We start from the raw sequence: 144,179 nt of genomic DNA, 5'->3' as shown, positions 1-144,179 counted from the left end.
GAGATCACAATCCTCACTCGCTGCTCCTCATCTCCGGAAGAGTAGGATTGAAGCTTAAAGTATAATTTACAAGCTTCTTTAAACACAAAAAGCTTGTCTCTACCTCCTGAAAACCTGTCTGGTAGGGCACTTTTGGGCTCAAGCTGGACCGGCCTACCCGCAGAGTCCCAAACATTAGGAGTCTGCGGCCGCTGCTGTTGCTGCTGAACAGCTGATCGAAGGTGAGCTACTTCCAGTGACAAACTCCAAAGCTGCTCCGCCAGCACCGAAACATGATCCATAGCAACGCAAAAAAACAACAACATTAAAAAAAGAAAGTCAGATTTTTTTTTCCTTAACTGAACTGGCTGGTGATAATGTCACGCTAGGTATGGAGAGAACCCAGCGTAAAATGATGGCAAAAGGGGAGGGAGCCCTACAACTAGGGAAAGGGAGAGGAGAGACCCCTAAACAGATCTAACGTAAAACCCTGACTCCCCTATAGACCCTAAATAGGTTCTGTACCTATCGCCGAGCAGGAAACCTGGCCCTAGCTGACCCTAAGGCTAGGCCCTAGGTATGGAGCGGGAGGGGAGAGAACTAAGTCAGCCCCACTTCAAACTAAAGTACACGCAGGTGAAACAAACAGGGGAATACAATTGGCTCGAAGATGACACCGGAGAAAGCACAGCAACAATCCACGAAGGAACTCCAAGGTAAGGTCTAGCCGACTACTAGAATCCCAGGCCTGAATAGGTATAAAACGCTATCACCAGCAACTCTCTGAGCAATCTGAATGTATTTAAGGACACAGCAAGGAAGTGCTGATTAACAGCAGAAAGGTGAGAAAACCTCAGGGTCCTAAAGGGAAAGGTGTAATCCAGAAGCAAGGTGAGGAATACCGCTGGGTCTTAAAGAGAGAGGAATCATAAAAGGATGAGGGAGATGTTTGTAAGGTCAAACGCAGCGACCTTCTACAGTCGGACACTGTATGACTGTCAACCTCAACCCTGACACACTCGTAACAAGTCCTTCAATATAGTATAATGCACAGGCATATTCCTCCATATAGTATAATGCACAGCCCATAGTCCTTCATATAGTATAATGCACAGCCCATAGTCCTCTATATAGTATAATGCACAGCCCATATTCCTCAATATAGTATAATGCACGCCCCTTAGTCCTCCATATAGTATAATGCACCTTGTAGTGCTGCGGTATTCTCACAGTGCAGTAATGAGGCAGCGACCCAGGAAATTTCAACGTAAATGTCTTTATTTTTCCAAAACTCACAAATTAAAGGCAAACGGTGTCCGCCGGATCGCAGCCAGGTCGTCAAAGAACAGTCTGTTTCCAAACCTGTTGCCATGGGCGACGGCACCGCTGTATCACTCTGAGGTGCGCCTGAAGCTTTGCCTTCTTGAGCTCTGTGTTCAGGTCACATAGGCCAGTATTGCACAGAGCCTCCTTCTCTGCAGCTTGCAAACACAAAACTGACACACCCAAACCTTTGCTGCAGGATTTAAATGAAAACTGTAGACATGAGCCACTTGTAAGAACCGGGCTGGAGGGAGCCATCCTGTACATCCTGTACATCGCTCCAAAAATAAAAGCCTATGTCGGGTTTTCTTAATCTGACTTAATCAAATAGTGTCACGAGTGTGTCAGATGGGACAGACAGTCGCCCTGCAGGAGATCTCTTCGTTTGGCATTACAGAGACCTTCTTAGATCTGTCTCACTCTAGGACCCAGCGGCTACCTTCCTCTTGCTAATTAACACCCTGGCCTTGGTGTATAAATACCTTCACTTTGCAATAGGGAGGCACCGGTGATATTCACATGACCCCTTGTGAAGGCTTGGAGCAAGTGCAGTTCTTACTTCCTCTCTGGTGCTAAGAGGATGTGTGTGAAATCTCTCTGAAGTCGACTCAAGCTAAGCTACTTCCTCCGTGTCTGTCTCCCCATGCTGTCTTTAGTGTTAGTGGGGACTGACTAGCGCTCATCCCCCCCCGTTCCCTAGCCAGACCCTAGCTCTAGGGAGAATACTCGGGTGCTCGACCCGAGCAACGAGCCCAATGTAAGTCTATGGGAAACTCGAACATTTTACAGGCGGCTCCCCCCGGCGGTCTGCAGAGGGCCTAAAAATTGCCCAAATCGATGGTAACAGTGCTCAACTGACATAGGAACAGCATGGGGAAGACCCCTGGAAGCATCTCTGGCTCCCAGGAAACTGCTGTCAACAATGTTGTCAGAGTATTACGCCACTTTTACGGACTCACAATAAAACACACAAAAACAAAACCAAAATGGATTTTCTTTCCTGGAAAAAATGTTAAGGAACATCCTTTCCTGGGTAAAGACTTGTATATAAGGCAAAATAAATAACCAAAAACAAAAATACTCCTCCACAACTTGGGCTATGTTCACACGTAGCGTTTTTGATGTGTTTTTGCACTTTTGAATTGCTTTCAACCAAGACAAATGTCATTTTAACATTTTATAACCTTATCTGGCCATGTGGTGTGTGACACATCATCAGACACATGCATACAGTGCTGAAAAGACATGGGAACAGCATGAGAAAGACCTCTGGAAGCATCTCTGACTCCCAGGTCACTGCCTAAAAGTGTGCCCATCATAAGTGATCCTTGGCGCATGCGAAGATGCCTCCCACCATGCACCTGTCGTTGCAGACTTGCAACAATCACCGTCCACGTCCTTGTCCCACTGCAGCGTTCAGTTGTCCCTACCCCATTCCTTGGAATGCAAGCGCAAGTATGCAGGCAGCCACCCACCCACAGGCTGCAATACTATACTGCCAAATTTTTGACAGCTGCTTGCACTTGAAATGTGGAGGCGGAAGCTATTCACAACCTCACGCCGGCGGCGACCGGGTGTTCATATTCGGTCCCCAGCCGCCACTATATTTCCCGGTGTCGCCTCCGCCTTCCACAAGCACGGGTTCCACAACATTACCCATGCACTCCCCAGTGCACTTACTGGGAAGGACCGCCTAACCACAAACACGTGGACAGGTGAATGTGGCCAGGGACGGTACGGAGCCAGTCCACAGCTTTTTTTGCTAAGAGTTGTATTTAACTCGGTGAAAGGACTGGCATAGAGGGAAACCGTATCTACCCTGCGTGTCATTTCTCCCAGGAAGTCCTCTAAAGCTGCTTGCACTTGAAATGTGGCCTGAACATTACTGCTGGTACTTTTCTGTGGAAATTTGCTTGCCTCCTACCAGCCTGGAATATTTCCAGCAAACTATGGTACGACGCCATGGTATTAGCACTGCCCCCAGTACCAGTAGCGAAGCCATCCCCAATTTCCTTCTCAGGAATTTTATTTGGTAGACTGAGTGGCTGCCCAAATACATTTTCTCACAAAGGAGCTGAAGATAGAGTGGCAGTAGGTGCAAGTTTCTCCAGCCTGTTAGATATTAGAGGGTGAACGGCAGCACATTGGATCAGTGGTTAGCACTGAAGCCTTGCAGCACTGGGATCCCAGCAAGGACAACATCTGCAAGGACTTTGTATGTTCTCCGCGTGTTTGCGTGTATTTCCTCCTCAGTAAAAAAACAGCCATAGAGTGTCTGGGAACCTTCCCACACACTTTTCTTAGCCAGAACTGCTTCTCGGCAGGGTTGGACGGTCCCACCAGAGAATCCTCTGGTGTGCCTAGGCTTCTACCTCAGGAGAGTTCATGATAGCACTAACTTTGCAGCTGCTATGGGGCTCTTGAGGGGGTGAGACAGGTTAGCCCTCAGAATCAAATCCTCTGGTGGGCACAATGTTTTTCAATCTGAAACAGCTTCTCAGTGGGAGTTGTATTTCACCACAGTCATATTCTTTAGCACGGTGAAAGGACTGGCATAGAGGGAAAGCGTATCTACCCCTGCTGTCATTTCTCCATCACCAGGTTCCGCCCATTGTCACACACGACCATGCCTGGCTGTATGTTCAGCGATGAGAGCCACAGATCAGGCTGCTGTGTTACAGCTTCAACAACTCGGCAGCGCTGGGCGGATTGTCAATTAAGCATTAAGCATGTTATCTTTAGCACAGCCTCTTGCCACTTGGCCAAGGCAGTGCTGCAGTGCTGTCAGCTTGTGACTGATGTGATCATTTCGGAGATGGAGGAGGAGGTGCATGAGCTGAACAATGTGATTACATTGAGGTTAAATTGGTGACGCTGTTTTTTATACTAAAGAAAGATCCTATTGTTTTGTTTTTTTTACGTTATTTTTTAAGACAAATGCATTCACCGGGAAATGTCATTTTAACATTTTACAACCTTATCTGGCAATGTGGTGTGTGACACATCATCAGACACATCCTTTTTTATTTATGATGGAGGGACTCTGAAAGTCATAAAGCCTATTTTTACAGGGACATAAGACAGTCCTTACTATTCTTAAAAGGCCTAACTATTGTTAGAGAGCCATCAGCCGGCTATGCTTTGTTGTTCCCATTATTAACAAGTGGGTCTCCTATACTGTTATTGCGTATCCAGTGACTGCAAGGGCTGCCAAAAATTTGGACGCAACCCAATACCCCTTTGAATAGACATAGATGAGGGTCTCAGTAAAAAAAATTTTGCCATTATAAAGGAGCTGGTCTCCTATAGTGGTAATGCCCATGCTGTGACTGCAAGGACTGCCAAAATTTGGGAAAAACCCCACTAAGAATTTAAAGACACATAGAGCAGGGTCAAAGTAACAGGGTACGACATGTTCCCATTAGAAAGGAGAGGGTCTGCTATACAGTTATAGGGTATGCAGTGAGTCCAACGGCTGACCAATTTTAGGAAAAAGCCCACTAAGAATTTAAAGACACATAGAGGTGGTTCCACAGTAACAAGGTACGACATGTTCCCATTAGAAAGGAGAGGGTCTGCTATACAGTTATAGCGTATGCAGTGAGTCCAACGGCTGACCAATTTTAGGAAAAACCCCACTAAGAATTTAAAGACACACAGAGCAGGGCCACAGTAACGACAAATTCCCATTAGAAAGGAGAGAGTCTCCCATAGTGTTGGTCTATGCAGTGAATGCAAGGGCTGCCAAAAATTTGGAGGCACTTCAATGCTCGTTGGAAGAGACGTGGAGGAGGGCCTCATAAAAAAATGTTCCCATTAGAAAGGAGCGGGCCTCCTATACTTGTAATGCCCATGCACTAAGTGTATGGGCTGAAAAACATTTACCCCTGGGGGTATACATGAACATACTGTATAAAAAAAAAAATTTCACGGACATCATAAACACCCTTTAAAAAAATTATGTGGGTGTTGCATCACGGACCACGGTCACTCTGGTGATATGGTGGTGGAGGATGAGGAGAAGGAGGAGGAAAAGAGCAAATAGACAAAATCAGGAAGCGTATACCCATGTGTGGGTGTGAAAAGGTGCATGGGAATACACCTCCCAAGAAAAGACACTGGATTTGAGTTTATGTTACGCTGCTATCATTCGGTGGTGTTGTGAAGTTTGGCCCAATCCAGCCCTTATTCATTTTTACAAGAGTCAGCCTGTCAGCATTTTCAGTTGACAGGCGGATGCGCTTATCGGTTATAATTCCACCAGCGGCACTAAAAACTCGCTCTGATAAAACGCTGGCGGCAGGGCAGGCCAGGACCTCCAAGGCATAGAGAGCCAGTTCATTCCACATAACCTGCTTGATACCCAATAATTATAAGGTACAGAGGAATCACAGAGGACGTTGGTACGGTCAGCAAGGTACTCCCTCAGCATCTTCCCAAACTTTGCACTCCTTATGAGAGTACCCCGCGCCTCAGGGCCTTTGCTATAGGAGGGTCTGAGAAAACTCTCCCAGAACTTTGACAGTGTTCCCCTGCCTCTGCTGGATTGAAGTTGTGTCTCTCTCGCCTGTACTGCTTGGTTGTCCAACGAAGTGTGCCCTCTGCCGCCAGCGTTTTCAGATGGGAATTTTTTTAATAGTTCCGCAACAAGGGCCTTCTGGTACTGCCCCATTTTTGTAGACCTGTCCGCCTCAGGAATAAGAGATATAAAGTTCTCCTTGTAGCGTGGGTCTAGAAGTGTCACCAACCAGTAATGACCGTCACCCAAAATTTTTAGAACGCGAGGGTCATGGGTAAGGCAGCGTAACATAAACTCAGCCATGCGTGCCAGACTACTAACAGGCAAAACTTCCGTGTCCTCACCAAGAGGATGACTGACCATGCTCTCCTCCTCCTCTCTGTCCTCTGGCCATCCACGCTGAACAGACGGTATGACAGCTGTGCAGGTAGTACCGTCTATAGTGCATGAAACTAGCTCCTGCCCTTCCTCCTCCTCCTCTTCCTCATTGTCACCCAATCCACGTTGGGATGAGATGAGGCTTGGCTGTGTGTAATCACCCTGTATGGTTCCTTGCTCCATCTCATCGTGCTCCGCCTGCAATGCATCCTTTTTATTGTGAGCAGAGAGCGTTTCAGAAGATGGGATGGTGACGCTGATTATGGCGTCATCGCCGCTCACTATCTTGGTGGAGTCCTCAAAGTTTTGGAGGATGGTGCATATGTCTGACATCCATGTCCACTCCTGAGGTCTTATGTGTGGAGTCTGAACTGAATACCGACGGCCTTGTTGATGCTGGTACTCAACAACTGCCCTCTTCTGCTCACAAATACTTCCCAACATCTGCAGTGTAGAGTTCCAACGCATGGGGACATCACACACCAGTCTGTGAGCCGAAAGCTGCTGAAATACTGCAAGGGCGACGGAAGCTGTAGCAGACTTTCTAAAATGGGCACACAGGTGGCGTACTTTAGCAAGCAAATCCGGCATCTTCGGGTAGGATTTGGGAAACTGCTGATCCACGAGGTTAAGCACATGGGCCAGGCATGGTACGTGTGTGAGCTCGCCTCGCCTCAGAGCCGCCACCAGGTTCCGGCCATTGTCACACACCACCATGCCTGGCTGTAGGATCAGCGGTGTGAGCCACAGATCTGCCTGCTCTTTCAGAGCTGTCCACAACTCTTCAGCATTGTGCGGTTTTTCAGCTAAGCATATTAGCTTCAGCACAGCTTGTTGCCGCTTGGCCGAGGCAGTGCTGCAGTGCTTCCAGCTTGTGACTGATGTGGTCATTTCGGAGATGGAGGCTGAAGGGGAGGAGGAGGCTGAGGAGGATGAGGTGCAGGAGCTGTAGACCGTGGGGGCAACCCTGATTGACCTAGGGCCCGCAATCCTTGGCGTCGGGAGGACGTGTTCCGTCCCAAGGTCTGACTGGGTCCCGGCTTACACTATGTTAACCCAGTGTGCCGTCAGCAAGATGTACCATCCCTGCCCACAAGCACTTGTCCACGTGTCCGTGGTTAGGTGGACTTTACCGTTAACTGCGTTGTTGAGAGCACGGCTAATGTTTTGGGACACGTGCTTGTGTAATGCGGGGACGGCACACCGGGAGAAATAGTGGCGGCTGGGGACCGAGTACCGAGGGACGGCCGTCGCCATAAGGTTGCGGAATGCTTCCGTCTCTACAAGCCTAAAAGGCAACATTTCGAGCGCAAGCAGTCATGAAATGTGAGAATTCAGTAGTGTGGCCTGTGGGGCGTTGGCTGCATATTTGCGCTTGCGTTCCAAGGACTGGGGTATGGACAGCTAAACGCTGGCCTTTTTGGGGTTATCGGCAGAGTCTTTAAAAAACAACCAGACTCGGGAAGACCTAACAGTTGTACTGGCAACTTCCTTCGTGTTGGTGTTACGGGGAACGGTTGCCTGCCTTCTGTCTGTGGCCACCACACTGCTTCTTCCTGCCTGTTGGGGTGCTCTGCCTCCCTCCCCCTGTGTGCTGCTGTCCTCGCTCCTCATGTCCTCCTGCCAGGTTGGGTCAGTTACTATATTATCCACCACCTCATCTTCCACTTCCTCACCCTGGTCCTCCTCCTGACTTTCTGGCAATTGTGTCTCATCATCGTCCACCTCTTGTGACACTTTCCCACCGTTGCCTTCGTGTGACCGTGGCTGCTCAAATATTTGGGCATCGCTACACGCGATCTCCTCTTGCACCGCTTCAAGTGGACCGGGCAAGAGGCCCGAATCTATGAATGGAAAAGTGAAGAGCTCTTCAGAGTGTCCAAGTGTGGGATCAGTTGTCTCTGGGTACTCGGCATGGTGGGAGGAAGGAGGATCAGGGTGAGGAATATGCGGTCCAGACTCACGGCTACTGAGACTTGACTGTGTGGAAGACAGGGTGGTGGTGGTGGTGGTGGCTAAGTGACTGGAAGCATTATCCGCTATCCAACCAACAACCGTTTGACACTGCTCTGGGTTCAATAGTGGTGTGCTGCGGTCCCCTAGAAATTGGGACAGGAAGGTCAGGCGAGAAGATGTGGGTGTTTGTTGTGGCACAATTTCGGCTTGCCCACGGCCTTGTCCTCGGCCTCTGCATGCACCATTACCATCACGTCCAGTTCCCCATCCCTTGCCACGTGCCTTGCCCATTTTAAATGGAGGACAGTATCTTCCACGCTCACTACAAATGACTGAGTTTGGAGCGAACTTATTTGTGATCCGTGTGATAGAGAAAACAGTTTTAAATATCTGGCCTGTAGGTAAGTAGTTTGAACAGCAAACTGTGGTGAATTGCTTCAGTGACACACTAAAGGAAATTTTTAATGGAGGCCAGAAATGGCAGTATTTTCTGATGAAGTATATGTGATCCGTGTGATGGAGAAAACAGAGTTTTAAATAGCTGGATTTCTAGCGCTCTAATATCGAAAGGACCTGGCTGTATTCTGCAGTGCCAACAAGCAAATGGCGCAGAAAAAATGGTGTTCTCTGTATTGCTTTTTTAGCAAATAATGAGGATTAAGATCCAAAGAAAAGTATTCCTGGCCCCTGAGACCTGGGCCTTTGTATAGAAATATCTAACAGCAGCAGAAGGCAGAATGGGAATGGAGCCTCTTGTGCTATATGCACTGCATTCTGCTATACACACTGCCTGCCTATACACCCTGCCTGCCTGATATCTCTGCAGATAGATTAATCCTCAGAAGGACTGTTTGTTAAGATGGATATGTGTAATGTATGGTTTTTCTCCCTACACTACCTACTACACAAGCAAATCTGTCCCTGACGCAGCAGCACCTCTCCCAAAACAAGCAAATGGCGCAGAAAAACGGTGTTCTCTGGGTTGCTTTTTAAGCAAATAATGAGGATTGAGATCCAAAGAAAAGTATTCCTGGCCCCTGAGACCTGGGCCTTTGTATAGAAATATCTAACAGCAGCAGAAGGCAGAACTGGAATGGAGCCTCTTGTGCTATATGCACTGCAGTCTGCTATATTCACTGCCTGCCTATACACCCTGCCTGCCTGATATCTCTGCAGATAGATTAGTCCTCAGAAGGACTGTTTGTTAAGATGGATATGTGTAATGTACGGTTTTTCTCCCTACACTACCTAATACACGATCAAATCTCTCCCTGACACAGCAGCAGCTCTCCCTACTCTGTCTGATCCGGAGTGACTGTGACGAGCATGGCGGCGCCAGGTCTGATATAGACCTGATGACGCTGTGCGGCCAACCAATCACTGTAATGCCCACAACCAACATGGCTACAGCATTACAGTGCATGGCAGGCAATCCCTGCATGTTCATTGGCTCTCTAAAGAGCGCCAAACATGCAGGGAGGGGACCCGAGTTCCTGCCCGAGCAACTCGGAAATACTCTCAAGCAGTAAGATGCTCGGGCGAGCACCGAGCAGTAGCGAGCATGCTAGGCGATGGGTAAGCAACCAACATAGGGACGGTAGGGAAGGACAGGGTGATATTAGATCAGCCTAGGAGGTCTCCACTCTCTCTGTCCTTAGTGTCTGGGCTCCCTTCCCCTCATCCCTTCTTGTTGCACTTTGTCTTTTCTGTGTGTGTGACAAATAGCTTGACCAAGTCCAAACTTACTTTTATTTTGCACTGCAACCACAGCTGTCTGTGATTGCAATGCACTCCAGCGGGTTCAATAACCTTCTATGCGCATCCTGGGGGATACATATCATCCCTCGCATATGATCCCCCTCACTGCCTCAGAACTTCCATATATAATCCTTCATATAGTATAATACACAGTCCATAGTCCCCCATGTAATATAATACACAGCCCATAGTCATCTATGTAGTATAATGCACAGTCCATAGTCATCCATGTGGTATAATGCACAGTGCATAGTCATCCATGTAGTATAATGCACAGCCCATAGTTATCCATGTAGTATAATGCACAGTATATAGTCACCCATGTAGTATAATGCATAGCCAGTGTCGGACTGGGGTGCTAAGGCCCACTAGTAACATTGACTTTGGGGAGGGCGCACATTTCACCTGCATGCAACTATTTCACTACCCTCATTCACAAATTAACCTATATCTCTATATAATAATAAACATGGTAGTTTGGTTAACAAATGATGAGATGCTGCTTTTTTCTATACAGAGTGAATAAAGTGAATTATGCCAAGTACTGTCCATACAGTGAGGTTAGGGGCCCATATCTGCATAGGGGCCCACTGGGGGATTCCCCTGTTCCCCTATGGGCCAGTCCGAGCCTGTGCACAGCCGATACTCATACACGTAGTATAATGAACAGCCCATAGTCATCCATGTATTGATATGGCCACCATGTACACACTGATTTAAAAAAAAAAATACTCACCTTCCCTCCGCTCTTCTGAAGCCGTGAGCTGACTTCAGTGTGCAAGCGACTGTAGTGAATGACGTCACTGCCATGTGCTCCCGGCCATCTGCATGCCGATGTCTGCTGCTGGCCTCAGATTGGCCGGCAACGTGTAATGCCGTGCACGGACCTGATTGGTCTGTGTGCTGCAATTGACGCGCCCCCTGGGCCGTGGGGGATACCCGGAGCCGGGCCTTGTAGATGCTGGGGGTTGTAGTCACCGTGGCGGCGACCTGGTCCGTGACCCAGGGCGGTCAAACCAGGGTAGTCTATGTGTATAAATGTTAATGTCCGACTACGCCACCTGTGGAATGCGGTTATTGGGAACCGCCGCTGCGGAGCAGTCCACTGAAGCTGGTGATATGCGCAGCAAGGTAGTGTAACTCCCCACAGGAAGAGTGTAGCTTCAGGGCAGCGTGAGTGGATGATGCAGGGTGTCGCGGTGTAAGAAGAATCACAGAGTCCAGATGATGCAGTCCCAGATCTTTTACTCACGGTTAAGCAGTTCCACTTACAGGGCCAGTGTAAGAGCCCACGGCGTCCTGTGCTCACGCAGTAAGTGGCTCGGTCGACCCTCAGGTATCTCTGGAGCATTTAGCAGGACCCCCTTCAGTGTGTCCTCTCTGGCCTCTCTCCTTGTACCTCACACCTAGCGGCACCTCTGTCCAGTGTCCTCGGGCCTTGGCAGGCGACGTGTGTTCCGTCCCCTGGCCCTATGTGGCTACCTTCCTGGTGGCTGGTGTGGATGGCTTGCTGTACTTGAAGTGCTGCAGCCTCCGGTTCCCAGTTGAGCCCTGTAGTCTCTGCTGGTTGAGGGATCCAGTTCCCTTCTTCTGGACTGACCCCCCTACCTACTGGCAGCGGCAGGCGTACGGGTGGCAGCTGCACGGCCCGTGCCCCTAGGGTCCCCTCTCTCCTCGTTGCTGGAGCCGTCCTGCTCCCTCTCCTTTCCAGGCTCAGGCCTCTTGGCAGGGCCTGCCTGTGGAGCAGAGCTCATACAGAGCCCCTGCTCCTGTCACTTTCCTCCTCTGACTGACTCCCCTGAACCAAAATGGTTCCTACTTTTATACCTCCTACTCAGTGCTCCCAGGATCTACATCCTCCACCCATCCACTACCTAGTTCCCCCTCTCTAGGTGGTCCCCCCCCCAACTCCAGCCAGGGATCAGGGACAGTTGTGCTGTCCCATAGGAGCTTTGTCGTCCTGTCCCCCGGAAATGTGGTGTAGTGGATGTAGTGTTAGGGTCCTGAGCCATACTCCTTCCTTACCTGAGAGTGAGATACCACACCTCTGGGTGAGATGCAATACCTCTGTGGCGACCGAACCCTCAGGGGCGCCACACAATACACTGCAGCTGAATGTGCGTCCGAGAATGCACATCCAGCTTAGGTATTTACTGGCGTCGACGGGCCACTCACCCGCCGGGCCTGGTCGTAGCAGCGACCGCTGCGTCCGTGGTAGTTACACCCCTGGTAAGCAGATACTTGGAGTTGTTGTTATCAGTCATCATCAGACTGCGGACCATACAGGAACCACAGTACTGATAAGAATTAGTCAGAATCACAAAAAAATATTTACATCCAGGTACAGTACAGACCAAAAGTTTGGACACACCTTCTCATTTAAAGATTTTTCTGTATTTTCATGACTATGAAAATTGTACATTCACACTGAAGGCATCAAAACTATGAATTAACACATGTGGAATTATATACTTAACAAAAAAGTATGAAGCAACTGAGACTATGTCTTATATTCTAGGTTCTTCAAAGTAGCCACCTTTTGCTTTGATGACTGCTTTGCACTCTCTTGGCATTCTCTTGATGAGCTTCAAGAGGTAGTCACCGGAAATGGTTTTCACTTCACAGGTGTGCCCTGTCAGGTTTAATAAGTGGGATTTCTTGCCTTATAAATGGGGTTGGGACCATCAGTTGTGTTGTGCAGAAGTCAGGTGGATACACAGCTGATAGTCCTACTAAATAGACTGTTAGGATTTGTATTATGGCAAGAAAAAAGCAGCTAAGTAAAGAAAAATGAGTGGCCATCATTACTTTAAAAAATGAAGGTCAGTCAGTCCGAAAAATTAGGCAAATTTTAAAAGTTCCCCCAAGTGCAGTTGAAAAACCATCAAGCGCTACAATGAATCTGGCTCACATGAGGACCGCCCCAGGAAAGGAAGACCAAGAGTCACCTCCGCTTCTGAGGATAAGTTTATCCGAGTCACCAGCCTCAGAAATCGCAGGTTAACAGCAGCTCAGATTAGAGACCAGGTCAATGCCACACAGAGTTCTAGCAGCAGACACATCTCTTCAACAACTGTTAAGAGGAGACTTGTGCAGCAGGCCTTTATGGTAAAATAGCTGCTAGGAAACCACTGCTAAGGACAGGCAACAAGCAGAAGAGACTTGTTTGGGCTAAAGAACACAAGAAATGGACATTAGACCAGTGGAAATCTGTGCTTTGCTCTGATGAGTCCAAATTTGAGATCTTTGGTTCCAACCACCGTGTCTTTGTGCTACGCAGAAAAGGTGAACGGATGGACTCTACATGCCTGGTTCCCATCGTGAAGCATGGAGGAGGAGGTGTGATGGTGTGAGGGTGCTTTGCTGGTGACACTGTTGGGGATTTATTCAAAATTGAAGGCATACTGAACCAGCATGGCTACCACAGCATCTTGCAGCGGCATGCTATTCCATCCGATATGCGTTCAGCTGGACCATCATTTATTTTTCAACAGGACAATGACCCCAAACACACCTCCAGGCTGTGTAAGGGCTATTTGACCAAGAAGGAGAGTGATGGGGTGCTACGCCAGATGACCTGGCCTCTACAGTCACCAGACCTGAACCCAATCGAGATGGTTTGGGGTGAGCTGGACCACAGAGTGAAGGCAAAAGGGCCAACAAGTGCTAAGCATCTCTGGGAACTCCTTCAAGATTGTCGGAAGACCATTTCCAGTGACTACCTTGAAGCTCATCAAAAGAATGCCAAGAGTGTGCAAATCAGTCATCAAAGCAAAAGGTGGCTACTTTGAAGAACCTAGAATATAATACATATTTTCAGTTGTTTCACACTTTTTTGTAAAGTATGTAATTCCACATGTGTTAATTCATAGTTTTGATGCCTTCAGTGTGAATGTACAATTTTCATAGTCATGAAAACACAGAAAAATCTTTAAATGAGAAGTTGTGTCCAAACTTTTGGTCTGTACTGTACCTTATAAATAACATTGTCTCTGATTGGAGTCGTTCTCTTACTTTTTTTCATTTTGTCCAGACGCTGTGATGACGTTTCACAACACAGCCCGTCTCTGCAGACTTCCATCTTCTCTGTCTTGTGCAGCACATCCCCACACGATGGCCTTAAAGCTAGCTGTGTCATTATAATGCTCCTGAATAAAAATATCTGCTCTACGCCGAGCCCCTGAATGAAGGATGCAAGTACAATTGATCTCTGGGAGCCGACGCTTTGCACTTTCTCTGAGTCGGCAGTTAACTTGACAGCCGGCTCAGAGAACGGGGCGGCAAAATGCCGGCGCCGGGGAGACACCTCGGACCGCCGAATCAGGAGGCCCTACGGTGCCCCCCTGCCGGCAGAGTCTGATGGGCCCCAGTGCAAGATTTGGACCGGGCTCTCCCCCCAAATTATATATATATGCATCCTCCATCCTGGTATATACTGAATATCCCTCATCCTGGCCCCATTCTTGTACATATATCACCCACTCTGCTATATATCCCTTATCCTGGGCCCCATCCTGGTATATATATATCCCCCCATCTTGGTATATGTCCCCAGTTCTGTCGCTTGTTCTTTAGTATATGGGGCTCCATAGAAGAAGTATAATGCACCCCCATAGTGCTCCATATAGTATAATGCATCCCATAGTCACCCACATAATATACTGCACAGCCCATAGTTATCCATGTAGTATAATGCACAGCCCATAGTCATCCATAAAGTATAATGCACAGCCCATCGTCATCCATAAAGTATAATGCACAGCCCATAGTTATCCATAAAGTATAATGAACCTCATAGTCATCCTTAAAGTATAATGCACCCCATAGTTATTCATTAAGTATAATGCAACTTACTCACCCCCTGGGCCGTGGGGCACTCGGATCTGGGCAACAGGGCAATAATGGGGGTAGTAGTGGCAACCCGGTCCGTGGCTCAGGGTGGTCAGACCAGTGGCAGTCTTCTATATGTTCTGCAATGTCCGACTACGCCACCCGTGGATTGCGGTCAGGGCTAACTGCCGCTGCAGTGCAGTCCGCTGGGGCAGATGTAAAGGTGCAGCACTGAATAGTACAACTCCCCACAGGAGGAGTATGGCCCCAGGGCAGTATATAGGTGGATGATGGAGGGGAAACGGAGGCCTCTTAAACAGTTCAGGGTCTTTATTAGGACAGGTGAGTCGACCCAAAAACAGACCCGGCTAGGAGGGGGCCTGGATGTCTGAGAACAAGTGGGAAGCTGGCCCTGATCAGTGTGAGGGTGTAGGCCTACCGTGCTCTCTGCGCTCTTTCTGGCTATTTCCCTCCTCGTGGTGTAATAGCCCAAGTTCATGAGCTCACCGTGTCTTCTCGCCCGTATGGCTGGCGACTTGGGTCCCTTTTTACTCTTAGCCTGGTGTGGCTTCACCGGTCCCTTCTGCTGTTGCGGAACCTCCGGGCTTCTTAGGCCAAAAGACATACAGTCCCCTGCGGACTGGTTATTTGCCGTAGGACTTGGAATCCTAACAGCCTCGGACACCAAAGTCCGGTAGATTAGCTTCTCTATCTGCCAGGACAGGCTCGCTTCGCCTCTTGTCCCTGGCTCGTGGCTCTCCTACTGCCACACGGCCTCTTAGGCTGCAACACAACTGTCTGTCCCTGCTCTGGGACACCTCTCAATCCAGAGACAGGTTGTCCAGTTCTCCTCTAACCCTGCCCCCAGTTCCAGCTTTTATAGGGGCAGCCTGCTCCCCCTACTGGCCTGGGACAGGAGGTATTGCATGTTAATGGTCCTTGACCAGAGAACCTCCCCCTTGCTCTCAGACACAGCTTTATTATACATTTGTGGCATCCAGGACAGGGTGACACATTCCTCCCTAGTAAAATTTAGTACTCCGGGACTAAACAAGAAACAAGAATACTTATGCATGACCATAAAGTATGGCAAGGCAAGTGAAGACAAACGACGCACAGGTTGAGTTCTTAAGGTCACAGTGTGGTCTGTGACCGGGTGTCCATATCACCAACACAACGGGGAGCCTTAACCAGGTGGGGGTCTGTCCTAGCCCCAAGTCCTTTACAGTCTTAGTTCATTCCTTGGTTAGGCTCCGAACGCAGTCCATACAAAGTCCCGGTTATTAAAAGTTCATAACCTTTGAGTCCGTACGGCAACTGTAAGAAACTGAAATACACAATTACTAATCAGGCATGTAACTTGGCAAACATTTCAACACTTGGCAACAGGGTTATTTACAGTTTTAGTGCACCCTATATTTTCCAGCGAGCGGGTATCTGCCCCTTTGTGCTCCTTGTTGACCTGCGTAACCCACTGTCTGGTGGTGGTCTAACCTGGTTTTCTTCACTACCATTTAGGGTACAGTCACTGGCTAGACTTACAGGCAGGGCAGGCAGCTGTCTGGGGGTCCTCTGGCTTACCGCAGGCATGACAGGCTCACTGTCAGCAGAGGGTTGATTCTCCTGGGCTGCTGGTACAGGCTCTTCTGCCTCTGGAACTGCTTGTTCTTCTTCACTTTCCTGCTCTGGTGTAGGTTGCTGCTGCTTGGGCTGCAGGAAATGCAGGACGGGTACCACTATGGCATCGATTATTCGAGTCCAGGACTGAGGGAACTCTCCGAGAACGGTGCTGATCATTTCTTCCTTGTTCTCTGCGGGTTCAAGGTCTCTTTGATCCTCTTCTGCATTTCGTAGTTGCTCGGGGCACCTTTTTAGATGGTCTCTGGAGACGGTACTAGTGGTTTCTCCTCCATCCTTAGTGACCACGCATACCTTCGTGTTGTCGTGATCAGACTGCAGTACTGTGTAGGGTTCCCTTTCCCACTGGTCGTCCAGCTTGTGTAGCCTTTCTCTTTCACTTCAGGACCTGCTCACCAGGTTCTAGGGGACCAGCAGGGGCGTGTTGGTTGAAGAGTCTCTCTTGCCTTTCTCTCACCTGGACCAGGCTCTTCTCCACACTCTCCTGTACCTTCTTGTACTGCAGTCTCCTTTCCGTATCCCAGTCCGCATCAGGCGAGGTGTCCTCGGGTGTTAGGACTCCCATCTCCAGGTCTATGGGCAGCTTACCTGGTCTGGCTCGCGTCAGGTAAGCCGGGGTGCAGTTTGTAGCATTCACCGGGATATCGTGGTAAAAGTCTATCAGGTCCGGCAGTTTTTCTGGTCACAGGCTGCGTTCCTCCAGGGGCAACGTCTTCAGGAGATCAATGACTATATTGTTCATTTTCTCACACATCCCGTTGGTTTGTGGGTGGTAAGGCGTTGTCAGAATCTTCTTACAGCCTGTAACATACCTGGCGGCGTCCTTGCATGGTGGTCCATCTCCCACTGTGCAAGAGGGCGCACTTGATCTCCTGTCCAGAATGTCTCTCTGGCTTCCCTCCATGCTGTCTGTTTGTGTCTGTTTCTGCTGCTTAAGGGCGGCGCCCGATCACTTCCTGCCTTTTGTACCTGCTGTGGGTCACACCCCTTGTGCGTCCTCAGCCTATTGCTGTCTGTCACTTGGTATATAGCTCAGCAGCTCCCTTCTATCCCTGCCTGAGCATAGTGTTTCCTTCAGAGTGTGCTTGCACTCTGAAGGTGCCAGGTCCCGTCTCTTGTCTCCTGCTTTTTGTATCAGTTCCCGTGTCTGAACTGAGTCCTGTATGTCTCCTGCTTTGCGGTATCAGCTCCCGTGTCTGAACTGTGTCCTGTATGTCTCCTGCTTTGCGGTATCAGCTCCCGTGTCTGAACTGAGTCCTGTATGTCTCCTGCTTTGCGGTTTCAGCTCCCGTGTCTGAACTGAGTCCTGTATGTCTCCTGCTTTGCGGTATCAGCTCCCGTGTCTGAACTGTGTCCTTTTTGTGTTCTCTGGTCTGTCCTGTCTGAACACGCTCCTTGCCTGTTCGTTCCGCCTTCTAGTGGCCGATTTCCTAGACCCGCTCCTGCGTCTGGTCTGTCCTGTCTGAACACGCTCCTTGCCTGTTCGTTCCGCCTCTCTGGGGGCCGTATTCCCAGACCCGCTCCTGTATCCCTGTGCAGTGTCGGTCTCCTCCGTACACTCAGTTCCAGTCTGAACTCTCTCCTGTCCTTTACCTGTTTTGCCTCTATGTCCGTTCCCTTCCTTTTTCTGCAGAGTCTGAACTCGTACCTAACTCCTGCTTGTTGTCTCTGCAAGTACTGTGTGAGTATCTGGCTCTGTCTTTCCCTTCCTGTCTGTTCCGTGTGAACAGAGCCCTGTCCTCCCTGCTCAGCCTTGTCTGCACTCTAGCTGTGCTTGCCTGTAACCCTCTGCCTGTATTGTTCCTGAGTCCCGGTGTGTACTGGGTCCTATCCCGCCTGTGTTCCTACCTGCTAGTGCCTCCCTGTCTGCACTCTAGCTGTGCTTGCCTTTACCCCCCTGCCTGCATACCCGCCTGCCTGCATACCAGTCGTGCCTGCCTATACCCACCAGTCTGTGTGCCAGACTACCAGCCTGTTCCTGTATTCCCCTGTGTGGGTCAACAGCCGTGTCCGGGGTCTGTCCTGGAGTAGCACCTGGTCCCTCTGCTCGGTTCCTCCTTGGTGCACTGGCGTCGTATGCCGTCGTGCGACCCTGGTCGGATCGGGTGAATACTTAGTCACGCCCCTCCAGGCATTCACTCTCCGGCACGGTCCAGTGGAATCACTACAATCACACGCACACGCCGCTTAGCCCGGGCGTGTGCATAACAGCATGCTCAGGCCATGGTTCCCGTTGAGCCCCACGGCCTTCGCTCTTTGAGAAGTTTTTCCAGCGAATACATGCATTAAAATAAAATAAATAAATTTTTTTCCCCCTTTAGCTGAGTTCCAGGCGAATTACGCACCCGTCCAGATGGATCTATCAGCCCTCGTTCCTGCGGATCCGCCACGTTACTATGGGGATCCAAGACAGTGTCGTGCATTTGTGGAGCAATGCATGCTACACTTTAAGGCCTACCCTCTCTATTTTCCTTCCGATTGGGCTAAAGTGGCCTTTATGATTGACTACCTAGCGGGTGATGCCTTGAAATGGGTCACCCCCCTATGGGAAGCATGGGATCCTGTCATCCTTGACCTGCAGGCCTTCCTGGTGGCCTTTCGTATGGTCTTCGAGGACCCTAACTCTGAAGCCCCTGCTGAAGCTTCACTTCCCAATATCCCGGAGCAGCCCCGACGGGTAATGTGTGTGGGTAGCGCAATAGTCCTCCAGCCCAATGAGACTACTGCCCACCCAGAATCCTCACAGGGTGACTACGCTTTCCGGAATACTTCTCTCAACCTCAAGAGGCAGTCCAGACGTGCTAGACTTAGAGGCAAGCCGTCACGCCAGGGTCTGTCCTCCCTGAGACCTCCTGACCCCAACCTTGAAGTCCCTACTGAAGCTTCATCTCCCTGTATCCCGGAGAAACCCCAATGGGTAATGTGCGTGGGTAGTGCACCAGTTCTCCTGGCCGAAGAGACTTCTGCCCATCCAGACTCCACACAGGAGAACTTCCTGCACCCGGCATCAGATGCTTCTTTCTCTTTAACCGGTGTGCATGTCCAAGGATGCTCCAAAGCTGTGGTTACCTCAGAGTCTGTGCACCTCTACTACCTGGCGGAGGATCCCCTGTTGCCTCCTGAACCCTCCGGGATACCACTCGATGACAAATGGAGAGAGACTTCTCTACACCCGGTACTCAATACTTTGTCCGCTTCGTCCTGTGAGCCTGACAATGGGTACCCCAAAGTGGTAGTTACCTCCGAGTCTCTACACCCCTCCGACCAGGCGGAGGATCTCCAGTTGTCTCCTGAACCCTTTGGGGTGCTACCTGGTAGCAAAAGGACAGAGACTCTCCTATACTCTGTACCTGATACCTCGCTCGCTTCGTCCAGTGAGTCCAACTTAGTGTACTCCGAAGCAGAGGTTACTCCTGAGTCTCTACACCCCTCCGACCAGGCGGAGGACCTCCAGTTGTGTTCAGAATCCTTCGGGGTGCCACCTGGTGGTGAATGGACAGAGACTTTCCTATATCCTGGATCTGATACCTCGCTTGCTTCGTCCAGTGAGTCCGACCTAGTGTACTCTGAAGCAGAGGTTACCCGTGAGTCTCTACACCCCTCTGACCAGGCGGAGGACCGCCAGCTGTCTCCAGAACCCTTCGGGGTGCCACCTGGTGGTGAATGGACAGAGACTTTCCTATACTCGGTACCCGATACCTCGCCTGCTTCCTCCAGTGAGTCCGACCTAGTGTATTCTGAAGCAGTTGTTTTCTCTGAGCCTCTGCACTCTTCTGACCCGGCGGAGGACCTCCAGTTGTTTCCTGAATCCTCCGGGATACCACCAGATAACAAAGAGACAGTGACTTTTCCTCATTATGTACCTGATAACCCGTCTATTTCTTCCTGTGAGCTTGACAAGATGTACCTCGAAGCAGAGATTACCCTTAAGTCTCTGTCCCCCTCCAACCCAGTGAACGACTGGCCCTCGAATTCCCTGCGGAAGATTCTGGCAGGCCTGAAGAAGATGGGGCGTAAGGGGGGAGGTACTGTAACATACCTGGCGGCGTCCTTGCATGGTGGTCCATCTCCCACTGTGCAAGAGGGCGCACTTGATCTCCTGTCCAGAATGTCTCTCTGGCTTCCCTCCATGCTGTCTGTTTGTGTCTGTTTCTGCTGCTTAAGGGCGGCGCCCGATCACTTCCTGCCTTTTGTACCTGCTGTGGGTCACACCCCTTGTGCGTCCTCAGCCTATTGCTGTCTGTCACTTGGTATATAGCTCAGCAGCTCCCTTCTATCCCTGCCTGAGCATAGTGTTTCCTTCAGTGTGTGCTTGCACTCTGAAGGTGCCAGGTCCCGTCTCTTGTCTCCTGCTTTTTGTATCAGTTCCCGTGTCTGAACTGAGTCCTGTATGTCTCCTGCTTTGCGGTATCAGCTCCCGTGTCTGAACTGTGTCCTGTATGTCTCCTGCTTTGCGGTATCAGCTCCCGTGTCTGAACTGAGTCCTGTATGTCTCCTGCTTTGCGGTTTCAGCTCCCGTGTCTGAACTGAGTCCTGTATGTCTCCTGCTTTGCGGTATCAGCTCCCGTGTCTGAACTGTGTCCTTTTTGTGTTCTCTGGTCTGTCCTGTCTGAACACGCTCCTTGCCTGTTCGTTCCGCCTTCTAGTGGCCGATTTCCTAGACCCGCTCCTGCGTCTGGTCTGTCCTGTCTGAACACGCTCCTTGCCTGTTCGTTCCGCCTCTCTGGGGGCCGTATTCCCAGACCCGCTCCTGTATCCCTGTGCAGTGTCGGTCTCCTCCGTACACTCAGTTCCAGTCTGAACTCTCTCCTGTCCTTTACCTGTTTTGCCTCTATGTCCGTTCCCTTCCTTTTTCTGCAGAGTCTGAACTCGTACCTAACTCCTGCTTGTTGTCTCTGCAAGTACTGTGTGAGTATCTGGCTCTGTCTTTCCCTTCCTGTCTGTTCCGTGTGAACAGAGCCCTGTCCTCCCTGCTCAGCCTTGTCTGCACTCTAGCTGTGCTTGCCTGTAACCCTCTGCCTGTATTGTTCCTGAGTCCCGGTGTGTACTGGGTCCTATCCCGCCTGTGTTCCTACCTGCTAGTGCCTCCCTGTCTGCACTCTAGCTGTGCTTGCCTTTACCCCCCTGCCTGCATACCCGCCTGCCTGCATACCAGTCGTGCCTGCCTATACCCACCAGTCTGTGTGCCAGACTACCAGCCTGTTCCTGTATTCCCCTGTGTGGGTCAACAGCCGTGTCCGGGGTCTGTCCTGGAGTAGCACCTGGTCCCTCTGCTCGGTTCCTCCTTGGTGCACTGGCGTCGTATGCCGTCGTGCGACCCTGGTCGGATCGGGTGAATACTTAGTCACGCCCCTCCAGGCATTCACTCTCCGGCACGGTCCAGTGGAATCACTACAATCACACGCACACGCCGCTTAGCCCGGGCGTGTGCATAACACAGCCATAGAGGTTGCAGAACTCTTGGAAGATTTCAGCCTCGAACGCTGGACCCTGGTCTGTCAGGACTTGTTCCGGATACCCGTGCGGGCGGCAGAAGTATTGCTGGAAGGCTCTGGAAGCCGTTTGAGCTGTCAAGTCTTTTACAGGGACAACTACTAGAAATCGGGAATAGTGGTCCATGATGGTCAGGGCATAAACGTATCCTGACCGGCTTGGAGCCAATTTGACGTGGTCCAGAGCTACCAGCTCAAGAGGCTGCGTGCTGACAATGGGCCTCAAGGGTTTCTTCTGGCTGGTGCGGTCCTTCCTCCTTAGGTTACAAGGGCCACAGTCTCTGCACCACTTCTCTACAGCCCCTCTCATGCCGACCCAGAAGAACCGGCCTCTTATCAGGAACTCCAGTTTCTTCCAGCCGAAGTGCCCCGCTCTGTCATGGTAAGCCTCCAGGACCGTAGCTGCATCTCGCCTTGGGACCACGACTTGCCAGGTCAGCTCGTGCGTCCGGTGGTTAACAAGTCTTCTGCACAGCTTACCTTCATAGAGGAACAGCCTGCTCTTCTCTTTCCATAGCTGCTTGGCTTCCTCAGGAGCATCCGGATCTAGACGGGCGTCTTCTCGGGTCAACAGGTCTTTCACCCTGCAGATTGCAGGGTCACTATCTTGGGTCTCGGCCCAGCTGTGGTGAGGTAGGGGATTGATCATGACGGTTGTTAAGTCTTCCTCCTTCACGCGGTGGGAGTATTGAGTGGCTCCATACCAGTGAAACGCAGGGAGTTCTACCTCTTCCAGCCCATCTGGGTCTTCGCCTCCGTCAGATAAGTGAGCTATTCTCGATAGGGCGTCAGCGTTGGCATTGGTTCTGTCTGCCCGGTACTTGATCGTGAAGTCATAATTCGAGAGTCGCGCCATCCACCGCTGCTCTAGGGCACCTAGTCTTGCATTGTCCAGGTGTGTCAACGGGTTGTTGTCCGTGTACACGGTGAACTTTGCGGAGGCCAGGTAATGCTTAAACCGTTCTGTGACGGCCCACACCACTGCCAAGAATTCTAGCTTGAAGGAGCTATAATTCTCCGGGTTTCTTTCAGTGGGCCTCAGCTTCCGGCTGGCATATGCGATCACCCTTTCTCTGCCCTTTAAGTTTTGCGACAGTACGGCTACCAGCCACACATTACTGGCGTCTGTGTGGAGAATAAAAGGCTGGCCATAATCGGGGTAGGCCAGGATCTCATCCCCTGTGAGGGCCATCTTCAACTGGCGGAAGGACTCCTCTTCCGGCATGTCCCACTTGAAGGGTGGCTTTTGGCTTCTGGACTTAGACTGTCCTATCAGGAGGTCCTGCATAGGGGCTGCCATCTTAGTGAACCCGGGGATGAACCTCCGGTAGTAGCCTACCAACCCGAGAAATTGCCTCACTTCTTTGATGTTTGAGGGGCTTGGCCAGCTCTTGATTACAGTGACCTTGTCAGGGTCGGGGGCTACTCCTTCTGCACTTACCACGTGCCCTAGGTACTGGACCTTCGGTTTCAACAGGTGACACTTTGATGGTTTCACCTTCAGGCCATAGCCTGCCAGGGCTTCGAACACCTCTGCCAGGTGTTTTATATGGTCCTCGTAGGTCTTCGAATAGACGATCACGTCGTCCAGGTAAAGTAGGACCGTCTCAAAGTTTCGGTGCCCTAGACAGCATTCCTTCAGCCTCTGGAAGGTCCCTGGTGCGTTGCAGAGCCCGAAGGGCATACAGTTGAACTCGCTCAGTCCCATCGGGGTGGTGAAGGCGGTCTTCTCCTTGTCAGCCTCTGCCACAGGAACCTGCCAGTACCCGCTAGTAAGGTCCAAAGTAGAAAAGAAGTTAGCTGATTTTAGTGCGGCTAAAGACTCCTCTATTCTAGGCAGCGGATATGCATCTTTGTGGGTGATACGGTTGATTTGTCTATAGTCCACGCACATTCTCATGGTGCCGTCTTTCTTTTTTACCAGAACCAAGGGGGCTGCCCAGGGGCTACAGCTATCTCTAATGACCCCAGCTTCTTTCATTTCTCTTAGCATGCCCTTTGCGTTCTGATAATGTGCAGGGGGTACAGGCCTGTGTCTCTCTTTTATTGGTGGGTGGCTCCCCGTGGGGATGTGGTGTTCTACCCCTTTCACCCTGCCGAAGTCTAGCGGGTGCTTACTAAAGATTCTCTCGTACTCCTGAACCACCCGGTAGACTCCTTGTTTTTGGTGCAGGGGAGTGGAGTCAGCACCCACATGGAGTTTCTGGCACCAGTCCTCCTTTTGTTTCTGGGAGCCATTACCCTCCGCCTGTGAAGATGGAGGCAAAGGCTCCACGGCCCTGATAGCTTTGTGTTCGACAGCAAACAGTTTGGCAAGTGTAGCGTACCTGGGTAAGTGTACCTCCCTCTCCCCAATGTTGAGAATGCAGACGGGCACCCTCCCATGACGGACATCAACCACCCCCCGGGCTGTCAAAATGGTGGGCCTGCTGTCTGAGTACACGGGTTCTACCATGGCTTGGTAGTCTCTGCCTCTCAACCCGATTGCAGTCCGACACCAGATCATCATTTCACTTTTGGGAGGCATGGAAATGGGGAATGGGTCACTCATTCTTACGCTACCGATCTCACCACCAGACCGTTCTACCTGCTGCCGTCTGATCAGGGCTTTTATCTCTTTGTTGAGGACTCTCTGTTGGCTGGAACTAGCATTCACCACCACCTGTTGTAGAATTACAATTACCTCTGAAAGACAATTTTCAATCACGTTAGTACCCACAGTTATTTTAGGGTGACTTTCACGACGGTCAATGTCCACAATAATCACTCCCTGTGCCGACAGTTCAACTTTACCAATCTTAATGGTCATCTCCTTGAACCCCATCTGCGGCACGGGCAAGCCATTACTGGCGATGATGCTCAAGTCACTGTCTGGATACCGTGTTATATCAGCATCAGTCCAATACTGCTTAAAAAGTACATAAGGGATAGTAGTTACTTGCGACCCGGTATCCAGCAAGGCGCTCATGGGGATACCGTCCAGCACCACGGGTAAAACCGGGCGCCCCCCAACATACTTATTACGCCAATTGTAAGGGCCTGGTGATCTTATGCCTGGGGGTTGGCCCTCTGCCCCAGGTTGGACCCGTTTAAATTACAGTACCTGGAAATGTGTCCGGGCTGGTTGCATCGACGGCAAATGGGCTGTCCATCCTCTGCGTAGCGGTCTGTGGGCCTCCCTCGGAACGACGGGGTCCTCCTCTGTCGACGCCACGGGACATCCTCCGGACTTGAAGCCAACTTGATGGGTCTTGACGGGTCCACTTGTAACGCCTGGACGGTTCTGGTCAACGCCGCAACGCTCCTGGTCAGCTCCTGGACTTGGTGGTGCAGATCTTTAGACGGGGCTTGGTTCAGGGCCTGTGCATCGGCCCCCACAGAGTCCATAGAGGAGGGCGCTGCCTCCTGGTGATAGGTGAGAGCAGGGCGCCGGGGGTTTATAGCGCCACTTGTTGCGGGTTCACGGAGCACCCTTATGGCTGTAACGGGTCTGGGAGGCGGAACCTCTGAGCTACTATACAAGGGGGCGGTCCTTGTAAGGGAGCGGGTGGCAATCAGGGATGACGGGCAGGCAGTCACAGCAGGTGACCAGGACAGTCTCTGAGTGGACGGGCTGGAGGTCACGGAAAGTGACCGGGGCAGTCTCTGGATAAACGGGCAGGGAGTTACGGCAAGTTACCGGGGCAGTCTCTGGATGAACGGGCAGGGAGTTACGGCAAGTGACCGGGGCAGTCTCTGGGTAAAGGGTAGGTACGACCTGTGATGGCAGAGCCTCCGGGTAGGCTAGCAGGCAGATGGTAGATGTGTGCTCCCAGGTGAGCAAGCGAGAGTCTCTGGAATGGTAGGTGGTCACAGCACGTGACGGCGAAGCCTCCAGGTAGGCTAGCAGGCAGGTAACAGGTGGGCGCTCCCAGGTGAGCGGGCAGGAGTCTCTGGAAAGGCAGATGGTCACAGCACGTGACGGCGGAGCCTCCAGGTAGGCTAGCAGGCAGGTAACAGGTGTGCGCTCCCAGGTGAGCGGGCAGGAGTCTCTGGAAAGGCAGATGGTCACAGCACGTGACGGCGGAGCCTCCAGGTAGGCTAGCAGGCAGGTAACAGGTGTGCGCTCCCAGGTGAGCGGGCAAGCTGGTCCATAGACAGACTGACAGGAGTTGGAAGGCAGACCGTCGGACCTCAGGCTAGCAGGCAGGTGACTGGATATCAGGCAGGATAAAGGCAGCAAGCTGGCAGGAATCTGGCAGGTAACTGGCAACGGGACCTGAGGGCTGAAGCACAGGTGAGACACAGGTGCAAACAACATTGCTCGGGCACCTCCATTTTGGAGGAGGTGCCCTTTATATGGGAGGTCCTCCGGCAATTGGCCGGGGACTCCTTAGGACGGCGCGCGCGGTCCCTTTAAGAGAGGGGGAGCGCGCGCGCGCGCGCCCTAAGCACACTGCCGGGGAAGGAGCGCGCGCCGGAAGCAGCGGGGAGAGCAGCGCTGGAGGACGCCGCGCCAGGAGCGGGGAGGTGAGAGGGACGGCGTCTCTGCCTAGAACGGGGCACAGACGTCGATGCTACAGTACCCCCCCCTTTAGGCCCCCTCTTTTTTAGGCCAGAAAGAAATTTTTCAAGGAGAAGCGGGGCGTTGATGTTCTCCCTGGGTTCCCAAGTTCTCTCCTCAGGACCAAACCCCTTCCAATCTACCAGAAAAAAGGTTTTTCCTCTTACCCTCTTGGAGGCCAGAATACTCTCTACCTCAAAGATGTCATCAGCGGAAACCGAAGCAGGAGGGGCACCTGGATTTTTGGAAAAAGAGTTAAAGACAACGGGTTTGAGGAGAGATACGTGGAAGGAGTTGGGGATCCGTAGGGTGGCCGGGAGTTTTAATTTGTAGGCCACAGGGTTAATTTGCCTGAGGACTTCGAAGGGGCCGATGAATCGAGGACCCAACTTGTAGGAGGGTATTTTGAGCCGCACATGTTTGGATGAGAGCCAAACCTTGTCTCCCGGACGGAATTGGGGCGGATCCAGACGTCTCTTATCAGCATATCTCTTCATCCGCTCAGAGGAGAGAAGAAGAGCGGACCTGGTGCTCTCCCAAATAGTAGAAAATTCGCTGACAAGAGACTCCGCAGCAGGGTTGTCCACAGAAACGGAGACAGGAAGTGGAATCCGGGGATGTTGGCCACCAACTATAAAGAACGGGGATTTGGAAGAGGACTCGCTCTCATGGTTGTTATAAGAGAACTCGGCCCACGGTAGAAGATCCACCCAGTCCGAGTGGTGAGCATCCACGAAGTGCCGGAGGTAGCTGGACAAGATCTGATTGATCCGCTCCACTTGACCATTGGACTGAGGGTGGTAAGCGGAGGAGAAATCCAGGGTAATGTCCAGCAGCTTACAAGTGGCTCTCCAGAAACGAGAGGTGAACTGAACCCCACGATCCGACACGATGTGGAGGGGCAGACCATGGAGACGGAAGATGTGGCGGATAAAGTCTTTAGCCAACTCGGGTGCAGACGGAAGACCAGGCAGGGGAATGAAGTGGGCCATCTTAGAAAAACGGTCAGCGACAACCCAAATGACGGTACAACCGGCAGAAACTGGAAGGTCGGTGATAAAGTCCATAGCGATGTGTTGCCAAGGAGCAGCAGGTACGGGAAGGGGCAGGAGATGGCCGGCAGGTAGATGTCGGGGAACTTTGTTACGAGCACAGGATGAACAGGCCGCGACGAAGTCTACCACGTCCTTACGTAGGGTAGGCCACCAGTAATGCCGGGCAATAAGTTGAAAGGTCTTTTTTTGGCCAGCATGGCCAGCTAGTTTAGAAGAATGTCCCCAGCGAAGAACCCTCTCCCGATCTGGCACAGCTATGAACGTCTTACCGGGTGGAAGACGAGTTAGATCCAAGGGAGCCACATTCATCACCTTGGAGGAGTCGATGATGTGCGTAGGTTCCTCCTCTTGATCGGAGGACAGGAAAGACCGAGACAAGGCATCAGCTTTGACGTTCTTGTCCGCCGGACGGAAATGAAGAGTGAAGTCGAAGCGGGCAAAAAACAACGACCACCGGGCCTGGCGAGGATTGAGCCTCTGGGCATTTTGGAGATATGCCAGGTTTTTGTGATCCGTGTAGATAATTACCGGGTAGAGAGCCCCTTCAAGCAGATAGCGCCACTCTCCTAGTGCCAATTTGATGGCTAGCAATTCCCGGTCTCCAATGGAGTAGTTGCGCTCCGACGAGGAGAAGATTTTGGAGAAGAAGCCGCACGTTACCATTCTCCCGGTAGAAGACTTCTGGGTGAGCACCGCTCCGGCTCCGGAGGAGGAAGCATCAACCTCCAGGTAGAATTGTTTATTACAGTCCGGACGGTGCAGGACGGGAGCAGAGGCGAAGGCTTTCTTTAGGGAAAGGAAGGCCTCCTCGGCTTCAGGCGACCATATCCTGGGGTTAGCCCCCTTACGGGTAAGTGCAGATATGGGAGCAGTCCGAGACGAGAAGTGTGGGATGAAAAGACGATAATAATTAGCGAAGCCCAGGAATCGCTGTATCGCCTTCAAACCTTCAGGACGAGGCTATTTTAGAACGGAAGAGAGCTTCTCGGGATCCATTTGCAGACCTGTTTGGGAGATGACATAGCCCAAGAACGGAAGGGAGGTCTGATCGAAGAGGCACTTCTCGTATTTGGCGTAAAGGTGGTTCTGCCGAAGCCTAAGCAGGACCTGACGAACATCCCTCCGGTGTGTGGGGAGATCCGGAGAGAAGACCAAGATATCGTCCAGGTATACCACTACGCAGGAGTACAGGAGGTCACGGAAGATGTCATTGACTAGTTCCTGAAAGACCGCGGGAGCATTACAGAGACCGAAGGGCATCACAAGGTACTCGTAGTGACCGTCCCGGGTATTGAATGCCGTCTTCCACTCGTCTCCTTGACGGATACGGACCAGATTATACGCTCCTCGAAGATCCAGCTTGGAGAAGATCCTGGCGCCCTTGAGCCGGTCAAACAATTCGGAGATGAGTGGCAGGGGATATTTGTTTTTTACCGTAATGAGATTGAGTCCTCTGTAGTCAATACAGGGACGTAGCGAGCCGTCTTTCTTTTTGACAAAGAAGAATCCGGCTCCAGCCGGGGAGGTAGATTTTCGGATAAATCCCCTAGCCAGATTCTCTTCAATGTACTCAGACATGGCTCGGGTCTCGGCTGCAGATAACGGGTAGATACGCCCACGGGGAGGAGTGGTGCCAGGTACCAGGTCGATCGGGCAATCGTATGGCCTATGGGGCGGCAACGTCTCAGCTTCCTTCTTACCGAAGACGTCCGCATAGGGCCAGTAGGGAGCCGGGAGACCAGGTAAGTTAGCTGGAGTAGGCTGAAGGCGAAGTGGACGGACCGGAACCAGGCAGGTCCTATGGCAGTCAGGACCCCATCGGAGTACTTCACCGGACCGCCAGTTCAATACGGGTTCATGTGTCTGGAGCCAAGGTAGACCTAGCAACAAGGAGTGAGAAAGTCCGGACAACACATGGAATGAGATCTCCTCAGAGTGCAGCATTCCCACCTGTAGGGTTATAGGTTCGGTGACGAGCAGGATGGTCTCCGAGAGAAGTCTTCCATCCACGGAAGCAACTGACAATGGCTCCGCCAGGGACTTGGTGGGAATATGGTATCTCTCTACCAGAGACTGGGCGATGAGGTTTCCAGCAGCTCCAGAATCCAGATGGGCGAGTTCGAAGAGACTGTTTTCTCCCCAAGCAATAGAGACCGGTAAGGTCAGAGACGGAGAGGACTTACTTTTGTCTAGGACGACCTCTCCGAGTGGTCCTAGACACTGGCGTTTCCCGGATTTTCCGGGCAGGAACGGATGAAGTGCTTCTTACTGCCACAATAGAAACAGCTTCCCTCGGCTCGGCGAGATTCTTGGCGAGAACCGACCATCTTGGTCTGGTCGACCTGCATAGGCTCAGGAGAGACGGAGGGAGTGACGGGTTGCTGAAAAGTAGGAGCTAGGCGTGGAAACCTCCTCTCACGGGTGACCTCTTTGGCACGCTCCTGGAACCGCAGGTCAATCCGGGTGGCAAGAGCTATCAGGTCATCGAGGGTGGTAGGAATGTCCCGACCGGCAAGTTCATCTTTAATACGGCCGGACAGACCCTCCCAGAAGACTGAAACCAGAGCGTCATTATCCCAGGCCAGCTCCGAGGCAAGGGTACGGAACCGTATGGCATATTGGCCCACGGTGAGGCTTCCCTGACGGAGGCGTAACAGTGACGATGCGGATGAGGTCTTCCGTCCGGGTTCGTCGAAGACTTTCCGGAAGGCCGTGAGAAAGGCAGGCAAGTTGGACACCGGGGGGTCTCCTCTCTCCCATAGAGGATTTAGCCAGGCCAGAGCCTCTCCGGTGAGATGGGACATGATGAAGGCAATTTTGGCCCGGTCGGAGTTAAACTGGTGGGACAGGAGTTCAAAGTGCAGGGTGCACTGATTTATGAAGCCCCGAGCCTGAGCGGAGTCGCCTCCGAAGCGAGGAGGTGCAGAAAGCCGGGGTCCGGGGTAGGATACCATAGTGTTGGTGGACAGCGGAGCTGTCGGATTGCGAATCATGGCGCTGGCGGAGGTTGCTGGCGGAGCAGTCAGAGTGTCCAGGCGAGAATTGACATTCCGCAGGTGACCCAGGATGGACTCCTGTTGGGACCTCTGGCGGGACAGTTCATGACACAGGTCCGAGAGCGAGGGAGCTTGGGTGCCACCGGGTTCCATGGCCCGAGCAAACTGTAACGGGTCTGGGAGGCGGAACCTCTGAGCTACTATACAAGGGGGCGGTCCTTGTAAGGCAGCGAGTGGCAATCAGGGATGACGGGCAGGCAGTCACAGCAGGTGACCGGGACAGTCTCTGAGTGGACGGGCTGGAGGTCACGGAAAGTGACCGGGGCAGTCTCTGGATAAACGGGCAGGGAGTTACGGCAAGTTACCGGGGCAGTCTCTGGATGAACGGGCAGGGAGTTACGGCAAGTGACCGGGGCAGTCTCTGGGTAAAGGGTAGGTACGACCTGTGATGGCAGAGCCTCCGGGTAGGCTAGCAGGCAGATGGTAGATGTGTGCTCCCAGGTGAGCAAGCGAGAGTCTCTGGAATGGTAGGTGGTCACAGCACGTGACGGCGAAGCCTCCAGGTAGGCTAGCAGGCAGGTAACAGGTGGGCGCTCCCAGGTGAGCGGGCAGGAGTCTCTGGAAAGGCAGATGGTCACAGCACGTGACGGCGGAGCCTCCAGGTAGGCTAGCAGGCAGGTAACAGGTGTGCGCTCCCAGGTGAGCGGGCAAGCTGGTCCATAGACAGACTGACAGGAGTTGGAAGGCAGACCGTCGGACCTCAGGCTAGCAGGCAGGTGACTGGATATCAGGCAGGACAAAGGCAGCAAGCTGGCAGGAATCTGGCAGGTAATTGGCAGGTAACTGGCAACGGGACCTGAGGGCTGAAGCACAGGTGAGACACAGGTGCAAACAACATTGCTCGGGCACCTCCATTTTGGAGGAGGTGCCCTTTATATGGGAGGTCCTCCGGCAATTGGCCGGGGACTCCTTAGGACGGCGCGCGCGGTCCCTTTAAGAGAGGGGGAGCGCGCGCGCGCGCGCCCTAAGCACACTGCCGGGGAAGGAGCGCGCGCCGGAAGCAGCGGGGAGAGCAGCGCTGGAGGACGCCGCGCCAGGAGCGGGGAGGTGAGAGGGACGGCGTCTCTGCCTAGAACAGGGCAGAGACGTCGATGCTACAATGGCCCTGTCCTTGAATTGGGCAAAGGTCTGATCAGGATTCTGAAAGAACATGAGGCGCAGCTGGGTCCTGTGGGCGCTAGACAGCAGACCTTCTATGAAATGTTCTGTTAGTAGCTTATCCGTATCCTGCACGCTGCCAGGGTCAGCTTGCTTACATCCATAGAACAGCATTTTAATTTCAGCGGAGGTACGTGTATCAAAGGTACCCCGCAGCCGGGCCAGAATGTCTTTTACAGTTCTTTTCTCCTCAGCGGGCCATGACTTTACCTCCCGCTGGGCTGCGCCAGTTAACTGCCCTGTCAGTATGCTGATCTTCTGTTCCTCTGTCAGGGGGTAAGCTTGGAATAAACTGTACTGCCTTTCCTTAAAGTCAGTTAGTGCATGGGGCTCCCCTGAATACTTGGGCAGCCAGGCCGCTCCAGGGATGTAAGGCAGGGAAAATGGCATCACCGCTGCTGCAGCGGCGCTGGTGGTAGAAGGTCCTTCCGCGTCCGTCATCTTCCTCCCCCCTAGTTAAGTGTGGCCTACCTTCCGACGATCCTCTTCTGTAGGCCGCGGCTCCGCTGGTGCTGCTCCAGACGAGGACCTTGCGTCGCGTCCTGGTGACGTCAGCGTCGCTCTCTCTCCCTTCCAGGACCTTGCGCAGCGTCGGTGCGTAGGGCGGAGCTTCGGGTCTCGCGCGGTTTCGACGTCCACGCCCCTCTTCTTCCCGCGCGGCGTCCTGCAGATGGCGTCCGATGGCGGGAAAACGGTTGAAGATGGCGGGAAGCTGCTGAAGATGGCGGGAGACGGCTGAAGATGCTGGGAAACGGCTCCGGATGGCGGGAAACCTCTTTTTAAGGTACGTGTACAGTCTTTTTCAGGCACGCAATACCCGTTTGTGGCGGGTTGGTCACTATCCTGCCAACTACGCCAAAGCTGACTCGCCCCCTGAGCCGTGGGGCACTCGGATCTGGGCAACAGGGCAATAATGGGGGTAGTAGTGGCAACCCGGTCCGTGGCTCAGGGTGGTCAGACCAGTGGCAGTCTTCTATATGCTTTGCAATGTGCGACTACGCCACCCGTGGATTGCGGTCAGGGCTAACCGCCGCTGCAGTGCAGTCCGCTGGGGCAGATGTAAAGGTGCAGCACTGAATAGTACAACTCCCCACGGGAGGAGTATGGCCCCAGGGCAGTATATAGGTGGATGATGGAGGGGATGATTCCGACCGCAAAAGCCAGGAAACGGAGGCCTCTTAAACAGTTCAGGGTCTTTATTAGGACAGGTGAGTCGACCCAAAAACAGACCCGGCTAGGAGGGGGCCTGGATGTCTGAGAACAAGTGGGAAGCTGGCCCTGATCAGGGTGAGGGTGTAGGCCTACCGTGCTCTCTGCGCTCTTTCTGGCTATTTCCCTCCTCGTGGTGTAATAGCCCAAGTTCATGAGCTCACCGTGTCTTCTCGCCCGTATGGCTGGCGACTTGGGTCCCTTTTTACTCTTAGCCTGGTGTGGCTTTGTAGCACCCTGAGGACTCGGCTGCTACAGGGGTATTACACCTCAAGCCAGAGGTGTGGTATTCCACTCCCGGGTAAGGATGGAGTGTGGAACTGAGCTAGAAGGCTGCATGCACTACATACATCCCATTTCCGGGGGACAGATCAACGGTACTCCCACCAGTTTATGTGCAGGTACGACAGCGTCTGTCCCTGGCTGGAGTGGGAGGGGGGTGGAACATCCCAGTAGTGTAGGGGCAGATAGGGGGAGTAGTCTGGGTAAAGATAGGAGCTCATTGGGTGCTGGTCACCTGAGCTCACACATAGAGGGAGTATATAAGGTGGGCACCATCTTAGATCAGGGTTCAGTTCAGGCAGAGGAGAAGAGCAGAGGAGCTCAGCCAGAAGGGCTGACAGGGAGCTGTGGCTCCGGCTGGGCCCAGCTCCAGAGCAAGGCCTGCTGAGAGAGAGAGAGAGGAGTCAGAAGGACCCAGAGAGGAAAGAAGAAAGAACCCCAAGACCCCAGAATACAGACAGAAGGGTGAAGGGTTGGCGGACCAGGGTACCGGAACCCAAGCTGGCAGAGGCCAAAGCACACCTTAGCCAGGAACTGGAGGTCGTGGTCAGGATCTGCCACGACCCTCACCAAATCCACTAGAAAGGAACACCAAGCATAGGGTCAGGGAACCCAGAAATGGTGCAACCAACAAGAGACCCGAGGGAGCCGGACATAAGTGGATCCCTGGTGGGAACGGCCAGTAGAAAGGGAAAGTCAGAAAGGAGCTCAGGACCACGCTCCAGAATTGCCTGGGGGTTGGCCGAGTCCAGGACCTGGTGGACGCAGCACGGCTCGGGTGGTCACTCAAGGCCAGAGTGACCAAAAGAACATCAGTAAGTAAAAACCCTGAACTGCACCTCCCGTCCCAGAGTCTCCTTTCTACACCACAACAACCCCCATCATCCAAACCTGCTGCCCTGAGGCCATACCCCTCCCGTTGGGGGTTATATCATCACTGCTGCACATACACCACCGGCCTCAGCGGACTGCTTTGCAGCGGCGGCTTCAAAGCCGCACTCAACGGGTGGCGTAGTCGACAATCAAATTAACATCTACTGCCATAGACTGCCACGTAGTTTGACACCCTGGGCACGGGCCGGGTCACCGCCACAAGGACTACTACCCCCATTGAGATCCGGCTCCGGGTATCCCAAACAGCACTGGCCCAGGGGCGCGTCAACTTTTGGCGTAGTCGGCAGGATCACGTGCCCGCAACCACCGGGTACTGCGTGCCTGAAGAAAAGTTCACATTTACCTCAAAAAGAGGTCTCCCGCCGATTCCGGAGGGTCCCCACCATCGGACGCCATCTCGGATCGTTTCCCGCCATTTGCCCGCCATCTGCAGTCTTTTCCCGCCATCCGCAGAGTTTCCCGCCACTGGGAGACGATTCCCGCCATTTTGAGAGGATTTCCCGCCTTGGAAGAGCGGACGCCATTGTGGGCGTGCCAGAGGGTGGCAAGAGGCCGCCTCCCATCGTGTGCCAGGTCAGGGAGTGGCGCCAAGGGTGGAGGCCGCCCCCACTAGCGGAGACTGTGATGATGGAGGTGTCCATCAGCGTGGGGGAACTGCCCCTGGAGCTGACGGTCACAGAGTTGCCCCGGGGCCACCCTCGATGTGGGCGGATGCAGAGCAAAGGAGCGAGGGTGGGTGCAGCCTGGAGGAGTCTGGAGAGAACGCACCCGGAGATGAGAAGTCTGGAGAGGAGTCTGGAGGAGCCGTACCCGGAGATGGAGGGAGAGGCAGGCAGCACCGACCCAGTGGTCAGGAGCCTGTTGCAAGCGACAACCCCAGAAGGCCTGGTGGGGATCCTGGCGCAGCTCCCCGGAGGTCGGGAGCATGCACGGACCGCACTGGAGGGCTTGGCTCAGAGGATGGCCCGAGTGCAGCGGGACGTACTGGCCGCATGGAGCAGAGAGATGGCCCAGCAGGCTGGAACCCGCCAGCGGAGCACACCACCTGCAACGAGGAGCACGCCTGCCCCTGAAGAGGATGCAGGGGGGACGGAGGCCGGGGACGGCGCCGCGGAGGGAGCTGGGGAGACGGGGGCAGGTGGAGGGGACGTCACTACCCCAGGCCCAGCCACCGTAAGCCTACCCCCGCTCCCCGTCGCAGAGCCCGAAGTCCCACTGATCGTGCCCGTTGCCGCGCCGCTACCGCTCCAGACTGGGCCCCGGGCGGGGGCCGCGACCGCGCCCCCTGTGACGTCGCGCGCCTCAACCCTGAGCGCGGCCAAGCAGGAGACGCCACCGGCCTGGTCGCAAGGCCGAGTACCCCCGGGCGCCGCAGTACCAACAGCGCCCTCTACCTCCACTGAGCCACCGGCCTGGTCGCTGGGCCAAGTAACCCCGGGCGCCGCCGTCTTCACGGTGCCCTTTACATTCAGGGTGCCCCGAGCCTGGTCGCAAGGCCTGGTGAACCCGGGCGCCGCCGTCTTCACGGTGCCCTTTACATTCAGGGTGCCCCAAGCCTGGTCGCAAGGCCTGGTGAACCCGGGCGCCGCCACCAAAACAGCGCCCTCAACGTCCACAGCGCCACACCTGGGTGAAGACCTATTTGCCCAGCACACATGCCCGGATGGGCAGCCCTTTGTGTGGCCACCGGAGTTCCACCATCCCCGACTCCGGAAAGAAAGACCTCTGGATGAGCCCCTGATCCCGGCTCCGGCGCCTGTCAAGATGACCCCGCTCTCGTTAGAGGAGGCGCAGTTTGAGTGGGACCCCGCAGGAGGAGACCTCATCGGGTTCACTCAAGAAACCCGGGCGGCTGCAGCGGAGCGTGCAGAGTGCTGCCGCCAGCAGTTGGAAGCCTTTGACCGAGAAAGAAGAGAGAGGCGGGTCCGCGAGCAGCGGCTGCAAATAAAAAGTGCAGAACAGAAGAGCCGGACCAGGAGGAACCCCCGTGCAGCCCACGGTCCCCGTGCCACCGGGACTGTAATTAAATTCCAGTTGCAGCACGGTTGGGGCTTCATTCGAGATCATCACACCCCCGGCGACGTCTTTGTGACCAGAAGAGATGTCGAGTCCCACCTACCGGAGGGACACAGAGGTACATGGAGGAAGGAGCTGGAGGACGTCGCTACTAAAGTACAGTAGGAGCACTGTAAAATAGTTACCCGTTAGGGTACAGGAACTGTTACCATTATAGTCCCCGTTGGGACCAGTGAACTGTTCCAGTGTGTCCCATCTCCCCACAGGCTGAGGACTGTGAACAGCCATTCCTTTTCCCCACTGGCCGAGGACTGAGAGCGGCCACCTCCCCTTGTAAATAGTTGCGCTTCTTAAAGCGCCCCCTACCGGTTTTATAGGAAACTGTTGTTTTTACTACAAGAGACTGTTGCACTTTACCCGGTCACAAGTTGCACCGTGGCCGGAGGAACAAGAATGTTTACTATGAAAAGTTTTATATGAAAAGTTTTATGCTGATGATATATATAATGTTTTATATGTTTATGATGTTTTGAAAAAAATATTGTATGTTTGTGGATGTTTTTATTCTTTTACAGCCCGAGGACGTGCTGTGATTTACGAGGGGGGAATGTAGCACCCTGAGGACTCGGCTGCTACAGGGGTATTACACCTCAAGCCAGAGGTGTGGTATTCCACTCCCGGGTAAGGATGGAGTGTGGAACTGAGCTAGAAGGCTGCATGCACTACATACATCCCATTTCCGGGGACAGATCAACGGTACTCCCACCAGTTTATGTGCAGGTACGACAGCGTCTGTCCCTGGCTGGAGTGGGAGGGGGGTGGAACATCCCAGTAGTGTAGGGGCAGATAGGGGGAGTAGTCTGGGTAAAGATAGGAGCTCATTGGGTGCTGGTCACCTGAGCTCACACATAGAGGGAGTATATAAGGTGGGCACCATCTTAGATCAGGGTTCAGTTCAGGCAGAGGAGAAGAGCAGAGGAGCTCAGCCAGAAGGGCTGACAGGGAGCTGTGGCTCCGGCTGGGCCCAGCTCCAGAGCAAGGCCTGCTGAGAGAGAGAGAGAGGAGTCAGAAGGACCCAGAGAGGAAAGAAGAAAGAACCCCAAGACCCCAGAATACAGACAGAAGGGTGAAGGGTTGGCGGACCAGGGTACCGGAACCCAAGCTGGCAGAGGCCAAAGCACACCTTAGCCAGGAAACGGAGGTCATGGTCAGGATCTGCCACGACCCTCACCAAATCCACTAGAAAGGCACACCAAGCATAGGGTCAGGGAACCCAGAAAAGGTGCAACCAACAAGAGACCCGAGGGAGCCGGACATAAGTGGATCCCTGGTGGGAACGGCCAGTAGAAAGGGAAAGTCAGAAAGGAGCTCAGGACCACGCTCCAGAATTGCCTGGGGGTTGGCCGAGTCCAGGACCTGGTGGACGCAGCACGGCTCGGGTGGTCACTCAAGGCCAGAGTGACCAAAAGAACATCAGTAAGTAAAAACCCTGAACTGCACCTCCCGTCTCAGAGTCTCCTTTCTACACCACAACAACCCCCATCATCCAAACCTGCTGCCCTGAGGCCATACCCCTCCCGTTGGGGGTTATATCATCACTGCTGCACATACACCACCGGCCTCAGCGGACTGCTTTGCAGCGGCGGCTTCAAAGCCGCACTCAACGGGTGGCGTAGTCGACAATCAAATTAACATCTACTGCCATAGACTGCCACGTAGTTTGACACCCTGGGCACGGGCCGGGTCACCGCCACAAGGACTACTACCCCCATTGAGATCCGGCTCCGGGTATCCCAAACAGCACTGGCCCAGGGGCGCGGCAGCTTCACCGGTCCCTTCTGCTGTTGCGGAACCTCCGGGCTTCTTAGGCCAAAGGACATACAGTCCCCTGCGGACTGGTTATTTGCTGTAGAACTTGGAATCCTAACAGCCTCGGACACCAAAGTCCGGTAGATTAGCTTCTCTATCTGCCAGGACAGGCTCGCTTCGCCTCTTGTCCCTGGCTCGTGGCTCTCCTACTGCCACACGGCCTCTTAGGCTGCAACACAACTGCCTGTCCCTGCTCTGGGACACCTCTCAATCCAGAGACAGGTTGTCCAGTTCTCCTCTAACCCTGCCCCCAGTTCCAGCTTTTATAGGGGCAGCCTGCTCCCCCTACTGGCCTGGGACAGGAGGTATTGCATGTTAATGGTCCTTGACCAGAGAACCTCCCCCTTGCTCTCAGACACAGCTTTATTATACATTTGTGGCATCCAGGCCAGGGTGACACACAACCCTTAGTCATCCATAAAGTATAATGATCCTCATAGTCATCCATAAAGTATAATGAACCTCATAGTCATCCATGTAGCAGTATGGCCACTGATTTTTGAAAAAAAATAAAAATATGTCACTTGCACGACAGCGTCAGCTGCTGGCCTCTGATTGGCCGGCAGCATTTATTGTGGCGTGGAGACCCAATGTGTCTGTGCGCCTCAATACACTTCAACTGGATGTGTGTCCGAGGACGCACATCCGGTTGTAGCTTCTGCTAGCGTGAGCGGACCCCTGATCCACCGGGCCCGGTTGCAGTGGTGACCTCTGCGACCGCGGTTGTTACACTGCTGCCCCCTCCCTAGATACACCTTTGGTTTCACATACATCTTGCATTGGTGGCCTACTCATGCTTGTGGGGTGAAAGCAAAGCTGAACTATGGGATCGTGAAAAACACAGCAAAACTTAGCAAGTAAAGCAGCAAAAAAGCCAGCAAAACCTTCTTTTTGTCTGCAGCTTTTTTACTGCCAAGAGACTAGGTTTTTGCGGCAGAAAAAAGCAAAAAAGCAACGTGTGAACATAGCCTTATTGTTTGGTTTAGTAAGATTACAGTTATAGTAGATTTATACATATTTGTTTTCCACAGGACTGTCCCTCTTTGAGGGCACAGTCACGCATTCTGTCACGGCTCAGCTGTTCTCCCGGCTGTGGCGGGTGGTGGGGCGTGTTGCAACGATGGAACACAGCTACCACGTGTGCCCCCTGCTAAAGAGAAGGAATATTCACTTCTCTCCACGCTCATGGGAATGGAGAGGAGTGAATATTCATTCTCCTTCATCCTGTGTGCCCGCTATTAGAGAGAATGAATATTCAGTCTTCTCCACTCCCATGGGCGTAGAGAAGAGTGAATATTCATTTACTTTAGTAGCGGGCACAGAGGATCGCTGAGCTGCAGCAGGAGCTTCGGACGTGCTGACAGTGCACGCTATCAAGAAGAATTCAGTCCTCTCTACGCCCATAGTCCCAGCATGGAAAGGAGTGAATATCCCTGCAGCTCACCTTGGCAATGGCATCTGAGGGCGCATGACAGTGACGTCATGCGCTGCTCAGACGCTGAGATCAGTTACTGACAGACAGGACGCAACGCTGGAGCAGAGGGGAGGAAGGAAGGTAAGTAGAAGTGTTTATTTTTTTAATGTGTTCAGTGATGGGGGGCCATGTATACCAGGATAGGGGGGCCATGCATATCAAGATTTGGGATGAGGGTCCCATGCTTACCAGGATTGGGGAAGAGGGGCCCATGTATACCAGGATTGGGTCTGAGGGGGCCATGCATACCAAGATTGGGTCTGAGGGGGTCATGCATACCAAGATTGGGTCTGAGGGGGCCATGCATACCAAGATTGGGTCTGAGGGGGCCATGCATACCAGGATTGGGCCTGAGGGGGCCATGCATACCAAGATTGGGTCTGAGGGAGCCATGCATACCAGGATTGGGGATGAGGGGGCCATGCATACCAGGATTGGGTCTGAGGGGGCCATGCATAACAAGATTGGGTCTGAGGGGGTCATGCATGCCAGGATTGGGTCTGAGGGGGCCATGCATGCCAGGATTGGGTCTGAGGGGGCCATGCATATCAGGATTGGGTCTGAGGAGGCCATGCATGCCAGGATTGGGGATGAGGGGGCCATGCATACCAGTATTGGGTCTGAGGGGGCCATGCATACCAGGAATGGGGATGAGGGCCATCTGCAGAATGCCCCTCATTACCAGCTCCCCTCTGACAACTCCTCCTGCCAGGGGAGAAAGAAATGGTAAATGGGCGTGGATTGAGGTGTGGCCAGGGGCATGGCCAAAATTTGACGCGGCACGCCGCATGATCTGTCCCTCTTTCTCTTCTTCAAAAGTTGGGAGGTATGGATAATTGAGATATGGCGTTTGCAATCTATTCCAGTCAATTTGCCACTGAGTTTTGTTCTTACGGCGTGTCTGTATGGTAAAATGGAGGCCAAAAAAATACCGCAATTCAAATGTATTACACTGCGATAGAAATGTTTATTTTAAACATTTTTAGTTTTCTTAGGCTATTTTGACCCGTGATCCTTTGGTTGCTTGTTCTATATACTGCAATACCGGAGCAGGCAGTGTATAGTGGAAATAGTGGTCTACAATGAAGCTCAGTCTGTGGCTCAGAAGACATTTAGGCTGTGTGCCCACTATGCGTTTTTCAAGCGTTTCTGCTGTGGAATTTCCACAGCGAAAACGCTTAAAAACGCTTGGTAATCCGTGCCTCATGGTCCCCAATGTAAATCTGCATGTTCTGTGCCCATGCTGCGGAAATTTCCGCAGTGGATTTTCCTTGCGGAAAAATCCGCAGCATGTCCATTATTTCTGCGTTTCTGCATGCGGATTTGAGGTCCCAATGCATTTGAAAAACGCAAGTCAAATCCGCATGTAAAAACGTGTGTAAAATCCGCAAGCGTTTTTGACTGCCAAGAACATGCAGAAACGCTGCAGAAATTTCTGCTTAATTTCTGCATCGTGGCACATAGCCTTAGGGTATGTGCCCACGTAGCGTTTTTCAAGCGGATATGCTGCGGAATTTCCGCAGCGTAAACGCTTGTTTAACGCTATGTTATCCGCCCCCCATGGTCCCCAAGGGGATTACGCAAGTTCTATGCCCATGCTGCTGATTTTTCTGCAGCGTTTTTGCTGCGGGGAAAAATCCGCAGCATGTCCATTAATTTTGTGTTTCCGCAGGCGGAATTGCCTTTGCAGTGCAATAAAAAATGCAAGGCAATTCCGCATGTGGAAAACGCGTGATAAACGCGTGCGGAATTCCGCATGAGTTTATCCGGGAGAGGACATGCAGAAATGAAACAGAAAATGTCTGCTTCATTTCTGCATTGTGGGCACATAGCCTTATTGCCCTCACAGACTGCAAGGACTAAATTCACTCTATGATGCGTAGAAATAATCCCAAATTTAAAAGCCACTGTTCTCCTAGTATGCACAGTCCAATAATCTCTGTGAGGGGTCTTGTTACAGCAAGCATTGGTGGTTCAGTGGTAGAATTCTCGCCTGCCACGCGGGAGGCCCGGGTTCGATTCCCGGCCAATGCAGCTATCATTTTATATTTATATGATTTCTGTGTTTCTTTGCAGTAATCTTGCGCTTCACGTTTTTTATTTCTAGCTATTATTATTATTTGTGACCGGACGTTCTGTGCCGGTATAGCTCTATAAGCGGCACTATGAGGGACATGAGGCTGACGGCTATAGTGCGGCGGAGAGGGCGGAAGTGACGCAGGCGCTCGGTTTGAATGTGTGAGGAGGAGATATGGAGATGAGAAGGCGGCGGGGAAAAGTGTAGTCCGGCAAGTATCTGCCATTTCCCGGTGCCGTCAGTCAGGTGAGAAGCGGAGCTATTCCAGGTGATGTATATATGTTTACTGTATATGGGGGAGAAATGCCGCCCCCTGTGTGCTGCCGACTGCCCACCCTTATCATCTGCTCCATACTTTCACATAGTTCTTATAACGCCGGGGCATCGTCTAGTATCCTGTATATAATGTGCCCCTCACAGGTGGGGGCACTGTATGTATATCTATGGGGTGCCCCTCACATGTGGGGGCACTGTATGTATATCTATGGGGTGCCCCTCACATGTGGGGGCACTGTATGTATATCTATGGGGTGCCCACTCACAGGTGGGGGCACTGTATGTATATCTATGGGGTGCCCCTCACATGTGGGGGCACTGTATGTATATCTATGGGGTGCCCCTCACAGGTGGGGGCATTGTATGTATATCTATGGGGTGCCCACTCACAGGTGGGGGCACTGTATGTATATCTATGTGGTGCCCCTAACAGGTGGGGGCACTGTATGTATATCTATGTGGTGCCCCTAACAGGTGGGGGCACTGTATGTATATCTATGTGGTGCCCCTCACAGGTGGGGGCACTGTATGTATATCTATGTGGTGCCCCTCACAGGTGGGGACAGTGTATGTATATCTATGTGGTGCCCACTCACAGGTGGGGACAGTGTATGTATATCTATGTGGTGCCCACTCACAGGTGGGGACAGTGTATGTATATCTATGTGGTGCCCACTCACAGGTGGGGACAGTGTATGTATATCTATGTGGTGCCCACTCACAGGTGGGGACAGTGTATGTATATCTATGTGGTGCCCACTCACAGGTGGGGACAGTGTATGTATATCTATGTGGTGCCCACTCACAGGTGGGGACAGTGTATGCATATCTATGTGGTGTCCACTCACAGGTGGGGGCACTGTATGCATATCTATGTGGTGTCCACTCACAGGTGGGGGCACTGTGTGCATATCTATGTGGTGTCCACTCACAGGTGGGGGCACTGTGTGCATATCTATGTGGTGTCCACTCACAGGTGGTGGCACTGTATGTATATCTATGTGGTGCCCACTCACAGGTGGGGGCACTGTATGCATATCTATGGGGTGCCCACTCACAGGTGGGGGCACTGTATGCATATCTATGGGGTGCCCACTCACAGGTGGGGGCACTGTATGCATATCTATGGGGTGCCCACTCATAGGTGGGGGCACTGTATGTATATCTATGGGGTGCCCACTCATAGGTGGGGGCACTGTATGCATATCTATGTGGTGCCCACTCACAGGTGGGGGCAATGTATGTATATCTATGTGGTGCCCACTCACAGGTGGGGGCACTGTATGCATATCTATGGGGTGCCCCTCACAGGTGGGGGCAGTGTATGTATATCTATGGGGTGCCCCTCACAGATGGGGGCATTGTATGTATATCTATGGGGTGCCCACTCACAGGTGGGGGCACTGTATGTATATCTATGTGGTGCCCCTAACAGGTGGGGGCACTGTATGTATATCTATGTGGTGCCCCTAACAGGTGGGGGCACTGTATGTATATCTATGTGGTGCCCCTCACAGGTGGGGGCACTGTATGTATATCTATGTGGTGCCCCTCACAGGTGGGGACAGTGTATGTATATCTATGTGGTGCCCACTCACAGGTGGGGACAGTGTATGTATATCTATGTGGTGCCCACTCACAGGTGGGGACAGTGTATGTATATCTATGTGGTGCCCACTCACAGGTGGGGACAGTGTATGCATATCTATGTGGTGCCCACTCACAGGTGGGGACAGTGTATGCATATCTATGTGGTGTCCACTCACAGGTGGGGGCACTGTATGCATATCTATGTGGTGTCCACTCACAGGTGGGGGCACTGTATGCATATCTATGTGGTGTCCACTCACAGGTGGGGGCACTGTGTGCATATCTATGTGGTGTCCACTCACAGGTGGTGGCACTGTATGTATATCTATGTGGTGCCCACTCACAGGTGGGGACAGTGTATGCATATCTATGTGGTGTCCACTCACAGGTGGGGGCACTGTATGCATATCTATGTGGTGTCCACTCACAGGTGGGGGCACTGTATGCATATCTATGTGGTGTCCACTCACAGGTGGGGGCACTGTGTGCATATCTATGTGGTGTCCACTCACAGGTGGTGGCACTGTATGTATATCTATGTGGTGCCCACTCACAGGTGGGGGCACTGTATGCATATCTATGGGGTGCCCACTCACAGGTGGGGGCACTGTATGCATATCTATGGGGTGCCCACTCACAGGTGGGGGCACTGTATGCATATCTATGGGATGCCCACTCATAGGTGGGGGCACTGTATGTATATCTATGGGGTGCCCACTCATAGGTGGGGGCACTGTATGCATATCTATGTGGTGCCCACTCACAGGTGGGGGCAATGTATGTATATCTATGTGGTGCCCACTCACAGGTGGGGGCACTGTATGCATATCTATGGGGTGCCCCTCACAGGTGGGGGCAGTGTATGTATATCTATGGGGTGCCCCTCACAGATGGGGGCATTGTATGTATATCTATGGGGTGCCCACTCACAGGTGGGGGCACTGTATGTATATCTATGTGGTGCCCCTAACAGGTGGGGGCACTGTATGTATATCTATGTGGTGCCCCTAACAGGTGGGGGCACTGTATGTATATCTATGTGGTGCCCACTCACAGGTGGGGACAGTGTATGTATATCTATGTGGTGCCCACTCACAGGTGGGGACAGTGTATGCATATCTATGTGGTGCCCACTCACAGGTGGGGACAGTGTATGCATATCTATGTGGTGTCCACTCACAGGTGGGGGCACTGTATGCATATCTATGTGGTGTCCACTCACAGGTGGGGGCACTGTATGCATATCTATGTGGTGTCCACTCACAGGTGGGGGCACTGTATGCATATCTATGTGGTGTCCACTCACAGGTGGGGGCACTGTGTGCATATCTATGTGGTGTCCACTCACAGGTGGTGGCACTGTATGTATATCTATGTGGTGCCCACTCACAGGTGGGGACAGTGTATGCATATCTATGTGGTGTCCACTCACAGGTGGGGGCACTGTATGCATATCTATGTGGTGTCCACTCACAGGTGGGGGCACTGTATGCATATCTATGTGGTGTCCACTCACAGGTGGGGGCACTGTGTGCATATCTATGTGGTGTCCACTCACAGGTGGTGGCACTGTATGTATATCTATGTGGTGCCCACTCACAGGTGGGGGCACTGTATGCATATCTATGGGGTGCCCACTCACAGGTGGGGGCACTGTATGCATATCTATGGGGTGCCCACTCACAGGTGGGGGCACTGTATGCATATCTATGGGATGCCCACTCATAGGTGGGGGCACTGTATGTATATCTATGGGGTGCCCACTCATAGGTGGGGGCACTGTATGCATATCTATGTGGTGCCCACTCACAGGTGGGGGCAATGTATGTATATCTATGTGGTGCCCACTCACAGGTGGGGGCACTGTATGCATATCTATGGGGTGCCCCTCACAGGTGGGGGCAGTGTATGTATATCTATGGGGTGCCCCTCACAGGTGGGGGCAGTGTATGTATATCTATGGGGTGCCCCTCACAGATGGGGGCATTGTATGTATATCTATGGGGTGCCCACTCACAGGTGGGGGCACTGTATGTATATCTATGTGGTGCCCCTAACAGGTGGGGGCACTGTATGTATATCTATGTGGTGCCCCTAACAGGTGGGGGCACTGTATGTATATCTATGTGGTGCCCCTCACAGGTGGGGGCACTGTATGTATATCTATGTGGTGCCCCTCACAGGTGGGGACAGTGTATGTATATCTATGTGGTGCCCACTCACAGGTGGGGACAGTGTATGTATATCTATGTGGTGCCCACTCACAGGTGGGGACAGTGTATGTATATCTATGTGGTGCCCACTCACAGGTGGGGACAGTGTATGCATATCTATGTGGTGCCCACTCACAGGTGGGGACAGTGTATGCATATCTATGTGGTGTCCACTCACAGGTGGGGGCACTGTATGCATATCTATGTGGTGTCCACTCACAGGTGGGGGCACTGTATGCATATCTATGTGGTGTCCACTCACAGGTGGGGGCACTGTGTGCATATCTATGTGGTGTCCACTCACAGGTGGTGGCACTGTATGTATATCTATGTGGTGCCCACTCACAGGTGGTGGCACTGTATGTATATCTATCTGGTGCCCACTCACAGGTGGGGGCACTGTATGTATATCTATCTGGTGCCCACTCACAGTGCCCCCACCTGTATGTATAACTATGTGGTGCCCACTCACAGGTGGGGGCACTGTATGTATCTCCATGTGGTACCCGATCACAGGTGGGGGCACTGTATGTATCTCCATGTGGTGCCCGATCACAGGTGGGGGCACTGTATGTATCTCCATGTGGTGCCCGATCACAGGTGGGGGCACTGTATGTATCTCCATGTGGTGCCCGATCACAGGTGGGGGCACTGTATGTATCTCCATGTGGTGCCCGATCACAGGTGGGGGCACTGTATGTATCTCCATGTGGTGCCCGATCACAGGTGGGGGCACTGTATGTATCTCCATGTGGTGCCCGATCACAGGTGGGGGCTCTGTATGTATATCCATGTGGTGCCCGATCACAGGTGGGGGCTCTGTATATATATCTATGGGATGCCCCTCACAGGTGGGGGCACTGTATGTATCTCCATGTGGTGCCCGATCACATGTGGGGGCTCTGTATGTATATCCCTGTGGTGCCCGATCACAGGTGGGGGCTCTGTATGTATATCTATGGGATGCCCCTCACAGGTGGGGGCACTGTATGTATACAGTGGTGGCCAAAAGTATTGGCACCCCTGCAATTCTGTCAGATAATACTCAGTTTCTTCCTGAAAATGATTGCAATCACAAATTCTTTGGTATTATTATCTTCATTTAATTTGTCTTCAATGAAAAAACACAAAAAGAATTGTCCTAAAGCCAAATTGGATACAATTCCACACCAAACCTGTCAGGTTTTTCTGCCTGAGTTTTTAAAAACGAGAGATGTCTCAAAGAAAAACCCCCACCCCCTATCCGTTTGTAAGAGAAGACATAGAACTGCAGTGCTGGCCCCCACCCTAAGAATTTTTATTATCGTCGTAAACCCTCAGTGCAGAGCAGCTTCTAGTTCAAAATAGTTATTCCCTCCAAAATTCCCATTGTTTAAAATCTTGTACAGTTAATGTAGAATTTAAAAACGCACATGACTGTCCCTAACCCAGGGACCACATTTTTGGAATGCTCACATTTTCCTGGTTACAATGATATATTTTTCATAACTGGGATACCCCCAGAAATCAAGGAATTGGTTTCTTAGCTTCTGAGCATCATAGAGAGGTCCTGTTTAATATCCATCTGCATGAAAATTAGTGACGGCCAACATGATGTCTCCATCTTGGATGTGGGACCCCCCCACACCAAGATATGAAATATGAAGGTTTTTATGTTCTATGCAGCTGGGTGGTCTCACAAAGCCGAGCCCCCCTTGTGAGGTAAATAATGGGTGTCTCCCAGAGTTTTGGCTGCTTTTCTAAAAAGCAGAACGGTCATAAAAACTGGCATTCTTCTCAGGGACATCAGACGCACGCACACCACGCTGCGTAGAGGAATCACATCTAATTTCCGGGGAGCTGTCCCCCCCACAGAATCTGAGACCATCACCTTGTGAAGCAGGTTTGCTATTACTTATCCCTTTTATTTTAATAACTGTTTATGCATATATGTAAATTGTCTCTTTTATAATATCTTGTATATATTTTGTAAACACTGCCCCCCTTTTGGGAGTAAATCATTAATTATTTACCAGTTTCGTCCTTCTTGTCCTATGTCGAGCAAACACGTTCCTCACCCGCTAATTCACGTTACCTACCAGGTACCCGATCCACCTGTTAAGCGATCGGTGATGGCAGTATACCAGTATTTATGTGATATTGTGGTTTGAGGGTGGCTGGTCGGAGGTATATAGACGTTCCTGGAAGGAACTGGAGGTATATATACGTCCTGTCACATCACGTGCCGCAATAGTCGACATAAATTAGAGCAGCTGCACCCGTGCTTATCCTCGGTCAATACCGTGTTTGACCAGCAGGATAAGGGGGCGCCAGAGAGCTGCAAGGTCTGACCCAAAAGTGGGTGTCGTTTTCCTGACAAAACCTAAAAAAGGGGGTGGACAAAAGTATTGGCACTGTTTGAAAAATCAAGTGATGCTTCTCTAATTCGTGTAATTAACAGCACCTGTAACTTACCTGTGGCACCTAACAGGTGTTGGCAATAACTAAATCACACTTGCAGCCAGTTAACATGGATTAAAGTTGACTCAACCTCTGTCCTGTGTCCTTGTGTGTACCACATTGAGCATGGAGAAAAGAAAGAAGACCAAAGAACTATCTGAGGACTTGAGAAACCAAATTGTGAGGAAGCATGAGCAATCTCAAGGCTACAAGTCCATCTCCAAAGACCTGAATGTTCCTGTGTCTTCCGTGCGCAGTGTCATCAAGAAGTTTAAAGCCCATGGCACTGTGGCTAACCTCTCTAGATGTGGACGGAAAAGAAAAATTGACGAGAAATTTCAATGCAAGATTGTGTGGATGGTGGATGAAGAACAACCAAACAAGTTCAAGCTGCCCTGCAGTCCGAGAGTACAACAGTGTCAACCCGTACTATCCGTCGGCGTCTGAATGAAAAGGGACTGTATGGTAGGATACCCAGAAAGAACCCAGTTCTTACCCCGAGACATAAAAAAGCCAGGCTGGAGTTTGCCAAAACTTACCTGAGAAAGCCTAAAACGTTTTGGAAGAATGTTCTCTGGTCAGATGAGACAAAAGTAGAGCTTTTTGACAAAAAGCATCAACATAGAGTGTACAGGAAAAAAAAGAGGCATTCAAAGAAAAGAACACTGTCCCTACAGTCAAACATGGCGGAGGTTCCCTGATGTTTTGGGGTTGCTTTGCTGCCTCTGGCACTGGACTGCTTGACCGTGTGCATAGCATTATGAAGTCTGAAGACTACCAACAAATTTTGCAGCATAATGTAGGGCCTAGTGTGAGAAAGCTGGGTCTCCCTCAGAGGTCACGGGTCATCCAACAGGACAATGACCCAAAACACACTTCCAAAAGCACTATAAAATGGTTTGAGAGAAAGCACTGGAGACTTCTAAGGTGGCCAGCAATAAGTCCAGACCTGAATCCCATAGAACACCTGTGGAGAGATCTCAAAATGGCAGTTTGGAGAAGGCACCCTTCAAATATCAGGGACCTAGAGCAGTTTGCCAAAGAACAATGGTCTACAATTCCAGCAGAGCATTGTAAGAAACTCATTGATGGTTACCGGAAGCGGTTGTTCGCAGTTATTTTGGCTAAAGGTTGTGCAACCAAGTATTAGGCTGAGGGTGCCAATACTTTTGTCTGGCCCATTTTTGGAGTTTTGTGTGAAATGATCAATGATTTGATTTTTGCTTCATTCTCTTTTGTGTTTTTTCCTTGCAAGCAAATTAAATGAAGATAATAATACCAAAGAATTTGTGATTGCAATCATTTTCAGGAAGAAACTGAGTATTATCTGACAGAATTGCAGGGGTGCCAATACTTTTGGCCACCACTGTATCTATGTGATCTATCTATCTATCTATATCTATATGGTGCCCACTCACATATGGGGGCAGTGTATGTATATCTATGGGGTGCCCACTCACAGGTGGGAACATAGTATAAGTAATTATTCTGCCTCCACTGAAATAACAGCTGACCAGGCCACACTGCTATAAGGATTTTATGACAATACGTGTGCATCTGGTTGTATAGCAATATTCCACCTCATTCAATCCGTGAAAATGAATGGCGCGTACGCAGACCACATCTATAACAGCCTAGTTTGGTTTTTGTTCATACGTTGGAGGGCATCTGCCAACATACCGTACCTTTTATTCAGTCTGAGCCAGATTTTGAAATAAAAGCATGGGCTTCTACTATTAAAAGGGGTTTTGTATGTTTTTGCTTTTTTTTAATCCTTAGGCTTGCTCTGTGTGTAGTAAAAAAAAATAAAAATAAAACACAACCAAACAAAAAAAAAAATGAATTACTTAACCCCTTCAGGACCAGATAATTTTTCGTTTTGCACTTTCATTTTTTCCTCTTCTTGCAAAAACCATAATTTTTTTTCCTTATTTTTTCCCTCCCCATAGCCTTATGAGGGCTTGTTTTTTTGTGGGAAGAGTTGTACTTCTGAATAACGCCATTTATTTTACAGTATCATGTACTGCATAATGGGAAAAATATTCCAAGTGCTGTAAAATGGTGAAAAACATGTAAGTCTGACTTTGTTTTTTGGGTTTTATTTTTACAGCATTCATTGAGCGTTAAAAATTGCCTAGAAACCTAAATGTCTGTTTGGTGATGCCAAACTTGAATATTATTTATTTTTTCTATTTAAGTGGTAAAAAATTTCAGCAGTAAAAAAAAAAATCACTGTTGTCTGAGAGCTGTAACATTTTTTACTTTTCCATCAATAAAAGTGTGTGAGGGTTTGTTTTTATGTAAGTGGTGAACTGAATTTTTCCCAGATCTCACTTTGCTTTGGGGTAGATATAACGCTTTGATCACTTTTTATTTTTTTATCCGGTTGCATGGATTTATATAGTGTGAACAAGTTGTCAAGCACTTTCCAAGTGATGCTAAAATCGCTTGGAAAAGCGCTTGATAACCCGAATGCAGAAATGCATGCAAAGACGCTTGACAAACTCTTCTACCTGGCGGGAAAAACGCATGTAAAAAATGCATGCGTTTTTCCTGCCAGGCAGAAGCGTAAAAAATATGCAGCATTTCTGCATCGTGGGCACATAGCCTTACAGTGATGTTTGGTGACTGAAAAACTGCATTTATAGCATTTTGATTTTCTTCATGTTACAGCGCTTACCGATCAGATTAATTAATGTTATATGTTGATAGATAGCACTTCTACGGATGTGGTGATGCCTAATATGTTACATTTTTTTTTACTTTTATTTTTATTGATGGGGGGGAGAAGATGATTCAAATTCTGATCTTACTTTCTTAGTTCCCTTAGGGCACCTCCTCTAGCGATCGTCAGTATTTTAGTATATAGTGAAAATCATGGTCTTCTTGAAAGCTCAGCATGTAGCTCAGCGTCAAACGAGGACCAAAATTGCAGCGAGATGGCAATGGGACATCCTAATTGGCGCCTTATCTACACAACGGTTATTTAAGAACTGATGTTGTTAAGATTTGGTTGTACCAGTCACTAACCAGATCTACCACCTGGATACTGGGAAGAAGATACAGGTGCATCTCACTAAATTAGAATATCATCAAAAAGTTAATTTATTTCAGTTCCTCAATACAAAAAGTGAAACTCATATATTATATAGAGTCATTACAAACAGAGTGATCTATTTCAAGTGTTTATTTCTGTTAATGTTGATGATTATGGCCTAAAGACAATGAAAACACAAAAGTCATTATTTCAGTAGATCAAAATAATTAACAAAAAACACCTGCAAAGGCTTCATATGCGTTTTGAAAAGGTCCCTTAGTCTGTTTCAGTAGCTCCACAATCATGGGGAAGACTGCTGACTTGACAGATGTCCAGAAGGCAGTCATTGACACTCTCCACAAGGTCCTAGAGTTCCAATTTTCATTTGGAAATCAAGGTCCCAGAGTCTGGAGGAAGAGTGGAGAGGCACACAATCCAAGCTGCTTGAGGTCTAGTGTGAAGTTTCCATACATAGTGATGGTTTGGGGAGCCATGTCATCTGCTGGTGTAGGTCCACTGTGTTTTATCAAGACCAAAGTCAGTGCAGCCATCTACCAGGAAATTTTAGAGCACTTCATACTTCCCTCTGCTGACAGTCTTTATGGAGATGGAAATGTCATTCTCCAGCAAGATTTGGCACCTGTGCACACTGCCAAAAAGTACCAATACCTGGTTTAAAAACAACAGTATCACTGTGCTTGATTGGCAGCAAACTCGTCTAACCTTAACCCTATAGAGAATCTATGGGATATTATCAAGAGGAAGATGAGAGACACCAGACCCAGCAATGAAGACGAGCTGAAGACTGCTATCAAAGCAACCTGGGCTTCCATAACACCTCAGTAGTGCCACAGGCTGATCACCTCCATGCCACGCCGCATTGATGCAGTAATTGATGTAGAAAAGGAACCCCGACCAAGTATTGAGTGCATTTACTGAACATACATTTCAGATTTTAAAATAATTTTTCAAGGTGTTACTATAAAGTATTCTAATTTACTGAGATAGTGACTTTTGTGTTTTCACTGGCTGTAATCTATAATCATCACCATTAACAGGAATAAACACTTGAAATATATCACTCTGTTTGTAATGACTCTATATAATATGAGTTTTACTTTTTGTATTGACGAACTGAAATAAATTAACTTTTTGATGATATTCTAATTTAGTGAGATGCACCTATATGTAGCTATGATCACACTGTGCATTCATCTCCCCTTAAGAACACGATGGGGAGAAATGTGTTGGGAAACACACAAGATTAACATGGGTCACTCGCAGGGCCAGATGTGGACTGCCCTTGTCAGGGTGGGAGCTATGGGGAAATAGAGCCAGAATAGTATGCCCAGTGTTAGAACCCTCCTGTTTGTTTTTTCCTTGTGTTTTGTGGTCATGTGACCACCTGCCTTTTATATTCCAGCTCCGCCCTTTTGGCTGTGCTGGACTTCAGGGTTTGACTGTTTCTCTAGCCAGGCGCTTCTGTGCCTTTCTCTGTCAGTTCGTTTGGTCCTTCTGGGACCTCTAGTACTTTGTCTTTTTGTGTTCTGCAACAACTTCTGTTTAGGAGGTGTCCCATTTTTGTCCCAGTCCTTAGTTCTTTTAGGGACCCCTCCCCTTATGCTATAGGTCTTCGTTCAGACTAGTCGAGGACTAAGGCGGGTCTGTTCGCTAGGAACAGGCAGCCCGCTACATCGTAGGGATTCAGCTTAGTCTTACTGTAGGGACAGTTTTCCCTTATCTTTCCTTAGTACATGTTGCAGATCATAACACCCAGGGCCTACTAGGTTCTCCTGTTAGCCCCACTGGTATATATGATGGGTGTTTGATGCGATGATCCTTCCCCTTTTTCCGTGGACACAGACATCTGGGTGAGATCATTCCTTTCTTATTTATGTTGATTTAATTGTGTATTGCAATATGTTTGTGACCACTGTCACTAGGCATAGGACATCAACACCAAAAAGCTACCAATTTTGTGAACTGGACGATATCCGGTTTCATTTTTAACTATTTGTTTACCCACACTTAGTTTAATTGTTTGTCTTTTGTGCCTTTAAAGTTTTGGTAATGATACTGTTTTTATTATATATTTATTAGTTATATTTTATTAATTCTCAATAGAGTGCTAGATTTACCTTGGTCATTGCTGACATGACTCTGGGCTCATCATTGGTCTTGTGCTGACAAGCACATAGGAAGCCTCTAAGGATTGAAGGGGAAACTCTTTAATCATCTGTGGCTGAAGGGCTTTGGCACTTATTCCTTCTCTGTTTTTGCACTAAGCACCCTGTTACCTACAGTGCCCTTACTTACTCTCCGCTGGAGTTCTGGGGGCTCTTGAAAGGTATGTATTAAAGGGAACCTGTCATGTCCTCTCTACTATGTAAACTGCCCCCATTGCTTTGTTAGTGATGCACAGCGTATGCGCGGCTCCCAGCGCTGCAAGCTTCTGGCTGGCCATGTCATACTGTGCAAGCGCCCCATACTTCAGCACGAGCCGGGAGCAAAATTAAAACACGTGGGCGGCGCCAGCCCTGATTGAATGTGAGGATCACACCCATATAACTGAATGAGCAGGTAGGATTTAACTTTATAAAATGCTTTATACTCATGATATCAGCACAGATTTTAATGAAAAAAGTGTGTTAGTGATGCACATTGCACCACTAACCACGCAATGGGGGCAGTTTACATAGTAGATGGGACATGACAGGTTCCCTTTAAGTCCACAGGATAAGGGGAAATTTTCTGAGTATTGGGATTTTTACTGATCCCAGGAACCTCTGCTCCATTCATTTTCTATGGGACTGCCTGAGATAAAGCCAAGTCATTATGTATTTCTCTTGCATGTGACCCTATGGATGACGTCTGGCACATATTCTTATAGATTTCCCAGGAGTATGAACCTACGGGTAAGCCTGATTGTGATTTTAACAGAGCATTAGAGGGGAACCTGAACAACCCTGAAATGTCTAAAGTTTCTAAGCTGCTAATCCAAGTTCACTAGTTAAGAAGTCTACAAAGCTACAGAGTTCAGTTTTCCCTAGTAGTTCTGACGTGTCAGTAATGCATAACATTACTGTCACTTTAATCATATTTTTGTGCATTATGTCATATAGTGGAGCAAAGTACAAATATCTATATATTTAGATAATGTGTGGAAGGCCAACATTACCTTGTCATGTAAACCAGATTGTTGTCTATTATTGTACTAGAAAAAAATAATGTGAATGATGTTCTCTTAACCCCTTAGTGACCAATAGACATCTTTTTACTGACCTGCGATATAAGAGACTAGCGCTAGTTCCCTGACAGGTGACAATCCTGTAGCTGTCACCTGTACACTATAGCTGACAACTTGCTGCATCAGCCATGATCAGTGTTGGCATCGACCTTGGACGTTTAACCCCTTAGCTTCTGTCAATAGTGACTACAGAATCTAAATAGTTAACAGAGTGTGGGGGCTCCCTCTTTAACCTCATCGGCACCCTGAGATCTTTATTGTGTGGTCCTGATATTTGCCTTGGCAGTTCATGGCCAAATAATGGCCTTAGAGTCTGCCGGCTATAGCGGCCTGTTCAGAAGTTATCAAAATTTAGGTGGTAAAAATAAACTTTTATAGTCTTGTCATGCCACTTTCTATTACTTCCTGAAAAGAACCAGAAGGGTTAATGAACTACCTGAAAGCAATTTTAAATACCTTGAGGGGTGCATTTTTTTAAATTTTATCACTTTTGTGTGGTTTCCAACATATAGGACCCCCAAAGTCACTTCAAAACTGAACAGGTCCCTATAAAAATAAGTTTTGTAAATTTCCTTGGAAAAACGAAAAATTACTGCTACATTTTTAAACCTTCTAAAATGCTAAAAAATAAAACAACACTTTACAAATGGTGCTGATGTAAAGCAGACATGAGGGAAATGTTATTTATTCATGTTTTTGTGTGGTATGACTACTGGGATTAAAGGGATAGTCATTCAAAGTTTGAAAATTGCAATTTAAAAAAAAAAATTGTCAAATTTCTGATGTTTTTTGTTTATTTATAAAAAATATCAACCTAAATTTACCATTATTATAAAGTATAATGTGTCACAAAAAAACAGTCTCAAAATCAGTGGGATATGGTGAAGCATTCCAGAGTTATTACCAGGGCTCTGGAATCGGTAAGCCAAACCTCCGACTCCGACATTTCCATGACTCCGACTCCCTCATACATGGCTCATGTTTAAGTGATAAATTTACTGTAGCACAGATTCATCTCAGCTAAAAGTCTAGACCCTTAGATCAGGAATAGGACATTTCATAACTTTCCCAAATTCTTATGTAAAAATATTCCCCACAAACTGCATTGAATTACTGTACCCAATTTATTATATATTTTGGAGTCTGAGTTGGTCCATTTTATACCGACTCCACCAAAATGAGCTCCGACTCCACAGCCCTGGTTATTACTACATAATGCGACAATGGTCGGAATGCAAAAAAAATTGGTGCGGTCACTAAGGGGTTAAAACAGCACTTTTAATCTGCTGTTTGGCATATGCTAATGAGGCTGGCAGGATTAGTCTGTTGTTGCTTTTCCCAGACTATGGCCAGGGTCACATGAGCATATAAATCAGATATTTTCCGATATATATATATTTACCTGATAGCTCTCAGACCAATATTACTCATTTGAGCATTGCTACGACTTCTCTCTGAAATTGGAAGAAACACCCATTCAAGTCTATTGGTGCGTGGAAAACATCGGATTGCACTCGGATGACATCTGAGTGCAGCACACTTTCCTTGAACTCACTTAATGGAGAAGATGGAGAAATTATGTTCTCCATCTTCTCACAGTATGCTCCTATTCTCTCATCCAAGAGAATTAGATCATGTAATGCTGAGACTCGGGTCAAACTCTGATCAGTGCCATTAGCATAATCGACCTGATTCTCTCGCATGAGAGAATCTACGGTCGTGTGACCCTGACCTGCTTAATTAGCACATGCTGAGCAGCAAATTTAAAAATCTTTAAAAAAATAAATAAATGACAGCATTTGTGTGTAAATTAAAGAAAATATGATTAGAACACAGTAAACTCCATATATAAATGGAGATCTGACATTCCCTTTGAATCCTCAGTCACAAAGATAATTGGATCTTGGCAATGTTACTGAATGCCTTTTTTTCACATTTTATAAAGTTCAATGTACATATCAAGAAAATACAGCTGTGTTTTTTTTTTTTTTTTTTTAACTATAAGCCCCCCAAAAGAAAAGTTCCCTGCTGATGCAATGGTGTCTTAGAAATCCAAAATCAGACCTGACACCTTGTACTTCCATGAGGGCTAACTATGTCAGAGTGACATAGAAAAGGCAACTGATACAGCATCTGATGGCAACAAAAATGAACATACCACAAAGCAATGTAAAAACAACGTTGCTGTGCACATTTTGTCTTGCGTCACGTTTTTAACTGCTATGGGGTTCTTAAACCGTGAAGCAGCTAAAAGAGGTAGCATGCTCTTCCTTTGGCAGCTTCTTCTATGAAGGCGCTCTCTAGTTATAGGTTAAACTATACAAAAAAGCTACCAGAAAATCCATTTTAGGAAAAAGGCCAAAGTTTTTTTCAATGAGTATAACCTCAGTGAGTCCGCTAGTATCTTAAAGGCATTGTGTTTGTGTGTGTGTGTACACAAACATTTTCCAGCTCTGACTACAATAAACCTTTCAAGTCTGCTGGAGCTGATGAAAGAATAGGACAGGTGCATGATGGCTGTAGATTGTCCATGCATCCCGGCAAGTGTTTGTAGATGTAGCATCACCAGTGATGCTAACCTGATGCGTAAAGGGGTAGTGCTGGAATACCCCTGTAACCTGAGCTAAGATTAATATTAAGCACAGGTTCCTCCACAAATCATAAGTAAGGCTATGTGCCCACGATGGAGAGATGCTCCGGATTTTTCCTGAGCATTTCTGCATCTCTCTGGCAGAACAAACGCATGCGGATTGTACATGCGTTTTTCTGCCAGGGACAAGCGTATATCCCACGTTTTTCACATGTGATTTCGCATGCAGGTTGTCAAGCGTTTTTCCAAGCGATTTTAGCATCACTTGGAAAAGTGCTTGAGAATTTGGTCACACTCTATAAATCCATGCAACCAGCAACCAGCATGGATTTATATAGTGTGACCAAGTTAATAGTTAAAAAGAATGGTAAAAAATAAACCTTATACTTACCTTCTGATGGTCCCCTTAGCGATGCGTCCTGGCTCCCCAGCAGCTTGCGATGGTCTAAAAGGACCTTCCATGACGTCATTTAGTCATGTGACAGGTCACGCGACCACCAACGTTGGCGGTCGTGTGACCTGTCACATGACTAAATGACGTCATGGAAGGTCCTTTTACACCACTGCGAGCCGCCTGCAAGCCAGGACGCATCATACAGGAGACCGGTGGCCATGAGAAGGTAAGTATAATGTTTATTTTTTATTTTTAATTTTTTTTTAACAGGTACTATGGTACCCGGGTCTGGATGAGAGTCTCTACTTCTCCAGACCCGGGTATCATCCGCACATTGAATCGCTTAATATCCGCATGTGCACATGTATTGATGCGGATATTATGCGATTCAATGCAAGTCAATGGCGGAGAAAACGCAGCGATTACGCAAAATCAATGGTAGTGGTGTGTATTTTTCCGCAATGATAATCCGCAGCGGAAATTTCCGCAGCATGTGCACAGCACATGCGGATTATCATTGGGGGACATTGCAGACCTTCTACCAAGTGTTTTTAAAGTGTTTCCACAGCAGAATTGCCGCTGTGGAAACGCTTAAAAAAACGCATCTTGGGCACACAGCCTTAGAGTCCACAAAATCCCTAATCTCTAGACTAGTGGGCTTCCGTTGGTCAGATCTCCAATGATCGAATGTCCTAAATAAATAAAAAAAAAAAAAAACCTTGAAAAGCAAAAACTTAAGCATGGTTAGATACAGTACTAAAAGTTCTGAAGAACAAAAAAGGCAGTTTTTAGGATATATTTGCAACTGTGCTGCATAATAAATTAGCATAAGGGCATTGTCCAGTCACAGCATTGATGACTTATCCATGGTGTGTGGCTACCGATCATCTGTTATTTACTCCAGCAACTGTCAGATGTAAAAAAATTGCATGGAGATGAAAAATGCAACTCCTTTAATGTGTAGTGGCTGCTGCAGTGTACTGCACAATAGCTCTTAAGGTGCATTTACACTGCAAGATAATTGTGAGCGAGCATGGTTAAAATGCGTGTTTCACAATTATCTCACTGTCTATACAGGCTGCTGAGCACTTCATGAACAAGCAAAATGCTTGTTCATCAGGTGAAATGATCTTGTGTGTAACACAAAAGATAATCGTTCTCGGCGGAGCATTGTCTTGTGTAAACAGCACTCGCACTAACAAGAATTGTAGCAGCCTGTGTGCACTGAGCGGCCTAGTGTAGATCGCTCAGTGCGAATCGTTTACTTTGGTCTGCCTTTGTTAAAAGGATATTAAACGACGACCTGCCAGTCTGTAATAGTTGATTGATTGCCAGTCATGTCATGCCTTAGGTCAATCAATTTAATTGGAGACTTATTCTCTTAGCTATACTTCAGGACCTGGCAGTGGTCACTACACATTGAATGAAGCTGTGCTTTACAGTTTCGTTCAAAGTATTTATATCCAGCTGCTGCTGGAGGAAATTATAGGGACTAATAAGTGTCGGACCCCTATCAATTTGATTTTGATGAGCCATGCTACTGATAGGTCTTCAATATCTTGTGCCTGGTATGTTCTAATACTACAACATACCATGTTGAAGCTTCGTCTGCACTATGCCAATGTAGGAGAGTGCGGAAATTATATCAAGCGATTAAGTTCTGTTACTACCTTACGTCAAGACAGCCACTTTTGACTGTTTGGAAGCTACATACTGATGGTTTAATAAGCCCAAACCCAGTGGCAAGTTCACTTAGTAAATCAGGACTGGACAGGTCCTCCAGATGGAGAAAGGCTTTTTATATGGTCTCTCCACTTTGATTAGTGGATCCTCAATTAAGGGACACCCCCTATCAAATTTAGTGTGTAAAAATGAGTTTTGTAAACTAGACAACCTCCTTGAGGTTTATTCAAGCACTTTTTATAAGATGTATTTTCCAGGTTTTGTTTAGCTTTATGAAATAACCCTTCATTAGATTCTTGTACGCTGAAATGATGAGTTTTCTTTTGGCGTGTAAATAAAGGAATATAACCATGAAGGTAATTCTTTTCATCAAACTATTTATTTGCTTTGTGGGACACTTTATGAGAAAAGTGCTACCTCCACTGTAGTGTAGGCGGAGCAGCGCATTTCTCATAAACATCCTGTGTGGATACCTCCCTGATCCTGTTCATGCTTGTTCAATGGGAGCGTTACTGAATGCAATGACACCGTCATAACCACAATAAATGCATATTATGAGCATATCATCATCTTCTTTATATAGAGAAGAAACACAATCTACGACACAGGTTTTTGTTTTTTTTTGCAGTGTAAAATAGTTGTCGAATGAAGCATGATGATAAATCTTACTTTGTCCCATGTAGAATGACAGGTACATAATATACTGTATGCACACAATACATTTTCCTCACAGCATGATCTTTATACTTCTGGTATACAGTGGATATAAAAAGTCTACATACTCCTGCTAGATTGCCAGGTTTTTGTCATGTAAAAAAAAAACATACCAAGAAGAATCAATTCAGCATTTTCTCCACCTTTAATGTCTCACATAATCTGTACAATGCATTTGAAAAATAAACTGAAATCTTCTGTGTGGAAAAATAAAGAACTAAACTAATTTGATTGCATAAATGTGCACACCACAACTAATACTTTGTTGAAGTACTCTAAGCTATGACAGCATTTGGTCTTTTTGGGTAGCAGTCTATTGGCATGGCACATCTAGATGTGAAAATGTTAGCCCACTCTTGCCTTACAGTAGTGCTGCAAATCTGTCTGATTGTGAGGGAATCTCCCGTATACAGCATCTTCAGGTCAACCCAAAGATTTTCAATTGGGTTCAGGTTTGGGATTTGTCTGGGCCATGTCGATGTAAATACTTTTATGCCCAAAAATGACAAAAGTATTCTCGGAATGATACCTTTATTGGCTAACCAGAAAAAAAATATATATGCAAGCTCTCAGAGCACAGAGGCTTCTTCTTCAGGCAATATTGCAAATGAATTCATAAGACACAAGGCCCAACATTTGAGAGATGTTACAGCAAGACATTTGTTCATGAGGTTTAAGGGGTGATGCCTCCTACTGATAAGTCAAGGTGAACAAATTAGTATTTTTTTGTTGCAAATGGATCAGCCCTGGGAATGTTTAACTATCTGCAGTCCATCTGGTTGGAGGTGTGAATTGTGTCCATGTAGTGAGTCATAAATCCAGGTGTTAGATTGAGTCCTTTTGTCAAGGAATTGAACAGGGCCGTGGAGTCGGAGTCAGTATAAAATGGACCAACTCCGACTCCTAAAATATACAGGGTGAGCCATTTATATGGATACACCTAAATTAAATGGGAATGGTTGGTGATATCAACTTCCTGTTTGTGGCACATTAGTATATGGGAGGGGGAAAACTTTTCCAGATGGGTGGTGACCATGGCGGCCATTTTGGATCCAACTTTATTTTTTTCAATGGGAAGAGTGTCATGTGACACATTAAACTTATTGAGAATTTCATAAGAAAAACAATGGTGTGCTTGGTTTTAACGTAACTTTATTCTTTCATGAGTTTTTTACAAGTTTATGACCACTTATAAAATGTGTTCAAAGTGCTGCGCATTGTGTTGGATTGTCAATGCAACCCTCTTCTCCCACTCTTGCCACACTGATAGCAACAACGCAGAAGAAATGCTAGCACAGGCTTCCAGTATCCGTTGTTTCAGATGCTGCACATCTCTTATCTTCACAGCATAGACAATTGCCTTCAGATTACCCCAAAGACAAGTCTAAGGGGGTCAGATCGGGAGACCTTGGTGGCCATTCAACTGGCCCACAACGACCAATCCACTTTCCAGCAAACTGTTCATGTAGGAATGCTCGGACCTGACACCCATAATGTGGTGGTGCACCATCTTGTTGGAAAAACTCAGGGAACGTGCCATCTTGTATCCTCACCCATCCCTTGTAGATTGTGACCCCTCGCGGGTAGGGTCCTCTCTTCTCCTGTACCAGTCGCTGTCACATTGTGTTCAAGATTATTGTAATTGTTCTTGTATTATACCCCTTTTTCACATGTAAAGCCCCATGGAATAAATGGCGCTATAATAATAAATAATAATAATAATCTTCAGTGCATAAAGGGGGCAACACATCATCATGTAGAAATTTCAGATATCCAGTGGCATTGAGGTTTCCATTGATGAAGAATGGCCCCACTATCTTTGTACCTCATATACCACACCATACCATCAAGATACGAGGTTAGGGTTAGGGCTGCTTTGGGGCTGGGATTTTTTTCAAAAGTAAAGAAAAATAAAAATGGCGACTAGTGTTGAGCTCAAGTGCTCGCTATTTGAGTTTGCATCGGGTGCTCGGGTATGCACCGAGTATCGCGGGTGTTTGAGTGACAGTCTCCGCCCCATATGTTTCGCAGCTGTTATACAGCCAAAGAAACATTGCAGCCAAAGAAACATTGCAGGGATTGCCTGCCATGCACGAGCGATCACTGCATGGTTTTTTTTTGGGTGTCTAATAACCTTGAAACATGCGGGCGGGGACTCGAGCATGTCTCTTGAGCACCTGCGATACATGGTGAATACCTGAGTACCCAATGCAAACTCAAGTAGCGAGCACTTGCGCTTAAGACTAATGACAACATATTCAATATGATGACCTAATGTTATCAAACATGTCGTACCTCTGGGTTCAAAATGTTAACTATACCTCTTGATAAAATCCTTGAAGGGTTTAGTTTCCAAAATAGGGTCACTTTGGGGGGGGGGGGGAGGTGTTTCCACTGTTTCGGAACATCAGGGGCTCTCCAAACGCAACATGGCGTCCGCTAATTATTCAAACAATTTTAACTTCCAAAAGTCAAATGGGGCTCCTTCCCTTCCGAACCCTGCAGTGCGCCCAAGCAGTGGTTTTCCCCCACATATGGGGTATTGGCTTACTCAGGAGAAATTGCACAACAAGTGGCATGGTGCAATTTCTCCTGTTACTCTTATGAAAACGCAAAAGTGGGGGCTGAAACCTTTTTTTGTGGGAAAAATGTGAACATTTTATTTTTGTGGATCAATGTTAGAAACTTCTGTGAAGCACCTGAGGGTTCAATGTGCTCACCACACATCTAGATGAGTTCCCTGAGGGGTCTAGTTTCCAAAATGGTGTCACTTGTGGGGGGTTTCCACTGTTTAGGCACATCAGGAGCTCTCCAAACGCAACATGGCGTCTGCTAATTATTCAAGCAAATTTTACATTCAAAAAGTCAAATGGCGCTCCTTCCCTTCCGAGCCCTCCCGTGCGCCCAAACTGATTTTCCGTAACATTTGGGGTATCAGTCTGCTCAGGAGCAATTGCACAACAAATTTTGTGGAACTTTTTTTTTCTGTCACCCTTGCAAAAATAAAAAATTTTTTGGATCTAAAGTAACATTTTTGTGAAAAAATAAGTTAAATGTTCATTGTTTTCTTCCACATTCCAAAAATTCCTGTGAAGGGTTAATAAACTTCTTGAATGTGGTTTTGAGCACCTTGGGGGTGCAGTTTTTAGAATGGTGTCACTTTTGGGTATTTTCTGTCATAAAGACCCTTCAAAGTCACTTGAAATATGATGTGGTCCCTAAAAAAAAAAAAAAAGTTTTTAAAATTTTGGGAAAAATGAGAAATCACTAGTCAACTTTTAACCCTTAACTTCCTAAAAAAAAAAAAAAAAAATTGGTTCCAGAATTGTGCTGATGTAAAGTAGTCAGGTGGGAAATGTAGTGGACAACTTCATTAATAAATAACTATATAAAATGCCCCCAATGTGGAGAGAAGTCTTTTTGTAATTACCTTGCTCACAGGCATCACGTGATCCCCGGCTGGAGCTGGTTCTGGCATCCGCTGATGTCACGTCAAGTTTCGGCGCGCTTTCCCTCTCCTGCATTCCCTCTCCGCATTCATTGGGAAAGCGCACGGTGAATGCTGGGCTGTGATGCGCTGGGGAAATCTCGCCCACAGCCCACTAATCCACGGGGAGTGCGTCACTAAGATAATTACAAAAAGACTTCTCTCCACAGTTTAAATACATGTAGTGGACAACCTCTTTAACTATTGTGTGACATATCTCTCTGATTTAAGGGCATGAAAATTCAAAGTTCAAAAATTGCTTAATTTTCAACATTTTGGACAAATTTCATTTTTTTTTTCTTGAATAAACGCCAGCCATATCAAATAAATGTTACCACTATCATGAAGTACAACATGTCACGAAAAAACAGTCTCAGAATCAGGGGAATCTGTTGAAGCGTTCCAGAGTAGTTACCTCATAAAGTGACACTGGTCAGAATTGTAAAAATTGGCCCGGTCATTAATGTGCAAACCACCTTCGGGAGTAAAGGGGTTAAACATGGGCTTGTGAATGAGGCCTAAGGAAGCGTGCGCGCGTTGCTGTGACAGCACAGTATTTTACAGTCCTAGCAAAGTGAATGAGACTTCTGAAATCTCATGCACACGTTGCTTATTTTAGCTTTGTTGATTCTGAAGGGGTTTCAGATCTGCAGCATGTCAATCATTTCAGTGTTTTTGTAGTTTATTTTTACCCATTCAAAGGAATGGGAAAAAAATGCATAAAAAAACCCTACAACCTACAAAAATCTTTTTTTTTTTTTGGAGGGGGGGATTGTTATGCAATATTTTTCCTGCGAAGAGACACATTTTTGATGCAGAAATGTCTGCAGCTAATAGTTAATATAATCTACAAGTTAAGGCAGGGCTCGACAAACCCAGGCGCCTGGTCGCCAGTGGCGCCTAGAAAATGTTGTCTGGCGCCTAGAAAATGTTGAGGAGTTGAGAAGAAAAAAAAATACTCTCAATCCAATCCCACCTCCTGCACGGAGTCATCCAATCGGAGGAAGCAGGGACAGTATCGCTCAGGCCGCCTTCTCCACTTTGCTCCGCCCCCCTTATGCTCCGGGACTGGACAGGGAGAGTTGGGTTACGGGGGAAGGATCGCTGTGGCCGGGGGCCCGTTCTCATCTCCCGCTACCTGTGTAAGTACATACAAAGGCCGTGCTCCCCGGGGAGACGCCGTGTGTGAGGGGGTCTATATGTACAGTTTGTCAACAAAAAAACGGAACAGGCATTTTTTTAAAAAAATGAGTTTTTGATTTTTCTGAGAAAAAAACTGAGAATATAAAAAATTTATAAATGTAATGACATCTATTTATTTTTTTTTTAAAAAGCAATTTTTAAAGCATTCGTAAAAATTTTAAAAAAAATGTCAAGAAAAAAACGGAACAACAATTTATCTTTACTTTTCCCTCCAAAAAACATTTAAGGTGAGTATGTTGTTTAATTGATTTAGAAAAGTGTTGTTCCTACAAAAAAGGATTTGAAACTTCTTATGGTTAGAAAATAAAATATATGGATAATAAGGCAGATTGATTTTTAATCTTCTCTAGAAGTGCTGAGAGACCCTATCCTGCTGGACCACCACTGAATGGAGTTTCCTACATTGCTAAATCTTTTTGTAAGTAGGGTATAGCAGTATATACACAGTATATGCTGTAATTATATGGTTACTATATGGCAGTATATTCACAGTGTATCCCATTATTATATGGGTACTATATGGCGGACTGCGGAGTGCTGCTGGAAGAACAAAGTCGGGTGCCGCCGGGAGAACGAAGCCGGAGTACTGCCTCGTCCACTCGGACAAAGAAGGGTAAAGAGATCATTTGTAAGTTATAATTGGCATAGCAGAGCAAAGTGCACATTTTTTTTTCTTTTCTGGGTTCAGGAAAAAAATGAAGCGCAGAGCAACAGAGAGAATACCAGAAAATGAAAAGCAACTGAAAATGACACCGTTCTTTACAAAGACCTCTCTTGAAAGCGCAGTGCAACAGGTAGAAAGTGCCGGGCAACAGGTAACTGAAGAAACAAGAGTTGACCCACCAGCAGAGGAGTCCCCATCAACAAGCCGTTGTCAAACTGCTGGACCCAGGAGATTTAGGCAAGAGTGGTGTAAAGAACTCGCATGGCTTAAATTTGACCATACAACTGGTATAGCTATATGCGAGATTTGTGCTTCCTTCCCTGGCATTGCTGACCAAGCATCTAGGATCGTAAAAGGATTTTCAGGACCCTTTAAACTTGAAACCTTCAAAAAGCAGCAAAGTCTCTCCAGCATCTAAATTGTGTGGAGGCTAAACATGCAGCGTTGGCTCCAGAAGCTACTCCATTGGCTGCTTGTATAAGGAAAATGGATGAAGACATTTTTAAACATATGACCATTCTATTTATTGTGGCCTATTATATTGCCAAAAACAACAGACCTTTCACACATTTTGAAGGGTTGCTAGAGTTGACGGAGAAATTAGGGAGTGCTGTGCGACAGGAATATGCAAACGATAAAAGATGCAAAGAATTCATTTCCCATATTGCAGAAATAATCAGGAAAAACCTAATCAGTGAGCTCAAAGAGGCAAAATATGTCAGCTTTATGCTAGATGGCTCAACTGACAAAGCAGGGGTTGAACAACTGATTCTGTATGTCAGGTACATCAAGGACAACAGGGTCAAAGAAGTATTTCTTTCTGTTTCTCCTCTTGAAATGGCTACTGCAGATGGATATTTAGAAGCGCTCACAGAAGAACTTAGAACACTTGGTCTTGTAGGCTGGCTTTCTTCAAGTCACTTGATTGCCATTGGTACAGATGGTGCTGCCAGCATGATTGGGACCGAAAATGGCTTGGTGCAGAAAATACGCCAAAACATCAGTCATTTAATTGGCATTCACTGTGTTGCACACCGATTGAACTTAAGTGTATTAAGTTCAGTAAAACAAGCTAAATTAATTGATGATTTTGACTCTATTTTAAAGAAACTCTACCAATTTTATCAATACTCACCTAAGAGAATGCGACAGCTGAAGCAAGTAGCAGAAAACCTGCAGCTTACAATTCTGAAATTCCAATACTTGCATAATGTCAGATGGGTAGCAAGCAAAGTCGGTGCTCTGTCTGCACTTGTCAAAGACTGGAAATGCGTGACAATCCACCTAGAAAGTGTGGCTGCGGAAAAAGACAGTGCCTCTGCAGCTGCCCATGGTTTACTGAGAAAGCTCACAGATTTTAAATTTGTTCACATGCTCCATTTTCTACTGGACTATCTGGAAATTCTTAAAAACTTGTCACTTTTATATTTCAAAGGGAAGAGCTTTTATTAAGCACAATTGAGTTGCATGTGAAAAGCACAATTTCAACAATCAATTCACTTAGAGATGCACCAAAACAACATGAGGCCAGATTTGTCTCAGGAACATCTCTTCAAGGACTGTTTGAAAATGTACAGCTACATGGACTGAGCAACACTGTAGCTGCATCAATTCAGCAGGAAAAAGCTAATTTAATTAATCATGCAGTTAAATACTTGACAGTGCGATTTCTAAGTGATATAAATATTGAAAGATCCACCGCAGTGTTTGACACCTTTGCCTGGCCAGCAGGAACAACATTGCAAGACTACGGTGTGGTTGAGATTACTGCATTGGCTCATCATTTTCGTAAACCGCTATCTCCACCTGAAAGTGATGACCAATGCATTCACTCACTCCTCAATGAGTGGTATGAGTTTAAGGTCCTTGGAAAAGGAAAGAAACTGTGTGAGCTTCTGGATTTGGCACTCTCCAACACCGAGAGATTTCCAGTTCTGGGAAACCTGTTGTCGATTGTGGCGGTGCTCCCTGTCTCAACCTCATGTTGTGAAAGAGGATTTAGTTTGATGAACATGGTCAAAAATAAATTCAGATCAAGGATGCAAGAAGAAAGTTTAAGTGACTTGTTTATGATCACCATGAATGGGCCATCTGTGAAGGCGTTTGATCCTGCCAAGGCTGTGGACCACTGGTACTTCAGCTCTAAAATCACAAGGCATGTTCATGGCCACAAAAAGCAAAGTGAAAAACACTAGAATGTTGCCTAAAATCTAAAATATCAAAATATAATATTTATTATCTTTAAAAGTAAAATGTTGTTTATAACGTTTGTAATGTTTTTTTTGTTAAATTAAAAACCAAGTTTGCTTAAAAAAAATTCTGGCTCCTAAATTTTTTGGCTGGCTCCTAGATTCTGAACAACTTTGTCGACCCCTGAGTTAAGGTAACGATACCTAAAATAACACACTCGGCAGGTAACTCACCCTCCCTGGGGCCAGCGGCACTGATCGAGTCCTGATATTTTGGCTTCTGCAGTAACGTCACGTCAACAGCGCGCTTCACGATTTTAGCGTGTTGCTGAGTCTGAGCTCAGTAGCTGACTAGTACAACGACTCGCACTATTGACCTGACCTCACTGCTGCACCCAAAACACCAGGACTCGATCAGTGGCGCTGGACCCGGGGAGGATTAGTACCTACTTATTTAAGGTATTTAACAGTTTGGGGCCCACTTTCCTGAAGGTGATAACCACTTTAAAACTAATCCTGCAGTTGGCAATAAACAACATAACCCAGAGCTATAGAAAGAAAGCGCTTCAAAATTTAAGAAATCCAATGGTAAAAAAAAATAATTTTAGCCCCTTCTCCATGCATTTAAGAGGGAAAAAAAAGTCCCCAAAGGTAGATGACCTCTTTTAGCATCTAAAATACAGAATGAAGTAAAATAATACCGCTAGTTGGGTGGGAGGGTATTTTTTCCTTGTGGGTACGTTTCGGCACATACCTTGTTTTTGCCAATGAATAGGCCGATTTTGTTTACAATGCTCCTCGTGATTTGTTACATAATTCTAAATCATATATATATATATCAGAATGTTTTCCCTGTGGCACAATGTATGGCGTTCTGCAAGGACATTGAGCGTAAGCACATGTACTGAATCTGCTATCAGCTATGCATTTTCCCCAGCTCATGTGTTGCACGTGTAATGTTCTGGCAGGTTGTGAGGCTATATAACGTGCTTGTTCTTGTACTTCACTGTGAGTCATTCTACTTTATGATACTTACATATTAGTGCTCCACGTTAACAGATGCTACTCAGCAGGTTTGTGATAAGTCACATTTGTTCATTTACTGGAGCAATTCGGAGACATGCTGTCAACCATTTTTATTAGTGCATACTGTTTACTACGTGAAGAACTTTAAAAAAGAAAAAAAAAACATGACCTCTTCACCAAGCCTCCCAAATTGCCACCATGTATTTATTCCTTTTCCTAACAATTCCTTTTTATTGTTTAATTGACTGCTGCATATTCCAGAAAGCATTTTTTTTTTAAATTTTGGTGATATGTTAACTAGTGGGGGGTGTTGTTTTCCCCAAACTAGTTAACCCACTAATCATGTCATCACGCCCCCCGTGGGAGTGAGTGATCGATTTTGCAAGTCACCGCTGGTTATGTCCGGCCTCCCTGGAAAATTGCATTGCCCTGTTGAAATCCGGGGTGCATACACCTGGCTTACTGCACATTATCACAGAGGCAGAGATCTGCAAAGAAACGGCAGTAGTCTGATGAGAGTGGTGAGTAGTCACCCCCACAATTAGTCACTAACTAAATAGCATATGGTAACCGCAGCTATAACATTGCGTTTATGCTTATGCAGCAATCATTAAGTCAATAAAAAGGGTTCGTTAGGAAGCATATAGAGATAGCAATAAATATGTGGTGGTATTTTGGGGCCTGGGGAAGCTGTCAAGTCCTCTTTAATTGTGTTCCTACAAAAAAGGTTTTATTATATGTGGCATGAGTCCCTACAGGCCAATTCATATTTAGCGACCCAGGCATAATATGTTCTCTACTGTTGGTAGGGCCCAAAACGAATCTGTTCTGTATGTTGGTATTTTAATAGATTCAAATTGGAATTTCACTCCATCCAGGTATGGAAGTTATGTAACAAAATATCAATTTGCCTAATCTTCAAATCTTTTACTTTTGCAGTCAAGATGAGCCTGCTCATGATAAGTGAAAATGTGAAGCTAGCACGAGAGTATGCACTTTTGGGCAACTATGACTCCGCCATGGTTTACTACCAAGGTGTGTTGGATCAGATGAACAAATACTTATACGTCAAAGACACCTTCCTACAACAGAAGTGGCAGCAGGTAAGGTTTTCTGATTGCTCATTACATTCTACACACGTGGTCAAAATTGTTGGTACCCCTCTTTTAATGAAAGGAAAACCCACAATGGTCACAGAAATAACTTGAATCTGACAAAAGTAATAATAAATTAAAAATCTATAAAAATGAACAAATGAAAGTCCGACATTGCTTTTCACCCTGCTTCCACAGAATTAAAAAAAAAAATGAAACTCATGAAATAGGCCTGGACAGAAATGATGGTACTCTTAACTTAATATTTTGTTGAACAACCTTTTAAGGCAATCACTGCAATCAAGCGATTCCTGTAACTGTCAGGCTGTGTGCCCACTATGCGTTTTTTAAGCATTTCCGCAGCTGCAATTCCGCTGCAGAAACGCTTAAACGCTTGGTAGAAGGCCTGCCATGTTCCCCAATGATAATCCGGATGTGCTGTGCACATGCTGCGGAAATTTCCGCTGCGGATTATCATTGCGGAAAAATCCGCAGCACTACCAATTATTTTGCGGAAGCGCAGCGTTTTCACCGCCATTGACTTGCATTGGAACGCATGTCATCCGCGTTACTGGATCTGTACATGCGGATTCCATGAGTTTCAATGTGCGGATGGTACCCGGGTTTGGAGAAGAGGAGACTCTACTCTGGACCCGGGTACCATAGTACCTGTAAAAAAAAAGAATAAAATAAAAAATAAATATTATACTTACCTTCTGATGGCCCCCGGTGACCTTGTCTCGGCTTGCCGGCAGCTCGCGGTAGACTAAAGGACCTGCACTGATGTCATTTAGTCATGTGACGGGTGATGCGACCGCTGACGTCGGCAGGTTCTTTAATCTACCGCGAGCTGCCGGCAAGCCGAGACAAGGTCACCGGGGGTCATCAGAAGGTAAGTATAATATTTATTTTTTACCATTCTTTTGGTCACACTATATAAATCCATGCCGTTTGCATGGATTTATATAGTGTGACCAAGTTGACAAGCACTTTCCAAGTGATGCTAAAATCGCTTGGAAAGCGCTTGACAACCCGTATGCGGAAATGTATGTGAAAAACGCTTCACTTTCGCTTGTCCCTGGCAGGAAAACGCATGTACAATCCACATGTACAATCCGCATGCGTTTTTTCTGGCAGGTAGATGCAGAAACGCTCAGGAAAAAATCCGGAGCATTTCTCCATCGTGGGCACATAGCCTCAATGAGACTTTTGCACCTCTCGACAGGTATTTTGGCCCACTCCTCATGAGCAAACTGCTCCAATTGTCTCGTGTTTTAAGGTTTTCTTTTCCAGACTGCATGTTTCAGCTATTTCCAAAGATGCTCAATAGGATTTAGGTCAGGGCTCATAGAAGGCCACTTCAGAAAAGTCTAATGTTTTCCTCTTAGCCATTCTTGGGAGTTTTTAGCTGTGTTTTGGGTCTTTATCCTGTTGCAAGACCCATGACCTGCGACTGAAAACCAAGCTTTCTGACACTGGGCAGCTCATTTCTCTAGAATACCTTGATAGTCTTGAGATTTCATTGTACCCTGCATATTGTATCCTGCACATTGTACCCTGTGCCAGATGCAGAAAATCTGCCCCAGAACAGAACAGAGCCTCCTCCATGTTTCACAGTAGGGACAGTGTTCTTTTCTTGATATGCTTCAATTTTCCACCTGTGAACATAGAGCTGATGTGCCTTGCCAAAACCTCCATTTTTGTCTCATCTGTACATAGGACATTCTCTCAGAAGCATTGTGGCTTGTCAACATGTAGTTTGAAATATTTCAGTCTGGATTTTTTATGATTTTTTTTTTTTTTCAACAATGATGTTCTCCTTGGTCGTCTCCCATGCAGTGCACTTTGGATCAAACAACGACAGATAGTACGATCTGACGCTGATGTTCCTTGAGCTTGAAGTTCACCTTTATTCTCTTTAGAAGTTATCCTGGGCTCTTTTGTTGTATTATCCGTCTCTTTGATTTGTCATCAATTTTCCTCCTGCGGCCACATCCAGGGAGGTTGGCTACAGTCTCATGGATCTTAAATTTCTGAATAATATGTGCAACTGTAGTCACAGGAACATCAAGCTGCTTGGAGATGGTCTTATAACCTTTACCTTTTAACATGCTTGTCTATAATTTTCTTTCTAATCTCCTGAGACAACTCTTTCCTTTGCTTCCTCTGGTCCATGTTGAGTGTGGTACACACCATGTCACCAAACAGCACAGTGAGTATCTGTAGCCCTATATACAGGCCCACTGACTGATTACAAGATTGTAGACACCTGTGATGCTAATTAGTGGACACAACTTGATTTAACATGTCCCTTTTGTCACATTATTTTCAGGGGTACCATCATTTCTGTCCAGGCCTATTTCATGAGTTTATTTTTTTTTTTTAATTCTGTGGCATCAGGGTTGAAAAGCAATGTCTGACATTCATTTGTTCATTTTCATAGATTTTTAATTTATTACTTTTGTCAGATTCAAGTTATTCCTGTGACCATTGTGGGTTTTTGTTTCATTAAACGAGGGGTACCAACAATTTTGACCACGTGTGTATATGTCTATTACATGATTTGCATACTGTAAATCAGCTGTACTGTTTTTTGACATTCTTGGCTTGACATTATATGAACAGTAATACAATGAATTAGAAAAATAAACTGATATTTTAAGCTTTTTGGCATTACTAAAAGGTTGTATGGGAAACTTTACCGAATGTTTGCTTACCTACGAGTTGCAGACATATGAACAGATAAGCCCAACCAGTGGTTGAAAAATTATATTCAGAAATGGGGAAGTAAAATGGAGTCCTGAAAACGTTTTATGCCTTTTGGAAAACTTTGAACATGTGTATAGGTTGAAAGAAATCGGAACAACTAAATACTGTTTTTTTTTTTGTATTTTTTTAAATCCTCCAACACGGCATCAGTGGAGGTTTGAGATGTAAGTACAATAAGTGTCCACCATCATCCTTGTGTTGTGCATGCTTTGTACCATGTTCATTACAATTAATTTGGTTTTAAAATTCCTGTTACATTTTAATAGCATGGGTTTCGTGGTGATGTTCTTTTTATAACTAACAAGTCATGTGACTATATGGAGGCAAATTTTTCTTACCTGTTATACATTCCTGTCATTAAAGTGACTGTAAACTAATGTTATATTTTTACTTTTCTAAAGCCTCTAGAGTTGAGATCCCAGCTTAAGGGTATGTGCACACGATGCAGAAAATTTCTGCATCATTTCTGCATCTCCCTGGCAGAAAAAACGCATGCAGATTGTACATGCAGATTGTGCATGCGTTTTTCCTGCGGAATACATGCGGATCCACATGCGTTTCCGCATGTGGATTGACAAGCGCTTTCCAGGCGATTTTAGCATCACCTGGAAAGTGCTTGACAACTAGGTCACACTATATAAATCCATGCAAACAGCATGGATTTATATAGTGTGACCCGAGAGAGTGTATATACTTACCTCCGATGGCCCGCGCTGTCCTGCTCAATCCGTTCTCCCTCGCCGGCAACTTTGAATTGAAAGACCTGCCGACGTCAGCGTCACGTGACCCGTCACATGACTCTGACGTCAGCGCAGGTTCTTCAACTCACTGCAAAGTGCCGGGAACCAAGCAGGAGCGCTGCGCGGGCCGACAGAAGGTAAGTATACATTTATTTTTTATTTTATTCTTGTTTTACAGCTTTTTTAATGGTACCTGGGTGTGGAGGAGAGTCTCCTGTCCTCCACACTCGGGTACCATCCGCACATTAGAACGCGCCAATAGCGCAAGTATAAATGCAGTCTTGCGAAATTGGCGCGTTCTAATGCAAGTCAATGGCGGCGAAAACGCCACGTTTACGCAAAATTAATTGACATGCTGCGGATTTTTGAGCGCAGCGTTTACGCTGCGGAAAAATCCACATCATGGGCACAGCACATGCGGATTTCAATTGGGGAACATTGCTGCCCTTCTACCATGCGTTTTTAATGCGTTTCCGCAACTGCAAAAACGCCGCGGAAACGCATTAAATACGCATCGTGTGAACTCCGCCTTGATGCAATTCTTTTTTTATGAAAATGAATACAATCAGAATAATTAACGAGCTGCACCTTCATTTTCTTCTCCCGTTTTTATTAAATTGTGGTAATAGTTTGTCTAAAGTAGATAATCATTTAAACTGTTCAATCTTTATTTTTTGTTAGTAAATTCCCTTGAAGATAATCTGATCATAGGGTGTGTTTGATGGCAATAGGTGACGATGCCAATATGGCTGCTATTGCAAAAAAAGTTCCAGAGGGATCTGTTAAAACTCTAGCGATGAAGTCGTAATTGACTAAAGGTGCAATTACAATGGACAATCATTGGGTCAATCATTCCTAGGAATGCTCATATCACATTTATCGGCAAGTGCAAACAGGCTGTCAATCACCCAGCAAAGGAGCAAAATGTTTGTTTGCCGGATGAAATTATTCTTAAGCTTGCTTAAGGCTATGTGCCCACGATGCAGAAATGCTCAGGATTTTTTCCTGAGCGTTTCTGCATCTCCCTGGCAGAAAAAACGCATGCGGATTGTACATGCGGATTGTACATGCGGATTGTACATGCGTTTTTCCTGCCACGGACATGTGGATGTGAAGCGTTCTTCACTTGCATTTCCACATGCGGGTTGACAAGCTTTTTCCAAGCGATTTTAGCATCACTTGGAAAGTGCTTGTCAACTTGGTCACACTATATAAATCCATGCAAGCGGCATGGATTTATATACTGTGACTGTAAAGAATGGTAAAAACTAAAAAATAAATCTATACTTACCCTCTGATGGCCCCCAGTGTCTTGCTTCCGTCCGTCCTGGCTGCCGGCAGCGGTACACTGAAGGACCTGCCGACGTCAGCGTCGCGTGACCCGTCACATGACTATGACGTCAGCGCAGGTCCTTCAGTCCATCGCGATTTGCCGGCATGAAAGGACGAGTGCAGCGGGGGCCGTCAGAAGGTAAATATAATCTTTATTTTATTCTTTTTTTCACAGTTTCTATGGTACCCGGGTCCGGAGGAGAGTCTTCTCTCCTCTAGACCCGGGTACCATCCGCACTTTGGAACGCATGGATTCCGCATGTCCTTAACTAGTGAAGCGGAATCCATGCGTTCTAATGCAAGTCAATGGCGGCGAAAACACAGCACTTCCGCAAAATAATTGGTAGTGCTGGGTTTTTTTCCGTAATGATAATCCGCAGTGGAAATTTCCGCTGCAATGTGCACAGCACATGCGGATTATCATTGGGGAACATGGCAGACCTTCTACCATGCGTTTTTTAAGCGTTTCTGCAGCGTTTTTGCCGCTGCGGAAACACTTAAATGCATCGTGGGCACACAGCCTAAAAATCATAATTTTCAGAGCTGCCATTGTCCTATTAAAACTCTAAAAAAAAATCATACCAAGAAGAATCATTTCATCACATTTTCCACCTTTATTGACACCCATATAAATCAGTACCCATCCATTGAGAAACAAGTTGAATTAATTTTGAGGGGGAAATAAAATTAACCCTTAAAATAACGTGGTTGCATAAGTATGAACACCCTTTTTATAATTTGGCATGTGGTTGTGTTTGTGTCAAAATTATTCAATCACATTTAAACTCATGTAAATAAGTCAGTACATAGCTGCTATCATTTAAGGTGATACTGATTAAACCCATTTTAGCTGTTCTAGTAGGATTTTCCTGACATTTTCAAAGCTGTATTTCATAGCAAAAGCTGTAGTCTGTAAACAGCTTACAACACAGCAAACGGGTCTCATTGCTGAAAGTTATTAGTTAGGAGAAGGGTGCAAATTTTTTTTCCAGGGGAATTAGATACATAATGGAACACTGTGAAGAGGGTGATCAAGAAGCAGGTTAAATTTACCACAACAGTTACATTACTTTGAACTGAACGTCCCTCAAAAATTGATGGAAAGACGAGAAGAAAATTTGTCCAGGAGGCTGTTACGAGGTCTACAGCAACATTAAAGAATCTGCAGGAAGTTCTGGCAAGTACTGGGTGTGTACTCCATGTAACAAAAATCTCATGTTTTCTTCATATGTCTGGCCTTTGGGGTAGGGTAGCAAGACAAGACTTTTCTTCCAAAGAAAAACATCCAAGCCACGGCTATATTTTGATTAAAATTTACAGCAAATCTGCCAAAAGCATCTGGAAAAACTTGTGGTCTGATTAGGCCAAGGTTAAACTTTTGGGCCATAGTTCCAAAAGGTATGTTTGGAGCAAAGTAAATACTATAAATCACAAAAAAAAAACCACCAAACCCACACTGAAGCATGTTGGAGGCAGCATTATGCTTTGGTTTTGATGTTTTTTGGAAGTTAGAACTGGGGCTTTAGTCAAATGGAGGGATTTATGAACAGTTCCAAATATCAGTCCATTTTGCATCAAAACCTTTTGCTAAAGTGCTGAAGATGAAGAGGAATTTTACCGTTTAGCATGACAACTGCCCTAAGCATATCTACAAATCAATAAAACAATGGTTTTGCCATTAGAAGTTCAAAGTTTTGAAAAGGCACAGACCTGAATCTAATCGAAAATCTGTGAGTTGACCTGTAGAGGGCACTGTAGTCAGGAGATGCTCTCACAATCCGACAGATTTCTAGACTTGGTTATAACACTGTCCCCAAAATTAAGCATAGAGCTTCATTAATACATGAAAATTCATAAATCTCAGACAGATTAGTCACAGATAAAGAAGAGGTCTATGGTAATGTAAAAATTAGAATTTTTATTTAGACAATCTAATAAAAAAAATATACGTAATAAAACCATGAAAAAAAAAACAAGAATGCCTCAGAAGAAGTACAGACCATCCGCATTCATCATTATGTTGGATAATGTACTAAAGTGTATATGACACATGGGGATGGATACTCAGATATACATATGCATATAATGTGCCAGTGCATTAACTTATTACCATATATCCATTCCACCTTTCAGTTCGTATATCACATAGGTTCCTATTGAATAGACCACTCCATCAATATGGTATTAATTCTCCAGCATCATGTACTACATGTAAATCAGTTTTTTTAAGTTTACGTAAGTATATCATAACTTAAATCCATAGGTGGATTTTTATCTTAAAGTATATGGGATGGTGCAGAGTGTGGAACCCCCAGGAAGAAGCCATAGCGGTGAAATGCGCGTCGGGGTAACAGAAGCACAGACCTGACCACGCTGCATCAGCTCCACAACGCATGGGCATCCCCTCAAGTGGCTGCCTAGAAACACGTGTAGGGAGGGACATTATGCTAACCTCTCCTCACACAGGAGGATAAAATTGCCTATTAGTGCACATAAACGTACCCCAGAAGTACGGAAAGCCTTTGTCTGATCAAAGGCAGTCTGTCACCAGGTTTTTACTGCTTCATCTGAGAGAAGCATAATGTAGGGAAAGATCTTGATTCCAACTATGTATCACTTAGTTTAGTGGGTGCAGCAGTTGTGATACAATCTGAGTTTTTAGATGTAGTGTGTAGCAGAGCTCAGAAAGCTAACCGTGCCCACACTCCTGATTAGTAGCTTTCTGTATACATTGTAGATTGACAGTAAGCTACTAGTCAGTGCTAGGTGCAGAGTTGGGCCAGGATTCACATTAGCCGTAGTCCTGTTGTGATATTCTCATGCAGATAAAACATTTATAGTATTGAAACAACAGCACACCCCTAATAAGTGACATATTGCTGTAATCAGTGTCTCAGCCCCTACCTCATATTACCCTCAGATTAAATAGCAAAAACCTGCTGACAGATTACATTTAAGGTGAAGCAAGATGGCCACAAACCGGAAAAACATCCCAATCGCCCTGTATTCCAGCAACCTGAGGAATGGAAAATGACCGCAGACCGGGAAATGGGACGCTGTAGATGAAAAGATGCACATATTACCAAAATGACAGAATGTTTAAAGAAAATGATATTTAACTGATGCAGCCATCATCCACAATAAACAGATAGAATGGTACTTTAATATCCATGCATTATCAGTGTATTGTAACACTATATAATGATGGCTATACGGAAATTGGGAGGCATCATAATTAGCTGGAACAATGCTGGCATGGCTTAACATCATAACTGATCGTTCCAATCCAGAATAGCGGCACAGTACATACATTTTTACAAAAATAATGTAATAAATGGCAATGATGTGCTAGAATAAAATGGTCCAATACCATATTAGAATTATTTTTCATGATAGAAATCACCAGAGCACAGGAGGACACTGTTATAGATCAAATGCGTGCAACAATGGAAGACGTGTGTTACAATGTTCTGTCTTACCTGGTGTCCCTGGAGAACCCTATATATTAACTAGACCTAAAGCTGGTGGTAAGCATTAATATAACATAATGTTGGTAAAGTTACCTGTTTTTTAAGCTGCCACCCAGGTGTTGCGTCCTCCCCACCCCAACGCCGTCTCGCCAACGCTGCTTCTTAATGCACTGGCACTTCCCTGGAAGAAGGGTTGGTGAAACGGCGTTGGGGTGGGGAGGACACAACACCTGGGTGACAGCTTAATATGCAGGTAACTTAACATAGTATTGGTAATGTTTATTAATGCTTACCACCAGCTTTAGGCCTTGTATAGTTAATATATAGGGTTCATTCCCTTATTCTGACTATTATCACCATCTTTTGCACTGAGCATTTGCTCTTTACTCCAGATGTAGGGAATGTGTCTGCAGCATCTGTTACCTGCATTAGGATCATTTTGACTCCCTTACATTATTGGGTTATGGATTTATGAACATTGATTAAGATAGCATATTGCATGTGTATGTAACAATATGTGATGTACTGCTGACATCTATGGTTTTGAAGCTAGTGATTTGTGTTGCCTTCCATTGGGGTTAATTTTCTCCCCCTGTTGTGTATTGTGTTCCTCCTTTGTAGAGGTTGGTACCCTGTCTTTATTAAATTTTTAACATTTATTCAATAAAGTATACATCTTTTAAATAATAACTTAGCTGGTATCTCTCTGTTATCCGGACTGCCACTTAGATGCAGATCTGGTTTTCTGGTTGTGTAGATTTAAGAAGGTGTCTGTAATGCCAAAAGAAGTGATCTTCTGCAAAGAGCTGCAGAACGACTGTCTGCTACATCAGACACACCCGTGACACCTGATGAGCCTTACATTATATGGGGGATACTTATTGTAACATGGACTCTAAACAGGCCAGTATCTTTCTTTCTATGAGCTTTTAATATGATCAGTAACTATTAACCCCTTTCCGACATGTGCCGTACAGGTCGGGTCTCTCCCTTTGGTGTGGGCTCCGGCGATGAGCCCGTACCTTTACCGGGACGTGACAGCTGATCTGATTAACTGTCATGTGCCCCTAACAGCTGTGTGTGGAATCGTGATCCACCCGCGCCTGTTTAACATGTTAAATGCCACTTTCAATCTCTGACAGCGGCATTTAACATCACCATGCCGGAAGAGCGTCACTAGCCCCGCCCATTGACGCCCGTGTCGCCGATGGGTTGGCATGACAACCTGGGGTCTGCAGGAGACCCTTGCGGTTATCCTTGCCGGGAGGCTATGATCACCATCCAGCGGTCAGCGCTCATAACCAGTGAGCATTTCTGATACACAAAGGCGATCTGCTCATCACTTGTGTGGAGCAGAGGAGGTCAGACAATTGCAGCTTCTAGTCTCCCATGGAGACTATTGAAGCATGTGTAAAGTGAAAAAAAAAAAAAAAGTTTTTAAAGATATATAAATGTTTAAATCCCCTCCCTTTCGCCCCATTCAAAATAAAGCAATAAAAAAATCAAATATACACATATATGGTATTGCCGTGTTCAGAATCGCCCGATCTATCAATATAAAAAGAATTAATCCGATCGGTAAACGGCGTAAGTAGAAAAAAATCAAAACGCCAGAATTACGTTTTTTGCAACATTGCAATAAAATGCAATAACAGGCGATCAAAACATTGTATCTACCCCAAAATGGTATCAATAAAAATGTCAGCTCCGCACGCAAAAAATAAGACCCCCTAGGCCACAGATCCCGAAAAATGGAGACGCTACTTGTCTCGGAAAACGGTGCCTTTTTTTTTTTAAACAAATTTTTGATTTCTTTTTTTCACCACTTAAATAAAAAAGAACCTATACATGTTTGGTATCTACAGACTCGTAATGACCTGGAGAATCATAATGACAGGTCAGTTTTAGCATTTAGTGAACATGGTAAAAAAAAAACCTGTGGAATTGCACTTTTTTTTTGCAGTTTGTCATTCTTTTCAGGGTGTATTTTAATGGTATAAGTATATGAAGGTTTGTCTTTTAACTATATGATTTATAAAAGGGGTTCAATTATTTTATTGTACTCTTCTTCTAATTCCTCGTACCCTGGCATCATACATGAATTTTTTTTCTGTGATGCATTCTATCCTAGATGTGCCGTGCTGACAGGCTCCTACCCAAAAAGACTGAATGCTGTTAAAAATTCAGAGTGCTATTCATCAAAGTATTGGTGTAAGGGTGTGCAAATTTGTGCAACCAGATTATTTTAGATTTTATTTTTCTATTTCCATTGAAAATATTTCAGTTTATTTTTCCATTAAATTGTACAGATTACTCAGGTGCATGTTTTAAATTCACCGTATTCTGATTTATGTTGTAGAATATCTCTGGATTTCATTCTTTGCCATGCCTATTGTGTTATACACAGCAAACACTCTACAAATCTGCATATGTTAACAGATTTTGACTGAATTTGCTGCCTGTGTCAATGTACTTAATGGGTTCAAACAGATGTTCCACCAGAGCTTTAAAGGGGTTGCCCAAGCTGATATGAAAAAACTGCAGTCACTCTATTTGACTACAGAATTGTGACATTGTGTGATGCACACACAGTCAAGATTCTATATGACCAATGCGTAAAACGTAACTAGGATGGCTGCAGTGTGAATTGTCACAGGCATCATGTTTATCACATTCTCTGGGAACCGCTTAAAGGGAACCTGTCAGCTGATACATACAAGCTGCCCACGGTTTGGGCAGTATTCGCTACTGGCTGTACGATCACAGCCATGTATGTTTACTCACATGTAGGCAGAAGCTTGCCGGCGGGTGGGGAAAAGCCTGTACAACTAGTCACCCGCGCGGCTCAGTCCCTGGCGGCTATTAAAAGCATGTTGTTCTCTGAAACACCACAGTGTTTCAGAGACCAAACATACATGGCTGTGATGACCGAACAGCCAGTGGCTGATGCTCACTGCCCATGGTTTGGGCAGCATGTATCACCTGTCATTATCCCTTTAAGTCCTTTCTGAAGGCCGTTCTGAAGATATTGGATAGCATTGGTAATTAAATTATTCACTAGCATTGGTAGCACGCCAGGGAGATGGCAAACAATCGGCTATACACACTGAAAGGTCTTCTGGAGGCTAAGACTGTGTGCCCACGATGCGTTTTTTAAGCGTTTCCGCAGCGGCAAAAACACTGCAGAAACGCTTAAAAAACGCATGGTAGAAGGCCTGCCATGTTCCCCAATGATAATCCGCATGTGCTGTGCACATGCTGCAGAAATTTCCGCTGCGGATTATCATTGTGGAAAAAAACGCAGCACTACCAATTATTTTGCGGAAGCGCTGCGTTTTCGCTGCCATTGACTTGCATTGAAACGCATGGATTATGCATCACTGCATATGTAGATGCGCATTCCACGCGTTTCAATGTGCGGATGGTACCCGGGTCTAGAGGACAGGACACTCCCCTCCGGACCCGGGTACCATAGAACCTGTGAAAAAAAGAATAAAATAAATGTTATATTTACCTCCTGACGGCCCCCGCTGCACTCGTCCTCCCTTGCCGGCAGCTCGCGGTGGACTGAAGGACCTGTGCTGACGTTAGTCATGTGACGGCAGGTCCTTCAGTGCAGTGTACCGCAAGCTGCCGATAAGGGAGAACGGAGCGACGCAAGACTCCGGGGGCCATCGGAAGGTAAGTATAGATTCATTTTTTTTTATTTTTAACCATTCTTTAAGGTCACGCTATTTAAATCCATGCCGTTTGCATGAATTTATATAGTGTGACTAAGTTGACAAGCACTTTCCAAGTGAAGCTAAAATCACTTGGAAAGCGCTTGTCAACCCGCATGCAGAAATGCAAGTGAAGAACGCTTCACATCCGCATGTCCCTGGCATTAAAAACGCATGTACAATCCGCATGCGTTTTTTTTATGCCAGGGAGATGCAGAAAACGCAAAAAAAAAAAAATCCGGAGCATTTCTGCATCGTGGGCACATAGCCTAACAGTATGTGAAGAACTGTCACATCAGGTTTTACCTCTCACCTCCCATGTTGTCAGATGAAGCGTTGTAGGAACCTTCTGGAAGTTTTCAATAAACTACATTTTTGGAAAAAGCTTTCAAAAACATATATTACTTTATTGTAACTTTTACTCACACACATTAGTACATCTGTCCATCCAAGTAAGCTTGACGAGTCTTAGAAAGGTTGAACTTAATGGACCTAGGTCTTTATTCAACCTACGTTACTATGTTACAATGATTATTACATTGCTGATATTTACTTTTAGATTAGTGTTTAACCCCTTGACGACCGCTGATGCACATTAAAACTGCAACCACTAAGGGGCCTTATTCCCTCATCGCCTTTTCAAAATGGTGATCGGAAATAGCGCCCCCCCCCAAGAGTTTGAAAATCTCCAGGTACCTGAGACCCTGGTGAACACAATCACGGCCAGTTTTTCCGGTCGCTGATCACCATCAGCAGGCATCATTGTGAGGTTAAGCAAGTTGAAGATGAAATGATCTCTAAAAGGCCTAAAGTTAAATGCATTTCCTTTGCATTTTAGTAAAAAAAATGTATATATTGTAAGTTCTTACATTGTAAAAAATTGCAAAAAGGAAAATGGGTTGATGCAAAAGTTTTGACACCCTTGGAGACACCCTTGCTCAGATAACTTTGACAAAGGTTTCAGACCTTTATTAGCCTGTTAGTGAACAAGACATAACCCTATCAAAGTTAGGAAAGGCCAGGTGATGCAAATTTCCCAACTTTATAAAAACCCAGCCTCCTCTAACCTTGTGCCAAAAAACATCAACCATTGGTTCTTCTAAGCAGCTACCTAGCACTCTGAAAATGGCTGAGGCCCACAAAGCAGGAGAAGGCTATAAGAAGAGAACAAAACGTTTTCAAGTTTCCCCTTCTTCAGTTTGAAATGTAATTAAGACATGGCAGTTAACAGAAACAGTGGAGGTCAAGATAAGGTCTGGAAGACCAAGCAAAATTTCAGTGAAAGCTGCTTGTTTGATTGCTAGAAAGGCAAATTAGAACCCCCGCTTGACTGCAAAAGACCTTCAGAAAGATTTAGCAGACTATAGAGTTGTGGTACATTGTTCTATTGCTCAGAGACACCTGCAAAAATAGGACTGTCATGGAAGAGTCATCAGAAGATAACCTCTCCTGCTTCCTCACTATAAAATTCAGCATCTGAAGTATGCAAAAGAAGATCTAAACAAGCCTGTTGCATCTTGGAAACAAGTCCTGTGGACCGATGAGGTTAAAATAGAAGTCTTTGACTACAATGATCAAAGATATGTGTGGAGAAAAAGGGGCACAGAATTTCAGGAAAAGAATATCTCGCCAACCATTAAGCATGGTAGTGGAAAAATCATGCTTTGAGGTTGTGTTGCAGCCAATGACATGGGGAACATTTTACGGGTAGAGGGAAGAATGGATTAGATGAAATTTCAGCAAATTCTTGATGCAAACATAACACCAAAAAAAAGCTTAAGTTGAAAAGAGAATGGCTTCACTGAATGGATAATGATCCTAAACACATGTCAAAATTCACAGTTTTACAATGGCCATCACAGTCTCCTGATCTGAATGTCATTGAAAATCTGTAACTAGACCTCAAACTAGCAGTGCATTCAAGGCGACCCAGGAATCTCACAGAACTGGAAGAATTTTTCAAAGAAGAATGGATGAAGAATCCTCAAACAAAAATTTTAAAGATTCTTACCTGGCTACAAAAAGTGTTTACAATCTGTGATACTTTCAAAAGGGGGCGCTACTAGGTACTAACCATGCAGGGTGTCCAAGCTTTTGCATCTGCCCATATTCCTTTTTGTAAGTTTTAAAATGTAAAAAAATAACAATTTTATATTTTTATATGCCTAAAATAGAAAGAAATGTGTCATCTTTAACTTTAGGCCTTTTAGAGATCATTTCACCTTCAACTTGCTTAAATCGCATCTGTCAGCAGGATTGTGCTCAGTAAACTACATACACTCTCAGGTGGGTGACATTACACTGATTAATATGACACCTTGGTTGATGAAATCAGTCCTGTGGTTCTTGTGTAATCTTTACTTTCAGTTTGGAGATGATATGCTCGTGTTTCAGGACGGCCTGTGGGGGGCGCTCTATCTTGTGCTCTGCTCATATTCATCTGTATGCTCTTATGGCAGGTCACTGTGTCTGCACTGACCTGCCTCCTATTTTACATAATGCATCTAGTACGGTGGGGTTATGTAAAATAGGAGGTAGGTGACTGAAAGATCAGTGAGCTGTCATACGAGCATATAGCTGAATATGTAAGCATAATGTTATCAATTTCTGTGTAGTACCTTTTGCTTTAAAATCCTCACTATACTCCTGCATAAAATCCTTGAGGGGTGCAGTTTCCAAAATGGTGTCATGGCCCCTGTTTAGACACCTTAGGGCCCTGCAAATGCAACATGGTGCCCTCAGTCTATTTCAGCCAATTTGTGTTCCAAAATTCAAATATTGCTCCTTTCGTTCCGAGCCCTGACTTTTGTCCACACAGAACTTTTTGATTACATATGGGGTATTGCTGCGCTCAAAAGAAAGTGGATAACTGTGGGGTTCGCTTTTTGGTGTTACCTCTTGCAAAAGTGAAAAAGTGGGCCTAAAGCAACATTTTAGAGGTAAAATTTAATTTTTTTTATTTTTTCATTCCACTTTGCTTTAATTCTCTTGTAGCACGTGAAGGATTAACAGTTTTGAAATATTTGAGGGGTGCAGTTTTTAAAATGGTATCAGTTTTGGGGAGTTTCCAATATATAGGCCCCTCAAAGTTTATTGAAATCTGAATAGGTCCCTAAAGAAACAGTTTTTTTTTTAAAAAATGAGAAATTTCTGCTAAACTTTTAAACACTCTAACATCCTAACAAAATAAAGTGATTTTTGAAAAATTATGCAGATGTAAAGTAGACATATGGGAAATGTTGTTTATTAATTTTGTACAGCGTGACTAACTGGCTTAGGGATATAAAGATTGAAAGTTTGAAAATTGCAATTTCTTTTTTCCAAAATTGCAATATTTTCACAAATAAACGCAAGTCATATCGAACAAATTTTACCAGTATCGTGAAGCACAATCTCAGAATCGGTGGGATTCATTGAAGCATTCCAGAGTTAGTACCACATAAAGTGACACTAGTAAGAATTCTAAAATTTGGCCTGGTCATGAAGGTGAAAATTGTCTTAGTCACTAAGGGGTTAAGTAAACTGTAGCAATAATAACATCCATGCTTATGTGGAAATACCAAGACATTCTGGTTTAAACTTGGAAAAATCACAAAAATAAATGGGTTTCTCATCCTGCTGCACATGTGTCTTTCACCAAAAACGCTTCAAAAACTGATAGCAGCATTATTGCTGTGTTTTCAAACTTACTCATCGCTTTCTATGGGTGACAAAATGCTGCAAAAACGCTGAAAGAATTTACATGCTGCAGTTTTTAAAAATGCAGCCAGGGAAAAAAACAAAACAAGTGTGTACCTGAGATTTCTGAAATCTCATAGCTTTTGCTGGTACTGTAAAAAAAACATCTGTGACGATACAGCTTAAAATCTTAATAAACTAGACGATTAGATTAGGTAAGCCAAGAGAAATACACTATTGTTTTCATGTTGACTCATCTTCATTTGGAAACAATGTTGATTTAAAGAGGCCACTGTATACCAACTATGTAAATTGATTAGCTTAAACAATGAGATTGGAGTGCTGCCCTTTCCCCCAAACTGTGACTGATGACTTTACACAGATGTAAGTATAAACAGGGATGTCTGTAGTGCAAAAAGCAGAATCAAGGAGCATCAGAAAGATTTTACAAGGAGAATGAGAGACATTCTTCAGGAGAGTAGATGGATAGCATGGCGGCTCAATCCAAAGAGACACAGATTTGGATTCTACATGATTTCAGCCTAAGGGTACGGCCCTGACTGAAAAGATACGGATCTTCCCCATTGACCATCAGAGAGACCATGGATACTTTTAGGGAGACCAGGTTAGGACGATGAAGTCACCTGGCCCCATGGATATGTTTGGGGTTGCCAGGAGGGTCCCACCAGTCACCTGGAACTCATGGAGACATTTGGAGAAGCCAGATTGGGACCCACTGGTCATCTGGCCCCATGGAAACTCTCGGGTGGGACCCTCGGGTCTCCTGGCCTTGTACCTCAATGGACTGCTAGCTTCCTAAGCTTGCTGCTAGCTTCCTAAACTTGCCGCTACCTTCTCTCTGTGGGGCCCGCCAGAAGCAGGGGGCCACTGGTTGAGGTAGTTGGTCCTGGAAGTCGCAGCTGTTCTATTCCAGGCGGGCAGAGCAGAAGGGTGAGACTGTGTAATGTTGTACCATCTTGGGTATTTGCTGGGACTGTTCTGTGTATTCATTGTCTGCTTTGTGGTTCAATAAAGTATTGCCACACTGTTACCCTCACCCTGTGTTGTCTGAGTAGCGTTACACCCACGGAACACCCCGGGTCTTCACAGCAGCTTCTTAAATAAAAAACGCAACGTGTGAATATAGCCTCACCCTAGCTAATCTTTTGCTTTTGGCTCTCCAAACAGTCATCATTAGCTGATGTCTGCTTCTATGATTTAAAGGTGTTCTTATTAACCAAAGCAAGTTCTGGATTTTGTTAAACTAGTACTCAAGTTCTTTTGTTAAGGAATTATCTTTCTGGATTGAAGGAGCTGGAGAGACTTGTGAGAGAAGTCAAGCCGGCACTAATCTCACCCAATCTAGCTTCATTGAAGTCCCTGATTTAAGTTTTAGGATGATTTGCCCTGTCCTCGGGGAGATCAGTCATGCCAGCTTGTGTGGGATTGGGGTACGGCCAGCTCAGCTTCTCTGCCGGGCCTCCTCACCACCTTGACACCTTGTGTGCGCCGGGATTGAAGTTGTGTTTTTTTTTTTTTTTAACAAAATCCAGTATCTAGTCTGTGTAACATGGGCATGTGTATAGTGCACAGGGGCAAGACTGTCAACTACCGGTGGTGATTTAGAAAGAAAATAGGTCCTGAGTGGTGTACCGATATCAAGTCTAAGTTTAACCCTTTCCAATCTTTTGGCACGTCTGTAGCGATAAAGTTTGTTTGAAAGAATACATACCAAGAAATATAAAAGCACATCTTCCTAATGTGGAAAGAGTTAAAAAATAAATGTAAATTTTAGAAACCATACTCTGTACTTCTAATCAAAATCCAGACAACTTTTAGCATTCCCAAAAGAAGGTACTCTGATGGCAGGCATTGAGGGTACTCTTGAATCCTGCTCACACTTGAGGCTTTATATGGAAGAGTGCATATATGCTTGTGTTGTTCAGCTGAGAAAATGTTTAGATCCTTCTTCACTGTGACCTGATAATATAGGGATGCTAAACTGGAGAGAGAGATCAATAGATTATGCTAGATCCATGATTGTATTGAATACTTTCAAAACATGAGGAAACATTGCATCTTCGATAATCCAAGGTTTATCTAATTGGCAGGTTTGGCATGAGATCAGCGTGGAAGCTAAGCACGTGAAGGACATTATGTCTACACTGGAAAGTTTTAAATTGGACAGCTCTCCTGTGAAAGCAGCACAACATGACTTTCCAGCTCAGGACGGCGAGGTCTGGTCATTACCAGTGCCAGTTGAACGTAGGTGAGCTGAACGTGAATCGACTGAACTACAGAAATGAGAATGCATACATAGTATGTAGATGTATTTTTAGTTAAGTAGCAGACTGTGGTGGACATATATTTTTTACATTTAGCCTAGAATCTTGCTGAATATGAATTTGTAACGTGGAAGTCCAGTCAAATAAAATTTGACCATACATTTTTTTTTCTTTAGCCACACATAGTGGACCACCAATTACTATAAAGGTAATGGACTTCTCTTATCTGGCTTCACTCCAAATCTCCTTAACTTGCATATAAACTTGTGATTAAAAATTAATGTATTCTCCATGGAAAACCTGCTTTTGTTACATTTTCTAATCCTACCTTTACCAATTAATGTAGTTTTGTAACCTTTAAAGGAACTCTATCTGCAGGGTTTCACCCCCTCCCCTCCCAAACTATGTATAAGTGCATGTAGCTCTTTTAAAGACAAGTCCAGCAATACCTTTACATCGCCAATCTGTTACTCCATTACTGAGAAATCAGCGTTTCAATGGCTATGTACATGAGTATGAAGTGCTTTTGGCTCATGGAAGCTCTTCTCAAGCCTCTGTCACTCCTCTATTCTCCTGCATAACTGACAGCCTTTATGCTGTGTGACTTCATGCAAAAAAAGCTGTTAGTCAAGCAGGAAGAGGCAGCGCTGGGCAGAAAATAGAACTGGAGTGACGGAAGCTTGGAAAGAGCTTCAATGTGCTGAAAACACTTCATCCTCATTTGTATATCCATTCAAACACTGATTTCTCAGTAGCAGCGGAATGGACTGTTTAGCTAAAGTTACCGGTGGACTTGTCTTTGAGAGGGTAACATGCACAAATAGATGTTTGTTTGTTTGTTTGTTTTTTTTGGGGGGGGGGGTGCGAAGGTAAAATTCTGCTGACAGATTTCCTTTTACAATGTCATAATAATTTTATGAAACTTCAGTATATGACATGTTAAGAGATGTAATCATTTGAGGTTATGTGACCCCCTACTGATCACAAAAGGAGTGCCACTTTTTAGTGGGTTTTTATTTCATTGTTTTTTAAGGAGAGCCATGAAATGCACATATGAGATGAGCCAGGGCTGTAGATTGTGACTCAAATGGTCACAAATGCAACCAAAATATACTATTTGGTTCGTGATTTTTAAGATTTTGGGTTTGAGCCAAATGTGCCTGTGTGATTCCTTTCATCCTCTAGAGCAGGGATATCAAACTCAAATACACAGAGGGACAAAATTTAAAAGCTTGGACAAAGTTGCGGGCCAACCTTGATATTTATTAAAAAAAAATGTGTACAATTAAGGAAGTTTTTCCATATCCTCTAATATGGAAACAGACAGGTTGTCTAACAAACAAAGTACATTTTAATTAATATATCTTCAGAGACTGGCCACATTACCAGAGAATTGGGTATTTCCTCGCAGGCATACAAAGAAATCATGGGGTCCTATAGCAGAACTTTTAATTGGGCCCTGCACCCTTTAAAAAAACACCAACAACCCAAAAACGTAATATTCTGTGGGGTCACAGAAGAGCATAGCTCACAACTTTGCAGCCCTTACAAAGTAATTGTCCTCCTATTGAAGCCCCTGCATTGCCCTTTCATTGCTCCCATAAAGTATGATGATCCTACTGTACCCCTCTCCCATCCCCCAGCCCACCTAAATTCCCCTGGCAAAGTATGGTAACCCCAATACAGTATGATGCCCCAACTGTGATCCTCATACAGCCCTCCACACAGTATAATGGGCCCAACATAGTTCTCAATTCAAAATAATGGCCCCAGATTTGGCCCACGGGCCAGAGTTTGACACGTATGCGCTAGAGGGAGCATGGGGGCTTACTGCATACGGTCATACTGAACATGTCATACTCAATGCTCCCTCTAGTGGAGGCTGCAGATAGTAAACTCTCTTATTGAGCTTTCCATTTTGTCTATGACTTGTATTTCATACACCAGCTTTAAACTAATTTGCACTAGAACAAGCTGCAACAATTTTATTAAAAGGAGAAACTATCTTCATAAATTTGGCTCATTTTTGGCTGTTCTTGCATCAGAAAGTGAAGCTTATAGCAGCTATAGACCCCATAAGATTGGAGTTTGATTGCATCAGTTTCTGTTTCCACACCACCTTCTGCATAACCAAAGAATGTATTGCTTTGACTGTTAGTGGGGGTCTTCTCCAAAGATATAAAAAACACTGCAGCTAAAAATCTAGTGAAGCCAAACATTGATTAAGTAATGTCTTTATCAGCAAATGTCTTAAAAAAATAACTTTCTAAACCTGGCTTCTTTCAAATTTATCACAATATGTTAGATTTATTCATGACTATGCGGATTGTCCTCCGTGGCAAGTTCAGTATTTAGCATTATTTTGTACTCTTTAGCTGCTACTTCATAATGCTGCCATAATCCATGTCACATCCAAGTGGTGCAATATCAGAACAGTGAAGATCATAGACACTATTTTATGCCCGGTTTCTTCACAGTCACTGCCCAGGTCCTCTGCTACATATCCAGTCACTTCCATGGTCATGTCACATCACAATCTCATTTTACATTTTTCCATATTTTTTTTGTTGTTGAAGAAAAGCTAATTGATGAATCCCAGAAACCCCTTTTAGTAACACTGCTATAATATACATATCAGTTACTGTTTTGTTTTTTGTGTCTCTTTATTTAGCAAGTTTGCTTCTTCATATCCGTATGGACATATAATGCATCATATTGTAGTTACCGGTAATTGTATTTATATTTTAAGGCCTTCACCCGGACTCCGGAAACGACAGTCTGCTCAATTCAGTGACAATCGAGTATATAACAACCGCATAAGTGTGGCTGGAAAGGGTCCAACCCCACCATCCTCAAGAAATTTCAATAACCAGAAAGTAAAACCTGCCAGAGCACGAGAGAAGAAAGATCCACTGCAGAAAGTGAAGGAAAAGGTAGTTACTAAATGTTAACATGCTAAAGTGCTTTATTAGCCTATTTCTAGTGAAAAAATAATTTTCTGATTGTTGGATAGTTTAACCTCTTAGCGACTGCCTTTTTTATGGCAGTCATTAAGGGGTCTAACTTCTCAGCGCTGCTTTTTTACAGTGCTGAGGATGGCCCCCTAAAGGGTGAGAATGACAGCTGACACCCTGCAAAATCAGTTCTGATTTTGTTTTTAGCACCAATCGGGACACTGTTAAACTCCTTAGATACCACTGTCAGTTGTGACAGCTGCATCTATATGGTTCTTTAACACTTATCAGTATGCAATGAGGTCATGGTAGGTGGTGTTTTAAAGCCTGTTGATGGCAGGAACTAATAGTCAATGAGAAACTGCCAGACCTCATGCACTGCAGTGTATGTGTCAGTATTGAAGAGAAATACTGGCACACAGTAGTTGCATGTGTATTGCAGTGCTTGAAACCAGCAATCAAAGTAAAACAAAAAATTCAAGTTCCAGAGTGGGACTAAGGCTATGTGCCCACGATGCAGAAATGCTGCATATTTTTTCCGCTTCTCCCTGGCAGGAAAAACGCATGCGGATTTTACATGCGTTTTTCCCGCCAGGTAGAAGCGTTTGTCAAGCATTTCTGCATGCAGGTTATCAAGCTCTTTTCCAAGCGATTTTAGCCGGCATGGATTTATATAGTGTGACCAAGTAATAGTTAAAAAAGAATAAAAATGGTAAAAAATAAAGATTATACTTACCTTCCGATGGCCTGCGGTCTCCTTCTCCGATGCGTCCGATCTCTCCGGTGTGACGCGGTTGTGTAAAAGGATCTGACATGACGTCATTTAGTCATGTGACCTGTCACATGACTAAATTACGTCATGTCAGGTCCTCACACCACCCCGAGCCGCCCAACACACCGGACGCATCGCTGAGGAGGCCGGGGGCCATCGGAAGGTAAGTATAATCTTTATTTTTTATTTTATTCTTTTTTTAACAGGTACTATGGTACCTGGGTCTTGAGGAGACTCTCCTCTTCTCCAGACCCGGGTACCATCCGCACATTGAATCGCTTCATATCCTTGTGTGCACATGTAGTGATGCGGATATCAAGCGTTTCAAGGCAAGTCAATGGCTGCAATTACGCTGCGTGTCCGCAAAATTAATGGACATGCTGCGGATTTGGAAAGCAGACTATGTTTTCCGATAACCACGCCGCATTTGTAAAGCCCTTGTACTGCTAGAAGAGCAGAAACCCCCCCACAAATGGCTCAATTTTTGAAACTGCAACCCTCAAGGAATTCAATTTTTTTTATAACATTGCGTTGTGAAACTGAAAAATTACGTATTTTTGTTTTGTTTTATTTTGCATTTTTTAAATTCTTTTTAGTGGTGTTTATCATAGGGGTTCTGATACAGGTCTTCCCTTTTACTTAAATTTTTACATAAAACAGCATTTTTAGTGACAAATATTTTTTCCGTAATAATGGTCCCTCATCCTGTAGTAATGGTTCCCATCTTGTAAAGTCCCCCATCCTGGTCCCCATTTTGCAATAATATTATCCATCCTGTAATAATGTCCCCTATCCTGTAGAAATGGTCACAATCTTGTCATTCTGGTCCCCATCCTGTAATAATATTCTCCATCATCCTGTAATGATGGTCCCCTTGTAGTAATGTCCCCATCCTGGTCCCCACCTTGTAGTAATGTCATCATCTTATAACAATGTCACCCATTCTTGGCTCTTTACACACACAAAAGAAAATTCTTCTCACATGACCTTGCTCACTCGGCGACCAGCATCCTCTTCCTCCTCCACAGCCGGGGAGTTTAACAATGACGTCATGTGCGGCCACGCTGAGATGTCCACATCAGCTGGCGGCTAGTATTGGTATTGCGGTGCAGACAGCTGGTCTTTGCGTCGCAGTACATGTCAATTGAATGTGCATCCGAGCACGCACATTCAGTTTAAGAGAAACGCTGACATCGGCCGCCCCTGTCTCCCTAGTCTCGATTGTCTCAGGAGCCCTCTGGCCGCGTGTTTGAGACCCCTGACCTAGATGATTTAAAATATGCTTCTTTTAGTAGAGTACAAAAAGTAGAGAAGCAATCTCATATTGAAGGACTGTCCACTGGATAGATAATGATTAGATCCAGAGAACCCCTTTAAGTGTGGTTTCCTGTCTGCAGCAGTACCATACATGGTGATAAGTGTGGTTTGAGCACAGTGCGGGGTCAGTGAAGAGGGTCCATTAGGCTTTCCAATCGTGGATTTTACTGAATTGGTTTCATGGGAGCCATGTTGCTTTTCCAACACCTCTGAACTACTAACAATATGGACAATCTCTATTTTTCTGTTGACAGATCTGAGTAGGGGATTTTTTTTTCATGGGATGAGATGGAGTTTTCATTGGTGCCATTTGAGGGTACCTAACATTTTTTTATTTGCTTTTTATTCCAATTTTTGAGAAACAGCCTAAATAAAAAAACAGTTCGGGAATTGTCTTTAATTTTTTTTATGCCATTTTACGATGTTCACCATGCAGTAAACGTGATTGGATGACTTTATTCTTCGGATTAGTACAACTACAGTGACACCAGGGCTATTCCGTATTGTTAGAGTTTGCTGTTTTTGCATGCTAAAACATTGATTTACAAATAAAAGTATTTGTTATTGGATCGCCATATTCTGTGAGCTATAACTTTTTATTTTTCCACTGAACAAGCTCTGTGGGGGCTTGTTTTCTGCAGGATGAGTTGACATTTTTATTTGTACCATTTTGAACTATGTAACATTTTTGATTACTTTTTTTTTTTTAGATTTTTGGGTGAGTGAACATTAATGGTTTTTATTTTTATTTTCTTCCCGCTATTCACCATGCAGTAAAAGTGATCTTTATTATTCGGGTCAGTACTTTTACATTGCAGAGCATTAGATCTGTCAAACACACACAAGCTGGGGGCATGTCAAGTTCTGCTCTTTGAAGGACCTTACAGACTACTGTCCTTGGGTGACCCCCGCCACCATTATTCTGCCTGGCCTCACCATGGAGATAGTTGGCATGACACAATCACGTTGTGCCGATCAGAGTCAACAGGGAGCTCCCTCCTTCCATAGGCAGATCGATGCTGCTGTCGCTATTGACAGCGGCTTAAGGGGGATTAAACGCCCACGATCGGCACTAGCACCGATCAAAGCCGTTACTGCAGGGTGTCAGCTATGACATATAGCTGACACACACTGACTATTTCGCCAACTCTGCTAGTGAGCCGGCACGATTGTTGCGCTGTACTTTTACACTGGTTTGCGGCAAAGCATTTTGCACTGTGCCGTACATGTACGGCAGAAGTTGGGAAGGGTTTAAAGGAGTTGTTCATTCTGGAGTCATTGAGAAAGCTTATAAAAGTAGTGGACAACCCATTTAATTTATATTCAAGTGTCATAATTTAACAAAGTAGAAAAGCTCTGCAAAATTATATGTAGCAAAATGTGCTTAAAGGGATTTTCCAGACTGTACAGAAAAGTCTACATTCTCTCCATGTACCTTCCGAATCTGTTGAGAAGTGGCTGACAATCTAGTTGGCACATGCCAGCATGTGTGCAATTTGCATACGTATGATCAGGTGACTGGCCGATTGCAAATACAAGGGAATCGTGCGAGTGTGCACATTACACGCTACTAGGATTTAGCAGACTGCAGTCACATGGAGTGATTGCTGACTCTTCAACCCAGAACAAGCCCTTTAAAACCTTATCATTTACTTTTTACCAATATTAATCTGTTTGTAGAATAAGTCATCTGCTGATGAGTCGGAGCCAGAGCCCAAGAAATTTGATGGAACTGGATATGATAAGGATCTGGTAGAAGCTTTGGAAAGAGATATCATTTCACAGAACCCCAATGTTCGATGGTGAGTGTAAAGATGGCCATGCACATCAGACAAGGTTACTGGTTAGTCGTTCTGAGTGAAGGATGAAACATCTCTATAAAGATTGTTTTTTTTTATTTTTATACAACACTTTTTGACAGTGGAAAAATTCTTCTAGAAAGATTTTTCATCTGACTATCAGATGAAGAAAAAAAAAAGTAAAATGTAGTTTACTATTTTCCAAATGTTGTATTAGATAACTATTATTACATTTCACATAACAAACATTGGATATGGCTGAAAACGTCCATTTTCTGCAACTTTCTTATAATATGCATAGGTAGGTTTAATTGCTCTGTAGATGTCAAGTGAGAGCTAGGGTGAAAATGTTACATGCTCCTTGTACTTGACCACACTGTGCTGCAGTGGTTAACCTAACTTTGAAAAGTTGCATACATGTTTATCAGTATTGAACACTGATATTTCATACACAGGGATGACATTGCAGACTTGGAAGAAGCCAAAAAATTGTTGAAAGAAGCTGTAGTTCTACCAATGTGGATGCCAGAATTTTTTAAGGGAATAAGGCGGCCATGGAAGGTAAAGATTAAATAGAACTCATTCAGAATGCATTTTATTATGCATTATTTCATAGATATACTGTACAGTGTAATTGTTATTTCAAGTCAACTTGCAGCATTCTCTGTCTGTATCTAGCTTCTCCTGTTCCCCTCACCATAGACCTTTATGAGCAGCAACTATCATGTTATCGCGCCTTCATCTGAAAATCTGCATTTGCTGAAAACAGATTTTACCTATGAATTGAGAAGGGATGATCATTCCAGGAGGAGAACATTTTTAAGATATAATGGATAGTTTCATATTGTCACTTTTACTATTAATGTATTAGGAAATAGGTTAACTGAACGATTACTCTTTAACCCCTTACCGACATCCACCGTACATGTATAGTGCAAGTCTGTAGAAGGTGTGTGGAGCGGACTCATGAGGTGAGCTTACCCCAACCTGTTAAATGCCGCTGTCAAACCCTGACAGCAGCAATAACAACACGCCGGCAGGGGTCCTGCGTCATTCTAAGTGCCCATCGCCACTCCTGTGAACTGATCGCGGGGTGCTGATAGGTTGCTATGATAGTCTGGCATCTGAAAATAGAAAAAAGCAGGCACAACCATAGATGGATGGATAGATAGATCAACCTATTGCATACATTACAAACCAGATAAGAACACAAGGAAAAGAATATGCAACACACAGGGATCTTCTAAAAAAATCACAAATTTTATTGATATAAAAACGTTTAAAAAAGCCCAAAGGCTATGAAGACAAGTCATACAGCTTATAATAAAGCTGTGATCCCCCAATCCAGTATATGGCACAGAAATAGAGGTAGCCTCACAGAATTGCAATAATTGTTTCAATCATATACCATACCATGATTTCATGAGATGCCCTCACAATATTACAATAATTACCTCAAAAGTACCATGATTACACAAAATGACACAAAATCACAAGTATATACAGTATTAAAGTATCAATGTGCATATGAGGAAGAAGAAATAATCCATGATGAATTATCAACATGCTAAAGTGCACAAATAGCAATGAGCAAGTACTCAAATATAATGCCCTATTATGAAGTTGTGCACAATACAGCACAACTGAAGGGAATTCAGTATAGAAAAATAATTACCAGTTGGAGGGCAAACTGTGAATCGGCCACAGGGATAAGAGCTGAAAAGCCTTCTTCACGTATTGAGCCTATGAGTAGAACACCTGAAATGGCTATGTGGATAATCTTGATTCACTCAGCAAAATGCCCCAGTTTCTCTCCAGGATGCGATATACTTCCTTCCATTGATTATTGAAGGAAGTAATCAAATTGATAGACTGCAAACAAGGCAGACAACACGTGCTAAGTATCTCCTGTCGATTCCTTTGATGAGAATTCTCATATACCTGCGAAATTACCTTGCTCTGGTACCCCCTAGCCAAGAATCTATTGGTAATGTCTTGCGACTGGGCACGGAATTGATCCATCGAACTGCAGTTTCTATTGAGATACAGAAATTGTCCCTTAGGTATACCATTACGCAGGTGTGCCAGATGGAAACTTGAATAATGCAAAAGGCTATTGGTAGCTGTGCTCTTGTGAAACAGGGTAGTTTCTAGATGAGTGCATTCAATCGAGATCCTCAGATCTAAGAAATCTACAATGAGAGATGACAATGAAGCAGTTAGCTTGATAGTCCAAGGATTTTGATTTAACTGGACATTAAAGTGATAAAATTCATCCTCTCTGCCTGTCCATAACAATGTCGTCTATATAGCAATACCAACGCAACACGTGTTTGAAATGCTGATAATTTACGCACATGTGTCTCTTCCCACCAACCCATAAAAATGTTGGCATAGCACGGGGCACATCTTGCCCCTATTGCTGTTCCGGACGCCTGCCTATAGAAGACACGGTAAAATTTAAAGGAGCTTTTTTTCTATAACAAGTTGCAAAAGGTCTAAAACAAAGGAGTCATGCTTCCTGTCTCTGGTGGTGTGAAGATTCAAAAAATAAGTGACAACATGAATACCTTGATCATGTTGGATATTCATGATATTCAACATCCATAGTGACCAGTATAGTTTTTGATGGTACAGATAAAATCTCCATAATTGTACTGATGAGGAGAGTCATATTACAAGGTCATTTCTACCATACAAAGTACACCGTAAAAAATTCCCGAAAAACAATGTCAGAATTGCGTTTTTCACAACTTCATCGCACTTGGAATTTTCTTCCTGTTTTCCTGTACATATTGTGTTAAAATGAATGGTGTCATTCCAAAGTACAACTCATCCTGCGAAAAAAAAGTCCTCAAACGGCTATATTGACAGAAATAATAATAAAAGTTATGTATCTTGGTAGTGCACTGCAGGTGTCCTCTCACGGTGCTTCAGCTTTCATTTCTCAGACAGCCAGTGTGTGGGAAAGAGGCAGTACAGCAGAGCTGACAGCACTGCAAATGTGTTTGCAGTGACACTAGGTTCAACTCTGCTGTACTGCATTAGTTATTAGGCACAGCTCTGCCTAAGGAGAAATGAGAGGACAAATGCTGCTGCAAATATGTGTAATGAGACAAACTTTACTTGTTCTGTACTGTGTTAGCTATGATCTCACTGCAGCGATGTGTGAGATTGAGATCAAAGTGACAGTCATTACATGTCAGCTCTAGAGTCAGATTCTCATGCAAATCAGTGTTCTACCCATAGTCCTGAACAGCTCATTTACATATAAGAAAAAATGTGGATTACTCTGGAATAAGACATCAGATATCAAGGTATAATTTTATTCAGATTTCTATGATCTACATGCCCTTATAGACTGCTTAGGAGGGTTGAGCCTACTGACAGATTACCTTTAACTTTCATAGCAGTGAATAGGAGTTATAGAAAGCATATATCACATCAAGCATCACCCAGCAGAAGCCCTGGCTAAGATGGGAATAACCCTTTAAAAGTCTGTAGTAAAATGTCTTCACATGTAGCGCTTTATTTCTATAGTTCTAGTGGTTACATTTTATTAAATATGTGCACATGTAACATTTCTTTTCTTCTCTAAAGGGTGTTTTAATGGTTGGACCACCGGGAACAGGGAAGACTCTCTTAGCCAAAGCTGTTGCAACAGAATGCAAGACTACATTTTTCAATGTTTCATCCTCTACACTTACATCCAAATACAGAGGAGAATCAGAGAAGCTTGTCCGTCTTTTGTTTGAAATGGTAACCCTTAATGCATTCTTATATCAACAAAATTATGTTCATTTAAAATGATTTCTTATTCTTTTGCATGTTTGTCACACTTAAATGTTTCAGATCACAAAACAAATTTAAATATTAGACAAAGATAACACGTGAACAAAAAATGCAGTTTTTAAATGATGGTCTTTATTATTAAGGGAAATAGAAATCCAAACCTACACGGCCCTGTGTGAAAAAGTGATTGCCCCCTAAACCTAAAAACTGATTGGACCACCCTTAGCAGCAACAACTGCAATCAAGCATTTGCGATAATTAGCAATAAGTCTTTTTACAACGCTCTGGAGGAATTTTGGCCAACTCCGCTTTGCAAAATTGTTGTAATTCAGCCATATTGGAGGGTTTCCGAGCATGAACCGCCTTTTTAAGGTCATGCCACAGCATCTCAATCGGATTAACTCCAAAATCTTAATTTTGTTTTTCTTAAGCCATTCAGAGGTCGACTTGCTGGTGTGTTTTGGATTATTGTCCTGCTGCATAACCCAAGTGCTCTTTTTAGCTTGAGGTCACGAACAGATGGCCAGACATTCTCCTTAAGGATTTTTTGGTAGACAGCAGAATTCATGGTTCCATTTACCACAGCAAGTCTCCCAGGTCCTGAAGCTGCGAACAGTCTCTGAGCATCACACTACCACCACCATATTTTATTGTTGGTATGCTGTTCCTTTTCTGAAATGCTTTGTTACTTCTATGCCAGATGTAATGGGACATACACCTTCCAAAAAGTTCAACTTTTGTCTTGTAAGTTCACAGAGTATTCTCTCAAGTCTTGGCGATCATCAACATGTTTTCTGGCAAAACTGAGACGAGTCTTTGTTCATTTTGCTCAGCAGTGCTTTTCGTCTTGGAACTCTGCCATTTTTGCCCAGTCTCTCTCTTATGGTGGAGTCATGAACGCTGACATTACCTGAGGCAAGTGAGGCCTGCAGTCCTTTGCATGTTGTTGTGGGGTCTTTTGTGACCTCTTGGATGAGTCGTTGCTGCGCTCTTGGGGTAATTTTGGTCGGCCGGCCACTCCTGGGAATCTTCACCACTGTTCCATGTTTCGCCATTTGTGGATAATGGCTCTCATTGTGGTTCTCTGGAATCTCAAACCTTTAGAAATGGCTTTATAACCTTTTCTAGACTGATAGATCTCAATTACTTTGTTTCTCATTTGTTCCTGAATTTCTTTGGATCGCAGCATGATGTCTAGGTTTTGAGGATGTTTTGGTCTACTTCACTTTGTAAGGTAGGTCCTATTGAAGTGATTTCTTGATTGAGAACAGATGTGGCAGTAATCAGGCCTGTGTGTGGCTAGGGAAATTGAACTCTGCTTCACAAAGATGTAATAAACCACAGTTAATTTGTGTTTCAAGGGGGTCGGGAGGCAATCACTTTTTCACACAGCTCTCTATAGGTTTGGATTTCTTTTTCCCTTAATAATAAAGAACATTTTGGGTTTATTGTGTTATCTTTGTCTAATGTTTACATTTATGTCATCTGAAACATTTAAGTGTGACAAACATGCAAAAGAATAAGAAATCCGGAATGGGGAAAACACTTTTTCACACCACTGTATATAGGAAGTACCGTATTTTTTGGACTATAAGACGCACCTAGGTTTTAGAGGAGGAAAATAAAAAAATAAGCAAAAAATGTGTTCTCGATGCACTGTCTGCTGACACTGGTATAGGGGTAATGTCCCCCAATTCTGACAATATCCCCCATCCTGGTATATATGCCCCCCTCCTTTCTATTATACGTGGCCCCCATCCCCATCCTGGTATGCTTGGTACCCCTCCATCCTCGTATGCATGGCACCCCTCATCCCTATCCTGGTATACATGGCACCCCTTGTCCCTGTCTTGGTGTGCATGGCACCCCTCGTCCCTGTCTTGGTGTGCATGGCACCCCTCGTCCCTGTCTTGGTGTGCATGGCACCCCTCGTCCCTGTCTTGGTGTGCATGGCACCCCTCGTCCCTGTCTTGGTGTGCATGGCACCCCTCGTCCCTGTCTTGGTGCGCATGGCACCCCTCGTCCCTGTCTTGGTGCGCATGGCACCCCTCGTCCCTGTCTTGGTGCGCATGGCACCCCTCGTCCCTGTCTTGGTGCGCATGGCACCCCTCGCCCCCGTCCTGGTGCGCATGGCAGCCCTCGCCCCCGTCCTGGTGCGCATGGCAGCCCTCGCCCCCGTCGTGGTGCGCATGGCAGCCCTCGCCCCCGTCGTGGTGCGCATGGCAGCCCTCGCCCCCGTCCTGGTGCGCATGGCAGCCCTCGCCCCAGTCCTGGTGCGCATGGCAGCCCTCGCCCCCGTCGTGGTGCGCATGGCAGCCCTCGCCCCCGTCGTGGTGCGCATGGCAGCCCTCGCCCCCGTCGTGGTGCGCATGGCAGCCCTCGCCCCCGTCGTGGTGCGCATGGCAGCCCTCGCCCCCGTCGTGGTGCGCATGGCAGCCCTCGCCCCCGTCCTGGTGCGCATGGCAGCCCTCGCCCCAGTCCTGGTGCGCATGGCAGCCCTCGCCCCCGTCGTGGTGCGCATGGCAGCCCTCGCCCCCGTCGTGGTGCGCATGGCAGCCCTCGCCCCCGTCGTGGTGCGCATGGCAGCCCTCGCCCCCGTCGTGGTGCGCATGGCAGCCCTCGCCCCCGTCGTGGTGCGCATGGCAGCCCTCGCCCCCGTCGTGGTGCGCATGGCAGCCCTCGCCCCCGTCGTGGTGCGCATGGCAGCCCTCGCCCCCGTCGTGGTGCGCATGGCAGCCCTCGCCCCCGTCGTGGTGCGCATGGCAGCCCTCGCCCCCGTCGTGGTGCGCATGGCAGCCCTCGCCCCCGTCCTGGTGCGCATGGCAGCCCTCGCCCCCGTCACGCTGCACATAAAAAAAATAAATAAATAAACACTCGCCTTTCTTCTCTCCTCCAGCTCTGCGTCCTGTCTGCACACACTGATCTCGCCATGTGAGCCGCGTCACTACCATGCACCGCTCACAAGGAGAGATCATCTGCCGGAAGTCACTGCTCCCCACGCCGGGACTGTGTGCACGGGGAGCAGTGACTTCATGCTCCTTAATAGCCGGCACACGGCGTAGCTGCAGCGCGGTTCCTGAATATTGTGAATATTCATTTTCTTTAGCAGCGGGGACAGTGTAGGCTGCTGCCTCCTGTGCCCCGCTCCTCCGCCGCTACCGCTCCCCCCCCCCCACCCCACACACACATATATACATATACACATATATACATATATATATATATATATATATATATATATATATATAAACATTCGGACTATAAGACGCACCCCCATTCGTCTTATAGACTGAAAAATACGGTAAGTTTAATATTACACTTTTAAGCTTTTTTTTTTTTTTTTAAAACAAATTTTAAGGTGGCTGTTAAGAGTTAAGAAATTCACACAGGTGGGCATTTGGTGCAGTTGCAGTTCCTTTTTGCTGAACACCAATTAAACTTTTTGCTTCAGGCACGTTTCTATGCCCCGACAACTATATTTATTGATGAAATTGACTCAATATGCAGCAGACGAGGTACCTCCGAAGAGCACGAAGCCAGTAGAAGAGTAAAAGCAGAGCTTTTAGTTCAGATGGATGGTAACTATTGCTGTTTACTTTATTTAGTAAACTTATGGTAGTTGATTTTTATCATTCGTTAAATTCATCAATATAAAAAAAAAACTATATTTTGATATCCGGTATATGTAATAGTCTTGTTGGAGTAGCCAATTTTTTTCTCTATTTATCACCCAGCATTTGCAAAGTTATCAATTTATGTTCAGTGCTTTATTATCTTATAGCTTTCTTCTTACCCAATCTCTATGGTGCAGTTTCGGTGTCCATTTCATTCTCTTTAGAAGCTGCTTTCAACTGCTGCTTTGCAAGAACTCTATGCTACATTCAAACAATGTATTACGGAAATTCTCCTGTCTGAGTTTATGGATGGGGAGAAGAGTATGTGCTGAATATCTGAATATGATGGCGACAGGGTCTTCAGTAGGGCCTCGACTGTCATGGCAGCCCATTGGTTAATGCAAACATCAACTGTATCACACAGCTCCTTAGCCCACTCTATACTATCTCACACTCGACTTATGTGCTCTTGTTCAATCATCTCTTCATTCAATCTCTGACTTAATGCTGCCATCCTCCCAGGCGGAAGCAGTGCCAGGGATCTAGGCGACTAGGACTTTCTTAAAGGGAATCTTTCTGTAAGATCAACACCAGTGCTGCTAACCGCATATATGGGCATGCAAGTCTGTGAAATGTAAATCCATCGAAACCTTTATATCCTCTATGTGTTGCTGAATTCCCTAGCAATTGCCATTTTCATTTATATGCAAATGAGGTTTAAAGTGCTTTTGGTGTGATACAGCACTGGGCAAGCTATTGCCTCTCGAGGTAGCTTCCCCACCCAGCATCATCTTCTTTAGCTCACTGTCTCATTTCCTTGCCAAGCGCCTGGCATCGTACACACAGTGAGCTATCAGTCAAGCTAAAGAAGATGGCGCTGAGTGGGGAAGCAACCTGGAGAAGAGGCTCCAGGAGTGTGCTGTCAAATCCCGAGCACTTAACGCCTAATTTGCATATGAATGAAAATACTAATTTGTTGGAAATGCAACAACAGTTTTGACATTTAAATCCATCAACACCTTTTATAACTTCTAATTCCAGCACTGACATATTTAGTTTTATGCAAAGTGCACGGACTTTTAAAGAAATAGGAAAAAAATGTTAACAAACCAAATGAAGAAATGTTATTCACTCTGATTGAATCACTGTAAAGGGGTTGTTGTGGAAATGTAAGCATTTCAAAGCCTGAACTGTGGAAGGTACACAAAAGGATATTTTGTGCGCACACAAAAATCAGTTGTAAGATAAGCTGTCCAATAAATATCACAGTAACCCACCTTCCTTTTTTAGGTGTTGGTGGTGCTTCTGAAAATGAAGATCCATCTAAAATGGTAATGGTCCTTGCTGCCACCAATTTTCCATGGGATATTGATGAAGCTTTAAGGAGGCGTTTGGAAAAGCGAATTTATATTCCTTTGCCATCTGGTAGGTGGACAGTTCTTACTTTCCTCTAAAATATTGGACTGAATTTATTTTTTCTATGAATGTGCTGCTGTTTCTTATTGCCATGTTTGTAGAAGCTATACTATTAATGATATAATCCATATGTACACTGTAGTGATTTTTTTTACTACGCTTCTCTGCTTTTCAACGTCAGCGCAAAGATAGGTTCCTTTTTAATGTTCATTGCAATAGTAACAAAGGGAGAGGTTGTTACTTGTCTGTGAAATTCAGAATTAGGCCACCTACACACGTTCAGTATTTGGTCAGTATTTTACATCAGTATGTGTAAGCTATAACCAGGAGTGGGTGATAAATACAGAAGTGGTGACGTGTTTCTATTATACTTATCCTCTGATCGTTCCTCACCTGGTTTTGGCTTATAAATACTGAGGTAAAATACTGACCAAATACTGAACATAAGGATGTGGCGTTAAAGTTGTGGTGATGAACAGTTATTAGTGATGAGCGAGCGTTCTCGATTAACCTTTTCACCAAGCACGCTCGGGTGCTGACCGATTATTTTCGGCGTGCTCGACAACTATGTTCAAGTCGCATGTATAGCGGCTGTTAGACAGCTGTGACACATGCAGGGATTGCCCGCTATCCAGACTATAAGACACCCCCCCCACACACACACTTTCCTCCAAAATTTTGGAGGAATAAAGTGCGTCTTATGGTCCGAAAAATACGGTATATACTGGCAGCCTGAGGCTTATATAGGCGTTATGGATTCATGCTAGTATATTACAAAATGTAACAAATATAGGTTATTTTATAAGGTTCTCTCCTGGGACTAAAAAACAAGTGTCTGTGTCTGTGTTCCCCATTCAGGCAAAAGAAGATGGGGAAAAAAGAAAAAAAAATACACTTTTTTTTTTTTCCTTCTTTTGCCTGAATGGAGAACTCTATATACATCTATCTATGATTATGCCTTTGGGTGCTTTCACACAGCGTTCTGTGTCCCCGTTAGGGCATACATCCTAAAATTCCCCGCAAAACAGGGTCCTGACGTATGCTGTGACGGGGGCCATAGCCCGCAATGGTGACGGCAGAACGAACATGCACTCTGCCGTTCACTTTTTTCGAAAGTGTACGCCCATAGGAGGCGGACACTCAGACACAGCAGCCTACGTCTGAATGGCCCCCGTCACAGCATACGTACGGACCCCGTTTTGTGGGGAATTTTAGGACTTATGCCCCAACGGGGACACAGATCGCAATGTGAAAGCACCCTTAGTGGGTGTGTCTCTAATTTTTGCTATGTCTTCTCCAGCTAAGGGCAGAGGAGAGCTCTTAAGAATAAACCTTAAAGAGTTGGAGTTGGCAGATGATGTTGACATTGACAACATAGCAGAAAACATGGATGGTTATTCTGGTGCAGATATTACCAATGTATGCAGGTATGTCTTACAAAACGAATATGTAATTAATAATAACTAGACTGTGGATATGTTAATTGCAGACTTATACTCAGAATATTTAAAACAAAGTATGCAAATATTAGAATCAACCGTTTATTCGTTAGTGGAGAAATCCACTGCTGACTTGCCTGGTGACTTACTGAGCCTCTGTAGTATTGCATTTATTATGGTAAAGAATAGAATCTGTCACCAGGTTTTTACTATGTAATCTGAGTGCACCATGCTGTAGAGACCCTGATTCCAGTGACGTATCACTTCCCTGGGCTGCTTGCTGTAGTTTTAATAAAATCACTGTTTTCTCTGCTGCAGATCTACCAGTTCTCTGAATACTGAGCTCTGTATAACCCCACCCACGTCTCTGACAGCTTTCTGTGTACACTGTGCATAGGCAGAAACCTGCCAATCAGTGGTGGAGGCAGAATTATACAGAGCTCATGAATATGTTTGACTACCCGGCAGCAGGTTTTACTAGTCCTCTTGTGATTATCTCCTGTTGATAAAACATTGATTTTATCAAAACTACAGCAAACAGTCCAGTAAGTACCATATCTCTGGAATCCCTACTTTATACTGATCTCATATTAGATGGCAAAAACCTGGTATTATAATCCTTTAATACATCTTGACCTATAAATGCACATATCTCTACAGAGACGCTTCTTTGATGGCAATGAGAAGACGCATTGAAGGCTTAACGCCAGAAGAAATTCGCAATCTTTCCAGAGATGATATGCACATGCCTACAACAATGGAAGACTTTGAGATGGCATTGAAGAAAGTGTCCAAATCCGTGTCTGCCTTGGATATTGAAAAATATGAGAAGTGGATAGAGGAGTTTGGGTCTTGTTAGCATGCCTTAAAAACTAGATGTAAAAGATATCAATCTGCCTGAGGTCTTAACTTTTATTTCTGTAGTTTATATCTTTGTTGAGTTGGCACTGGCTGCTGTATTTTTTAATTATTTGTAAACTGCTATCATTCTTAAAATAATAAAAAAAACAACTTTTTGATTCTATTTACTATTTTATAGTAATAGTAATCAGAGGGCGTTAACCAGCCTAGATATTTCTTGTTTTATTTCTCAACACCAGATTTTTAGAGGTGACACACATGAAAGGAGGGCTTACAAAACTTTAGAATCTTGAAAATGTAAAATCTTCTATGCTTGAAATTAAAGGCCAAGTCCTGAGGCTACACTACTGAGTGATACTGGTAACCCCCCACTTTTTTATTTATCAATCAAGGTTTGGTCCTGGAAATTTTGTGAGCATTCAAGTCATCAAATTAAAAAATTTCTACATCCTACCTGGCCCAAACAGATATGTTTACATTTTTTCTAACATTCAAGATGGTTCTTAAATAAGCATTCCCAGGTTTTTTTGGGGTTTTTTTCCCCAGCACTGCACCACCTGTCTGTCGCACTCTGCACTTATATGCTATACTAGCTACTGAACCTGTTCTACACCCAAGTGGCGAGCATTTTTATTGGTACATTTCCGGCGCCATTTTTTTTTTCAAGACACCATTGTTTGTGAATTCACATATAGTGTGTCTTCAATAAAATGGCGCCGGAGATCATGGTATGCGCATGCGCTGACTGACACCATTTTATTGAAGTAATGCATTACAACGTCAACATAGCAGTGCTATGTTGACATTGTAGTACAATACTTCAATAAAATGGCGCCGGAGTCAGCGTATGCGTATATTGCGCTGTCCAGCGCCATTTTATTGAAGACCTTGTATATGCGAATTCGCAGACAATGTCCTAAAAAAAAATGGCGCCGGAGTCAGCGCATGTTCATACCGCTCTATTCAGCGCCATTTTTTTTTTTTTAAGTATTTTGCTATAAAATTAAAGGGATCCTGTCATCAGAAAAACACTATTAATCTGCAGATATGCGGTTAATCTGCAGGTTAATAGCGTTATTATGCTGCCCGGCGCTAGCATGTAGCCGAATGCAGCGAGGAGAAAATTAACTTTATTCTACTCCCACCCACCCCCCTCAGCATTCGGTTTCAGTCACGGAGGCGGTGCCAGGTGCCAGTTCGGTCACCGCTCTTGGTACATAGAGAGGCTGCTGTAACCGTTCCCCCAGCACTGAGTGATACTGGCCCTACGTTGAGGCCTGCTGTCAGTCAGGGCTGGAGGCGCTGTTACAGCGGCCGCTCTGTATTCTCAGCGCAATGACTGAACTGGCGCCGACCCCATGACTCAAACCAAATGGTCCCCCATCCTGGAATATGCTCCCTCATCCTGGTATATGCTCCCCCATCCTGCTGGTGTGGAGGTTTCACCAATTTAAGATACACTAGGTAACTGCTCTCCTCCAAATCTCCAAATTAAAGATGTCCAAGTGCATGCAAAGAAGCTAATTAACCAAATTTGCTAATCTGGTTGAAAAACTTCACTCAGAGACTGAACCACGCAAAATGGCATACTTTATTACGTAGACATGGGGTTATATAGTATTCTACTTCTAGGTGGGATTAGTAAAATTAATTGCTCTTTCTGATAACTTTGCACACTGCAATTTGCTCATCCATGTATCTCTTGGTCTCCGTAAGGCTATGTGCCCACAATGCAGAAATGCTCGGGATTTTTTCCTGAGCGTTTCTGCATCTCCCTGGCAGAAGAAACACATGCGGATTGTACATGCGTTTTTCCTGCCAGGGACATGCGGATGTGAAGGGTTCTTCACATGCATTTCCGCATGCGGGTTGACAAGCGCTTTCCAAGCGATTTTAGCATCACTTGGAAAGTGCTTGTCAACTTTGTCACACTATATAAATCCATGCAACCGGCATGGATTTATATACTGTGACCTTTTAAAGAATGGTAAAAAATAAATCTATACTTACCTTCCGATGGCCCCCGGAGTCTTGCTTCACTCCGTCCTGGCTGCCGGCAGCTCACAGTACACTACACTGAAGGACCTGCCGTCACATGACTATGACGTCAGCGCAGGTCCTTCAGTCCACCGCGATCTGCCGGCAAGGGAAGACAAGGAGACCGGGGGGCCATCAGAAGGTATCCTATTTATTTTTTATTTTATTCTTTTTTTTTTACAGGTTCTATGGTACCCGGGTCCGGAAGAGAGTCTCCTGTCCTCCAGACCCGGGTACCATTCGCACATTGAAACGCATGGATTCTGCATGTACAGATGCAGTGATTCGTAATCCATGCGTTCCAATGCAAGTCAATGGCGGCGAAAACGCAGCACTTCCGCAAAATAATTGGTAGTGCTGCTTTTTTTTCCGCAATGATAATCCGCAGCGGAAATTTCCACAGCATGTGCACAGCACATGCGGATTATCATTGGGGAACATGGCAGGCCTTCTACCATGCGTTTTTTAAGCGTTTTTGCCGCTGCGGAAACGCTTAAAAAACGCATCATGGGCACACAGCCTAACGCCTTAGGAATTCTGATGGGAGGGGTGAGTTTGTCTTACAGCGCCATCTTTGCCAACTCGACATGAATCTCTCGGTTATCAGCCATGCACATGCATACGTCATTCCCAGGAAATCATTTAATAGTTCGTGTCTACAATAAAAACAGAAGCTGTTATATATTAATTAACTATTAACATAATCCATGTGCATATACACATTTGCATACATACACATACAGTGCCTACAAGTAGTATTCAACCCCCTGCAGATTTAGCTGGTTGACACATGCGGAATTAACTTGGCATTGTGACATTTGTACTGTAGATCAGCCTGGAAGTGGGAAATGCACTGCAGCAATTTTTTTTTTTTTTTTTTAAAACGTAAAAAGTTATTTCAGAGTGTCATTTATTATTCAACCCCTCAAACCACAAGAATTCTGTTTGGTCCCCCTAAAGTATTAAGAAGTAGTTCAGGCACCAAGAATAATGAACTTCACATGTGTGGATTAAAGATCTCTTTTGCCAGCCTTTACTGACTATTTAAGACCCTCCCCAAACTTGTGAACAGCACTCAGACATGGTCAACATGGGAAAGACAAAGGAGCATTCCAAGGCCATCAGAGACAAGATCGTGGAGGGTCACAAGGCTGGCAAGGGGTACAAAACCCTTTCCAAGGAGTTGGGCCTAACTGTCTCCACTGTTAGGGGCAACATCCGTAAGTGGAAGGCTTATGAAACTACTGTTAGCCTTCCACGGCCAGGACAGCCTTTGAAAGTGTCCTCCCGTGCCGAGGCCAGGCTTGTCCGAAGAGTCAAGGCTAACCCAAGGACAACAAGGAAGGAGCTCCGGGAAGATCTCATGGCAGTGGGGACATTGGTTTCAGTCAATACCATAAGTAACGTACTCCACCGCAATGGTCTCCGTTCCAGACGAGCCCGTAAGGTACCTTTACTTTCAAAGCGTCATGTCAAGGCTCGTCTACAGTTTGCTCATGATCACTTGGAGGACTCTGAGACAGACTGGTTCAAGGTTCTATGGTCTGATGAGACCAAGATCGAGATCTTTGGTGCCAACCACACACGTGACGTTTGGAGACTGGATGGCACTGCATACGACCCCAAGAATACCATCCCTACAGTCAAGCATGGTGGTGGCCGCATCATGCTGTGGGGCTGTTTCTCTGCCAAGGGGCCTGGCCATCTGGTCCGCATCCATGGGAAGATGGATAGCATGGCCTACCTGGAGATTTTGGCCAAGAACCTCCACTCCTCCATCAAGGATCTTAAGATGGGTCGTAATTTCATCTTCCAACAAGACAACGACCCAAAGCACACAGCCAAGAAAACCAAGGCCTGGTTCAATAGGGAAAAAGTCAAGGTGTTGGAGTGGCCTAGTCAGTCTCCTGACCTTAACCCAATTGAAAACTTGTGGAAGGAGCTCAAGAATAAAGTCCACATGAGACACCCAAAGAACCTAGATAACTTGGAGAAGATCTGCATGGAGGAGTGGGCCAAGATAACTTCACAGACCTGTGCCGGCCTGATCAGGTCTTATAAAAGACGATTATTAGCTGTAATTGCAAACAAGGGTTATTCCACAAAATATTAAACATAGGGGTTGTATAATAATTGACCCACACTTTTATGTTTAAAATTTAATAAAATTCAACTGAGCAACATAACTTTTTGGTTTGTAAGATTTATGCTTCTGTTCATAAAACCTACTCTCGTTTGCAGTTTGAAGGCTCTAACTTATTTGCATCTTATCAAACCAGCTAAATCTGCAGGGGGTTGAATACTACTTGTAGGCACTGTAGATTATTCCATCATCTTTATTAATTCTCACTGATTAGGTAATCTATTAAAAGAAACTAATTGATTTTCTGTAATATATATATTTTACCTTGACAGCCCCCCCCCCCCCTAAAATCAATTATTTGCTTTTAATATTCATATGCTAAAAATCATAGGGGGAGAAGGAATTGACCCTATGTTAAGGCTATTCTGGAACCCTATGATGTGACGGGCGCCACGTCCCTTTTAGGCGGACCCACTGACGTTCCTAAATCTAACTCAAACGAAGACCTACAGGAAAGGGATGGAGACCCTAAATGATATAGTGACTGGGTAATCAAGGGCCACGCCTAACACAGAAATATGGATATTAACTTTACAAACTCATTTACTTCCTGTAATCTTTCTGTCACAACACCTTTGTTCTGTGGGGAACTGTTTGTTCATAGGCCTCTTCATTAGATTCTTCGGACAAGACGCTGACAGGTACTGCTGCATCTAGTGTTTTGGCAATTAACCTCTTGACACAGGGAATCACACAGATTAGCAATACACTAATTAGAATTATCACACTTAGCAAAATAATTCCCCCTTGGATTAACCAACTCTTCCAATCTCTTATCCAAGAAAAATATTTATCCCAGGGATCAGTCACACCTGAATTCCTTTCCAGTTCTTCACTTAAATCTGTCAATTTTTTTGAGAGCCTTAGTAACTTTCCCTGTAGGGCCGGTATTGTCTGGGATATAAGTACAACAATGCTCACCTGTCATTTTGCGTACCCCTCTTTTTTTCTGCAAGTAACATATCCAGAGCTATTCTGTTTTGGAAGGCATGGTAGATGTGGGTGCTAGTTGGTCAGCTATCCCTTGTAAGGCATCTTTGGTGTAATTGACAAATCTTTGTTGGTTATAATATATGTAATTTATCCAATCTACTTTCTTGTTAACGGTTATTATGGGTATTATGAACTCAAATCCCGCCTTCACTTGGTCTCGGGCCTTGAATTCGTCTGGCACCCCTCCCTAGGCACTCCGAGAACATCAATATATATGTGGGTCAAAACTGCTTTTGGGGTTAACTTCTCTCTTGAGAAGACTGGAATATCATTCTCTTTAGTAATTGCTTGGAATGCATGTGTTACCGTAGCAAAGGCTTCCCCCATAGCTACCGTCATCAGAAAAAGGAGCATCAGGGTTGTGTGTCTGAGACCGCCTTCTTGCAATGGGATGCGTGGACCCATGATGTTCGGCCTTCACAGCTGTAGGTGATGTAAGCAACACTTGGTAGGGCCCTTCAAATCTGGCGTCCAGTGTGCCTCGCACATGATTCTTTATCCAGACAAAATCTCCAGGCTGGATGTTGTGAGTACCTGGTTCAAGATTTGAGTCTGGAATAGAAGAGTACACTGTAGCATGTGTTAGTTTTAACTCTTTAGCAAGTCCGACAACAAAATTCACAAGCTTATCATTCCCTGAACTAAGCTGCTGTGGGTAATATTGACCCATTCTAGGTGGCCCCCCAAACAAGTTCTCACATGGTGTGAGCCCTGTGGGTTGTCTCGGTATTTCGGACTGAGTATAGGGCAATAGGCAGAACCATGGAAGTGACAATTCTTTACTGGCTTTAAGAATTTTGTTTTTCAAAGTGCCATTCATCCTTTCAACTCTGCCGCTACATAGAGGATGATAAGGAGTATGTAGGCCCAAATCCGCCCCAATCATCTCCCAGATTGATTTGGTAACTTCTGCAGTTAAGGCGGATCCTTGATCACTTTCAATCACTTCTGGAATCAGTTCTGCCAGAAGCCTTTTCACTGTAGTTCTAGCAGTCATGTTGGCTACTGGGTATGCTTCTGTCCAGCCGGAAAACATATCCACCACCAGAACATATTCATATCTTCCAGTCTTGGGTAATTGCATGTGATCAATTTGGATTCTCTGGAAAGGATACTGTGACTTTGCCGGTTTCTTCTTTGGCACATGTTCTGTTCTTCCGGGATTGCAAGTGCTACAAATCTCACGACTCCTAGTATAGTTTGTAGCAAGAGCTGAGATCTCGGGTGCAATATAGAGTTTATTGATAGCTGAAATCATCTGATTCTTCCCTCTATGTACCTTTCCATGAGCCGACTGAACCACTGCAGGATACAGTGCTCTTGGCAGACATATTCTTCTTCCCACTCTCCAGATTCCATCATTACAAAACGTTCCTCCCTGTCCAATCCTGCCTTGTTTTTCTTCTTCTGTTACCGCATTCTGCCGGTCCACTAAAGTCCTGTGTGCCGGATTCTCTTCCAGTCTTTGCTCCTCTTCATCTTCATCCTCCTCTTCTTCCAACCCCAAATTTCTCATTCTCGTTTCTTCCTCATCCCCTCGTTGTCTCTGACTTCTGGTGAGCACAAACACCTCCTTCCCCCCCGACAACTCTGCTTCCTCTGGAAATATTGGTTCCATAGCTGCTGCTTTTGCTGTAATGTCAGCCAGATGATTCCCCTTGGCTTCCTCCGAATTCAGTTTCCCATGAGCCTTAATTTTGATCACAGCCACCTGCTTAGGTAACTTCAGAGCTTCTAGCAGACTTCTCACTGTCTCTGCAGTCCGGATTGGAGCTCCAATGGCAGTCTTGCAGCCCCTCAGGGCCCATATCAGGCCAAAGTCGTGGGCAATCCCGAATCCGTACCTCTAGTCCATGTAGATATTGGCCACTCGACTCTCTGCGCACTTGCAGGCTTCGGTCAGAGCATACAGTTCGGCCTTTTGAGCTGACATATAAGATGGCAGTGGTCCAGCAGAAACAACCGTTGGTGGGGACACCACCGCATTTCCAGTATGGTAAGTTCCATATTCATCTGCGTATCTGGACCCGTCAGTATACAGTATCAGATCCACTTCAGGCCTTGGCTGTTCAGAGACAGTAGGTAGGTGAGAGGTTTCTGCCTTCATGACCTCAAGGCCATCATGGTCACTCGAATCAGGGTATTCATGGTCTTCTGAGGACCCTCCTAAGTCTTCAGAGCAGTCCCCCCTTGACAGAGGAAGCAGAGTGGAGAGGTTCAAGACAATACACCGCCGAAGAGCTATATTTTCTGGTAAAAGGAGCTCACATTGGATTCTGACACGACGTTGCATAGATGGTTGTGCTGGGTTTGTGCAAGGGTAACTTTCAAATCATGAGGGTCCAGTATAGTTGTAGGATGGCCAAGTACAACATCTGCTGTTCTGTGGAGGAGTTCTGTAGCTGCCAGCACTGCTTTGAGACATGTTGGAGCTGTTTGCGCCACTGGATCCAATTTACTGGAATAATATCCAATGGGTCTCATGTGGCCTCCATGTTTTTGTGCCAGAACTCCTGAGGCATGGCCACATGCTTCAAAGACAAATAGAAATAATGAAAATTCATAGTTGGGAATCCCCAGTGCAGGGGCTGAAATGATGAGTTCTTTCAACTGGTCCATTGCATCCTCAGCTTCTTGGTCAGAATGTAGGTCAAGCTCAGAAGAGTGGACCCGATCATATAGAGGTTTGCTTGAGAACTGACGCGTTAGGGATCCACTGCCTGCAGTATGTGACCATTCCCAGGAAAGCTTGGAGTTGTTTGACAGTTCTCGGGTACGGGATGTCACGGATGGCAGTTTTCCGCTCTTCAGTGAGATGCTTGGTACCTTGGGATATGCAATGACCCAAAATCACAACTTTGGTACAACACCATTGTAGCTTTCGCAGAGTAACTTTGCATCCGATGGTGGCCAGAAATCGGAGCAAAGAATAGCTGAACCTGTGGGAAGTTTGGTCATCGTGACAACAGAGGAGTAGATCATCGACATATTGTATCAATGTGACTTTAGGGTTCTCACTCTTCCAGGGTTGGAGACAGGTAGTTAAGGCCAGTGTGTTGTGATGAGGAGAGTTTTGAGCTCTTTGAGGCATAACGGTCCAGGTGTACTGTACTCCTCTGTGTGTAAAAGCAAAAAGATACTGACAGTCTGGATGCAGAGGCACACTGAAGAAGGCGTTTGCCAAGTCGATTACTGTAAAATGCATTGCCTCAGGGGGAATTTCACTGAGTAATGTATGTGGATTTGGCACCACTGGGGTCTCCAGGATTGTAACTGCATTCACAGCTCTCAGATCTTGCACCATCCTAAATTTATCCGGTTCTTCTCTTGCAGTTTTTCCCCTCCCCCATGACAGCACACCTTGAGAGAGGATCCGCCCCACCAAGGACAGGAAACCGTCTGAAGTAAAAGGGCGGTACCTCTCCCTCGCTTCAGTTGGTTTCCTGTCCTTGATGGGGAACCTGTCTGGAAGAAAGAAGACTTACCTGGGGCTGTCCCGGTGTGGAAGATCGGGCACTGGCCTGTGCACCGGGTTCAGTATCCCAGAAGCGCCGTCCGCAGCTTCCCCTGGGGTCTCTGCGCCGAGCGGGGCGCACGCGGTGAGGCAGGCTCTGTCCTCCCGGAGACCGCGGCGCCGTCCTCCCCCTGCAGTGTGGAACGCTTCCGGGTGTGACGCGCCTGACGTCACGGCGCAGGGCACGCTGGGAGCGGCGCGCTGGGTGACGTCAGGAGGCGGCGCCGATCCAAGATGGCGGCGCCCATCGGAGCGTCCCAGGCCGTTTTTTTTTTTTTTTTTTCAACGGCGCTCCGGCCTGAGGAAGGGGGAGGGCCCACAGACCGGAGGAGGCTGGATGGCCCTATATTTAAGGAGGGGGAGCTATCCTGGAAGCGTGGTGCGCTTCTGAGACATGGCTGATCCAGATAGCCAGGAGCAGCAGCAGCTTACCCCCCCACCTCAGCAACAGAAAAAGCAGAGGGATGCATCGTTTACAGACAGCCGCTCGAGTAATCGTAGTGGCAGACGCAGGAGTAAGGCTTCGAGTGCCTCGGGACCATCCAGAATGGAATCATCGGTTCCGCGACAGCCTCCGAATCCGGTACCCGTTTGTGACCTCCGAGGGTGAGTGAGCTTCGTGAATGTCACTGGTTAATAACGGGAAGTCTCTTATGTGCTTCCTTTTTTTAGGAGCCTAAGAAGAGTAGTGCCAAGCAAAAGCATAGAATGTGTGCCCTTTGCCAAGCTTCTCTCTCAGTAGAGTGGCAGAAACCACTTTGCCAGGGCTGTGTGACCAAAACCATAGCTGAGAATTCCCGGGATTTTGCTGCAGATTTAAAGTCCATAGTACATGCAGAAGTTCAGGGCTCCCTGAAAGGGTTCCTTAGAGGGAAGAAAAGGCCCCGTAGAGAGGTTTCCCCCGTCTCTGATTCCTCCCAGTCCGAGGAGCAGTGGGATTCATCGTCCTCTTCCTCATCGGGGGGCGGTAGACCCTGCTTCCCCATTGAGAATACAGACAGACTGGTTAGGGCAGTAAGATCAACCATGGGTCTGGAGGAAGAGAGAGCATCTAAATCCCGGGAGGACATCATGTTTGCGGGCTTGGGAGAGAAGAAGAGACGCTCATTTCCGGTTAACAGTAAGATTCAGGGCCTCATTGACCGGGAGTGGAGGAGACCTGAGAGATCAGAGGCTTTACCCTCCTTCTCCAAAAGAAGGTACCCCTTCGAAGAGAAGGATGCGGAACCTTGGGATAAGATCCCCAAGGTGGACGGGACTGTGGCAAGGTCATCGAAAAGATCTTCCCTGCCCTTGGAGGACTCTGGCGTCCTAAAAGATGCCCTGGATAAAAGAGCTGACTCCTTCCTGCGCCACACGTGGGAGACGGCGGCAGGTGGCCTAAAACCAGCGGTGGCTAGCACCTGTGTGGCGAGGTCCTTGATGGTGTGGCTCCAACAGCTGGAAGACCAGCTTAAAGATAAAAAGGTCTCCAGACAGGCAATACTTGCAGAGCTACCTCTAATACAAACAGCATCTGCCTTCCTGGCCGACTCTTCAGCTGACTCGGTTAGACTGTCAGCTAGGGCAGCGGGACTATCCAACGCAGCCAGGCGGGCCTTGTGGCTCAAAGGTTGCCCAGGCGACCTACCTTCGAAACAGAAACTGTGCTCCCTCCCATGTGATGGTAGACTCCTGTTTGGCCAAAAGTTAGAAGACCTGTTGGAAAAAGCAGGCGATAAAACCAAAGGGTTCCCGGGATTTTCGGGGGAACCAAGAAGATTTAGTTTTCGGAGGAGAAAATTTAACCGGGGTCGTCCTCCGGGAGACGAAAAGAAATGGGAAGCCAAGTCCAAAAAAGAATCGGGCTACATGTTTGGAGGACCATCCTCGAGTTCGAAGAGATCCTCCCAATGACGCCAGGCTGGAAGTGGGTGGAAGGCTTTCCCACTTTCTTCCAGCTTGGGATGCGATAACAGCAAACCCCTGGATTCTGAAAATTATCAGTGGGGGCCTGAAGATCCGGTTCAGCCAGACCCCCTGGCGGACCTTTGTGGTTACCCCCCCTACGAAAGGTCCAGGAAGAACAATTAGCCCTGGAAACAGAAGTGTTAGAGTTAGTAGGAAAGCAGGTCCTTCTCGAAGTACCAGCAACACAGAGAGGGAGGGGGTTCTATTCCCCACTATTCATGATAAAAAAAAACAAACGGGTCCTTAAGGACCATCATCAACCTCAGGAGTCTGAACCAAGTAGTAGAAAACCAGACTTTCAAGATGGAGTCAGTAAGCTCGGCAGTGAAGCTCTTACATCGCAACTGCTTTATGGCTGTAATAGACTTGAAGGACGCATATTATCACGTCCCAATCCATCCGGAGTATCAGAAGTATCTGAGAGTAGCTCTGTTTATTCAGGGGAAGCTGAGGCATTTTCAGTTTGCTGCCCTACCCTTTGGCCTCTCCATTGCCCCGAGAATATTTACGAAACTAATAGCAGAAGTGACAGCCTTCCTACGGATCAAGAATGTAGTGATCGTGCCATATTTAGACGACTTCTTGATAATAGGGAAAACAGAAGCCCACTGCTCCAGTCAGCTCCTAGTGGTCACGGAAGTGTTGCATCAGCTGGGGTGGTTAGTAAATTTCCAAAAATCAAGACTAACCCCCTCCAGGACTTAGACCTTTCTGGGTCTAATCCTAGACTCTCGTCGCCAAACCTGCTTCCTCCCAGAGGACAAAATCTGCAGGTTGATTGCATTAGTCTCGAAGGCCATTCAAGCTCCAGAGATGTCTCTGAGAGAGGCAATGTCCCTCCTGGGTTCTATGACGGCCTGTCTCCCAGCAGTAATGTGGGCCCAGGGGCATATGAGGCGGCTTCAGTGGGAGGTCCTGTCAGCACAGAGGTCCTGCAACGGGCATTTAGAAGGCAGGCTCTCTCTCTCCCCACAAGTAGTAGATTCCCTTTCGTGGTGGACAGTCAGGGGAAATCTAACCGCAGGCGTTCAATGGTCCAGACCAGTAGATCGGGTAATTACGACCGACGCAAGCAGTTCCGGATGGGGGGGTCATCTGGCAGAACTCGCAATACAGGGTCACTGGGCTTACCACGAGGGGGGAGCATCCTCAAACTTAAAGGAGCTTTGGGCCGTAGAAAGATCCCTCAGGGCCTTCCTCCCTCACATCCAAAATCACCATGTCCAGGTCAGGTCCGACAACCGGACAGCAGTAGCCTATGTGAATCACCAAGGAGGGACAAGGTCACGCCCTCTGATGGTGGTGGCAGACAGGATCCTAGGTCTAGCAGAGCGAAACCTCCTATCCCTCAGCGCCCTTCACATAAAGGGGATAGAAAACGTGAAAGCAGATTTTCTAAGCCGCCATACCCTAAGACAGGGGGAGTGGGGGTTGAACCCGGAGGTCTTCCATCAGATTGTCCAGTTATGGGGGCAGCCAGACATAGACCTGTTCGCCACAAGGGCAAACAGAAAGGTGCAGAGATTTTGCTCCCTAAATCCGGCAGAAAATCCCCATGCCGTAGATGCCCTCCAGATTCCTTGGGGGTTCAGGAAGGCCTATGCCTTTCCGCCATTAGTGATGATTCCAGTAGTGGTGAGGAAGATCCGGGAGGAAGGCGCCAGGGTGATTTTGATAGCCCCTTTTTGGCCCAAGAGGCCTTGGTTCTCTCTGCTTCGGCTAATGTCGGTGTCAGATCCCTTGATTCTACCAGAGAGGCCGGACCTTCTCATGCAGGGACCAGTATTCCATGCCCAGGCCAGGGGGTTCCATCTTTCGGCATGGAATTTGAGAGGTCGCTATTGAGTAGCAAGGGGTTTTCACCAGGCTTAGTTTCTACTTTATTGGGGAGCAGAAAACCAATTACAACTAAGATTTATAGCAGGGTTTGGGGTAAATTCCTAGAGTTTATAGATATCCCGCTATCGAGCAAACCTCCGATCAGAGGGATCCTGGAATTTCTGCAAAAGGGGCGGGACCTAGGAGGCAGCGATCATGCTATTATAGAATTTTGGATAACTAGAGGAGGAAGACATGTGAAGACTCAAACTTCAAGGTTAGATTTTAGAAAGGCATATTTTAAGAGACTCAGAAAGAGAATAGGAGGGATCCAATGGCTGGATGTCCTTAAGGACAAAAATGTCCAGGAAGGATGGGAAATTTTAAAAAATGAGATTCTCAAAGCACAATCGTTAACAATCCCGAAAAGTAGGAAGAATGGGAAGCATTTAAGGAAACCAGGATGGATGAACACAGAACTTAAACACATGCTAAAAAGAAAGAAAGAAATGTTTATTAAATGGAAAGAGGGAGGCATATCTAAAGAAGATTATAATGCAGTCTGCAGATCCTGCAGGGCACGTATCAGGTTAGCTAAAGCTGAAAATGAATTAAGGCTTGCAAGAGATGTCAAAAGCAATAAAAAAGGATTTTGGGGGTATGTCAAAAGTAAAAGAAAAGTCAAAGATGCTATAGGATTTTTACAGGATGAAAATGGAGAAATGGTAAGAGAGGATGTTGAGAAGGCCGAACTTTTTAATTCCTATTTTGCATCTGTTTTCTCTCAGAAAGAAAATGTAACATCAACTGATTTTCACTGTCCTTTTAAAGGAATAGAAGAATCCAAGTTATCTGTAAACAGAAAGATTGTGAGGGAATATTTAGCTAACATAAATGAGTTCAAGTCTCCAGGTCCAGATGAATTACACCCCAGAGTACTGAAGGAGATCGTAGAAGAAATTTTAGAACCACTCTCCATAATCTTTGAAAATTCTTGGAGAACAGGAGAAGTCCCAGAAGACTGGAGAAGAGCAAATGTTGTTCCTATCTTCAAAAAGGGGAAGAACTTTAGGCAGGGAACTATAGGCCGGTGAGTCTGACTTCTATACCAGGAAAGATCTTTGAACAAATTATTAAACATCATGTATGTAAGTACCTGGATAAGAATGAAGTGATTAACCAGAGTCAGCATGGGTTTGTAACTAACAAGTCATGTCAGACTAACTTAATTTCCTTCTATGACAGAATCACTGACTGGGTGGATCAGGGAAATGCTGTATAGTATATCTTGACTTCAGCAAAGCATTTGACAAAGTATCTCACACCATCCTTATTGAAAAAATGACCAAGTATGCAATGGACCAGGCAACTGTTAGGTGGATTCATAACTGGCTTAGTGATCGGACTCAAAGGGTGGTTGTAAATGGCTTCACATCCAGCTGGATGAATGTCTCAAGTGGGATACCACAGGGCTCTGTCCTGGGACCTGTATTGTTCAACATCTTCATCAATGATTTAGATGAAGGAATTGAGGGTAAACTGATTAAATTTGCTGATGACACAAAGCTAGGAGGGATAGCTAATACTAGAGAAGAGAGAGAGAGGATTCAAAAAGACCTAAATAAACTGGAGCAGTGGGCAGCAACCAACAGAATGTTTTTTAACAGGGAAAAATGCAAAGTACTACATCTGGGCAATAAAAATGAAAAAAGCATATACAGAATGGGAGGAATAGAGCTAAGCAACAGTACATGTGAAAAAGACTTAGGTATACTAATAGATCATAGACTGAACATGAGTCAACAGTGTGATGCAGCAGCAAAAAAGGCAAATACAATTCTGGGATGTATTAACAGAAGCATACAGTCTAGATCACGTGAGGTCATTATCGGTCTTTACTCCTCTTTGGTCAGACCTCATCTGGAATACTGTGTACAGTTTTGGGCACCACATTTTAAAAAAGACATAGACAAACTGGAACAAGTTCAGAGAAGAGCGACCAGAATGGTGACTGGTCTGCAAACCATGTCCTATGAGGAACGGTTGCAGGATTTGGGAATGTTTAGCTTGCAAAAAAGAAGACTGAGAGGAGACTTAATAGCTGTCTACAAATATGTCAAGGGCTGTCACATTGTAGAAGGATCATCTTTATTCTCATTTGCACAGGGAAAGACTAGAAGCAACGGGATGAAACTAAATGGAAGGAGACACAGATTAGATATTAGAAAAAACTTTTTGACAGTTAGGGTGATTAATGAGTGGAACAGGCTGCCACGAGAGGTGGTGAGTTCCCCTTCAATGGACGTTTTCAAACAGAGGCTGAACAGACATCTGTCTGAGATGATTTAGTGAATCCTGCTTTGAGCAGGGGGTTGGACCAGATGACCCAGGAGGTCCCTTCCAACTCTACCATTCTATGATTCTATGACCTGGGTCTAGCTACAGGGACCCTTAAGGTTCAAGTTTCAGCTTTGGGAGCACTCTACAATTGTAATCTGGCTGGGAATAGGTGGATCTCGAGGTTTATCAAGTCCTGTGCCAGAGCAGGACCGGTTAGATCCTTGGGTGTTCCTCCTTGGGACCTGAACTTAGTCTTGAACGCTCTTACTAGTGAACCATTTGAACCTCTACACAAGGTTTCTCCAAAAATTCTCACCCTTAAGACCATCCTCCTAGTGGCCTTAACTTCAGCCCGTAGGGTGGGTGATCTGCAGGCCCTTTCGGTTAATCCTCCTTACACACAAATCTTTGAGGATAGGGTCACCTTGCGGCCAGATCCAGCATACCTTCCCAAGGTGGTATCTAGATTTCACCGTAGTCAGGAGATTGTGCTACCCTCGTTCTGCAGCAATCCCAAGAACCCAGGGGAAGTCAGGTTCCATAGCCTAGATGTTAGGAGGTCCCTGCTACAGTACATTCACATGACTAGTCTGTGGAGGAAAGACGGTTCTCTGTTCCTGGCCTTTCAAGGGTGTAGGAAAGGTCACGGGGTGTCCAAGGGTACCATCTCTAGGTGGCTCAGGGAGGCCATTTGCTTAGCCTATACGTCCACAGGGGTTCCAGCCCCGAACAATGTGAGGGCTCATTCCACCAGAGCCGTTGCAACCTCCTGGGCAGAGAGAGCAGACGTCTCGATCGAGCAGATATGTAGGGCTGCTACTTGGTCTACACCATCCACCTTCTTTAAGCACTATCGGTTGGATCTATCCTCTTCTGATCTCACCTTTGGGAGAAGGGTACTTCAGGCGGTGGTCCCTCCCTAGGGTGCTCATAAATTCTCCAAAATTCTCTCAAGGTGTGCTGTCATGGGGGAGGGGAAAACACCAAGGTTACTTACCGGTAGCCGGTTTTTCCTGAGCCCATGACAGCACCCGTAGTTTCCCCCCCTTATTTTTTCTATGTTTCTCACACCCTGGTGTGCACTGTTTGGGGTGCTGTGTATATGTATATTGTGGTGTTGGTTATGTGCCTAACCTGTTTAGGGAGGTCCTCTCAATGCTCTGTAAACAACTGAAGCGAGGGAGAGGTACCGCCCTTTTATTTCAGACGGTTTCCTGTCCTTGGTGGGGCGGATCCTCTCTCAAGGTGTGCTGTCATGGGCTCAGGAAAAACCGGCTACCGGTAAGTAACCTTGGTGTTTCTTCTTCACTGAAAACAATGGAGTATTAGCAGGAGAAACACAGGGAATTAATTCTCCTTTCTTGAGTAATTCTTGGATCTGGGCATCTAATGACGCTTCTTGGGCTGCTTTCAGTGGGTACTGTGGGAGTCTGGGAATCCGGGCACCTTCTTTCAGGAAAACTTGGACTGGCGGGACAGGCAGCCGGCCTATATCATCAGGACCTTGAGACCGGAGTTCAGGTGGTATGAGGTCAAGATAATGCTGTGGTATGGCGGTTGTTGCAAATTGGATGACACACAATGGGAGGGCATGTACCTTTGTTTGTTCCTCTAATGATAACGGAGTAGAGACATCTAGATGGATTCCATTCCATTCTCATCATATGATATCTGAGGATTTAACTTCTGGAGTAGATCTGCTCCCAACAAATTAAGCAGGCAGGTGTCTGAAACGAGCAGTCTGGCCAGCAGCTTCTGTTCTTTCCCAATAGGCAACGGAAATGTTAGTCGGGATGAGTGTGGTTTTCCATCCATTCCCACACATGAAAGGAAATCATTAGATATAAGCGATTCATAGGGTAAATCTCTTGAGTAGGTGCTGTAGCAGGCTATGGAGCAGCCCTTGGTACAGCATTCAATTGTTTCTCTTTAGCTTTAGCAATAAGGAGTACCTTCTGCGAGGACATGTCCACGTATTCTTGCCTGGAGTATGTAAGCTTCGCTGAGATTTCCTCTCTGAGTCTCCTAACAAATAAAGTGACTAGCAGATTCTGTTGGATCCTCTGACCTTCATCGAACCCTTGATCCTTGGTAAGTCTCCTTGTCTGTCACTTGGCTGTCATTCAGAGCTACTTGAATTATTGGCCAAAAGGCATTTCCCGCTTTAATGCTAGTGATTTCATGAAGATCTTTCCAAGTGGCTGAATAAGTTTGTTGAATTTGTCTGATTCTTCTGTAGAACGCCATAGGGTGTCTGTCTGGGTCAGGTACTTGACTAATCATTTGATAAACTTGGGAAGGTGTGAATGCCACATATCTATTATGGTAATCTGGCACTGGAGATTCTGACTGAGAAGATGTTGAAGGAGATACAGGCAACAGCAACAGGAGGTGGGCTTGTTTGTCCAGGAAATAGTTCATTTGGGTTATCTTCTGAGGTCATCTGGCGGCTGAGTGAGTCCGATCTAGCTGTGGCACTTTCCACAGCTCGGGTGAGTATTTGAGACTTATGATAGTCATTGCTGATTAGTCTTATCCCCTCCAATGTAGTTAGTCCTCTATACTCCCGTATAGCTTATACTATTGCTTGGGCACAGGCTTGCATAGGAAATCCATACATTCCAGAACTTATAGCAGATAGAGCAATAGAAGTAAGGTTCCTTGTTCCAGCATAGTTCAGAATATTATTGATTGTAGCTCTAAGTTGTGACACACACTGATCATGATGATCTTCATCATACACTGGACCTACTGCGTGAATGATAAGCCTGCATGGTAATCTCCCTTGTCTGGTGGCTAGCAGGTCTGTTGCCTCGACCGGTCCTGAAGAATGTACAATGCTGTTAGTCTTCCTGAATAGCATTACCTCCATAGTCTTAGCCACTCCTCCCCTATGTTGTAATCTAGGGTTTGCTGCATTAACTATTGCATCCACCCGCTGTGTTACCAGATCCCCCAGACCTGCTGTTAGTACCATTGATGACTTCCAAATCATTCTTTCTGTCCATGGTTTCCACACTTGTGGGTATTCTTCATCTGAAAGGGTGGCACGAGAATCCCCCCGATCCAGAGAGGAGTCTGATATTGGTGTACGAAATGTCACACGAGCCAGGTTTAACTTCGGGATCGCTTATTGATGTGGACGCTGATGGTGGTGGTGGTGCTGCTGCTACCTCTTCATCCCACGGCTCCTCCGGTTCAATAGTATTTCTCCTTCAGTTAAGGACCTGCCGGAACTCCGGACTATTAAATAGAGTTTCGGCACTAGGCAAATGAGGATAGAAAGGGACATAGAACGCACCATCCGCAGTGACGACCGGATACACTGGTATAGGAGTAAATGTTGATGTTGCGGGTGTAGTGTGTATTGTGGCCTGTATTCTGGGTGCGCCAAGATGGCCACTACAGGAAGGGTGCGCCAAGATGGCCGCCACCGGAAGGAAGCACAATATAGGAAGGGTGCGTGCCACTGGGAAGGAGCACACCCACTGACATCTATTCAGAGGCCAGAGGTGATGCAATGGGTGTAGTAACATGGCCGCTGCAGGATGACGATGGGGCACTAGGAGTGGCTTGGATAGTAGCGAGGGCTGGGCCTCCTGGACAGGGCGTGTGACATGCAACACAATAATCTGCTGACAATGGATTCTGCTGGCCACAATTAGAACACACTCAACAATTCATTGCGCCGCCATTTTAGGGCAGTGGCGGAGGCATGGTGGGAAGAGGAGGAACAGTGGGAGGTCTGGGACTTGGTGCCCCGCATGCAAGACAAGTATCTCTATTATCAGGATTCTGCTGACTGCAATTTGTACAGGTCCATCCCCCCCGTCCGCCATTATCGGGCGGTGGCTGGAGAGCAGTATCTTTGTAATACACATAACATGGCGTCTTTCCCTTATTGTCTGTATTTTCTTCCTCCACCCATCCTTCTTTTGACAAATTCTCTGCTGTTCTATACCAAGCCAAAGTTGTTTGTAACAATCCTTCATCTTCTAGCTTGCCCTTTTTCTTCATAATTTGTTGCCATTCTAGCGGCTGTAACCGGCCCTTATCTGGTAGCTCGAATATTTTAGTTAACTGTTTAAGTTTATGCACATACTTTTTCCCTTCTTTCGATAAACTCAGGTCAACCTTTTTCCACATGTATGCACTTTGCAACAACCCATTATCTTCGTTTTCCCGTTTTAACAAATTGCTGCATTCAACATCTCGTACTGTAATCTACCCCCCCGGGTACAACCCACACAATGTCATTACTTTTATGGTTTTCTCTACATATTTCCTTCCTTCTCTTCTAGCAACTATATCTTTGGGGTCCTGTCACTCCTGATTGAGCGACCCCTGCGACACAAACAATGTCTTTAGTTTCCCCATGATTTTGGCTCCAGGTGTTCCGTCACCTTAGACTTATGAACAGACCAGGCAGCTGATACACAAGTAGAATTGTAACAGGTCACTACTAGTGTTGAGACACCCCCGTAGTGTTTGAGTTCGGTTCGTCGAACACCCGTATGTTCGCCGAACTGTTCGTCGAACACCGTTAAAACCAATGGCAGGCAAACAAAAACACATAGAAACACATAGAAAACACTTCAAAGGTGTCCAAAAGCTGACAAACTGCTCAGAAGACACAACTAACACATGGAAAAGTGACAAGTACATATAGTCATGCGAAAAGAAAAGAGGTGGAGGAGTAAAAGGAGGGGGAGACACAGATATAGGCATGTCATGCCCTTCTAAAACCAAAAAAGTGCGAAGCCGACACGGCCAGTCCGTTCCTGCCTGTGCGACCTCCGTGTCGCCGGGTTTGTGCCAGAGCTGTGGTGGACCCTGACGGCCAGCCCCCCTCTCCCAATACTGGGTCGAGCGAGCCCCCCTGCGGTGGAGCCAGGTCTAATCTTTTTAATTTAAATTGTCTCTCTAATTTTAATGAGTACACTTTAAATCCTTTTACAAGGATCTATTGGAGGGCAAGTCTCATGCCAGCAGCCGCAGTAATTCCATCTCCAGTAGCGTCCACTAAAGCTGCTGCAGTTAAAAAGGTTTTATAAGGATCGAGCTTGGCGGCCCACCGCAAGGCGTCCTACCGCCAGTCCCAGCCCCTGTGCCTTGGGGTGCCTCCCCGATGCTCTTCACTGAGTGTCCCGGGGGCTCGAACCATTTCCTTTGAAAAAATTAAGTGTCCAAACAACAGGTGGTGTAGCTTGCTTAACAGCTGGGTTAATCTGCTGACTAGCAGACACTGCTACTAGGCCCAAAGTATTGCTTGGGCTAGATGCAGTTAAAAATTTGTAATTAGATACTCTCGTTGGATGCTGAGAAAGCATTCCATAGAGTCTCCTGGCACGCCATATATTATTCTCTTAAAAAGCTTGGGGTAGGGGACCCTTTTATAGCCAAAATCATGGCCCTGTATCGCAATCCGTCAGCTAGGCTGAAGATAAATGGAACATTATCATCACCTTTCATAATCACCAATGGGACAAGGCAGGGATGTCCTCTGTCCCCTCTCTTATACATCCTAGTGATGGAGCACCTGCTCTCATCAATTTACGATAACCCCAATATTAGGGGGATTGAGGTGGGAGGCACCGAGTACAAGTGCTCTGCATTTGCTGATGATGTCCTAGTATATATCACTCAACCACATATATCCATCACTGCTGTTATGGCTGAAATAGATCACTTTGGTACATGGTCAAATTTTAAAATCAATGCAGCGAAGTCTGAGGCCCTCGATGTCTCCCTCCCCAAATCCATACAGGATTCCATCCAGTCCAACTTTCCCTTTGCCTGGCCCTCACAGGGTATCAAATACTTAGGAATTCGTATTCATAGAGACCTCTCACGTCTATTTTATCTTAATTTTGGGCCCTTTATTGAACAACTCCATAGAGATCTTACTTCTTGGCCGGTGAAGGATTTTTCCTGGTTCGGCAGAATAAATATACTAAAAATGAACTTCCTACCTAAACTCTTATACCTCTTCCAAACCATTCCCGTGGTAATTCCCTCAAATTTTTGGAAAAGACTACGCAGTAGCTTTTGCAGATTTATCTGGGCAAGTGGGCGTCCACGCATTCAGGGGAACGTTCTGATCAGAAACAAACATAAGGGGGGCCTTAGCCTTCCGGATTGTAGAAGGTATTATATGGCAGCAGTACACGCTAGAATCCTGGACTTCTTCCATCATTCGAAGGGGAAATTGTGGGTCAAAATAGCTCAATCCATTTGTCCTAAAGCTCTTACCACTCTCCCATGGTGCGCCCATTTAATTGTCCCCTCTCTTGGCCTCATGTCATATAGTACTTATGCCACTGCTTTGGCTTTGAGATCCCAAAAAAAAAAGCTTATCCTCAATCGACCCCCACGGCCCCTTGCTCCCGATTTCAGATAATCCAGATTTCCCACCAGGACTATCTGCAAATAGATTTCTCGGTTCAAATAAATCCCATCCGATTTTATTTTCTCATGTCATCTCCAATACTTCGCTGCTCCCCCTCAATGACTTGTTACAGGGAAGAGCCACTTCCCCGAAGGCTAATTTTGAATATAGCCAGTTACAACACTTCTATTCAACTGTGAAGAAGCGCACACATCTTCATAGAGATCTTACAAACTTTGAAAAATTGAGCCTATCATTGTCACCCCCTACACACTCCATCTCCCTACTGTATAATCTCCTCATTGCCCAGGTAACTGACAATAGGCCAGGATTCTGCGGTGCATGGGAAAGGGAACTGGGGAAGTCCTTCTCTGACTCACAATGGGATAAATGTTTCTTCCTAACACATAAAACCTCAATAGGGTCGAAAGCTCAGGAAACCTCCTTCAAAATTATCTCTAGATGGTACCGGGTACCAGCAGTCCTTCATAGATGGTATCCAGTGGTCTCAGATAGATGTTGGAGATGTGGGGAGGGGGAAAGGACAATGTCACACATATGGTGGGCATGCCCTATAATAAATGCATTTTGGGCAAAGGTGGTTCCCATGATTGAGAAAATAACTGGTTTGACTATCCCTAATACGCCAGAAGCCCTCCTTTTATCAATGTTACCAATAAGTAAACGTAGTTATAAAAGGTCATCAATAGGCTACCTAATACAGGCGGCTAAGAATGTCATTCCACGACACTGGAAAAGCAGAGACCCACCCACTGTGGAAGAATGGTTTGCGGAGATCTCCCTCCTTAATAGGATGGAGCATCTGATTTGCCATCTCACCGGCTGATGTTGATAGATACTGTGTGATTTGGAGGGATTGGATTGATTTGCAAAACTCTGACGCCTATCATCTAGCCCCCAACTAAAGTTATCTGTGATGTCGGCACAACAATGATCATAATCGCACTCTATTGATTGGTGGTCTGCCGTGGTCCGCTCCCTCTCTCTCTATCTTTCATATGGAAAAATACATGCTTGATCTGGATATTGATGGAAAACCCTCCCTGTACCCCCCAATGTACTGTCGTTATGCATAGATTTATAGTTATACTACCCCTTTTACTATGTATATTGTATTTTCTTGTACTTTTTCAACACAAAAATTAAAAAAAACTTGAATTTGAAAAAAAAAATTGTAATTCGATCTACAGGCGGTGGCTACTCCGCTGACTAGCAGACACTGAAGCTTTGGAGCAGACCTCTGATTCCCAGGCTATAGTATGAGTAAACAGCTCTTCAGACTCAACCATCTGTGTTACCCCAAGCCATAGTGTATGTAGTTTCTTACGGTTAAAAGGAGGAGGAGAGACCTGACCCACCTGGAATTGACGATAGCAACGTCATGTAAAACACAGCAAGGGGACTCCAAAAAGAGTCTCCATTTTTTCCCAAAATTGGGGCACAGACACCACTTAAGTGGCATCAATTGTCCCAGAGTTGCTAAAAATGGTTGGTGAGGTGATTTTCCAAAATCCTCAAGCTTTTAGTCTCCCCAGAATGACACAGGTGGGGCAGATGGTGGTTGTCCCGACCCACTAGGCCGCATTGTAGCACAGTGAGCTTCGCACTGCAACTTATGCTTCATATCCGTGTGACGGTTCATGCATGAAGTACTCAAACTATGGATTTTTTGGCCTCTACTTAGCTTTTGGTGACAAATGTTACAGATAACACGAGCTGGGTCATCCTTATCAATCTGAAAAAATGTTCACTTAATGGATATTGGACAGGACATATTCCTGTCAGGACTCCAGGACGGAGTGGAACAAGCGTTAAGAGTGATGGATGGGGGTCAGAGTCCTGCATACGAGTACGCAGGATCCTCTGTGGCCTGGAAATAGAAAGGACATGTTGGAGAGTTACACTTGTTGGCCAACTTGCCGTTGTGGAGACTGGAGACACAAGGCATGCTGCAACAAGCTGAATTATTTTAGAAATAAAATGCCTTTCTAATGTAATGAGTATAAACAGTTAATAAAGCTGTGACCGATCCTCACCCATCCAGTTGTAAGAGTTACATGATTGTATTGTCAAGGAAAGGGGGTCGGTAGGGGGCTGAGCGTCTGGGTCTTCAGACACTGAAGCTTTGGAGCAGACCTCTGAGTAAACAGCTCTTCAGACTCAACCATCTGTGTTACCCCAAGCCATAGTGTATGTAGTTTCTTACGGTTAAAATGGAAGGAGGGGGGGGGGGGAGACCCAACCAACCTGTAATTGACGATGCCAACGTCACGTAAAACACAGCAAGGGGACTCCAAAAACAGTCTCCATTTTTTCCAAAAATTTGGGGCACAGACACCACTTAAGTGGCATCAATTGCCCCAGAGTTGGTGAGGTGATTTTAACAAATCCTCAAGTTTTTACTCTCCCCAGGATGACACAGGGGTAGAAAAGTCCTTGTGGATCCATTATTTGTTCATCTTTATGAACGTGAGTCTGTCTACATTGTCAGTGGACAGCCGCGTGCGCTTATCTGTCAGCACACCACCAGCAGCGCTGAACACACGTTCAGAGAGAACAAAAATTATTAGTAATTTGAAAGCTGGTGGAGCTTAGTATAGATGGCCTAATAGAATGAGTACCACACACTGCTACTTTTCCCAAAATTATTTTCCAGACAAGATGCAGCTAAAAATTATTAGTAATTTGAAAGCTGGTGGAGCTTAGTATAGATGGCCTAATAGAATGAGTACCACACACTGCTACTATGCCCAAAATTATTTTCCAGACAAGATGCAGCTAAAAATTATTAGTAATTTGAAAGCTGGTGGAGCTTAGTATAGATGGCCTAATAGAATAAGTACCACACACTGCTACTATGCCCAAAATTATTTTCCAGACAAGATGCAGCTAAAAATTATTAGTAATTTGAAAGCTGGTGGAGCTTAGTATAGATGACCTAATAGAATGAGTACCACACACTACTACAGGCCCAAAATTATTTTCTGGGCTAGATGCAGCTAAAAATTATTATTGATTTGAAAGCTTAAAATGGTTGGTGAGGTGATTTTAACAAATCCTCAAGCTTTTACTCTCCCCAGGATGACACAGGGGTAGAAAAGTCCTTGCGGATCCATGATTTGTTCATCTTTATGAACGTGAGTCTGTCTACATTGTCAGTGGACAGCTGCATTCACTTATCTGTCAGCACACCACCAGCAGCGCTGAACACACGTTCAGAGAGAACGCTGGCTGCGGGGCATGACAAGATCTCCAAGGCGTGAGTGGCGAGCTCCGGCCATTTATCCAGATTGGAAGCCCAAAAAGAGCAAGGGTCCAGTGACACAGTCATGGCTTCGATGTTCACTTGGAGATACTCCTGTACCATCGTCTCTAGGCATTGACTATGTGTCTGACTTCTTGTCTCCTGTGGCCTTGCAAAGGATGGGCTAAAAAAGTGGTGAAAGGATTAAGCAAAATTGCTGTTACCAGCAGATACTGTGTTTCTGTTACGGTTTGAGTGCTGAAGACTCGACAGTCCCACGGTTGGCAAGTTGGAACTGTGAGATTCACTACGTGCACCATTGGTGTTTTGTGGAAAAGCACATGTAAGATTCTGCAACAGTCTCTGCTGATACTCCTGCATGCGTGAATCCCTTTCTATGGCAGGAATTATTTTGGCAAATTTACTTTTGTACCGGGGATCTAACAGTGTGGCAACCCAGTTGTCAGGATTATTTCGAATTCTGACAATTCGAGGGTCATGTTGCAGGTAGTGCAGCAAGAAGGCACTCATGTGTCTTGCGCATCCAGGAGCACCAAGTCCCTGTTGTGTTGGTGGCGAGGTAACAATCATGCTTCCTTCCTCTGCCCTCTCCTCCCAACCTCGCACAACAGAAATGTGATCAAGGTCTCCCTCATCTGATGAGTCTTCCATGCCCATCGCCAGTTTGTCCTCCACTTCTTCCTGGGCTCCTGCACCTTCCTCACTAGTTTGGCTGCTACCATGCCCCCTGGTTAATCCCTCTCCCCCACCCTCCCATGCCTGCCGCCTTGGTGCTGCCGACTGTCTGGACCTTGCAGATGTTAGCCCTTCCGCATACAACTCCTCCTCCTCTACTTCCTCCACCTCCTCTTGTCCCACCACCTGACTCCGAATTCTGTTTAACATGTGCTCCAGCATGTAAATCACCGGAATAGTCATGCTGATAATGGCATCGTCAGCACTAAACATCTTCGTTGCCATTTCAAAACTGTGCAGAAGGGTGCATAGGTCCCTGATCTGAGACCACTCCTCCAGCGTGATTTGCCCCATCTCTGGATCTCGTTGGCCCAGGCTATAAGTCAGAACGTATTGCACCAGGGCTTGTCGGTGCTGCCACAGTCGCTGCAACATGTGCAGAGTTGAATTCCACCATGTTGGCACATCGCATTTTAGCCGGTGAAGTGGCAGGCCCAACGACTTCTGTAGAGATGTAAGTCGCTGAGCTGCGCGATGCGAACGGCGGAAGTGAGCACACAGCGACCGTGCCCTCTGCAGAAGGCCATCTAGTCCGGGATAGTGGGCTAAAAATTGCTGGACAACCAGGTTCAACATGTGAGCCATACAAGGCACGTGTGTGACATTGCCCCGGTGAAGGGCCGCACCCAGGTTTGCAGCATTGTCGCACACGGCCTTCCCTGGTTGCAGGTCCAGTGGAGACAACCATTCATGAAACTGGTTCTCCAGAGCTGACCACAACTCCTCAGCTGTGTGACTCACATTTCCCAGACATTTCAAAGTAAAAACCGCCTGATGACGTTGAGCCCTGCTGCCAGCATAGTAAAGAGGTGTGCAGGATCCCTTCTGCGCAGTTAGAAAGCGGGTGGCATGACCAGACAGGCTTTGGGTGCAGGTGGAGGACCGAGAGGAGGTTGAGGAGGCAGAAGCAGTGGAGGAACTTCAAGGTAAAGAGGATTGATGCACAACTCATGGGGACGGCAAGACTTGGACAGCAGCCCCTTGTCCTGCTGTCACCATAGTTACCCAGTGCCCAGTCAGCGACATGTAACGCCCCTGTCCATACCTACTCGTCCAAGTGTCTGTGGTGAAATGCACCGTGTCACACACAGAGTTTCTCAAAGAAGCGGTGATGTTGTGTGCGACATGCTGGTGGAGCACAGGCACACCTTTCTTTGAGATGTAGTGCCGACTGGGCATCTGGTACTGGGGCACTGCAACAGACATAAGGTCTCGAAAATCCTCTGTGTCCACCAGGCGGAAAGGCAGCATTTCTGTAGCCAAGAGCTTGCAGATGGTGAAATTCAACCTCTTAGCTTTCTCATGGCTAGGAGAAAATGGTCTTTTACTTGTCCACATCTGAGGGACCGAGGGCTGGCTGTTGTGCTTAGATGGGGTTGAGTAGGGTGTCCCCGGCAAACTGACGGTCTGTGAGGAAGATGCAGGCGGAAAAGTTAGGTTGCCTTGATCCAAAGGTGGTGCTCTCGATGTCGGAGAGCGCTCAACACCAGCTGGTGTGTCCACTTCCAAATGAAATGATGACCTGCCAATCACACTGGCTGTTGCGGGTAAAGAGGTGGCAGGTCTGCGTCTCAAAACAGGTGTGACTGCTGTCCCCCCAGTCACAGAGGATGAAGAGGCCACGGATGCACAAGATGGGGCAGACGGTCGTTGGCCCGGCCCGCTAGGCCGCATTGTAGCACAGTGAGCTTCCCACTGCAACTTATGCTTCATATCCATGTGACGGTTCATGCATGAAGTACTCAAACTATGGATTTTTTGGCCTCTACTTAGCTTTTGGTGACAAATGTTACAGATAACATGAGTTGGGTCATCCTTATCGATCTTAAAAAATGCCCAGGCTATGCAAGGCTTAGAACCCATGTGACCTGAAGAGCCATCACGACTTGTGGTCAGAGGCAGAGTTGTGTTTGAGGATGCAGTTGTTGACGTGCTTCCAGTACTAGGTCTCTGTCCAGGAAGGCGCAACCTGACCTCGTCGTCACTAGCATCCTCCTCCACCTCCTCTGCTGACCTCATCGACTGGCTGACTGTGGGTTGACAGTAAGTGGGATCTGCAACCTCGTCATCATCACCCTGTGTGTTCTCTCACCCGTCGTCCTCAGAGCCAACATCTTCCTGCCCTGACAAAAAACTCAAGTTGTCACTCCAATCAGGTATTTGAGTCTCATCATCGTCTTCCTCATTGTCTCCACCAACAGGAGTTACAGTTTGGGAACGAGGGTCTACATTATGCTCAGAACCTTCTTCATCCGGTCCTGTATCCGACTCATAAAGATTCTGGGCATCAGTGCAGATCATTTCCTCGTCTGGATTCACAGAAGCTCTGGAGCCGACCTCTGATTCCCAGGCTATAGTATGAGTAAACAGCTCTGCAGACTCAACCATCTGTTCTACCCCATACTCAGACGGGCAGCTGTAGACTTGGGAGCTGTGAGGAAGCAAGTGCGATTGTGGTGACACCTCTGAGGACTGGAGTATTTGTGATGTTGAAGTTGAGGTGGAGGAGAGCCCACTTAAAGGAGCACTTGATATCCGTTGAAGCACCTGCTGTTTTTGTGCCTCATCTGGAATTTGTAGCGATGGGCGTGGCCGTAAGAAAGGGATCGTATCAAATTGTCCACTAAAAGAAGTAGACATCTTAGTTTGGCTGGAAGATGGTCTTTCTTCTGCAGATGTTACTGTTACTTTAACACCTACCCCACGGACACAACCTTTTTTTCCCTTCCCAACACGCCTATTCCCCTTTCCACCAGCAGCAGGCCTTTTGTCACTCATTTTGGTGGTTAACTAATTGACAATTCTGGCACAAAAAACGGATGGAAACCGAGCAGAGCTGAGTGGCCAAATTGTGGTACTAGCCCAAAAGGATTGGCTGGGTTAGAAGCAGTAAAACAATTTTATTAGAAACACAGGTGGTGGAGCTTGGTATAGATGGCCTAATAGAATGAGTACCAAACACTGCTACAGGCCCAAAATTATTTTCCAGGCAAGATGCAGCTAAAAATTATTAGTAATTTAAAATCTTGTGGAGCTTAGTATAGATGGCCTAATAGAATGAGTACCACACACTGCTACTATGCCCAAAATTATTTTCCGGGCTAGATGCAGCTAAAAATTATTAGTAATTTGAAAGCTGGTGGAGCTTAGTATAGATGGCCTAATAGAATGAGTACCACACACTGCTAATATGCCCAAAATTATTTTACAGGCAAGATGCAGCTAAAAATTATTATTAATTTCAAAGCTGGTGGAGCTTGGTATAGATGGCCTAATACAATGAGTACCACACACTGCTACTATGCCCAAAAGGTTTTACTTGGCTAGGTGCAGTAAAAAAATTGTATTACATACACAGGTGGTGTAGCTTGCAACACAGATACGCTACTCCACTGACTAACACACACTGCAAGAGGCCCAAAAGGATTTGCTTAGCTAGATTTAGCCAAATGCTGTGAAAAACACTTGCACAGCACTAAAACAGACCTGCCTGGCAAAAAGTGATAGGAACTGATGTAACCTAGCCCTCAAAAGGGCTGGAATTACAACTAGTCACTACTCCCAACCTATCTGTCTATTTAAGAGCACAGACCTGCCTGCTAAAAGTGCTAGGAACTGCTGTAACCTAGCCCTCAAAAGGGCTATAATTACAAACTAGTCCCTACTCCCTAAACCTTTCTGTCTATTTAAGAGAAAATTCGCTTGCAATTCAGTTACACAATATAGCGCTAACAGCAGCAGCAGTGTTGTCTAACACTCAGCTGCAGCAGTGAGAAAATGGTGTCGACGGGGAAAATGCCTGGGTCTTATAGGGCAAGGACAAGTGACATACACAGCCAATGACACATGCCCTTGCTTGTGTGAAAAAAAGCACTTCGCTCCGTGTGTGCGCTGCTGATAGGCTGACAGACTGCACCTCCCCACTGTAAATGCGGGAAAGAGAAAAAAAAATGGAGATCTTCATTATTTCTGCAGAGATCCATCCCATGCCCCTCCCCCCGCCCCGCTGTACTCTCAAACTGTGTATTAATATTGATTATCAGCATTACTGTGAAAAAATCCAGTTACGATTTTGGTGCACGAACAGTTATGGAACATAACCTCGAGCAGCCGGATTTTTTTCAAATCGTTCGGGTTCGTCGAACGGCTCAAACACCGCCCAAAACAGCTTGAATTTGAGATTGGCGAACAGTTCAATTTGAACACCGCTTATCTCTAGTCCCTACACTCCCTACCAAGCACTGAATTGTTTCTTTTATGACTTAATGAAGCACTGAACACCCCGCGCACCCGCGTCCTTGTGACGTCTTAATATACAGCTTAACGATGCTGTTGGCTCCCCACGTATCCCACGTTTTAATAGAGGATTGGTTAACCCCGCGTGCCCGTGCCCTGATAACGTCTTAATACACGACTTATCAGTAACTTCACTCCCCGCATGTCCCACGACTTAATATACAACTTAATAGAGGATTGGTTGGCCCCGCGAGCCCACGTCCTAATGACGTCTTAATACACGACTTATCAGCAACAACGTCACTCCCCGCGTGCCCGCGTTATAAACAAAGACATTTTTCTAAATTCTCAAGTGTATACTTGTACGCCCCTGCTTACAAAGATCTTTCTATTGGGACGGAACACCTCAGAAACCACAGAGCAGCAGTTAGCCAGTAGCGACTACACACCAGAGTTCTTGGAATCACACAGCGGGTACCCGCCCAGTCGCATGGGGCTGTCCCTAAGGGCCAATCTAGACACCACAAACTCACCAGAGACCGCTCAAAATACGAGTAAGTACTATGGATTCATTAAATCTGCAGACTTACTGTATTCAGTGATGAGAGTTGATCAGGCTCTTGCTTTGAGCAGTCCCGGCTCGTCCGTAGATGGTCCGGTGATGGGCACCCCAAGACCTAGAGTCCCCTCGAGTGTAATCTGAGTCACGGCACCATTTGTGGAGGTTTCACCAATTTAAGATACACTAGGTAACTGCGCTCCTCCAAATTAAAGCTGTCCGAGTGCATGCAAAGAAGCTAATTAACCAAATTTGCTAATCTGGTTGAAAAACTTCACTCAGAGACTGAACCACGCAAAATGGCATACTTTATTACGTAGACATGGGGTTATATAGTATTCTACTTCTAGGTGGGATTAGTAAAATTCATTGCTCTTTCTGATAACTTTGCACACTGGAATTTGCTCATCCATGTATCTCTTGGTCATCGAGGAGTTCGTCTTCGCAGAGGATATATCCATCTATGTAGATCGGATTGTAACGTGGAAACGTTACATAGATGATTTGATTATCTGGAAGGGCACAGGAGACACCCTGATTAACTTTATTAATATCCTCAATAACAATCAGCTCAATTTGAAGCTCCCACTCTCCTTTCTTAGGGATCATGTTCCATTCTTAGATATCATGATCCATAGAGATGCAGAGAATATGATTCAGACAGATTTGTATAGGAAGAAGACAGCCACAAATAGCATTTTGGATGCTAAGAGTGCACATGCATCAGCAACCATTAGAGCCATTCCCAAGGGGGAATTTTTGCGGCTACGCTGCAATTGTTCCAATTTTGAAGGATTTAAATTGAGAGCGGAAGAACTAAGGGAGAGACTGCTTGAAAGAAACTATTCAAAGAAAACAATTAAAAAGGCATATAATATTGCCCTGAGAACAGAGAGGAAAGATCTTCTGACCCCAAAAAAGCAAGATCTACATCAGAATGATAATGTGAGATTCATAACTGAATATCATAAGGATTGGCAAGCAATGATAAACATCTTTAACAAGCATTGGCGGATTTTGAAGTCTGATTGTGACCTTAACCGATGTCTTACATCCAGGGCATCTGTAGGATACCGTAAAACTACTTCTATCTCCAACCTTCTAGTCTCAAGTCATTTTAGGCGTAACAACAAAGCCATGAATGTAAGAGATCTAGGTTTCTTCCCTTGCAAGATGTGCAAGGCCTGTCAAGTTTTGATTCCTATCAAATCTTTTAAAGATGCCTTTGGAAACATTTTTACTATACATCAATATCTGAATTGTTCGTCCACTGGAGTGATATACTGTTTTGAGTGCACGTGCGGACTCAGATATGTGGGGAAGGCAACCAGAGATTTGAAAACGCGTGTTAGGGAACACATTAGGAGCATTATCAATTTTGATAAAGATGAACAAATAAGTAAAGATAAACAAAAATTTTTTGCTCCCACTCCCATCGCCAAGCATTTTAAGTACAAACATGACTTGCAATGGAAAGAACTTAAAGGGTGGGCTATCTTTCAGCAAAAAATTGGATATTAGAGGTGGAGATTTGGACTCAATCCTACTGAAGATGGAAAGCCAATGGATATTCCGGCTAAATAGGGTGAATCCTGATGGATTGAATGAAAATTTTAATTTTGGTTGCTTTCTATAATGTTCTCCTTTTATATCTTGAAGCATTGTACCCCCTTTTGACGCTCTCTGCATCTAAATATCATGGCTTATTTTCGATTTTGTCGACATATTGCAATGTCTGTTTGAACCCTTCTTCAAAATCAGTTTTTCCTTCTAGCCTTTCCATTTTAGGAGAAATCTCATCCAGATCCTTCTCTAATTTCTCTATGATATGTATCTCATCTTCAATAAGAAGATTCATCAATTTACGTGAACAGTCAGTAAGAGTCGCTTCCCATCTATCCTTCAGGTTAGGTTTAGTAAGTTCATATGAGGGAAAAATGGAAACACGCAGGCCTCTATATATGAGTCCCTGTTCTAAATACTGTTCTAGGCTCATTTTAGTCCATGTTGCCTGTAGATGTTTAAGTTGGATATCTCTAAATTTTTTAAGAAGATCATCCATTTCCAAATTTTCTACCACTAATTCCCCTCTGACTGGAAAGTCCTCATTAAGACTGTTCTCATATCGTCCTTCTGTCGTGCTGATCTAGATTGTAGCTGGCTAGAAATTTTCAATGTGGCCATATTGTCTCAGAGAGATGTTATATAGGTCTATATCAAATAATCAAAGGAGGTGGTCGATTTCGCCCTTAGAAAAAGCCGGTAACCCCGGCAAAACGCGCATCAGGGACAATTGTCCTGTCAATGTTCTATGTGTCAGCACACTAGAGATTTCCATGTCATTCCCCAGTCTTGTCATGTGCCGGTCTCACTTCTTAAGTGCCTCACTATATGATTAGCAAAACGCAGCATGATGTTTGCTGTGCTGCTCCTGCCGCCTGAATATATGCAGCCGCACTGACCGTGTGCTCACCACCTGCAGGCGATCAGCCTGTAAGCTCTGTGTGGGAGACTGTTCTAACCTATGTGCGGTACCTTCGCATGTGCTGGCGAAATACCGACACATGTGCTGGCGATTCACCTACTCAACGTGGGATGTTAGTTGTTCACGCTGACATAACTGTGACATGCGTGAAAACTCCCCACTATAGGACTATATCGCTATAATATCTGCCATTTTTTCATTTGTTATAGATATCAGTATATCAGCCCCACAGACCCGATATATGATCAAACAGAGGCTGATGGATGGTGACTTCTACATGAGCCACCTTTCATATTGAGGTTGCTTTCCACTATACGGCATAGTTAATAGAAATAGATAATAACATTAATAATTTTTGATAAGCCAAGACTGGGATAGATGGGATCCCTAGATAGGAGATTTATAATACCCAACCATCTAATTTTGGGGACATTGGTTGTGGAATATTTTATACTGGTGCTGTCACATTGAAGTCAGGACTTTGTGGGTCATAGCTGTCCATAATTTATTACAGCAGTGGCCCAATATACATCACCTTGGATGTATGATAATTAGTGTTGAGCGATACCTTCCGATATCGGGAAATATCGGATCGGATTGGATCGGACCGATACCGAAAAAGTATCGGATATCGCCGATTCCGATACCGGAAACCAATGCAAGTCAATGGGACAGAAATATCGGAATGAAAATAAACCCTTTCTTTCCTTGTAGGTTAATTCTACATGAAGGAAAACAACTAAGAATAATGTAGAATGTATTGGGGGAGGTGGGGGAGACAATAAAGGCATAGAGGTTTAGCCCAATCAAATGGAATAGCAGGAATTAATATTTTTTTTTAAGACGTTCTGAGTTACGGAAATATTGACTGTTAAGTATTTTTATATTTTGTCAGATATTTATGTTTCACTACTTCCATGCTCTTCACCTTCTTTTTTACTTCTCCCACACTTTCTCCTTCATCATCCTCAGCATCTTTTTCATCCACTTCTTCTTCACCTTCTTCATCTTCTTCTTCTTCACCTTCTTCGTATTATTCTTTTTTTTTACATTCTTCATATTCTACTTCTTCATCTTCTTCATCTTCTTCATCTTCTTCTTCTTCATCATATTCTTATTTGTGGCAGGCATTCCTGTAGTTGTTATCTATAAAAGGTTGGACATTACACCTTTCGTTCTGCCCGTCACAAAAGATTTACAACAGGATTTGTCCACGTTCAGTTTGGCCTGCAGCAGCAGGTCTTTTCCAGGGGCACCACGAGGAGGAACGGACTCACCCCCATACACTGCTTAGTCATCTTCTGCTTATAATTTAGATATTATCTTTTGCTCTGATTTTTTGTCTTATACTTAACGTTCTTCCGCTTTTTGTTCTGCAGCTTCTTGTATTTCTGCTTCTTGGTTTTCTGTCTCTTGTTCTTCTGTATCTTGGTGCTTGTCTTCTCTTCTTTGTCCTCTTGGTCAACTTCTTCAGGGTCATCTTCTTGGTCTTCTTCGGTGTGGTCTTCAGGGTCGTCGTCTTCGGGGGTCCTCGTCTTCGGGGTCCTCGTCTTCTTTGGGTTGGTCTTCTGGGTCCTCGTCTTCGGGGTCCTCGTCTTCTTCGGGGTGGTCTTCAGGGTCCTTGTCTTCTTCGGGGTGGTCTTCAAGGTCCTCGTCTTCGGGGTGGTCTTCAGGGTCCTCGTCTTCAGGGTCGTCGTCTTCGGGGTCCTCGTCTTCTTAGGGTTGGTCTTCAGGGTCCTCATCTTCAGGGTCCTCGTCAGGGAGATCTAGAGTGATTACCAAGAACCATTTCAAAAAGCTTGAACTTGGAAATGTAGCAGAAGGTACAAGAAAGCTGAGGAACTACCGAGGACCAGCTGACGGTACTGGAACCCGGATGGGTAGCAGAAGGTACAAGAGCCAACGGAACTGCCGAAGACCAGCTGACGGTACTGGAACTCGGTTACTAAGCAGGAGGTACCTGTGCCAGAAAGCACTACCAAGGACCAGCAGACATTGGTGGAACTTGGATACCGAGAAGGAGGCACCTAATCCAAAGGCACTGCCGAGAACCAGCTGACGGTACTGGAACCCGGATGGGTAGCAGAAGGTACCCATGGAAAAAAAAGTTCAAGGCCGCGAGCCGGCCGCAGTTACCAAAACCCACAGTCCTACAGGGGGTGCTTGTCCTATTGGCACTATGGAACCAGCCTTCATTGCCAGATCCCGCAGCCCACATAGGAGTCACCTAAACTGCAGGCACCATAGAGTCGGCTAACCCGACCGCAACACGACAGGACAACGCATTGGAGGCAAAGTGACGTTGACACTACCCGGAAACAGCTGGCGTGCTGGAACCAGGCTGGGCAGGAGGGAGTACCCGTGCCAAAGTCACTGCCGAGAACCAGCTGACGGTACTGGAACCCGGATGGGTAGTAGAAGGTACAAGAGCAAATGGAACTACCGAGGACCAGCTGACGGTACTGGAACCCGGATGGGTAGCAGAAGGTACAAGAGCCAATGGAACTGCCGAAGACCAGCTGACGGTACTGGAACTCGGTTACTAAGCAGGAGGCACCTGTGCTAGAAAGCACTACCAAGGACCAGCAGACGTTGGTGGAACTTGGATACCGAGAAGGAGGCACCTAATCCAAAGGCACTGCCGAGAACCAGCTGACGGTACTGGAACCCGGATGGGTAGCAGAAGGTACCCATGGAAAAAAAAGTTCAAGGCCGCGAGCCGGCCGCAGTTACCAAAACCCACAGTCCTACAGGGGGTGCTTGTCCTATTGGCACTATGGAACCAGCCTTCATTGCCAGATCCCGCAGCCCACATAGGAGTCACCTAAACTGCAGGCACCATAGAGTCGGCTAACCCGACCGCAACACGACAGGACAACGCATTGGAGGCAAAGTGACGTTGACACTACCCGGAAACAGCTGGCGTGCTGGAACCAGGCTGGGCAGGAGGGAGTACCCGTGCCAAAGTCACTGCCGAGAACCAGCTGACGGTACTGGAACCCGAATGGGTAGTTGAAGGTACAAGAGCAAATGGAACTACCGAGGACCAGCTGACGGTACTGGAACCCGGATGGGTAGCAGAAGGTACAAGAGCCAATGGAACTGCCGAAGACCAGCTGACGGTACTGGAACTCGGTTACTAAGCAGGAGGTACCTGTGCCAGAAAGCACTACCAAGGACCAGCAGACGTTGGTGGAACTTGGATACTGAGAAGGAGGCACCTAATCCAAAGGCACTGCCGAGAACCAGCTGACGGTACTGGAACCCGGATGGGTAGCAGAAGGTACCCATGTAAAAAAAAGTTCAAGGCCGCGAGCCGGCCGCAGTTACGAAAACCCACAGTCCTACAGGGGGTGCTTGTCCTTTTGGCACTATGGAACCAGCCTTCATTGCCAGATCCGGCAGCCCACATAGGAGTCACCTAAACTGCAGGCACCATAGAGTCGGCTAACCCGACCGCAACACGACAGGACAACGCATTGGAGACAAAGTGACGTTGACACTACCCGGAAACAGCTGGCGTGCTGGAACCAGGCTGGGCAGGAGGGAGTACCCGTGCCAAAGTCACTGCCGAGAACCAGCTGACGGTACTGGAACCCGAATGGGTAGTAGAAGGTACAAGAGCAAATGGAACTACCGAGGACCAGCTGACGGTACTGGAACCCGGATGGGTAGCAGAAGGTACAAGAGCCAATGGAACTGCCGAAGACCAGCTGACGGTACTGGAACTCGGTTACTAAGCAGGAGGTACCTGTGCCAGAAAGCACTACCAAGGACCAGCAGACGTTGGTGGAACTTGGATACCGAGAAGGAGGCACCTAATCCAAAGGCACTGCCGAGAACCAGCTGACGGTACTGGAACCCGGATGGGTAGCAGAAGGTACCCATGGAAAAAAAAGTTCAAGGCCGCGAGCCGGCCGCAGTTACCAAAACCCACAGTCCTACAGGGGGTGCTTGTCCTTTTGGCACTATGGAACCAGCCTTCATTGCCAGATCCCGCAGCCCACATAGGAGTCACCTAAACTGCAGGCACCATAGAGTCGGCTAACCCGACCGCAACACGACAGGACAACGCATTGGAGGCAAAGTGACGTTGACACTACCCGGAAACAGCTGGCGTGCTGGAACCAGGCTGGGCAGGAGGGAGTACCCGTGCCAAAGTCACTGCCGAGAACCAGCTGACGGTACTGGAACCCGGATGGGTAGTAGAAGGTACAAGAGCAAATGGAACTACCGAGGACCAGCTGACGGTACTGGAACCCGGATGGGTAGCAGAAGGTACAAGAGCCAATGGAACTGCCGAAGACCAGCTGACGGTAGTGGAACTCAGTTACTAAGCAGGAGGTACCTGTGCCAGAAAGCACTACCAAGGACCAGCAGACGTTGGTGGAACTTGGATACCGAGAAGGAGGCCCCTAATCCAAAGGCACTGCCGAGAACCAGCTGACGGTACTGGAACCCGGATGGGTAGCAGAAGGTACCCATGTAAAAAAAGTTCAAGGCCGCGAGCCGGCCGCAGTTACCAAAACCCACAGTCCTACAGGGGGTGCTTGTCCTATTGGCACTATGGAACCAGCCTTCATTGCCAGATCCTGCAGCCCACATAGGAGTCACCTAAACTGCAGGCACCATAGAGTCGGCTAACCCGACCGCAACACGACAGGACAACGCATTGGAGACAAAGTGACGTTGACACTACCCGGAAACAGGTGGCGTGCTGGAACCAAGCTGGGCAGGAGGGAGTACCCGTGCCAAAGTCACTGCCGAGAACCAGCTGGCGGTGCTGGAACCCAGGGTGAATACTAAAAACAGAGTGGAGCCAGAGGTGCAATTGGAGCAAGGTTTAAATCCGTAGTACAGTGGATGTGGACAAAGCAGGAGAATTTGCCGGACACACAGCTGGGGATCAGCTGACGTTACTGAACCCCAATAACACTGGAGCAAGCGTTGACTGTGCAGACGGCACTTCTGAGCAGCAACTAGCGGTATTGGAGCCCAGGGTAAATACTAAAAACAGAGGAGCCAGAGGTGTATTTGGAGGAGGTTTTAAATCCGTAGTACAGTGGATGTGGACAAAGCAGGAGAATTTGCCGGACACACAGCTGGGGATCAGCTGACGTTACTGAACCCCAATAACACTGGAGCAAGCGTTGACTGTGCAGACGGCACTTCTGAGCAGCAACTAGCGGTATTGGAGCCCAGGGTAAATACTAAAAACAGAGGAGCCAGAGGTGTATTTGGAGGAGGTTTTAAATCCGTAGTACAGTGGATGTGGACAAAGCAGGAGAATTTGCCGGACACACAGCTGGGGATCAGCTGACGTTACTGAACCCCAATAACACGGCAGCAAGTGTTAACTGTGCAGACGGCACTTCCGAGCGCCAACTGGCGGTGTTGAAGCTCAGGGATAATACTGAAAACAGAGGAGCCAGAGGTGTAATTGGAGCAACTTTAAAATCTGTAGTAGTGAGAATGTGGACAGAGCAGGAGAAATTGCCGTCCGCACAGCAGGGGAACAGCTGATGTTACTGAACCCCAATGACACGGCAGCAAGTGTTGACTGTGCAGACGGCACTTCCGAGCGCCAACTGGCGGTGTTGGAGCTCAGGGATAATACTGAAAACAGAGGAGCCAGAGGTGTAATTGGAGCAACTTTAAAATCTGTAGTAGTGAGAATGTGGACAGAGCAGGAGAAATTGCCGTCCGCACAGCAGGGGAACAGCTGACGTTACTGAACCCCAATAACACGGCAGCAAGTGTTGACTGTGCAGACGGCACTTCCAAGCGCCAACTGGCGGTGTTGGAGCTCAGGGATTACAGTTCAGGTGGTAGAAACATGAACACAACAGGAGATCTGGATACTGTTGCCAACCAATTATTTATTCTGGAAGAGGACTGGCAAATTCATGAGAGATCCAGGCCTTGTTCATTTTGAGAAAAGTAAGCCGGTCAACGTTATCGGAGGATAGTCGCATGCGACGGTCTGTTAGTACACCACCTGCGGCACTAAAGACGCGTTCCGATAATACACTAGCAGCAGGGCAAGCTAGCACCTCCAATGCATACTGACTAAGCTCTGGCCATGTATCCAGCTTACAGACCCAAAACTTGAAGGGAGAAGAGCCGTCTGGGAGTACACTAAAAGGGCAAGACATGTAGTCTGTCACCATCTGACGGAAACGTTGCCTCCTGCTGACTGGAGCCGTCTGTGATGGTGTACACATTTGTGGCGGCGGGGACACAAAACTTTGCCACATTTCGGCCATACTGGTCTTGCCTTGTGCTGAGGCGCTGCTTCTGCTCCCTCTTTGTGCAGAGCTTCCTCCACTGCCTCGACGCACTGAGCTGCTTTGTAAAGCACTAGCAGCACTGCTCTCGGTTGGAAT

The 144,179-nt window shown here is 46.2% G+C and overlaps 1 protein-coding gene and 1 non-coding gene across 3 annotated transcripts; both read left to right on the top strand.

Annotated features, from left to right (window-relative positions):
- The first annotated feature begins 41,392 nt into the window (after positions 1–41,392).
- Positions 41,393–41,463, top strand: TRNAG-GCC (transfer RNA glycine (anticodon GCC)). The gene has a single exon. It is a non-coding gene; the product is annotated as a tRNA-Gly (tRNA).
- A 137-nt stretch (positions 41,464–41,600) lies between these two features.
- KATNA1 (katanin catalytic subunit A1) lies at positions 41,601–105,472 on the top strand. Of its 2 annotated transcripts, none has more exons than XM_073671404.1 (11): positions 41,601–41,752; positions 69,198–69,361; positions 87,172–87,329; positions 90,095–90,278; positions 94,069–94,190; positions 94,643–94,748; positions 97,788–97,946; positions 101,431–101,557; positions 102,884–103,018; positions 104,310–104,436; positions 105,109–105,472. In XM_073671404.1, the coding sequence occupies exons 2-11, from the start codon at positions 69,203–69,205 to the stop codon at positions 105,305–105,307; spliced, it is 1,476 nt and encodes a 491-aa protein (XP_073527505.1). In that variant the 5' UTR covers positions 41,601–41,752; positions 69,198–69,202; the 3' UTR covers positions 105,308–105,472. The 2 variants fall into 2 exon arrangements, with proteins under 2 accessions (XP_073527505.1, XP_073527504.1); XM_073671403.1 differs by having other exon boundaries at positions 41,617–41,774.
- Positions 105,473–144,179: the final 38,707 nt, after the last annotated feature.

This window comes from Phyllobates terribilis, unplaced genomic scaffold (genome assembly GCF_046119375.1).
Source record: "Phyllobates terribilis strain yellow unplaced genomic scaffold, ASM4611937v1 Scaffold_3__8_contigs__length_932513732, whole genome shotgun sequence".
NCBI lineage: Eukaryota > Metazoa > Chordata > Amphibia > Anura > Dendrobatidae > Phyllobates > Phyllobates terribilis.
The sequence above is the reverse complement of the archived record's forward strand: the minus strand, read 5'-3'. Positions and strand labels throughout refer to the sequence as shown.

Excerpts from the sequence above, each read along its gene's own strand:
- KATNA1 (XM_073671404.1), top strand. The coding sequence starts at position 69,203 with ATGAGCCTGCTCATGATAAGTGAAAATGTGAAGCTAGCACGAGAGTAT. Across the intron at positions 90,279-94,068 it reads TGCAGAAAGTGAAGGAAAAG|AATAAGTCATCTGCTGATGA; the intron begins GTAGTTACTAAA and ends ATCTGTTTGTAG. Across the intron at positions 104,437-105,108 it reads GATATTACCAATGTATGCAG|AGACGCTTCTTTGATGGCAA; the intron begins GTATGTCTTACA and ends ATATCTCTACAG.